Consider the following 144,179-nt stretch of genomic DNA (forward strand, 5'->3'; position numbering starts at 1 on the left):
CGGGCAAAGTGGGCTGGTTGAGAGAGAGAGGTTACATCACCTGCAACCTGATTGACACCTGAGGTCCCGTGAGGCAGTATAAAGAAGGGTCTGAAAGAGGACGACCCTCAGACGCACCAAGGAGACACCAAGTAGCACGATAACGCTTCCCGTGGGAACGGGAAGCCATTTTGAAATAAGCCACGTGCGTTAAATTCCGAATGCGGGGTTTGTGGCTGGAACCAACGGAAGATCGCTTTTAACTAACAACGGGGAAGATCGCTCCCCTGATTCAACGGATGTAAACGGCAAGTTTTTCCGTTTTATCTCTCTCTCTCTCCAACACGTGAAACCAAAAGAGAAAAGCCTGCAGACTTCAGAGTGACTCTTTATATTTCCAATTGGACTCAGTATTATACCCTAGACAACGAAAGAGCTTATTTCTGATTGATTATTATTACACCGGTGTTTTAGATTGAGTTTTGACGATTTGAATGTTTTGTATTAACCATACGTTTGTGCCCTTATTGAATAAAACGTTTGAAAATAGTAGCATCCGACTCAGCTGATCCATCTATCTTTGCTGGTAAGTTACCTGGTTACGGGGTTTTCGTAACAAGTGGGGTTCTCGTCTCGGGATTTGACACCAAAAAGGGGGAGGTCAGTCAATCGGGATTGTAAGTCAAAACAAAATAATTTGGATCTGGTACGCAGGTAGCCAGACAGAAAAACCAGCAAAGATGGACGTGTGTGAATTTATGAGCACCAAAGCAGACTTGTTAAATTTTGCGAAGGGTTTAGAGGTGGAAAACGAGCAGAATCAAGCTGAGAGGCAAAGACAGCATGAAATTCGGATCAGAGAGTTAGCAGCAGCCGAGAGAGCGGCAGCGGGGAGAGACAGAGAGAGGGAGGAGCTAAGGAGAGAGCGGTTTGATGTTAGTCGGGAGCTGAGAGTAGTACCTCCGTTCGAAGAGACGGATGTTGATAGTTATTTCTTGCTTTTTGAAAAGGTGGCAGTGAACCAGAAGTGGCCACAAGAGCAGTGGGTCGCGTTGTTACAAAGTGTGTTAGCAGGAGGGAGGATTTGGGCAGCCATGATGCCGACCCGCCGACCGGCGAGTACGGTGGCCCCGCCCCTAGAGTCCCAAAGCTATCGCGCATGCGCGGTCACTCGCAGCCTGTCGGAAAAAGCGGCTGAGAAAGAGGACAGTTTAAATGAAGCCAGCGGTGATCTGGCCAAGATGTTTTTACCGACCATGTACCATGAGGGTTCCGAGGGTGGTAAAACAGAAAGCAGTAAAGTAAAAGGGGGTAAGGGAGAGGAAATAGCCCTGCCCTTAGTGAAGAGAAAGGTCCTAGAGGTAGGAACTAAAGTTGAGAAACGGATAAAGTTGTTAAAATGTCCAGAGTTGGACATGGTTAATCTGTCTGGTTTGGCAGAATTGTTTGAAGAAGTTCAGAGTTCTAAAGGTGTTCTCGATGGTCCCGAGAGTGAAATGAGGGCAGTCTTAGAGAGGAAGGGTGTCCTTGCTGTGGAGAAGTCAGCTGAAATGGCCGAGGAGGTTGTTTCAGCTCGCAGGGTTGCGCCTTCCCCAATGGGGGGCTGCCTAGAGAGTAACTGGAAGGATCGGGAGACGTTAGAATTTGAAAAAGGTACGGGTATTGAAAGCCTGGAAGGGGCCAATGTCCCGTTTGAGTGTGTCCAAGATGGGGGCGCACGTGGTGCTGAACCTGGTAACAGAGCTCAGGGGAAGTCTGAGGTGTTTGATTCAGGGGGACGGGGCGGCCGTCCTCGTGAGTCAGATAGACCTGGTTCGGGGAAAAGGGGGTTAACCTTGGGAAGTGTGAGTTCCCAGAGGGTTGTACAGAAGGGGGTCTTCAGAGTTAATGTGGAGTTTACGAATGGGGAGATAACTGTTGTTGTGGAGGGAGACGGGAAATCTGTAATTCCCAAATCAAAGGAAGAAAATTTAATGTCTGGATTGATGTCAGAAGCAGCAACCAGGCTGCAGAGACAATGGCTTGGTAACACGGTGCCTGCGAATCAATTACAGGTTGATTTGGAATGTAAAGGTGCCCCACACGCTATTGTTATTCAAGAGGGTGCTGTGAAAAGGCAGAATTTGAAATGCTGTCTGAACAAAGCGAGATCGCTTGCGGATCTTAAATTGGAAACTAATAGCATGACGGGTCCTGAAGAGAAAAACGACAAATGGCCTAAAATTAAGGAATTGGGTGGTCTAAGTTTGGAACACGTTGATAAAATAACTCCTATGAAAGGAGCGGGCGAAAGCTTATTTCGCCAGGGTGCCTAAGATCGCCACGAGGGAATTAACCGGAAAAAAGGCGAGGGTTAATGGGGGCGCGATTTTTAAAATAGCAGAAGCCGGTTTTAAGGGATTTTGACAAAGTATGTGAATAATAAAGACAACACCCATGGAAGCTTGACTGTTAAGTTTGAAAGTAGCATAAAAATTTGTCTTTTGCATGAACCTTTGTAGATGTATGTAAGCTAAGATCACACCTCCTTAGTTATGTTGCCGAAGAAAGCAAATAAATAAGGTGGTTATTGAGCTGAAGTTTGATGCTACCAGGCGTTAGTAGGGCACATGAGGTTAAGGTATTAAAGGAAAGGGGCACTGTACTTGTTAACTGTTTAGATGCTGACTTGAATGTATAACTGTATTACTCTGTATTAGATTCAAAATTTCTGTAAGACGGTACCACTCTGGGTTTTAACCGCTGGTAAAAACCTTTTTAAGAGGGGAGGTGTTATGATACCAGCCCCCTCCTTTGTGAGAATTGCAAGAGCCCTAGAAAAGGGGGGTCAATGACCCAAAAGAGAGAGAGAGAGACAGGCTGAATGGACACAGGAAATGGAAAGACATTCCACTGGGACAAAAGCTGGTGACTGTGGCATTGTTCTCAGGAGACACCTGGGAACTGCAGACGTGCCAACTCGCAGGGACATTGTAAAGCCCTCGGGCAAAGTGGGCTGGTTGAGAGAGAGAGGTTACATCACCTGCAACCTGATTGACACCTGAGGTCCCGTGAGGCAGTATAAAGAAGGGTCTGAAAGAGGACGACCCTCAGACGCACCAAGGAGACACCAAGTAGCACGATAACGCTTCCCGTGGGAACGGGAAGCCATTTTGAAATAAGCCACGTGCGTTAAATTCCGAATGCGGGGTTTGTGGCTGGAACCAACGGAAGATCGCTTTTAACTAACAACGGGGAAGATCGCTCCCCTGATTCAACGGATGTAAACGGCAAGTTTTTCCGTTTTATCTCTCTCTCTCTCCAACACGTGAAACCAAAAGAGAAAAGCCTGCAGACTTCAGAGTGACTCTTTATATTTCCAATTGGACTCAGTATTATACCCTAGACAACGAAAGAGCTTATTTCTGATTGATTATTATTACACCGGTGTTTTAGATTGAGTTTTGACGATTTGAATGTTTTGTATTAACCATACGTTTGTGCCCTTATTGAATAAAACGTTTGAAAATAGTACCATCGGACTCAGCTGATCCATCTATCTTTGCTGGTAAGTTACCTGGTTACGGGGTTTTCGTAACACTGGTATACTGGCCTTTATAAATCAGAGTATTGAATATAGGAGTTGGAATGTAATGTTAAAATTGTACAAGGCATTGGTGAGGCCAAATTTGGAGTATTGTGTACAGTTCTGGTCACCGACTTATAGGAAAGATGTCAACAAAATAGAGCGAGTACAGAGGAAATTTACTAGAATGTTACCTGGGTTTCAGCACCTAAGTTACAGAGAAAGGTTGAACAAGTTAGGTCTTTATTCTTTGGAGTGTAAAAGGTTGAGGGGGGACTTAATAGAGGTATTTAAAATTATGAGGGGGGGTTCTGGTGACGTAATCGTCGAGAATGGCAGCTTAAATCACTAGCTCCTCCGGAAAAATGCATATTAAGCCCCATTATCCCATCAAATATAATATTTTTCGAAAAATATTTGAACTGAAAAGAGGGACAAGAATGGGGAAAAGGAATGGAAATTTAAAAAGCGACACTGCGGTGCCTGCATCTGAGAGGAGTGCAGCGAGCAGCTCTCCGACCTGACCGCGTGCTAGCGAGGCGGCTGCTGGGCCTCGTTCAGACGAAGCAGCAAATATCTTCGAAATCCTGAAAGAGATAATGGAGGTCCAGAAAGAAATAAAGCAGCAGCTCCGTGATATTAAGTCAGAGCTCGCCAGCGTTAATCAAAAAATAACAATGGCAGAGACTCGCATTGAGAAGGTGGAAGATCGCGTTCCAAACATGGAACGGACACTGAGCAAGACAATAAAAATAATACATCACCAAGAAGGTAAACTGCTTGACCTGGAGGGAAGATCACGTGGGAAAAATATCAGAATCTACAACGTTCCCGAAGGAGCGGAGGGCTCGTCTATGACGGAGTTTGTCGGAAAGTTACTGCAGGACGCACTGGATCTTCCCCTGGCTATGGAGCTCGAAAGAGCTCACCGCGCGTTAGTCCCAAAACCTACCCAGGATAGAAAGCCATGCTCAATAATAATTAAATTCCTTCGGTACAGCACCAAGGCGGAGATTCTACGAAGGGCCTGGGGTAAGAAGAGAGTGTTTTTAGAGGATAAATTAATATATTTCGACCAAGATTACCCCCCACCCCCGCAGTCCTGCAGAAACGTAAAGAATACTCTGAAGTAAAGCGAGTACTAAAGCAAAATACGATTAGATTTCAAACTCCATACCCTGCTAAATTTCGAGTGTTTTATGACAACGGGACGCAGTTGTACCAGACAGTGGAAGAGGCAACTACAGACACGAAGGCCAGAGGGTTGCCCGTCAGCGTGACCAAAGCGAGGGAAAGCCTGACTGAGGAATTATCCCGCTCCACTTGGGAAATAGTGCGAGAATGAAGAAGGCAGGAGATGGGTGGAGGCCGAGAGAAATATATCAGGAAGAGACCGGGAGTTTCCTAAAGACAGTCCTCACCCCCTTTAGAAGAACCATAAGGTTTGGCTAACTTTAAAAATGTTGAGAAGCTAAACGGAAGCAAAAGTACACAGTGATATACCTATCTCGAGAAATACTTATTATAATGTGGATTTTATATTACTTAGTTGTTATTCTTCATTTGCTCACTTACTCCTTTTCCCCACCAAAATGAGAATATATATATATGTGTAATGTATGTGTGTGTGTGTGTGTGTGTGCATATATATATATAATTTGTGTGTATATGTATATATGTGTATATATATATCTGTATGTATATATTGGAATTGTTCACTGACTTTTATGAATACTGCAATGGGGGCCCTCAACTCACAAGTAGGAGGGGTTATCCCCCACAGCTAGACATTTCCTCTAGCTCAACGCAGGGTCATCTACTAGAGACCTCAGCCTTGGAATCACACATTCGTTGCCATTTTTGTTATTGTTTGCGTTTCTTGGTTCTTATTTGTTCAGGGAGTAGATCAATTAAGTTTTATTCTAATTTCAATGATACATTGACAGATAAATACAGATGGCTAAGGACAAGGTAAAATTCAATTCTTTTAATGTCAATGGGCTATTAAATCCAATCAAACGTAAGAGAATTTTATTCATTTTGGAACAACTTGACTCATACTGGGAAAAATGGTTTAACTACGTAATGCCTCATAGGCCTGATTTTATTCTGACAAATCAATGAATCTGTTGTTAAAAAAAAGATCACTCCCTACTTGTACATAGTTCTTTCCTTTTGCTTGTTTTTTCTTTCCACTCTTTTCTATAAGTGTATACCTCAGATAAGTACTTTGTGGAGATTTGTGATATATATGATTATACGATATATATGTACAATGTCTGAAATGCATCTTATGGAAATGTTTGTTTGATGATGAACTTCAATAAAAAAAAATTATAAAAAAAATTATGAGGGGGATAGATAGAGTTGACGTGGATAGGCTTTTTCCATTGAGAGTAGGGGAGATTCAAACAAGAGGATGAGTTGAGAGTTAGGGGGCAGAAGTTTAGGGGTAACATGAGGGAGAACTTCTTTACTCAGAGAGTGGTAGCTGTGTGGCATGAGCTTCCAGTAGAAGTGGTAGAGGCAGGTTCAATATTGTCATTTTAAAAAAATTGGATAGGTATATGGACAGGAAAGGAATGGAGGTTATGGGCTGAGTGCAGGTCGGTGGGACTAGGTGAGAGTAAGTGTTCAGCACGGTCTAGAAGGGGCGAGATGGCCTGTTTCCATGCTGTAATTGTTATATGGTCATGAAAAACAACTTTTACTTAGATTGGCACAGAAGAATGGAGGTCTACATAGGAGGGAAGAGTCAAATTGATCTTGAGAGGTCGGCACAATATTGTGGGCTGAAGGCCATATAGTGTGTTGTATTCTGTGTTGTAAAGTGTCAGAGTTACAGAGGAAGTGCAGTGCAGACAGACAATAAAGTGCAAGGTAGACTGTGAGGTCAAGAGTCAATCTCAGGGTACTAGGGGACCATTCAAGAGTCTGATAACAGCGGGTTAGAAGCTGTCCTGGTGGGATCTGCTTTCGGGCTTTTGTATCTTTTGCCAGTGGGAGAGGGGAGAAGAGAGAAAGTCCAGGAGTCGGTGGGGTTTTTGATTCTGCCGGCTGCTCTACCAAGGGAGCGAGAAGTGTAGATAGAGTCCGCGGAGGGGAGGCTGGTTCCTGTGATGTGCCGGACTGTAAGCAGAATTAGGCCATTCGGCCAATCGAGACAGCTTCTGTATCTGTGCTCACAGTGGGCACCCAGTCACTGTAGGGCCTGCTGCAAATTCTTGTCCGGACACTCCAACTGAATGATGCACCCTACATTAGAGAGGTGACAAAACGTTAGATTGCAGCACATTCCCCACCGAGCCTTTGATTCTGGCTGCGCTCGAGCTGGGGATCGACCCCGTTCCAGTTGTACTTCCAACCTCTGTGCTGCTGCCCTCTCCTGGTCAGGGTCAGCGGTGCAATTGGATCCACTTCTCAGACACCTTCGCATTCCTTGAACACCTGCGGTACGATGTCGGATTTAGCCAGTCACAATGAAAACCCATTTCCATTTGCACACCGACGTGTCGGTCCACGGTCCGCTCTCCTTCCAAGATGAGGCCACACTCAGGTTGGAGGAGCAACACCTCATATTCTGTCCGGGGCACCTCCAACCTGATGGCATGAACATCGATTTTTCCAACTCCCCACAATGTCTCCTTCCCAATTTTTCCATTCCCCATTCTGCCACCCCTCTCACTCCTTCCTTTCTCCTCAGCTGCCCACCACCTCCCTCTGGTATCCCTCCTCTTCTCCTTTCTCATAGTCTGCTCTCCTATCAGACTCCGCCTTCAGCCTTTCTACCTACCACTACAGCTTCTCATTTCATCCCCTGCCCTCGCCAACCCACCTTCCTCCTCACCTGCCTTCACCTATCACCAGCCAGCTTGTACTCCTTTCCTTCCACCTATCATCTTATTCTGCACCCTTCCCTTCCAGTCCCGATGAAGGATCCTGCGTGTCCCCCTCCACGGACGCTGCCTGACCTGCTGAGCTCCTGCACTGTTCTGTGTGTCTGTGTGTTGCACTGAAAAGCTTCCTTACAGCAGCATCACAGGCACATTGCATCAGAGACACGGCACTCGCAAGAAAAACATACACTGTCAGAAAACATAATTAGAACAATAAAAAATCAGTCCATTTTAGTGAAACTGTGCCAGACTTGGGGATTACAATTGTGCCAGTTGGTCCTAGAACTGAATGGTTGAAGGGAAGTGATAAACTCGAGGATCTGCAGATGCTGGAAATCCTGACCACCACACACAAACTGCTGGAGGAACTCGGCAAACTGGGCTGCGGAATAAACAGGATCCGGAAGGGTCTTGGCCCAATCTGCATTTTTAGTGTGTTGGTTAAAGAGAAGAAGCTGTTCCTGGTGGTGCGGGACTTCGGGTTTCTCTACTTGCTGCTCGGGGAGACGGCCCGACCTGGATGGTGGGGATATGACCGAAGATGAGGAGGGATGTGTCTGTGAGGTATCGGGCAGAGCCCACTACTCTCTGCAGCTTCTTGCGTGCATTCAGATTGGCTCAAATGACGAACGACACGAACACTACGCTAAATCAAACTGAACGATTCTGCAGTTTGGTGTTCTACATTCCGTGTGTTACTTGCCGTTTGTGCCTCTTTAAAAAAATGGTGGGGTACGTCGTGTTTTCTTTGAATGAGTTCCATGGTGTTGCTTTGTTTCGTGGCTGTCTGTGAGGAAGACGAATTCCAGTGTTTTTTACTACATACTTATTTTGATAATAAATGTACTTCGAATTTCTGAAATATCGCTGTAGTTTTTGATAGGCACTTGACAAACTTGTATCTTGAAATTATCACTTGTTGTTCAGTTGTTAAATCGAGTACAACTCTTCGTGACCTCATGGGGTCCACAGTGTTTTCATGGCAAGATATGGAAGTAGATTGTCAGGCCTTCTTTCCACACAGGTACTGCTGTTGCCCGGGTTGGGACCCAGCTGGGTTTGAACTCAGGAACATCTGCTTTGAAGTCCAGAGCTGATGCCACTACACCACAAACTGGCCTTGAAATTGTCATACCAGGATACAAAGCAACCAATTAGTTTGTTTGGTGACAAGATAAAACTCCTTAACCCCTTAAGAAGTTCAAAGTTCAAATTAAATTTATTATTGTCACCATGTACCACCCCGAGATTAATTTTCTTGTAGGCATTAACAGTTAATACAAAAAAAAGAAAGAAAAATAAATATTGAGAACATGAGATGAAGAGTCCTTGAAGGGGAGTCCATTGTTGTGGGAACAGTTCAGTGATAGGACAGGTGAAGCTATCCCATCTGGTTCAAGAGCCTGATGGTTTAAGGGTAATAACTATTCCTGAACCTGGTGGTGTGGGACCCAAGGCTCCTGTACCTCCTTCCTGATAGTAGCAGCAAAAAGAGCTGCTGGCCAGTGGGCGTCCTTGATGATAGATGCTGCTTTCCCGCAACAGTAAAAGTTTTCCTTGTAAAAGTGCTCAGGGCTGTACCCATGACAGGCTGGGCTGTGTCTGCTACTTTTTTAAATAGGTTTTTCCATTCAACAGCATTAGTATTCTCATTCCAGGCTGTGATGCGACCAGTCAATATACTCTCCACCACACACCTGTAGAGACAAGGTCACTGGCAAGCCATTCTTGTGATTGCAGCCAGGACATCCCTACAATGGTGGTTAAGTGTTATTACTATGCCTGTCAGTTAACCACTCCCACATGGGAGGCAATCACATATTGTGCACGCGGGGTTATCAATAAAGGTTAGCTGACGTCATGGTTTGCTCTACACTCCCCCCTCAGTAACGAACACAACGTGGCACCATATCTTGTTTAAATTTAGAAAAATTAGAAGTGATACATTTGACCCCCTCGGTTAAATTTGAAGAAACTTGGAGGCCTTTTATTCAATACTTTCATAGAACGCAATCTGACCTTTTCCGATTCCTTTATTTTATTCATCGACTTGAGTAGAGGAGCGGAGTTAACGACACTAAAGATTTTATTAGATATAATTGAATAGCCCAGCTTTGTTTAGTTTTGGTTTAGTTTAGTTTAGTTTTTATTTCAATTTGGGTTTTTTTCCTTTTTTTTTCTATTTTGGGTATAAAGGGTTTGGAGGTCAACTATATTGGTGCTATTTATAGCTTTTTTTCTTATGTTAATTACCAACAATGTAATCCCACTCCCTTTATACTACTGTGGTTATTATTATTATTATGTATTTACTTTTGAAAAACTTAATAAAAAGATAGAATTGGTGCTACAGACCAGGTGAGATCCCCGACAAGAAAGAATTTACATAAAAGACTGTTCTTGTTTGCATATGTCTAGGAAAAATATCGGGAGTCTTGTCAACCTAAACTGCCTATGCTGGTTGCACCATGGAGCATGGGCTGAGAACTGCCCAGGGATGTTAGGCAATGCTTTCAGGCTACACCCAAAAGTGGATACATTGTGATAATCTGTGGGCTGCTAGCCAGGGGAAGTGTACAGAGACACAGACACAGCAGAGAAGTCAGAGAAGTTAGTCAAACTCTCATGAGAAGAACAGAAGATTTTTATAGTCCAAATAAATGAAATAATAAATCAACAAACGCAATGCCTAATTAAGATTTCTACTGCTCTGCTGTGGGGTAATTTTATTTTAACAGTTTTCTGTACAAGCAGTGGGTCCTGTTAGTAAGAGTGTTTTGGCTTCGGCTAAAGATAAGGAGACACTTTCTCCAACTTGGGAATGTTGTGTCAGCCAGTTGGGTTTCTCTTGTCTTGGTATGTGTGTCTGCCCATTGTGATGCAGTGGAAGATTCGAGAGAGTCAGGTGGGATCGGATTTCTGAAGGACAATAGTCTGGTCTGGGGTTTTTTTGGCGGGAGGTGCGGAGAGAAGAGCACCAGGGAAGGCACTTGGAGTGTCCCACCAAAGGGGAGATTCTATTGCAAGGAATACTTTGTGACTTCATGGACCACATGAATGGTCCCAAGGAGAGAAGTTCTACCTGTGGTTGGTGATGAGAATTCAGCGCCATGAGTAAAGCGATGCATCCAGCTACTATAGAAATGAGCTCCAGTGTTTGTGTGCACGTTTAGAACAGTTTAAATGTAATGGGCTGTTTTTCTTTTCCTTTACTGGTAACTGTTGTTAAAGTTGAAGGTTGGTAAGTATACGTTCTTTTTACTTGTATGGTGGTGTGTTGTATTATTCCTTGTGAATAATAACTGTGTGGGGCAGTATTTACATGGCATTGACTACAATCAGTGTTCCTTAATCAGAACATAATGACTTCCAAATTGTACCGTCCCTAGATGTGAGCTGCTTATGGAGGGTGGCCTTCTCACTCACTGCTGAGTCATGTGGCTGATAGCGGAGTGAGCTAACGAGCCAAGTTTGTACACGAGCCCCGATGAGCGGGTTACATCTATGGGGGCTCATCTGGGATCAAGTGCTGTATAAGGATTGAGTGAGCAGTTTATTTGTGTGTTTAAGCCAATGCTTTGGAAAGTGTTATGCGACGTAATTTAGGTATTTTATTATGGAGGCCAGGGAGAGGTTTGGTGCATTACGAAGAGGGTATCAACATATAACGCTTGTATTCTGAGCGGGATAGATAATTGAATTCCCGACGAACTGCTCCTTAGAGTGCCGAGTTCTGTAAAAGTACTGAACAAAGTTACAATGATTGAATGGCGCTTCGACTAATCGGCTGGTAAGGATGTCATATTAGTCCAGAGTACCAGTGATGTGACTGAAGTCACGCTCCCGATAGGAATGGGTCAACTGGAGAGGCAGGGCCATGGCCAGTCCATATCTTTAGAGAAGGGGGAATGTAGCTGAGGGTGAATACATTAAAGACAAGCTGTATGTAGCTGAGCATGAAGATTTTAAAGACAAGATGTTCTGTTTTCTGCGAAGTGAAGGAAAGGAGTTGTCTGATGTAAACGCTCCTTCAGCAGTTGGTTTAAACTCTGAGCTGGTTTTGACAATTACATCACTGGTTGATGAACATCAAAGTGTACCTACAGGGAGCCAAAGTTATCGTAGGCTGGCAATGTTCTCTGGAGTCAAGCCCACCCCCCAATGGGTGGAGCGGACATCTCAGTTATAGGAAAGTGAAATGTGATATAGGAGAGGACAAAGTCGAAGTCTAGAAAACAAGAGCGAGATGAAAGTGTAAATTGCTTTATCACAGCACTGTATGCCCCGCCAGACCACTGTGCATATCGAAATCTGAGGCTATATCCACACTAGACTGGATAAATCCATAACTGAAGCATTTTCTCTTCGTTTTGACCCTCCATCCACACTAAAATGGCGTTTTCCTCCCCCGAAACCAGAGATTTTCTAAAACGCCCTCCAGAGTGTGTAATTTTGAAAATGCCACTTGGCCAGAGCAGTGTGGACGGGGTAACCGAAGAAATCTAATAATGCTGTCATGACGAGTCGGAACAGATGGTGACGGCAGCACGCCACTTCATTGTTTTCTTGAACACAACCTAACAATTTCAGAACAGACAGCAACAAGACTGAAGCCAGAAGAGTTAGAAATGTACTCACCAAATACTTTGACCCATAACTTACTGAATAAATAAGTATACTCACTTTGCCCTGTTTTCTGTCCTTGTTCGTATGAAGGTGGTTTACCTATTTATGCAAGTACTTCTCTGACAACAGCCTAATGTAATATTGTATGGAAATACAAGATAATACTGATGCAGACATGTTTTATACATTTAACAAGGGGCCTTATTAATGCAACAGAGTTAGTCAGTTTTTCAATGTTTGTCATCAGTCGGGTCATACTGTCCGTGAACTCCCTGTCGGTTGCCTCCATACACTCCAGTATTTATTTTTTTTAGTTTTAAGTTCTCCTGCGCGAGAGCTAATAGCTGTCCGTTGTTTAAGTTTTTCTCGTCTGTAACTGAACAAACGCACACCAAGTCTTTCACGGCGAGATTCGACACCAAACATGTCACTTGTTTTCGGTAGATGTGTCCTGCGCATGTGCAGTAGGAGGAGATTCATTGAAATATCTGTTTTAATGTGGACAGAAGTATTTTCAAAAATGCTTAGTGTGGGCGCCTATCGTTTTTACGTGAAACTGGCATTTTCAAAATTATCTGGTCTAGTGTGGACATAGAGATGAGCTAATTAGAGACAGGACTGTTGTCAGGGTAGTAGGCATAAAATTGTCAGAGAGACCTCAGCTGCAGGCAAATCTCACCCTCGAGAAAGCTATAACTATGGTCAGGCAGAGAGAGAGTGTCCGTCAGCAACAGGCAGAACTCAGGCTCGAAAATGATGCTGAGGGAAAGGTAGCTGTACATAGCGGAGGGTGCATGCAAGGTGCAGTCAGAAAGAGGCGACGGTAGAGCTCGGCTCAAACGGAACAGGCAAGTGAAACAAAGAGCAGGCAAAATGTCCAACTGCAGGAGATACGGCAAGTCTCCATTCCACGTCAAAGAGCTCTGTCCGGTAAGAGAAGTGAAATGCCTCCAGTGTAATGAAGTTGGCTGTTATAAAAGCCAGTGTCACTCACAAACAGCTCTTCAGGAGGTCAAAGAAGACCATGATTCAGATGGAGAGAGAGCTTTCGCTGGGGTCCTCGATTAAAATTGACAAAGCAGGTGCACTGCGATTCTGTTGCAAAGTGAGGCAGTGACGTTTGAAATGGACACTGGGGTAGATGTCACAGTCATCCTCGAACATCTGTTCATAATATGAATACCACAAATGACCTGACTTGGTCTAACCAAGCAGAGTCCACTGCCAAGAAGGCCCACCAGCGCCTTTACTTCCTGAGAAAGCTGAAGAAATTTGGCCTGACCCCTAAAACCCTCACTAATTTTTATAGGTGCATCGTAGAAAGCATTCTTCTAGGGTGCATCACAACCTGGTATGGAAGTTGTCCTGTCCAAGACTGGAAGAAGCTGCAGAAGATCATGAACACAGCCCAGCACATCACACAAACCAATCTTCCATCCTTGGACTCACTTTACACCACACGCTGTCAGAGCAGTGCTACCAGGATAATCAAGGACAAGACCCACCCAGCCAACACACTTTTTGTCCCTCTTCCCTCCGGGAGAAGGTTCAGGAGCATGAAGATTCGTACGGCCAGATTTGAGAGCAGCTTCTTTCCAACTGTGATAAGACTGCTGATCGGATCCTGACCCGGATCTGGGCCGTACCTTCCAAATATCTGGACCTGACTTGCACTACCTTACTTTCCCTTTTCTATTTCCTAATTATGATTTATAATTTAAATTTTTATTATATTTACTTCGATTTGTACTTCAGGGAACGCGAAGCACAGAATCAAATTGTACGCTCTAGTATCAATTGTTTGGTGACAATAAAGTAGAGTAAAACTGGCAAGGAGAACAGACATTGCACTAAGCCCAACAAAGAAAGCACTCATGAAACATAAGCTCAGTGTGAAAGGAACGTTTACTACTTCCATCCATAAAAGTGAGGAACAGTTCAGAGAGGGAGTCTATGTTGTTCAGGATCTCCTCTCGCCACTACTGGGACAACACGCCATCAAGAAGCTGAACTTCACTGCGAGGTTGGATTCTCGGTGGCAGGAGAAGTACCCAGAGTTATCCATGGGCCTGGAGTTTCTGAAAGAAGAGCACCTTATCTAACTGGGGCCTGGAGTGACGCCCTACTCTCTGACCACAGCAAAGAGTATACCAGTCACATTAATGACCAATGTCAAAGCTGAACTTGAGAGAATGGAGGTTCTTGGCATTATATCTAGAGTGAATGGATTTACTGACCGGTGTGCGGGCATTGTTCCTGTTCCCAAGCCAGATGGCGCAGTGAGGAACTAACAAAATGTTATAATGCAACGAGGCAGGAGGTTTATTCTGCCCTTTGTTGAGTACACATTGGGTACGCTGGGTGGAGTGAAGTTCTTCACCAACCTAGATGCAAACTCAGGGTTCTAGCAGATCCGTTCAGCTCCTGAATGACAGAAGCTCACACCATGTGGACGCTATACTTTCAAGAGACGCCCTTTCGGCAGCTCATCAGCCCCTTCAGATGAGGATGAATCAAATTTTGGAGGAACCAGAAGGAGTACTCTGCCACAAAGACGATGTACTCATCTTCAGAGGCTCAAGTGAGGAACATGACAAAAGAACGGCAGCTGCCTCGGAGAAACTGGAACAGGCCGGGATCACCCTGAACAAAAAGAAATGTGAATTTGCAAAGCTGGAGATCAGAGGGATTCAGGTTAAGACAACCTGGCAGGAGTTCAGAATATGGAACAACCTACGAATGTATCAGAGATCCCCAGTTTCCTTGGCATGGTAAACCAGCTGAGAGCGTTCATTCCAGATTTGGCAGAGGAAACAAAGTCACTACGTGACTTCCTCTCTCAGAGAAACATTCGGACTTGGGACGTACCACTGTTTCCACAGCACAAAACACCTGGATGACTTACCTCCACGTCTGCAAAGATTCAGAATGATTCAGTTATGGCATTGTCCCCGGCAAACCTTTCACAACACCAGACCCTCTGTCGAGGATGCCACGCAAAACTAGTGGGTGAGAAGTCATTCCCGTCACTTAAAGCAGAGATCATCTCTCCGCCAGCACTGGCATTCTTTGATCCGAGCAAAGCAACCGAGGTCTCAGCTCCCTTTGCCCTGGGGGGAGCGCTCATGCAAAACTGCAGCGGTGTACGGAAACCGGTAGCTTATGCATCAAGACCACTGACTCCTACTGAAAAGCGTTACGCGCAAATCGAAAAGAATACACTGGCTACCATGTGAGTGTGTGAACGTTTCAACAGCTACTCGATAGGCACTAAATTCCTACTTGAAATAGACCCCAGGTCAGCCTCCCCAGCTCAAAACACCTGGATGACTTACCTCCACGTCTGCAAAGATTCAGAATGGGGCTTGTGCGATACAGTTATGACATTGAACTTGTCCCTGGCAAACCTTTCACAACACCAGACCCTCTGTCGAGAACGCCACGCAGAAGTAGTGGGCAGAAGCTGTCTCCACCCCTCATGGAAGTTACCAATATCTACGTGAAAGCTTCCCTGCATCTCGGAGCAAGCTGGATGAAATTTGCTCAAAGTTGAAAACGGATCAAATCTGTAGCAAGGCCCCACAACACTGCGACCACAGATGGCCAGCTGTTCCAAAAGGGGCTGACGAACTCAGACCTTACTGGCTTGAAAGAGACACACTCACCATCCCTGATGACTTGCTGCTAGAGGGCTCCAGTCCCATCAAACCCACTTCTACGCTCGCCAAAATCGTCAGTCAAATCCACCAAGGGCAAAAAGGCATCAAGTGTCACCTAAGAGTGAGGCGATCTGTGTGGTGGCCTGGTCTGAGCACACAGCTGAAAGATTATGTAAAGCACTGCGAAGTTTGCAGAAAACTGCATGAAAAAGTCACACAGAAACTCTCTGTCCCACACAATTCCCAGTCTTTTCCTTGGCAAATTGCAGGCACCCTAGCTATATAAATGTGCCTGAGACTTTTGCACAGAACTGTACCTCTATCAAATCTCCCCTCATTTTCTACACTCCAGGGAATAAAGCCCTCATCTATTCAACCTTTCCTGATAACGCAAGTCCTCAAATCCCAGCGACATCCTTGTAGATTGTCTCGTCACTCTCTCGATCTTATCGATCCTGTCGGTGGGTAACCAAAGCTGCACACGATACTCCAAATTCGGCCTGACCAACATCTCACACAACTTTAGCGTAACTTCCCAATTCCTACACGGGCTTCACATTGATGCACCCACCCCCGCCTCCACTCTACCACTCCTGTCTCTCCAACTTTGAAGAGGTTTTTCCATCATTACTGATTCAGGGGCCCAGCCTCAATGATTCCCTCTCCTCCCCCATAGATGCCACTTGACCCAGCTGTGTCCCTCCAGGAGATTGTCCATCGGAATCTCATTCTACGATCAGCTGCCGCTTCATTGGGTGCAGGAGTGGAACTCGGCATGGTCTTCTGCTGCTGTTGCCCGTTCACTTCAAGGTTCCACGTGTTGTGCGTTCAGAGATGCTCTTCTGCACACCACGTTGTAATGGGTGGTTATTTAAGTTGCTGTCGGCTTGAACCAGCCCAGCTATTCTCCTCTCTCGTAAACAAGGCATTTTCACCCACAGAACTGCTCTCAAACACTCAATGTTTTTTTGTTTTCTGCATCATTCTCTATATTCTAGAGACAGTTGTGCGTGAAAATCCCAGGAGATCAGTGGTTTCTGAGATACTCAAACCACCCCATCTGGCACCAACAATCATTCCACGGTCAAAGTCAGTTAGATCACGTTTCTTCCTCGTTCTGATGTTTGGTCCAAACAACAACCAAACCTCTTGACCACACCCACATGCTTTTATGCTTTGGGCTGCTGCCACATGATTGGCTGTTGAGATTAACGAGCAGGAGTACAGGTGTACCTAATAAAGTGGCCACTCAGTGTATTATCCCTGACTTAGATGAATTGAACCATTAACAGGGCAAAGACATAAAAATCACCATAAATTACAAAGTAAAGAAATTGTTCAATTATTGTCCATTTGGAAACAGGAGGGGCGGGGGGCAGAAAGCTGTTCCTGAATCGTGGAGTGTGTGAGTCATTGGGCTCCTATACCTCCCCCCAATGGTATTAACGAGTGCAGACTGTTACACTGTGATAGAGCTGACACAGCATCGTGGGTGGATTGGCCGAACTCCACACTGATCCCATCGGAATTGTCTGCAATAACCCGAAAACACTCACCGGGTCAAGCAACATCCACGGAGATGGAGGGAGAGGGGGGGAGATGAAGGGAAGGGGAGATAGAGGGAAAGGGGAAGATAGAGATAGGGGGAGAGGGAGGGAGGGGAAGAGAGGGAGAGGGAGAGAAAGAAGGGGGAAGGAGGAAGGAAGAGAGGGAGGGATAGAGAGAGAATGATCAATAGACAATAGGTGCAGAAGTAGACCATTCAGCCCTTCGAGCCTGCACCGCCATTTTGAGATCATGGCTGATCAACTACTATCAATATCAAGATAGAGATAGAGATAGAAATAATTGAAATAAAGAGAGAAAGATCATGATAGAAAGAGATAGAGAGATAGAGGCAGTGTGTGTGTGTGTGTGTGTATGAGTGTGTGTGTGTGAGAGTGTGTGTGTGTGTGAGTGTGTGTGTGTGAGAGAGAGAGTGTGTGTGCGAGTGTGTGTGTGTGTGTGTCTGTGTCTGTGTGAGTGTGTGTGTGAGTGTGAGTGTGTGAGTGTGTGTGTGAGAGAGTGTGAGTGTGAGAGTGTAGGGGGAGTGAGATGGAAAGAGGGAAGGGGGAGAGAGAAAGGAAAGTGGGGACCTTCACCAAACCAGGGAATGAGTAAAGACGGGTTTGATTTTGATAGTCAGAGAGGGTTGGGGGGGGGTGTAGGTGTGGAGAAAATATCCCGGCTAGGGTGAGACCAGGCAGGCGAGGGAGGCAACTAGAAGCTGGTGATGCCCCTGCAGTCTGAGCTGAGTGTGACTGAACACGGGGAAGGTCTGTCTATACGAACGGAGAGGGAGAGAGTCCGAAATGGCCGTACCGACACCGAAAAGAAGGGAATGAGTTTTCGAGGGAGGGTAAGCCTGCATCCACCCCACCCCCAACACCGTCACGGCCAGGTACGTTGAACAGGCCCTTCAGCTCATCACATGTTGGCCGACCTTTTGTTTTCTGCTTTTCTATTTTCACGCCTGTCTCAATGCCTGTTAAAGCACGGTGACCCTGTCAGTTTCCACAGCCCTCCCGGACAGGACAGTCCACACATCACCCACTCTGTGTGAAACACAGGTCCTCTTTCAAATCCCCAGCCTCCGCCTGCCTGGTTTCCAAAGCCCGTCATCAAAATATGTCTATGTCTCCGTATACCACCCCGGGATCCATTTCCTTGCGGGCGTTCACAGTAGAAGAATTGGGGCGTTGATCGTGTGGATAGTCAGAGGCTTTTTCCCGGGGCTGAAATGGCTGCCACAAGAGGACACAGGTTTAAGGTGCTGGGGAGTAGGTACAGAGGAGATGTCAGGGGTAAGTTTTTTACTCAGAGAGTGGTGAGTGTGTGGAATGGGCTGCCGGCAACGGTGGTGGAGGCGGATACGATAGGGTCTTTTAAGAGGCTTTTAGATAGGTACATGGAGCTTAGAAAAATAGAAAAAAAGGTAAGCCTAGTGATTTCTAAGGTAGGGACATGTCCAGCACAACTTTGTGGGCCGAAGGGCCTGTATTGTGCTGTAGGTTTTCTATGTTCTCTGTTGTAAGAAAGAAATACAATAGAGTGAATGGAAAACTACACACAGAGACTAATGAGCAAGGTGCAAACATAAAAACTAAATAAAGAAATAAATAATGCTGAGAACACGAGTTGTCAAGTCGTGAAAGTGAGTCCATAGGTTGTGGAATCAGTTCAGAGTTGGGGTGAGTGACGTTATCCACTCTGGTTCAGGAGCCCGATGGTTGAGGGGTAATAACTGTTCCCGAAGCTGGTGTTTCGGGGCCTGAGGCTCCCGCACCTCCTTCCCGATGGCAGCAGCGACGTCCTCCGTGGGTCGGCGATCCTCTACACTTCCGTCAGGTCCCCCACCTCAGCCACCCTCGTTGCCGGCCCAGTCTCTCCCCGTAACTGAAGTCCTCCGATCGAGGGAGCATCCCGGTGAACCTGCTCTGCATTCTCGCCAGCACGGTGCCCTCCTCCCCGTGGGAGGCTCCGCACTTCGAGAGGTCCGATGTAAAAGGACGGGACACCTGGTTTTTATTTCAGAAAACAGCTTCTTCATCACTGCCATCAGATTTCTGAACATCTATCTCTTTGACTCATTGTATCTACCGAACTATCTGTATGTCTATCTCTCTATTTCATCTATCCATTCACCTGTCTGTCTCTCAGCTATTTATTTGCTCTTCTGTCTATCTATCTTTGTGTGTATCTGTCTATGTATTTCCCGTTAATACTACTGAGCTGATACAGAAATATGGATGATGAATGGATAGAGGGGTGATGAATGGATAGGTGGGTGATGAGTGGGAGTACTCATATTTCTGTTTCCCAACCACCTTTAAATTTTAACGAATATTTGGGCACCTAATTATTGTCCTGCAGGGCAGGACAATAATTAATAAACAAGACAATAGGCACAGTAGAGGTACTGTGCCCATGACGTTTGCACAGTATCATTTATCATTGTGGAGCTGAGAGCAAGTTTGTAAATCAGTCGGGGGCAAAGGATGTTGGGAATGGTGAGGGTGGAGCACCGCGAGAGGAGTATGGGATAGGCACAGAAGGAATGCCAGAGGTTGGGAGGGGATGTGATACGGGTGCAGACACACCCAGTCCTGACACACCAGGCAAGGTCATTTGATTCTGAACAATTGGTTTATTGATCATTACAGAATGTCTCTCTGGTGGTTCCCACTCCCTCTCCTCTCCCTTCCCCTTTTCACAACCATGATTCCCCTCTCCCTGCCCCCCTTTCCCACTCTCAGTCAACAATAAAGACCCAGATCAGAATCAGGTTTATCATTGCTCACATGTGTCATGAAAGCTGTTTTTTTTTGCTGTAGCAGTACAGTGCAATAGATGCAATGACTACAGTACTGCGCTAAGGTTTTAGGCATCCTTGCTATATATATATTTGAGAATTTTGCACAGTATTGTCTCTACCTTCTTATCTTCTCATCTATCCAGTCATCCATCCATTCATCCATCCAGTCATCCATCTATCTATCCATTCATCATACATCTAACAATGTATCCACCTATCTATCCACGCATCAATCCATCTATCACCCACCTATCCATTCATCACCCCTCTATCCATTCATCATCCACCTGTCCATTCATCCATCTGCCTATCCATTCATCATCCACCTGTCCATTCATCACCCACCTATCCATTCATCACCCACCTATCCATTCATCATCCACCTGTCCATTCATCACCCACCTATCCATTCATCACCCCTCTATCCATTCATCATCCATCTGCCTATCCATTCATCATCCATCTATCCATTCATCATCCACCTGTCCATTTATCACCCACCTATCCATTCATCATCCACCTGTCCATTCATCACCCACCTATCCATTCATCACCCACCTATCCATTCATCACCCCTCTATCCATTCATCATCCATCTGTCCATCCATCACCCACCTGTCCATTCATCATCCACCTGTCCATCCATCACCCACCTATCCATTCATCACCCCTCTATCCATTCATCACCCACCTGTCCATTCATCATCCACCTGTCCATTCATCACCCACCTATCCATTCATCACCCCTCTATCCATTCATCACCCCTCTATCCATTCATCATCCATCTATCCATTCATCATCCACCTGTCCATCCATCACCCACCTATCCATTCATCACCCCTCTATCCATTCATCATCCACCTGTCCATTCATCATCCATCTATCCATTCATCATCCACCTGTCCATTCATCACCCACCTATCCATTCATCACCCCTCTATCCATTCATCACCCACCTGTCCATTCATCATCCACCTGTCCATTCATCACCCACCTATCCATTCATCACCCCTCTATCCATTCATCACCCCTCTATCCATTCATCATCCATCTATCCATTCATCATCCACCTGTCCATCCATCACCCACCTATCCATTCATCACCCCTCTATCCATTCATCATCCACCTGTCCATTCATCACCCCTCTGTCCATTCATCATCCACCTGTCCATCCATCACCCACCTATCCATTCATCACCCCTCTATCCATTCATCATCCACCTGTCCATTCATCACCCCTCTATCCATTCATCATCCACCTGTCCATTCATCATCCACCTATCCATTCATCATCCACCTGTCCATTCATCATCCACCTGTCCATTCATCATCCATCTATCCATTCATCACCCACCTGTCCATTCATCACCCACCTATCCATTCATCCAACCATCTATCCATTCATCATCTGTCTATCCATTTATCATCCACCTATCCATTTGCAACACCTGCATAGCACTTGTCTTGTCGTGTGACTAATTGCCGCACTCTTCGGGAAAATCAAATTACACTAGGTTCTAGATATCATAAGGAGGCAGTGAATAGAAACCACACACCTTTGGAAATTAGGGTTTGTTTATAAGAAAAAAACAATGTACAAAATCTTTACATGAGCAAGAACAATACAAAATTCTAACATTCTGTTTAGGTTCCAAATCTTAGAAATCAAACTAAAACAAATTCCTTTTTAATTACAATCAGCGAGATTCCTTATTACTCTAATCTCTCTAACTAATTAGATGTGCTATCCCTTATATAAAAGTTTACAGACTAAACTTTCCTTTTTACTTATCCCTAGTTAGTTAGAAAACCAAATATAATTCCTATTCTCAAGTATTATCGTTAACTTTAGTTTCAGTTCCTGGCAGTATATCTACAAGTTTAAATTCAAATTCAAAAATTATATAAACACATTTTAACTCCTTTCACGATAATTTTCCAACATCACAACTTTTAAACAAAGTAAATCTCATTCAGTGACTTATCAAAGTCTTTGCAAAAATAATCAGTTCTTGGAGAAAATCAAATTTGAGTTCTTCGAATGAAAATAAACTTATACATCCAACCATAATAAACCCTTTGCATCATTACGCATTTTGTTCCTGCTCTGGTTCTTCATCTTGGATGACTCACCATCTTGTTTCTTAGTTCACTGGATGAAATAGTTGACCATCCATGGAAAGTCAATTCACAAACATGACCAAATCCCTTGGTATGATTTTACAGAACTAATTCCCGACTACACGGTAGAGATTTTGGACACTGGTCTCTGCCGATATTGTCTCATTAAAGCTGCTGCGTGTTATAGCCGCAGCTTCAATTAATCTTTTATCGCTATTGTCTCTCCTCCAGGGGTTTCAACCTGAGGGTTTCAAGTCAGTCCGTCCTGTGTCAGCCATGCTCCACCCTCGCATAATGTTTTTTTACAAATTCTCTTTTCTTTTAAAAATTGGTAAACCTCATTTCCATCCCTCTGCATAGAACTTTTTAACATTACATCTTTGAGTTTGATTAACCTGGGTTACACATTCATCATTGATCCGTCTATCCATTTTTTCATCTATCTATCCATTCATCCCTCTGTCTATCTATTCATCCATCTATCCATTTATCCTTCCATCCATTTATTCACTAATCCATTCATCTATCGATTCATCATCCATTCATTCATCAGCAGGTAGAACTTCCTAACATTACATCTTTGGGTTTAATTAACCTGGGTTACACATTCATCATCCATCCATCTATCCATTTATCCATCCTTCTAACTATCCATTCATCCATCTATCCACCTATACATTCATCCATTCATCATCTGTCTCTCCATTCATCCAGCCATTCATTCATTCATCTGTCTATGCATCCATTTATCAACATATCCTTCCATCAATTAATGCATTCCATTTCATTATTTTTTCATTTATTGTAATTTATGGTAATTTTTATACCTTTGGAATACCAAATTTCACAACACGAGGCAGATAATAAACCTGATTCTGATTCTAAACTTTGTTCATGATAAGAATATATCCAGTCTACGTACTGAGGAAGAACCGAGTATAGAATGATGGAGCAGGCTCAATGGGCTGAATGGCCTAATTCTGCTTCTATGTCTTTTGGCCCTTTTGCCGTTGCCAGTCCTGTGGTGAGATCCCTGTTGACTATTGGAGGGGAGCCCTCCGCTCACGCCAGCATGTGAAGTCGTCGGTGGAGCCCGTGCTGTGTCCTCCCCCACAGAGTCAGGCTGCTGGCCGTACCAAGCTTCAGTGCACCCCTCAGCACCGGGCAAACACCAGTGCCCAAGAACGGAAGCCGTGCTGCGGGAAAGCAACATCCATCTTCAAGGACCCCCACTACCCTGCTCTCTTCTCACTGCTGCCATCAGGAAGGAGGCACAGGAGCCTCAGGTGCCACACCACCACATCTTGGAACAGTTATTGCCCCTCAACCACCAGGCTCCTGAACCAGTGTGGATAACTTCACTCACCTCAACACTGAACTGATTCCACAACCTATGGACTCACTTTCAAGGTCTCCACAACTCAAGTTCTCAGTGTTATTTATTTATGTATTCATTTATGTTGTCTATTGTGCGCCATGTCATATGACGTCATCATTATGATTGTTCTTGCCAAATCTTTCTGCAGAGTGCCTTCTTCCGGGCAGTGTCTTTACAAGACGGGTGACCCCAGTCATAATCAACACTCTTCGGAGATTGTCTGCCTGGCGTCAGTGGTCACATAACCAGGACTTGTGATCTGCACTGACTGCTCATACGACCATCCACCACCTCCTCCCATGGCTTCACTTGACCCTGATCAGGGGGCTAAGCAGGTGCTACACCTTGCCCAAGGGTGACCTGCAGGTTAGCGGAGGGAAGGAGCACTTTTCAGCTCCTTTGCTAGAGACATCTTCACTTTACCACCCATCTATTTACGGTATATATAATTTGTTTTTTTTATATTTGCACAGTTTGTCCTTTGCACATTGGTAGTTTGTCTTTGTGTGTTGTTTTTCATTGTTTCTATTGTATTTTTTCATGTTACTGTAAACGCCTTTAAGAAAACTAATCTTAGGTGCATTTACATATTTTGATAATAAACTTCCTTTGAAAGGGCCTCACAGTTTAAAGTAACTTTTATTATCAACATACGGATCTGTCACCATATACGACCCTGAGATTAGTTTCCTTGTGGGCATACTCAATAAACCGAAAGAATAATAGCCACAACAGAATCAATGAAACAACTCCACTAGGGCGTTCAACAAGAGTGCAGAAGACAACAAACTGTGCAAATGCAAAAAAAGGGAACTATAATAATAAATAAACAATAAATACCAATAGCTTGAGATGAAGAGACCTTGAAAGTGAGTCCATAGGTTGTGGGGACATTTCAATGATGGGGCAAGTGAAGTTGAGTGAAGTTATCCCCTCTGGCTCAGGAGCCTGATGGTCGAGGGGTAATAACTGCTCCTGAACCAGGTGGTGAGAGTCCTGAGGCTCCTGTACTTTCTTCCTGATGGAGGCAGTGAGGAGAAAGCTGGTCCTGGGTGGTGGGGATCCCCGATGATGGATGAATACGTACACAACAGTGGAAGAACTCAGCAGGTCAGGCAGCACCCGTGAGAAAAGAGTAGCCAACGTTTTGGGCCGATGGATGTTGCTTTCCTGAAATAGCATTTCATGTAGACGTGCTCAAAGTTGGGGAGGGCTTTATCTGTGATAGACTGGGCCATATCCACTACTTATTGTAGGATTTTCCGTTGGTGTTTCCATATCTGGCTTTGATGCACTCTCCACTACATACCTGTAGAGGTTTGTCAGAGTTTGGGATGCCATGCGGAATCTCCGCAGAATCCTAAGGAAGTAGAGGCACTGCTACGCTGTCTTCAGAATTGTGCTTACGTGCTGGGCCCAGGGCAGGTCCTCTGAAACGAGAACACCGAGGAATTCAAAGCTGCTAACCATCTCCACCTCTGATAAGGACTGGCCCATGGACCTCTGGTTTCCTTCTCGTGAAGTCAATAATCAGCTCCTTGGTCTTATTGATAGTGAGAGGTTGTTGTTATGACAACGCTCAGCCGCATTTTCAATCTCCCTCCTATAAGCTGATTCGTCACCACCTTCGATTCGGCCAACGACAGTGGCGTCATCGGCGAACTGAAATATGGCGTAGGAGCTGTGCCTGGCCTTACAGTCATAAGCGTAAAGCGAGCAGAGCAGGGGGCCAAGCACACAGCTTATGGTGCATCTGTGCTGATGGAGATATCGTTGCCATTCTGAACTGACTGGGCTCTGTAAGTGAGGAGATCCAGGAACCTATCGCTCGAGGAGGTATTGAGGGGGATGATGCGGTGGAATGCTGGGCTGCAGTCAATAAAGAGCATCCTGATACTTTGCTGTCAAGATGGTCGAGTGAAGATGGCATCTGCTGTGGACCTGTTGCTCTGCTCGGCCGATCTAAGCCACTTCTCCGGCAGGAGTCGATATGTTTCATCACCAACCTCTCAAAATCACTGGGCGATAGTCTTTGAAGCTGGTCACCACGTTCCTCTTGAAGCAGGCGGTTCCTAAGTGAGAGGTTAAAGACATATAAAATGGAAAGGAACATCGCACTGTTAATGGCAAGACCCTTATATTAATGTATAGTGAGAGTTTGGGATTCAGATTCATAGTTCCCTGAGGGCCTGTACAGGTTACTAGGGTGGAGAAGAAGGTAAACAACATACTGCAAGGTGCAGCACCACACCATCAATTTTTTTTGAAAGCATCGTGGCTTGATACACGGGAAACCACAGAGGGCCGTGGACACAGCTTAGCACATCATGAAACGAGCCTCTCCTCCATGGGCTTTCTCTACACTTCCCGCTGCCTCGGTAAAAGTCCGCCACGCACCCCGTACATTCATTCTCCCTTCGGGCTGAAGGTACAGAGTCCGAACGCGCCTTCCGCCGGGATCAAGGACAGCCTCTACCCCACTGTGAGAAGACTTGAACGGTTCGCCCGCACAATAAGACCGGCTCGTAGCCTCACAATCTACCTCGTTATGGTTTGGCACCTTATTGTTTGCCTGCTCTGCACTTTCTCTGTAGCTGTTACTCTTTTACCTTGATCTACCTCAATACTTTGTGATCTGATCTGTATGGACAAGTCTTTCACTCTATCTTGACATATGCAACCATAATAAGCCTACTCCGAGTCCAGTTCCCATTCTAAGATTCATAACTTAACTTTGTAGCTTTATTAAACTCTTACAATCTGATGCATCACATCCCTTAATCAGAAACCCTTAATTCGTCGCTTTTCATCTTGCTATACCAGCTGCTGAGTGCGCAAGCGCCCGACTCGCTGTGTACGCCGGGAATTGTAGTATTGTGGGCGATACTTCCGTCGATGTCATTGAGTGGCGGGCGGAGGTGGCAAAAGAGCACGTCGGTGGAAAGTTGGCGTTCTGCGCACGCGCCAAGGGTCGGTTTGGGGAGGGGTGTTGTGGGAGTCGTAGTCTGTACGTCGAGGGCTTTGTAAACCCCCACAATCCCTCCGCCGGGGTGTGGCGGCCGACGGGAGCTGTAGTTTGCCCACTCATTGCCGCCAGGCAGCGGTCCGAATTTTGGACTCCAACTCCCAGGCGGCTCCGCGCCCGCGGCCGGAGAGGGCGGGAAAAGAAGGGGGAGGAGAGAGCGATATGGCGGCCGGCGGAGGCGTGCCGACGGCCGAAAAAAAATGTTGTCCCCTCCTCCCGGTTATTAACCACCCGGGTGTCGCGGGGGAAGAAGAAGGGGAGAGATGGCGGCGGCACACGCCTGAGAGGAGGGAGGGTCGATGGTGGTTTCTTTTCTCCCCACCCTCCCCCCTCGAGGCCGTTTTAAATTCAAATCCCTCAGGGAGAAAAAATAACGGTTTTAACCGTCACATGAAGTTGTGAGGATATTTTTTAAAAAACACAGAAGATAAATATATAATTATGGGCGTGCAAGGATTTCAGGAGTTCATCGAGAAACACTGCGCCGGAGCCGTGGTGCCGGTCGAGCTGCAGAAGTTGGCCCGGGCCGCCCGCCACCGGGCCTCGGGCCCAAGGCATGGGCCTTACGCGGCGTCGCCGCCTCCTCCTCCGCCACCGCCACCTCCGCCGCCCAGCCCGCCGCCGCTGCGGCTGCTGCTCGATGCCGAGACAGGCCTGCACCGCCTGTACGGCGGCTACTTCACCGACTGGGTGAGCGGCGGCCAGTGGAACCAGATGCTCGGCTTCCTGGCCTCCCTGTCCAGGGCGTGCGCCGGCGGCGGCGTCGAGCTGGTCGTGGCCTTCAACGGCTCGCTGGCCAAGGCCCGGCTGCCCGACTGGGTCAAGCGGCAGAACCAGGAGCGCCAGAGCGCGCAGCTGATCGTCAACCACGTCCGGCACAAGGGCACGCCGCCGCCCAAGGTCTGGTTCTTGCCGCCGCCCGGCCTGGCGCACTGCGTCCGCCTGGCTCTGCTCCGCTTCCGAGTCAAGGTGAGGTGGGGGGCGGGTGTCCAGTGATGGGAATGTAAGAGGGGGCAGCGGATGATGGGTGTGTTGACGGGCTAAATGTGGACACGCATTGATGGGGGGGGGGTGCATTGATTGAGATGCGAAGGGGTGGGGTGTTGACTGGGAGGTGTTGCCTATTGGTAGGGAACGTGGGTGTGTAGGGGGTGTTGACAGGCTAAATGGGGTGTGTATTAAAGGGGTGAGGGGATGGTGGGGTGCATTAAATGAGGAGGGGCTGGTGGGGGTGCATTAATGGGTGCAAAGGGGGTTGTTGGCTGGGAGATGGTGAACCTCATCAGGGAAGGTGGGTATGCAAGGGGGGGCATGGATATGAGTGTATGTATTGAAAGGGAAGGAGCTGGTGGGGCTGCATTGAATGCAAGGCTGGTATTAATGGAGACTGTGTACTGGCAGGGAAGCTGCTTGTGTGTGAGGGGGTAGCGATGAAGAGGGCGGACAAAACGTGGGCGTGCAATGATTGGGGGGCTGGTGTTGGTGGTCTGCATCGACGGGGTTGCAACCTGGTGTTGGCAGGGGCATGGATGAACATTGGCTGGGGTGTTAATCGGGCAAGGAGGTGCAGACCAGAAAAAGTGGGTGCACATTGATAAGGTTGCAGTGGGGGTTGTAAAGGGGATCTGGTGGCCGTGCATTGGCAAGGGTGCGTGTACAAGGGAAGTTTGATAGGAAGGGTGGGTTGGATGAGGTTGTGTGTTGATGGGGGTGGTGGTGAGGCTGGTGGATGTTCATTGGTGGCGAGAGCGAATGTGTATTGGTGAGATCTCGAGGGCATGAATGGGATTGCTTCGATAGAGAGGAGGCTGCATTTCTGGGGAGAGGAGTTTGCGCACCCCCCTCCCCCCCCACCAGCCTGATGACAGTGTGTAGGCTGGGAGCTGGACGTGTTTGGGTATGTAAGGTGGCATTGACAGGGAGGAGGCTGGTGGGGGTTAGGGTTAGAGTGAAGAGTGTGTGGTAGTGCAAGGGGGGTGGAATTGACGGGATGGTTGGGGGTGGAAGGGATTATTGCCAAGGAGGGGGCAGGGCTGGTGGACATACATTGGCAGGGATGTTCCCAAGGGGCTAGGGATGCTTTTAACCTTGGGAGTATTGGAGATGGTGTGCTGGCACTGACAGGGACAGTGTAATGGGAGAGCGTTCAGGGATGGCAGGAATCGAGGTGTAGAGGGGGTGGTGGCGGAGCATTGAAAGGGGTTTGATGCAAGAACGAATGCACACGTTCGCAGCACCCTGCCTCTCAGATGTACCGAACCAGTGAAGATGGTGTCAACTGGATTCCTGCACAAAACGTGCAGTTCTTCAAATTGGTGTGTGTGTGCGCGCGCAAGTGTACCAGGTCAGGAGTCAGTGATGTCTAGGCTTGTGAGTATGTGCCTTCCTGGTCAAGGACCTCAAAATTTGTGTGGACACATACACAGATTTGCAGTTTGTGTAAAGGTGCAAGTAGAGTCCGTCACTGAAATGGGGTAGTGGGAGCGGTGCTGGATTAGTGTCAAACTGATGTACAAGTTCAAAGTAAATTTATTATCAGAGTCACCATTTGCTACTTTGAGGTTCATTTTCTTGCAGGCATTTACAGGAAAATAAAGAAACAAATAGAATTTATGGAAAACTATAAACACTGAAAAGCATCCAATCTCAAAATAAAGACAAATTGTGCAAGATAATGATAATTCAAATAAATAATAGTGAAAACTTGTTGTAGAGTCCTTGAGGGTGAGCGTGTAGGTTGTGGAATCGTTCAGAATTGGGGTGAGTGAAGCTATCCACACTGGTTCAGGAGCCTGATGGTTGAAGGGTAATAACTGTTCCTGAGCCTGGTGGGGCGGTTGCTGAGACTGCCGCACCTCCTACACGATGGTAGCAGCGAGAAGAGAGAATGGCCTGGGTGGTGGAGGCCCTTGATGATGGATGCTGCTTTCGTATGACAGCGCTCCTTGTAGATGGTGGGAAGAGCTTTGCCTAGAATGACTGGGCTGTGTCCAATACTTTTGATAGGCTGTTCTGTTCCCGGGCATTCCACACTCTGCAAATGTGTGCCTTCCCACTCTAGTAGCTGCACTCGGGCGAAAGGACTGCAGGAAAATAATCGCAATCTGTTTTTAAGAGAGTTTGGAAATTTTTTAATTTGTTAACCACGTGGGAGCAGCTGGCAAAGCAAACATGTATTGCCCAGTGAGAGGCCTGTTCCATTCAAACACCAGCAGTGTCAAAGGAATTGTGGTGTGTGTGTGTAAACAGGGTTTATACTGCTGTCGTGTTGAATGTAACTGGATTATCCTGCTTTTGGAAACATCGTGGCTGTGTGAAGTGGCTGGTCACAAGGCAATTTAGGCAAGTATCAGCCGTGCATGTTTATTTTTTTTTAAAAATTGTTAAGAATATTGAAGCATGGCTGTGAAAGTAATGAGCTTTAACACTCTTCCCCCCCCCCCCCCCCCCATCCCCTGGAGACCCATGGTATCAGTTTATTTGGCAGTCATAAAAATCTATTTTAAGAACCGTGGGAGATATTTAACTTTTTGGAATATCATCAAAGTAAAAGTAGTGGTCTGAAAATCTGGTGAAGCAGGTTTTTTAAAAAAAAGTGTGAGGTAACCAGTAACCTTAAGTGAGACTAGCTGTAGTTGTGATGAGTAGCGTGATCAGTGTTAATAATTTACCAATGTGTAAATCAGAGCAATATCAATATATTGTACATAGAAAATTATCATTGTGCAGTGGATCTTAATGATCATAAAATGTTCAGGTTGTGTGTTTATTCTGAGTAAAAGTATACCTCTATTTTACAAGTATTCCATACACAGCTAATGGAAGCTTCAGATGTAAGTGTTTACTGCATGGCATGTATGCATGGACTGTAACAGCCCAGATTTAGTTTTACACGCCTCCATTTCGTCGGCGCTGATCAAGCTGCCTATCCAAGGTAGTTGCTGATATCCCTCTAAAGCAGGGATTCTTAGCCTGGGGTCTACGGAAAATATTTGCATCTTTATTTCCACTAACCTCTAACTGAAATTTAACATTTCCTTGTGAATCCGGATTTTCAACACTTGTAACCATGAAAACAAAATATAGAAATGGATTGGACATCCACATGACATGTGTTGCTTAGTCAAAGACCACCCCACAGTTTAATGCTCTTGAGCAACAACATCCTTCACGCTGATATGTCTTCAAAAAATAAACAATTTCTACTTGCCTATATTTGAAATACTTAGTCTTTTTATTTAATGAGTTAATAAAGCAGCAAATATATCACAAATTAGTTTTTTTTAACAATTTTGATAACTTTCAATATAACTGTTTTGTTTTGAAATTTCCTTTGTTTACATACATTATTCTGAGAAGGGGTTAGTAGGCTTCACTGGACTGACAATGGGGTCCTTGGTATAAAACAGGTTAAGATTCCTGCTCTAAACTATTTCTATCCACGTAACACCATTTCCTGCATTCTGTTGGTATTTCCCTTGTTGTTACCTCAGATCATTGTTGTATGGATGTCATGCCGAGTTTTTTTCCCACTGTGTATGGCAGTAGCAAAATAAGTTACCTGTCTTTCAGCCATTGTAATTGTTACAGCTCCCTCTGGCAGTTCGTTCCATATACTCACCCTAGCCCTAATCCTTTGTGTGTTGGAAAGTTGCAACTCAAAACCCTTCTCTTTCTCCTCTTACCTTCTACTTTTAGACTCCCTTACCCTGGGACAAAGACTGTGTAACCATCCACATTGTCTCCAAAATCAGGAGACACTGCCTCTCCTGAGTTTGAATACCTCTATAAGGGGTCTCATCCTCTCTGAGAGGGGGGGGGAAAGGTCCCAGCCTCTTTTGCTGTGCTAGTCTGCAGGTCACCTTGGGCAAGTTGTAGCACTTCTGGAGAAAATTTTGCTGAGGATAATCTTGGTGATTAGAGCGTGATTGGCGACATCGTACAATATGACACGTAGTAATGATGATGGTATAACATATGGATTGCTCTCGAGTCTCTGATTCCCAAGTTTAGGGAGAAATGGTGTCATTTGCCACATAAGACTTTAAAACTCTGGTGAAACTCCACACCATGATGTAAATGGAGGCTTAGCTTGAAGCAGGCTGGCAATTTCAGTTTGGAATGTAATCCAGCTTCCCTCAGAGTCTGATTCTTTAACCCCCACATTCCCAGATGATCTGTATATTGTAGGGAAGCAACAGTTGTCTTCCTGAGGAAGAAGGATTTTTTTAAACACCTGTTGGTAATCCCAGTATGGAATTTGGAGTTGTATTGCAGAAAACAGACCCTTCAGCTATCTAGTGCCCATTTAATGTCTTCCCCCTCACGTTCCCATTCAACTTGCCCGCACATCTAGTGGCCAGTTAACGGACTGGCCCACGCGTCTTTGAGATGTTGGAGAAGACATGGTGCCATGGTGGCATCAGTTAGAAAGACGCGGTCACAGCTGTCTGTAAGGGGTCTGTGCGTCATCCCTGTGGCACGCATGCTGTATCGCTAAATAGACAACAAGTGGGGGTTTGTGAACATTCAAACTCCACACAGACAGCTCCATGGGTCAGGCTTGAATCCTCCAGGCAGCTGGTACTGTCAGGCAAGAGCTCTACTCGCTGTGCCGCCTTAAGAGGTATTGATCCCAACGGTAAAGTCATGTAAATTATAATGCTGCAGTGGGAAAGGTCACGTGGTCACATCCAGCCTCTAAGTGAGGGTGAGTCAAGGTGTTTTAACCACTGTGGAAATCACGAATGTTAAGATCCTGTCAGGATCCATGTTGAATTATCAATAACTCGATAATGAAATTATAATTTCCTCTCTTCCCCCCCCCCCCCATGTGAAAAGCAGGAATGATCACCTGACCTGTCAAGAATATTTCTGGTACCTTGAAATGGGGGGGGCAGGCACACCCAAGAGCCTGTGGGGTCTAACTCTGCCCCCCCCCCCCCCCGTTTGCGGCTGAGTCTGATTTATTCTGCTGTCATCTGGGGTAAATTGCAAACTGCTGGATCAGGCAGCATCTGTACAAGCAAAGAGATACAGGGTCAGAGTCTCCACAGATACCACCTGACCTTGTTTCCTCCAGAAGTTCATTTATAACTCGGTTGATATACTCTGTTTCTTACAAAAGTACTCTTACTGTTTTTACCCTGCTTGTAAAAAAAAAAGTCACATGTTTGTGGTATCAATCATTTTTGTATAAGCAGCATGTTATTTTTTTTAAGACAAAATTCTTTTAAAATCATCCTATTTATATGTCCTCTGGCTTCCCCTGCCCTGTATCTGTGCTCCTCCAATCCTGGCCTTTTGCCCATTCCTGAATTCCTACTCCATTGGAGTCCATGCCTTCAGCAACTCAGGGATTTCCTCACAATTTCCCTTCACCTATTTCCTTTTTAATCTCTGGCTGAACTTTTAGTCACCTGCCTTAAAATCTCAAGTCCCATGTAGTTTTAAAAAAAGGTTTGTTGCTGTGCATCTCCTTGACGTTTTGCTCTATTAAAGGCACTATACAAATGTAGCCCCTTGCCACATTTCTTAAAACTACTTTAGCTGATGTGTGCTAAAGTTCAATTAATAATTGCAATCACTGCTCTTTGGCACCAATGATATGAATGTGACCTTGTCTGTGTTGTGAATACCAGAATTGTTTGTGCAACTGTGTGCTTGTAAATCTAACAGTATATTCAATTGATCTTTGTCTCCCCAACTTAAGTGTTGAAATATGATTTGTTTTAAATACACTGGCCCAGTAACTTCATCCCAATTGAGTTCCTGCCTGTGTGAATGGCGGCCCAGTTTCTTCCGTGTACGGGCTGTCCCCGTGTAATGAGATCCATCAGTCAGATCTGTCCCCAAAGTTGGAAAGTAAACAGCAAAAATCACTCTGGTATCTGCAGCTCCACAGTATTGTAAGGATCAGCTTTAAAAGTAAGTAGAGAGAATTTCTGTAAGTTGAGAGGGAAGGGGAAACGGGTTCTGACATTTGTAAGACCAAATGCATTAATTTATGTATTTAGAGATTCAGTGTGGAACAAGCCCTTCCAGGTCAACGAGCCTCATCGCCCGGCAACCTACTGAGGTAACATTAGTCTAATTGCAGGACAATTTACTGTGTCTGATTAACTTGCTAACCAGTATGTCTTTGGACAGTGGGAGGCAACTGGAGTATCCAGAGGAAACCCATGGGGAGAACGTACAACCTCCTAAGGCCGCACTGGAGTTGATCTCCAGAATGTCCTGAGCTGTAACAGTGTTTAGCTAACCACCATGCTACTGGGGCGCACGTGTTGGAGTTTCAAACTTAGTGTTGTGGGAGCTCACTCATATGTAGTTGTGTCCATAAACCGAGTGTTTGTAACCTGGGGGGCAATCTGTACTGATCTGTAGTTGTTTCTCTCTCCCTTTGGCACCATTTCCAAAGTGGAACTGTTGTGTTGTTTTTGACATGAGCAGTAGTCAGATGTACTTCTGAGTAGAGTCTCACAGCATGGAGGTGAACCCTTAGCCCCAACTCATCCATGCCAACTGTGTTGCCCAGCAGAAAGGTTCTATCTGGCCAGCTTTGGTCTACAGCCCTCTAAACCTCTCCACTCCACACACCTAGCTAGCTGGACTATAAAAGAAGCTGGAGTCGGCAGTCTGGTCCGTCAATCCAGCTCTGTCATTTAGTGAGATCATGACTGTGACTCAACTCTGCTTACCTGCCTTTTCCCCATAATCCTTCGTTCCCTAGTACAGTTGACCTTCACTAATCTGACTACCTATAATCCGGAACTGATTTCAAATTTTCCACACAACTGTAATTTCAAATTTCCTGGGCCATCATACCAATCTGCTGCGCATAGCTTTGGTTGCGCTAGATCTGTTCATGTGTTGGCGCGCTCTTGTAAGCACAAACAGGTGATTCCTGCTTGTTTTCCTGCATTTATTAATATCATTTGCGTGAGGCGTAGCCGCCTGGCACCCGCCACCGGCGGAGGAGCTGGTGCACGCTGTGTCGCTCCGCCTTCTCGCCTGGCCAGCACTCCGTTCTCTTCTGCCTATGACCTCAGATCGGACGTGGCGACCTGCTGAATTTAAGCATGTTGCTAAGCGGAGGAAAAGAAACTAATGAGGATTCCCTCAGTAACTGCGAGTGAAGAGAGAACACCCCGGCGCCAAATCCCTGGCCGCCTGGAGGTTGCGTGAAATGTGACATATAAAAGACCTCCTTTCTCCAACTTCTGCTCACCCAGATGTGCTGCCACCAACATCAACAGTTTTTGAAGAAACTTGTGCCAGTTCCTGATGCTTCACTCATTTTTCAAGATGAAGATGTTGATGATCCTGACAACCCTACACTTGCAGACATGTAACTTTGCCTGAAGGTTTATTAAACGTCTCACTTTAGAAGCCCAAGTGCTCAACTGTTCTGTGTAAGTTAATTCCTGTACATTTACCTGTACCCTTTTTCATCTGTGCCTGTATAGTATATTACTTTATTATAATTTCATTTGCTACTCATTTAATATTTGTTTTCTTATTATCTAACTTGTACTGATTTACATGATATTTTAAAGGTATGTTGAGGCGGTTAGCTATGGCTTAATGTGATCCTTCTGGATCCTTTGGCACTAATCCGGCACTCCTCAGGTCCCAATGGTGCTGGATTATAGAAGGTCGACCTGTAGTCATAGAGAAGTACAGCACAGAAACGGATGGCTCTTTTAGTCCATGCCAAAACTATTTAAACTGCCTACTCCCATTGACCTGAACCGGGATCATAGCCCTCTATACCTCTCCCATCCACGTACGTATCCAAACTTCTCTTAAATATTGAAGTCGAGCTCACATGCACCACTTGTGCTGGCAGCTCATTGTGTTTCGGTCCTCTGAGTGAAGAAGTTTCCCCTCATGTTCTCCTTAAACTTTTCATCTTTCACCCTTTACCCATGACCTCTGGTTGTTGTCCCATCCAATCTCAGTGGAAAAAGTCTGCTTGCATTTACCCTATCTATACCCTTCCATCAAATCTCCTCTCAACTTATCAAACTAGCACAGAAGAGGTGCCTCTACTACATCCCTGGACAGAGAATTCCACAAATTTGTTACACTCTGGGAAAAGCAATTTCCCCATGTCTCCACCCTAAATTTATTTATTTAAAGATGCAGCACAGAGTAGGCCCTTCTAGCCTCACTGCTCAGCAACCCCAAAAATCCCGATTTAACCCTAACCTAATCACAAAACAATTTACATTGGCCAATTGGACTGTGGGAGGAAACCGGAGCACTGGGACAAAAACCTACATTCCATATAAAGGAGGTACAGCGACTCCTTACAGAGAATGCCAGGATTGAATTCTGACGCCCTGAGCTGTAAGAGTCACGCAAACTGCTATGTTACCATGGCGCCCCAGATTTATTCCTCAAGTCTTGAGGTCATGTCCCCTAGTCCTAGTCTCACTTAGCAGTTGAAATGACTTTCCTGTCCATCTTGTGCCCATCTCAACCACTATCTCTGGTAGCTCATTGCAAACTTTTAGCACCCTTTGTGTACAGCTGCCCCTCTCTCACCCTCCTCCACCACGACATTAAGCCTATAACCTTTTGTTTTTATCACCACCTCCTCGGGGCAATATTTTCACCCTTCAGGGTCCCGTACATCTCAGCAGGTTCCAGGGAATAAAATCCATATCTACTCAGTCTCTCAGATCAGGTGTTAAAACTGACCATTTGGAAAAGTGTCCCGATCAAGGGTCTCGGCTCAAAATGTTGACTGTTTATTCCTCGTTAAATGTTGCCTGACCTGTTGAGTTCCTTTTGTGTGTGTTAATAGGGGAAGTGGATGTTACATGATTACCTGGGAGGGGAGGGGAAGGTGGATGTCACTGGAGTCTTGGAGCAAAGTTTACATTATGCCAAGGCAGGGGCTGTCAATGCTGAATGGAGACTGTGCTTTAATAATTAACTGAGGAAAGGAATTTTTCCTTAATCTCTTAATAGGATGTGGGTGAGCCACTGGTTGATTGCATTGTGTCACTTGGGCTTTGTGACTGTGGGCGCACTATGCATTGGCAATCTGTCACAGTGAGTCAGCTTGACCCAGTGATGCCACATTGGGAATTCAAATCTGGCCACAGTCTGTTTGGTCAGTCTGTTAGCTATACTTCTGTGGTCAGTGCAAGCGGGATGCATCTCCTTGCCTCATCCTGGCCTTTCCGTGACTCCCGGACCCTCTCCGCTTTAGTGCAGCAGGCTCTTCTGTTGTCACACTGCTCCCTGCTGGAGCAGATTCCATCACACCTCTGGTAGCTGATGATGATAGATCAATACAGCTCGTGTATCGAAAAGAAAAGTGCCCAGAGTGTGAAGCATTCTCTCACTTCCCGTTCACCCTGCTGTTAGACATCTCGCTGTCTCTTTAGTGGCTTGAAGATGACCGTAGAGATTTGGCTCAGACTTGATGGCTCTGATTTGTAGGGTTAGTTTTGGAGACGGGGGAGGTAAAGTTCAAAGTAAAATTATCAAAGTACATATGTGTCACAATATACAACCCTGGGATTAATTTTCTTGCGGGCATACTCGGTAAATGTGTAATAAAATAATAATCATAATAGAATCAATGAAAGACCACACTTGTGTATTCAACCAGTGTGCAAAAGACAACGAACTGTAAATACAGAAGTAATAAATAATAAGCAATAAGTATCAAGAAAACAAGATGAAGAGTCCTTGAAAGAGTCCATGGGTTGTGGGAACAATTCAGTGATGGATCAAGTGAAGTTATCCCCTTTGATGGTTGAGGGGTAATAACTGTTCCTGAACCTGGTGGTGTGACTCCTGAGGCTCCTGTACTACCTTCCTGATAGCAGCAGTGAGATGAGAGCATGTCCTGAGTGGTGGGGTCCCCAAATATAGTTGCTGCTTTCCTGTGACAACACTCCATATAGATGTGCTTAGTGGTGGGAGGACTGGGCTACATTTTGCAGGATTTTCCATTCAAGGGCACTGGTGTTTCCATACCAGGCTGTGATGCAGCCAGTCAATATATTCTCCACTACCCATCCATAGAAGTTTGTCAGGGTTTCAGATATCATGCTGGATGTCTGCAAACTCCTAAGGAAGTAGGGGTGCTACTGTGCTTTCTTCGTAATTGCACCTGCCCAGGACTGGTCCTCTGAAGTGATAATACAGAGGAAGTTACAGTTGCTGACCCTCTCCAGCTGTGATCCTCCAGTGAGGACTGGCTCATGCACTTCTGGTTTCCTCCTGAAGTCAGTAACCAGCTCCTTGATGTTCTGACTTTGGCTGAAGAAGGAAAGGGGCTTTTTTTGATTGTTGTGTTCTGAATATTGTCAGCGTGCCATGTCGAAGCCAGAATGTGTGGCAACACTTGCAGGCTGCGCCAGAGCAGATCCTTAAAACACAAACAACACATTTGACTGTATATTTTGATGTACCATGTGATGGAAAAGGAAAATCTGAATCCTTACTCCTTCTGCAAGTACTTGTGCTAGCTGTTTCCCTCAACCCTCTTGTCCTCATTTCGGCTGGCATTCCTGGTAAAAGCAGGTATGGTGCCAGCTGAGGCAACAGTCCTTTACCAGCTTCCCAGTCTGTCCACGGGCGAGAGGAGTGTGCTGTATTGGACACCAAACCTGCATCTTATAACACTATCAAAGTTTTATTAAGATGAGTGTTCTACCATGTTTCCATGAGACTATAAGAAGTAGGAGTAAAATTAGGCCGTTTGGCCCATCTAATCTATTCTGTCATTCCATTATGTTTAATTTATTATTCCTCTCAGTGGCATTCTCCTGCTTTCTCATAACTTTTGACACGCTTAGAAATCAAGAAACTACCAACCTCCACTTTAAATATGCTCAATGAGTTGGCCTCCACAGCTGTCTGTGGCAATGAATTCCAAAGATTCGCCACACTCTGGCTAAAGAAATTCCTCCTCCTCTCTTCTATTCTGTTCTGAAGCTGTGCCCACTGGTCTTATACTCCTCCATTGTAGGAAGCAGCCTCTCCACATCCACTCTATCTAGACCTTCCAATATTCGGTAGGTTTCAATGAGATCCCTTCTCAATCCCAGAGCCCTTTGTGTGTTCAGGTAGCACTCAACCTGGTCTGGTTGAATTCCTGTTTGAAGGCAGTCAGTGACGGTAGAGTCTTTCTGAATATCTAGGAGAGATTATTGAGCACCCTTCAACAGCTGGCACTCAGTTTGTGCCAGTGTTACTTGTTAAAGATGGGTAACATTGGCACGGAGCGAGTGTCAGCTGTTGAATGTACACAACACAAGGGTGCTCAGTGAAGCCTGCGTACTGTCTGGATTGCATGCAGAACTGGGTGTCTTCATTATCTGAGGAGTTACATTTAGATCATTTAGGCAACCATCACTACCTTTGACTCTGAAATGGAAGGATGGTCGTAGTTTGAGTAGAAAATGTTGGGAACTGGGAAAATGATGCAGGCTATTTCTGGAGTTGAGGTACTTGAGTTACAACCATGATTCTCAGAGAAGTGAAAAGGGTTAGTTTGATCTTAGAGTAGATTAAAAGGCCAGCACAACATTGTGACCCAAAGGACCTATGCTGTGCTGTTCTGTGTTCTGTACTGTATGCAAGAGTAGTCCAACTAATCCCTCTTCCCACAGAGCCTGAATGTTTCACTTTGAGATACTTGCTCAGCACCCTCATGGAATCTGCTGATCACTGAGCATTGCAGAGCAGATCCCAGCCACTGGCTGCTTCCTTTAAAAATAACGAATCCTCATTACTTTTGGTTCTTTTGTCTGTCATTTTTTTTCCTCACTGGAGCAGCACAACTCTCTGCAGCACCAGCGATCACCGACTGGGATTCCATTCCTGCCATTGACTGTGAGGAGTTTGTCTGTTCACCCCGTAACAGTGTGTGTTTCCTCGTTTTCCAGTTTCCTGGACGGGTTAGGGTTAGTGACTTGTGGGCATACTGTGACGACACTGGTGGGATGCTCGAGCGCGTCCTTGATCTGTTAGTGCTCGGTGGTTAGAAAGCAATGCATTTCGAGGTGTGAGAAATTAAGGTAATCTGATGGGAAAGCTCCTGAACTGGAAGAACAGCCTCTCTCTTTCTGCTCTCAATACAATTCTTTATATATATAGTATCTCTCTATGTGTGTGTGTGTCTATATATATATATAGATAGACACACACATGTACACTACTGTGGTAATTATGTACTGTATTGCAGAAAAAAATCAGATGTGAATGTATTTAGGTCAGAGGTCATTAGCTTGTTGATGAGTCAGGGTGTGAAAGGTTATGAAAAGAAGGCAGGAGAATACGGTTGAAAGCGAAATGGATCAGCCATTGATGAAATGGTGGAGCAGACTCGATGGGCCAAATGGCCTCCGCTGTCTTATGGTCTCTCCGCAGGGAAGTAGGGGAAACCAGAGTAGTAACCAGAATAGTGAGTGGGTAAAGGTCTGCACACAGAGGGCAGGATTGAACCCAGGTCACTTGCATCTGCAAGGCAGCAGCTCTCTGAGCCACTTATATGCAAACCATTTTACTTAAAGGAGCCTTCTCTTGCTTTCCAGACATTCCCTTTTAAAAACCAGGATCCAATAAACGTTTTCCGTTAGGCACTTAACACGTACAAAAAGCTGGAGGAACTCAGCAGGGCCTGAAATGTCGACTCCTTATGTTTTTCCATAGACTACCTGACCTGCTGAGTTCCTCCAGCAGTTTTTAGTGTATTACTCTGGATTTCCAGTACTTGCAGAATCTCTTGTGTTACTGATGACCGTATTTTCAGCCCGCACAGTGCTTTCAACTCTCCATGTGTCCTATCTTACTTGGACTCTCCATGAGCCATGGCCAATCAATAGCCTTGTCATTGTTGATGACTTTGGCCCTGCCCCTTTAAAGTACAGTTTTTTAACTAATGACTGGATTGAGGCTAAGAGGGGGTTTGGCTGGGATCGGAATCGTGACACTTCAGTAGCCACATTCAAGCTTTTGCAGATGATTGAGAATCACACAGAATAGAAAGAGTCTCTTCAGCCCAACTAATCTCTGCTGAAGAAAATGCCCATCTAAAGATCCAGTTGCTCATGTCTCGCCCGTATCCCCCTAAGCCAGTGGGAGCAAAGAATGTTGGGAATGATGAAGGTGGAGTGCCACAGGAGGCTGAGGGGGGGTTCCAGTCCTACACACCCGGTCCTAAAACTGCAGGCAAGGCCATTTGATTAAACAATTGGTTTATTGATCATTATAGAATGTCTCTCCAGTGCTCCCCACTCCCTCCCCTCTCCATTCCCCTTTTTCCAACCATGATACCCCTCTCCCACCTCCAATCCTCTGAGAACTGACTCATGTACCTTCAGTTTCCTCCTCCTGTTCTCAGTATACTCAGCTCCTTGGTCTTACTGGCATCAAGCGAGAGGTTGTGGCACCATTCAAGCAGATTTTCAATCTCCTTGCTATATGCCGATTTGTCTCCACATTTAATTTGGCCAACAGAAAGACAGCCGACTCACCCTGTTTGTGACCCTCATGTTTTTAACCAACTCTAAGTAAGCTCTTGGGTGGCAGAGTGGAGATACGTCTCTACCAAAGAGGTGTAGGGCAATCATGGTCACGTGGTCGTATGAGCAGCTGGTGCATATCACATCCTGGTTAGGCGACCACTGACACCAGGCAGACAATCTCTGAAGAGTATTGATAATAATTGGGGGGGGGGGGGGTCACCTGTCTTGTGAAGACACTGCCCAGAAGAAGGCAATGGCAAACCACTTCTGTAGAAAAATTTGCGAAGAACAATCATGGTCATGGAAAGAGAAAAGAATAAGTACAGCAGTGTAAAAGGGTATTAAAGACAGATGGAAGACCATGAAGTCCATGATATGGACTTCAGCAAGGCCTTTGACAAAGGTTCAGTCATTAGGTATTAATGCTGGAGTAATAAAATGGATTCAACAGTGGCTAGATGGGAGATGCCAGAGAGTAGTGGTGGATAATTGTTTATCGGCATGGAGGCCAGTGACTAGCGGGGTGCCTCAGGGATCTGTTTTGGGCCCAATGTTGTTTGTAATATATATAAATGATCTGGATGATGGGGTGGTAAATTGGATTAGTAAGTATGCTGATGCTAAGGTAGGAGGTGTTGTGGATAATGAGGTGGGTTTTCAAAGCTTGCAGGGAGATTTATGCCGGTTAGAAGAATGGGCTGAACGTTGGCAGGTGGAGTTTAATGCTGAGAAGTGTGAGGTTCTACATTTTGGCAGGAATAATCCAAATAGAACATACAGGGTAAATGGTAGGGCATTGAGGAATGCAGTGGAACAGAGAGATCTAGGAATAACAGTGCATAGTTCCCTGAAGGTGGAGTCTCATGTAGACTCCAAGGCTTTTGGAACGCTGGCCTTTATAATCAGAGCATTGAGTACAGAAGTTGGGATGTAATGTTAAAATTGTACAAGGCATTGGTAAGGCCAAATCTGGAATATTGTGTACAGTTCTGGTCACCGAATTATAGGAAAGATATCAATAAATTAGAGAGAGTGCAGAGACGATTTACTAGGCTGTTACCTGGGTTTCAGCACTTAAGTTACAGAGAAAGGTTGAACAAGTTAGGTCTCTATTCATTGGAGCGTAGAAGGTTGAGGGGGGATTTGATCGAGGTATTTAAAATGTTGAGAGGGATAGATAGAGTTGACGTGAATAGGCTGTTTCCATTGAGAGTAGGGGAGATTCAAACGAGAGGACATGATTTGAGAGTTAGGGGGCAAAAGTTTAAGGGAAACACGAGGGGGTATTTCTTTACTCAGAGAGTGATAGCTGTGTGGAATGAGCTTCCTGTAGAAGTAGTAGAGGCCAGTTCAGTTGTGTCATTTAAGGTAAAATTGGATAGGTATATGGACAGGAAAGGAGTGGAGGGTTATGGGCTGAGTGCGGGTAGGTGGGACTAGGTGAGATTAAGAGTTCGGCACGGACTAGGAGGGCCGGAATGGCCTGTTTCCGTGCTGTGATTGTTATATGGTTATATGATTCCCCACGTCATATAACACGGCACAAGATGATAAGGTTACCCTTCAGTCTTCTATGCTCAAAAGAATAAAATCTGAACCTGCCCAATCACTTTGTATAAACCCAGACCCTCAAGTCCTGGCAGCATTCTTCCAAATGCCCACTGTGTTCTTTGTAGCACAGTGGCATCTTTCCTATAGCAGGGTGTCCAAGGCAGAGCATGGTATTCCGAATCTGTTGCCGCCAGAGTCCCTTTCTCAGAAGGCAAGTTCCTGTTTGTGTTAGAGCTGGTTCCTCATCCACAGATGTGACTCGGGTTGCCCTGTAACTTCTAGAGGTGGGGTCAATTGGGTGGATGTTGCTGCACTGGTCTGTTCTGATCAGGTTGTCTCCTGTCATTCCCTCACTCTCTGCTACCCTTGCACGTGGCGTGGGTGCATGAAGGTTGGGCGGTGGGGAGAGGCATGTGGGTTGAGAACAGTTGCAAGAGCCCAGGTCTCACTGAGAATGGAGCCTCCATTCTCCATTCTGTCACTTACTAAATTTTCCTGTTTCTGACTGGATTCGAGGAATTCTGGATTCAATACCTTGTATTCCTGTTCTTTGCATAGTCACCAGCTCCTTACCAAGCTAGCACACCTGCCTGTGTAAGGCACCCTGCATTGATGTCAATGGTAGGACTTGTTTGTGAGGATTGTGTGGTAACACCTGTTGCTCTCTGAGGTATGAAGTTTACAGATTGGGTTGTATTTTCCAAGAAGCAATGCAAAATTTCTCCTGGTGGAAAAACTTCATATCAGAGTACTTGCACTGAATGGTTCATTATATTTTAATCTTTATCTCATTTCCTGAGTATGTTATTCAAAATACACCTCCACACAAAATTTCTTGATTAGATTGTAACCCGTAGATCTTTCCCTGGGATCTGTTACTCCAGAAATAAATCCTTGAACCCCTAGATTGGACCCCAGCCTGTAACCTACCTGAGGAATCTGTTGTTTTGTATATAAATCTTTGAGCCCCTGGAGTAGGTCCCAGCTTGTAACCAAATCTCAGGGATCTGTTATTTAAGGTATAAATGCTCCTGAAACCCTCGATTAGATCCCATCCTGAAACCCGCTTACGGAGATTTGTTATAAACCCCCCTCTTCCCCCGGACCCCTGGATTTGACACCAGCCTGTAACTCAGTCCTGGGGACCTATTGAATACAAACACCACACTCTCTCCCCCCCCCCCCCCCCACCACCACCACCACCCCATACACTCCACCCTCTGAATCTCCACCTCGGGTAGATTCCAGCCTGTAACCCACTCTCAGTAGTCTTGTTCCACATGATCAGAATGTTGAGGGATTTGGTCTGTGGGAGAGAGTGTTCAGACTTGTTCAAAACCTGCTGGTTCCTACTCCGTCGCAATTGAACGATGCATGTGTGTCACAAGCTGTCCATGATTTTAGCTTGTTAACAGTCCTTCTCGCCATGGATCATACCACTGCCTCTTTGGTAACTATTGAGGCAGTGTATGTCCCTTGGACTTGCCACTGTAGTCAACCGAAACTGAGCTGTGGAACAGGTGTTACAGGGATGCACATGGTTCTGGGGAAATGATCATCAACAAAAGAACTCAAGGAGCAATTTTCTCTGGAAGGAACAATGATTCCTGTACCTCCTTGCCCTGGAGAGCTGTTAACGTACAGGATTTTTGAGAGTGACCCCAGATTTTTAACAGGAGGATCTAGAGTTGTGAGAATTAGGCAGAGAGCTAGAGTTGAGGCCACTGTCTTATTGAATAGCAGAGCAGGTTTGGAGTAGGCAGTGGTGGGAGGGGTGATGTTATGCTCAAACACATGGGTAGTCTAACATGCCCGTGTAACTAGTTACCGTGTGCACCAGTACAACCCGAGTGTTTATACAGCAGCAGACCCATACCCACTCATATCGTACCCCAGTGATGGACTGTCCCCACCGGTGCCGTACCTTGATATTATACAGTGACGGACCTGCCCCCACTGGTATTATACTGTGATGGACCCATCCTCACGGGTTACCACGTCATAGCCCCTCACTAGGACAGAACAATCCTCAGCTAACCCTGGGTGTTGATGGCGTTTTGTGGCTTGGAGAGTGCTGCATGGCTCTGGGGCTGTACACAGTGAGTACTGAGTCAGTACGATTTGTTTTTGTCAGGCTGTTACTGCCTGAAGGAGTTGAGCCATCTGGGGAGCTGTGTGTTATTTTTAACAATTCCATCAGGTTGGCACTGTTTGTGCTGTGGGATTGGGGTGTGCTTTTGCTCAAAAGTGTAGTTTGCATGACTGAGTGTTCTCTCTATAACCTGAGTACAGTACAGGAGGTTTTGTGCTGAGTGGATACACTTCACCACCACGGGGCTGAGTTGATGCCTGTCTGTCGCTTTTGATTTGGATTGCTTTAAAGTACTTGCTGCAAAGCAAGATAGAAAAATAAATCAAATGTTGGCACACTGGAAATGCCTGTCAGGTATCTGTGGAGATGGAGAAGCATAAGTTGCTAGACCTTGACAAGGAGTAGCAGCTTTGATTTGCTCACTGTGCTGAATTCCAGGATGAGAGGATTGTCCTAGTGTAGGTTTGCACAAATAAAACAAAGTGAGGTGTTTTGTGTAACTCCAAAACCATGCTTAAAATCTTTATGTAATAACATCATCACGTTAATGATGACCAGCCTTTTAAAGTGAAACCCAATTCATTGTTGGTTGTGAATTACATAGATTTCTCCCAATTACGTTGCCCTACATGCATGATTGGCATTTGATGTCTCTGGACCAGTCCTGGATGGAGTTCTGAAAAAAAAAGTCTGCAGAAAGTTATGGATACAGCCCAGTCTTTCACAGGCAAACCTCTCCCCACTATTGAAGGCACCTACATGGAGCGCTGTTGTAGGAAAGCAGCATCCATCTTCAAGGACACACTGCCCTCGCCCCTGACCCCCCCCCCACCATCCAGGCCAGGCTGTCTTCTCATTCCTGTTATCAGGCAGGAAGTACAGGAACTTTCGGTCCCATGTCATCAGGTTCAGGAACAGTTACCCTACAACCATCAGGCTCCTGGACCAACTTGGATAACTTCACTCACCTCAAGTGATTCCACAGCCTATAGACTAACTTTCAAGGTTATTTATTTTTTGCAGGGTGTCTTATTTTGCACACTGATTGTTCATCAGTGGCAGTGAAAAGCCTTTTGTTTTGCGTGCCATCCAGGCAGATCTTTCTGCATTTGAGGCTGCATAGAGGTTAACACAACACTTTACAATACCAGTCGCTTCCTGTTAGGAGTTTGTATGTTCTCCCCCATGGCCACATGGGTTTCCTCCCATAGTCCAAAGATGTACAGGTTGGTGGGTTAATTGGTCATTGTAAATTGTCCTGTGATTAGGCTAGGGTTAATTGTCCTGTGATCAGGGGTTGCTGGGCAGTGTAGCTTGAAGGGCCTGTTCCATGTGTGTATCTCAATAAATAAAATAGATTGTTCCAGACATAAGTATATTGAGGGAGGACAAGGGTAAAACAATAACAGATTGCACAATGTGGTGTTCTGGTTAGAGCATTGCAGCCAGATAAAGTGCAAGGGCCACAACGAGGTAGACTGAGAGATCATCATTATTGTACTGTACGTCTGATGACTCGGATAAAGGCTGTCCTTGAGCTTTGTGATGCATGCTTTCAGGCGTTTGTATTCACTGATCGATGGGAGGAGTGGAGGAGAAGAGAGAGTATTCAGGGTGGGGGGGGGCTCTGATTATGTTGGTCGCTCTACTGGGGTAACAGATGAGGGGTTGTGCCGAGGGTCAGTGTTGTGGTGTTTCAGTAAAAGAGGGGTCACAGATGACGCATAGCAAGTTTAAAAAAAGAACACACTAAAGCAAGGAGTTTTAAAGAGATCTGGATTAGCAGTTAGTGCCAGTTCATTTCCCAGCACTATAAGGAATTTCTATGTTCTCCCTGTGTGGGTTTCCTTACACATTCCAAATGCATACTGGTTAGTAGGTTAATTGGTCACATGGGGGTCAGTGGGCCAAAGGTTCTGTTGCCGTGACAAGGTTTGGTGGAGGTAGACGTTGAACATTGGGGGGCTCAATCTCCAGGTTGAGCCTCGAATGTTGGGAATGTTTAAATAGGTAAACATTGGGCGGTACCAGAGAAGAGCAGTTGAGGCCTGGGGGAAGATCAGCCATAGTGGGGCACACACCTGCCCCCTTCCAGTCCTCAGGTTTGAGCTGTTGCTAACGTTGTGCCCCCTTGTCCCGTTGTAGGTAGTTCAGAGCATCGAGGACCACCACCAGGAGGTGATCTCCTTCTACCGTGAGAATGGCTTCCACGGCCTCATTGCCTATGACTCCGAGTATGCCCTGTGCAACGTCCAGTGCTACCTCAGCGCGCATGCTCTCAAGCTGAGCTGGAATGGCAAGAGCCTCACCACCAACCAGTACCTGATGCAGGAGGTGGCCAAGCAGCTGAATGTCAACCCCGCCCACTTCAGCATCTTTGCCGCCCTGCTGGGTAGGTGCTTTAGTGAAAATATAAACTGTATCCCAGTTCCTCCTCTCCCTGGTTCCCTATCCTCCATCACAGCACTAACCTCAACAAAGCTGCATCCATGATTAAAGGGCCCTTTTCTCATTACTACCATCAGAGAGGGGGTACAGGAGCCTGAAGATCCACACTCAGCGTTTCAGGAACAGCTTCTTCCCTCTGCGCCATTACATTTCTGAACGTCCATGAACACTACCTCACTAATTCTTTCTTGCACTGAATCTTATTTTTATTGCAACTATTAGAATTTTTTTTTGCCTTGAACTGTACCGCTGATGCAAAGTAGTTTTGCTGGCACCTCTATCTCTGGAAAAAGGACGCCGTGGGCTTTCAACGTTCAGTTGTTCAACCTTCCCAACCAGATTCTTTCTCCATTGTTTTTTCAGGTAACCACATCCTCCCAGATGAAGATCTGGCTGCTTTCCATTGGAGCCTGTTGGGCCCAGACCACCCCTTGGCCTCTCTGAAGGTGAGCAGACTTGGCTAAAGTTTAAAAGAAAAGATAAGGTTTTGTATGTCACATGTCCATCAAAACATGCAATGAAATGAGTTGCTTTGCTTCAGTGACCAGCACAGTTAAAGGATTTTGCCGGAGACAAAAGTCACCACACTTCCATTGTCAACATAGCACACCCACAGCTTACTAACCCTAACCCGTCCCGTATGTCTTTGGAATACATGGGGGCTGGGGGGAGGGGGAAACTGGACCAACCAGACAAAACCCCTGTAGTCACGTGGAGTTCATACAAACTCTTCATAGACAGCAGCTGAAATTGACCTCAGTCAGCGCTTCAGAAAGCATTGCACTAACTGCTACAAAACCATGCCGCCCCTCAGCTCACAGAATGTACATAATGCTGCACCCTTGGGAGATGGTATAATTTTCCAGACTATCGGATATCACGCTGATCGCTGGTTCACTTTTTCGCAGATGTTCACCTAGCAGCACGTTATGTAATAAATTTCCCAGTGAGCCCATTGCAATTAAATAAACTTGAGGCAAAATGGAGCCACTCGTGAGGGAAGCGGTTGACCTGTGAGAGGTGCTGGAGTGAGGGAACTATTGACAATGCCCCAGTGACAGTGGCACTAGTACGGAAGGGAAGGAGGTAACTGATATTAAAGGAGAGGGAAATTGGTTGGGGGAAACCGCAGTATAAAAAGAGTGGGAAATGTCGGAGCCCCTGAAATCAAATGGAGCGTCGGAAATGGGGGGGGGGGCTTTCTCACCCCAATATTAGAGGGGGAAATGTCAGGGAGCCCCTGAAATCAAATGGAGCGTCGGAAATGGGGGGGGGGGGCTTTCTCACCCCAATATTAGAGGGGGAAATGTCAGGGAGCCCCTGATATTTGAGGGGGATTAGGAATTTGGGGGTCTCCAGTATTATAGAGTGGGGAAAGAAAAGGCTGCTCTGATATTTGAGGGGGAGTGGGGAATAAGGGGAGTCCCTTTGATATTAAAGGGAGAATGGGAAATTGGGAGAGTCCAGTATTAAAGGGCTAGTGATAATAGTGGTCACCCACTAAAATTTTAGAGTGAGGGAAAGGTGGGAATCCCTGATATTAAAACGAGAATGGAAATGGGGGTTATTTAAGAACCTTCTGTTCTCCCTCAATATGGAGAATAGCAAATTAGGAATTCCTGATTTGAGGGGGGGTGATATTGGAAGGAGTTTGGACATTATTGTTACTGTGTGAAATTGGAGGTGGAGGGGGCTGTGATATTACAGAGAGAGTAAATAGGGTGGGTGCAATACTTGAGAGTGGGAAATGGCAGGAGGAGAATGGGAATCAGCATCTCCAGTTATTCAATCATTGGCAATCCCAAATAATCCAGGTGTTGCCAGAGCAGTTACGTTAACTGAACTGGTAATCTGGGGGCTAGACTGAACATAAGTGTTCACATCCCACCATACTAGCCAGAAGTTTTAAGTTAATTAAGTAGTCCAGAATTTGTTTTAAAAGCTATTGGCTGGGTAGCCTATTTAAACCTGTGGTTTAATGCTTTCCAGGGAACAAAATCTTCTACTGTCTTGCAATTACAGTACTTCCAGACCAAGATATTCGTTCCTCGCTTACCCTCTGCAATAGCCCTTGGTTAGTCTGGTGTATGTCAACTTATCACTAAGCAAACACAGAGGATGTCTGATTTAACTAAGTTGATGTCTGTAAGTGTAAGTTGTAAGTGTGGTTCCAGTGCTAACCACACCGAACTGTGGTATTCCAGTGCAACAGAGCCTTGCCTGGCCACAGACATAGGTGTGTCCTGCTGATGCATGTGGGAAAACTCCACCAGCATTCTAAAGGGGCAATTAGTGATGGGCAATAAATGCCAGCAGGACCTCTCTCCCATGATAGGGGAAGTGTAGTATGGGACGGAATTTAACCTGGATATTACACTATTGGTCGTTTTATTAAGTACCTCCTATACCTGATAGGTGGCTTTGTTGTTTATTAGGTACAGGGGTACTTAATGAGATGGCCGCTGAGTGTATGGTCATGGTCTTCTGCTGCAGCCTATCCACTTTAAGGTTCTACATTTTGTGAGTTTAGAGTTGCTCTTCTGCCATGCCACTGTTGTAGTGCATAGTTGAGTTGTTGTCACCTTCTTGTCAGCTTGGTCCAGTCTGTCATTCTCCTCTGACCTCTCATTAACAAGGCGTTTTCACCCACAGAACTGCCACTCACTGAATGTTTTTTTGTTTTTTGCACCATTCTCTGTAAACTTTAGAGAGTGTTGTGCATGAAAATCCCAGAAGATCAGCACTTTTTGAGATACTCTGACACCAACAATCATTCTAATCACTCAAAATCACCTGGATCGCATTTCTTCCCATTCTGATGTTTGGTCTGAACAACAACTGAACCTCTTCACCAACCCTTTTGCCCTAAAATAGTTTTCAGGTCTCAGGGAACCCCTGTGTAAAAATAATTAAATCTACTGACTGACTTTACTCAGCAGGCAAGGCAGCATCTATGGAAAAAAAGTACAGTGGATGTTTCAAGCTGAAACCCTTCAGCAGGACTGGAGGGGGAAAACAGCTGAGTAGTAGATTTAAAAGGTGGGGAGGGGCGAGAGAAACACCAGGTGAGAGGTGAAACCTGGAGGAGGAGGGATGAAGGAAAGAGCTGGGAAGTTGATCGGTGAAAGAGGCAGAAGGCCATGGAAGAAAGAAAAAGGGGGGAGGAGCACCAGAGGGAGGTGATGGGTGCGAAGGAGATGAGGTGAGAGAGGGAAAGGGGGATGGGAAGTTTGAAGTCCTGCCGAAAGGTTTCAACCTGAAACGACGACTGTACTTTTTTCCATAGATGCTGCTGGCCTGCTGAATTCCTCCAGCATTTTGTGTGTGCGTGTGTGCTTGGATTTCCAGCATCTGCCAATTATTTCGTTTGTAAAAAGCTTTACTCTGTTTGTTGTGAAATTCCAATAGCCATTTTAAATAATCAGCACTTTTATGTGTCATACGGCTGTGATTTGTAGTTCAGCGTCTTTTCAATTTTGCTGCAGCCTTTGCTGCATTTGTAAGTTGCTTTGCCACAGTCCAGGCACAATGGAGTAGTGAAATTCCAGTCCATGTAAAACCCACTGATAAGTAGCTTTCATTGGGAAAGCTTTTTGTGTCCGTTGATGCACGAGTGCAGTGAAATGACTCAGAAGGTTGTAATTCAAAATTCCCCACATTGGACTGTCAGACGTGTCTGTAAAACATGGGTTAATAATATATTTAAAAATGGGCAAGTCCATTTAATGCTTGGAAAATCGCCTCCCATCCATGCAATACAGTGCTCCCAGCGACCTCTCATGGAATCCCGATTGAGGAACCCTGCTCTTGAACATGTCTGCAGACTTTTATGTATTGAGTTGCTGCCACATGATTACCTGATGAGATTTTTGCATTAATGAGCAGGTGTACCTGATAAAGTGGCCACTGAGTGTGCGTACTTCTGCTAAAAGGAATAATCTTGTTTTTTTTAAATTCGCTGGCCTTTTGATCTCTGTTAACCTGTCTGTATCACTTTGCAGTCTCTGAGTCCTTACGCCAAATTTAGCAACCACATTATCAATCATTTACACAAATCCTACAGACATTAAGGCTTCAACACCAATCGCTGCGATGCAGCACTGGTTTTATCGTGCCTTTACAAGTTGGCTAATTTATACCCAGACTCTTCAGTGTTAGCATCTCAATTTTCTTCAATACCAGTGTGTTACACAAGTTTTATTTTCCACAAATTCCACGATGTGGCGTCTTACCAAATGACATCTAGAAATCCACGTGTTCCTCTTTATCCTGAGTGCGGGTCATTCAGCTCTCTGTAGAAGTAGCAGAGAGCTGAAACAAACTAGTCAAACGTGATTTTGTTTCATGTTGACTTTACCTGATTGCTGTCATATTTAGATTAAAAATGGATACAGCACCAGTGGGAATAGCTATTTCTTTATAATAATATGGTTCATTACTGGTGGAACCAGATCTGTCACTGTATGACACCGGTTAACCGTACCAGTGAGGACAGGTCCATCAGTGTATAACACCAGGGTACAGTACCAATGGGGAAACATCTCTCACTGTATAACACTATGGTATGGTACTGGTGAAGGCGGGTCTGTCACTGTATAATACAGTGGCATGGTACTGATGGTAAATTTCTCACTGTATAGCACCGGGGTACGGTACCGATGGGGACACGTCTCACTGTACAACACTGGGGTATGGTACCCAGTGGGGGTGGGTCTGTCTCTGTATAACACCAGGATGCGGTACTGATGGGACGGGTCTGTCACTGTAACACTGGAGTACAGTACCGGTGCGGGCAAGTCTGTGTCTGTGTGATGCTGGGGTAAGGCACCAGTGGGGACGGATCCGTCACTATGACACCAGGATATGGTACTGGCAGGGATGGTCCGTCACTGTATGTTACTGGCGGAGACAGGTCCGTCACTGAATGATACCGGGATATGGTACCAGCAGGGACATTTCTGTCACTGGGCTACACTGCCGGTGGGGACGGGTCTTTCGCCGTGTGACACCGGGCTACACTGCCGGTGGGGGGATGGGTCTGTCGCCGTGTGACACCGGGCTACACTGCCGGTGGGGACGGGTCTGTCGCCGTGTGACACTGGGCTACACTGCCGGTGGGGACGGGTCTGTCGCCGTGTGACACCGGGCTACACTGCCGGTGGGGACGGGTCTTTCGCCGTGTGACACCGGGCTACACTGCCGGTGGGGGGACGGGTCTGTCGCCGTGTGACACCGGGCTACACTGCCGGTGGGGGGACGGGTCTGTCGCCGTGTGACACCGGGCTACACTGCCGGTGGGGGGATGGGTCTGTCGCCGTGTGACACCGGGCTACACTGCCGGTGGGGACGGGTCTGTCGCCGTGTGACACTGGGCTACACTGCCGGTGGGGACGGGTCTGTCGCCGTGTGACACCGGGCTACACTGCCGGTGGGGACGGGTCTGTCGCCGTGTGACACCGGGCTACACTGCCGGTGGGGACGGATCTGTCGCCGTGTGACACCGGGCTACACTGCCGGTGGGGGGATGGGTCTGTCGCCGTGTGACACCGGGCTACACTGCCGGTGGGGATGGGTCTGTCGCCGTGTGACACCGGGCTACACTGCCGGTGGGGGGATGGGTCTGTCACCGTGTGACACCGGGCTACACTGCCGGTGGGGACGGGTCTGTCACCGTGTGACACCGGGCTACACTGCCGGTGGGGGGACGGGTCTGTCGCAGTGTGACACCGGGCTACACTGCCGGTGGGGACGGGTCTGTCACCGTGTGACACCGGGCTACACTGCCGGTGGGGGGATGGATCTGTCGCCGTGTGACACCGGGCTACACTGCCGGTGGGGGGACGGGTCTGTCACCGTGTGACACCGGGCTACACTGCCGGTGGGGACGGGTCTGTCACCGTGTGACACCGGGCTACACTGCCGGTGGGGGGACGGGTCTGTCGCAGTGTGACACCGGGCTACACTGCCGGTGGGGACGGGTCTGTCACCGTGTGACACCGGGCTACACTGCCGGTGGGGGGATGGATCTGTCGCCGTGTGACACCGGGCTACACTGCCGGTGGGGGGACGGGTCTGTCACCGTGTGACATCGGGCTACACTGCCGGTGGGGACGGATCTGTCGCCGTGTGACACCGGGCTACACTGCCGGTGGGGGGACGGGTCTGTCGCAGTGTGACACCGGGCTACACTGCCGGTGGGGGGATGGGTCTGTCGCCGTGTGACACCGGGCTACACTGCCGGTGGGGGGACGGGTCTGTCGCCGTGTGACACTGGGCTACACTGCCGGTGGGGACGGGTCTGTCGCCGTGTGACACCGGGCTACACTGCCGGTGTGGATGGGTCTGTCGCCGTGTGACACCGGGCTACACTGCCGGTGGGGACGGGTCTGTCGCCGTGTGACACCGGGCTACACTGCCGGTGGGGGGACGGGTCTGTCGCCGTGTGACACCGGGCTACACTGCCGGTGGGGACGGGTCTGTCGCCGTGTGACACCGGGCTACACTGCCGGTGGGGGGACGGGTCTGTCGCCGTGTGACACCGGGCTACACTGCCGGTGGGGACGGATCTGTCGCCGTGTGACACTGGGCTACACTGCCGGTGGGGGGACGGGTCTGTCGCCGTGTGACACCGGGCTACACTGCCGGTGGGGACGGGTCTGTCGCCGTGTGACACCGGGCTACACTGCCGGTGGGGACGGATCTGTCGCCGTGTGACACTGGGCTACACTGCCGGTGGGGGGACGGGTCTGTCGCCGTGTGACACTGGGCTACACTGCCGGTGGGGACGGGTCTGTCGCCGTGTGACACCGGGCTACACTGCCGGTGGGGACGGGTCTGTCACTGTGTGACACTGGGCTACACTGCCGGTGGGGACGGGTCTGTCACCGTGTGACACCGGGCTACACTGCCGGTGGGGGGATGGGTCTGTCGCCGTGTGACACTGGGCTACACTGCCGGTGGGGACGGGTCTGTCGCCGTGTGACACCGGGCTACACTGCCGGTGGGGACGGATCTGTCGCCGTGTGACACCGGGCTACACTGCCGGTGGGGGGATGGGTCTGTCGCCGTGTGACACTGGGCTACACTGCCGGTGGGGACGGGTCTGTCACCGTGTGACACCGGGCTACACTGCCGGTGGGGACGGATCTGTCGCCGTGTGACACTGGGCTACACTGCCGGTGGGGACGGGTCTGTCGCCGTGTGACACCGGGCTACACTGCCGGTGGGGACGGATCTGTCGCCGTGTGACACCGGGCTACACTGCCGGTGGGGACGGGTCTGTCACCGTGTGACACCGGGCTACACTGCCGGTGGGGACGGGTCTTTCGCCGTGTGACACCGGGCTACACTGCCGGTGGGGGGATGGATCTGTCGCCGTGTGACACCGGGCTACACTGCCGGTGGGGACGGATCTGTCGCCGTGTGACACCGGGCTACACTGCCGGTGGGGGGATGGGTCTGTCGCCGTGTGACACCGGGCTACACTGCCGGTGGGGACGGGTCTGTCGCCGTGTGACACCGGGCTACACTGCCGGTGGGGACGGATCTGTCGCCGTGTGACACCGGGCTACACTGCCGGTGGGGGGATGGATCTGTCGCCGTGTGACACTGGGCTACACTGCCGGTGGGGACGGATCTGTCGCCGTGTGACACCGGGCTACACTGCCGGTGGGGGGACGGGTCTGTCGCCGTGTGACACCGGGCTACACTGCCGGTGGGGGGACGGGTCTGTCGCAGTGTGACACCGGGCTACACTGCCGGTGGGGACGGGTCTGTCGCCGTGTGACACCGGGCTACACTGCCGGTGGGGACGGGTCTGTCGCCGTGTGACACCGGGCTACACTGCCGGTGGGGGGATGGATCTGTCGCCGTGTGACACCGGGCTACACTGCCGGTGGGGACGGATCTGTCGCCGTGTGACACCGGGCTACACTGCCGGTGGGGGGACGGGTCTGTCGCCGTGTGACACCGGGCTACACTGCCGGTGGGGACGGATCTGTCGCCGTGTGACACCGGGCTACACTGCCGGTGGGGACGGGTCTGTCGCCGTGTGACACCGGGCTACACTGCCGGTGGGGGGATGGATCTGTCGCCGTGTGACACCGGGCTACACTGCCGGTGGGGACGGATCTGTCGCCGTGTGACACCGGGCTACACTGCCGGTGGGGGGACGGGTCTGTCGCCGTGTGACACCGGGCTACACTGCCGGTGGGGGGACGGGTCTGTCGCCGTGTGACACCGGGCTACACTGCCGGTGGGGGGACGGGTCTGTCGCCGTGTGACACCGGGCTACACTGCCGGTGGGGACGGGTCTGTCACCGTGTGACACCGGGCTACACTGCCGGTGGGGGGATGGGTCTGTCGCCGTGTGACACCGGGCTACACTGCCGGTGGGGGGATGGGTCTGTCGCCGTGTGACACCGGGCTACACTGCCGGTGGGGACGGGTCTGTCGCCGTGTGACACCGGGCTACACTGCCGGTGGGGGGATGGGTCTGTCGCCGTGTGACACCGGGCTACACTGCCGGTGGGGGGATGGGTCTGTCGCCGTGTGACACCGGGCTACACTGCCGGTGGGGGGACGGGTCTGTCGCCGTGTGACACCGGGCTACACTGCCGGTGGGGACGGGTCTGTCGCCGTGTGACACCGGGCTACACTGCCGGTGGGGGGACGGGTCTGTCGCCGTGTGACACCGGGCTACACTGCCGGTGGGGACGGGTCTGTCGCCGTGTGACACCGGGCTACACTGCCGGTGGGGACGGGTCTGTCGCCGTGTGACACTGGGCTACACTGCCGGTGGGGACGGGTCTGTCGCCGTGTGACACCGGGCTACACTGCCGGTGGGGACGGATCTGTCGCCGTGTGACACTGGGCTACACTGCCGGTGGGGGGACGGGTCTGTCGCCGTGTGACACTGGGCTACACTGCCGGTGGGGACGGGTCTGTCGCCGTGTGACACCGGGCTACACTGCCGGTGGGGACGGATCTGTCGCCGTGTGACACTGGGCTACACTGCCGGTGGGGGGACGGGTCTGTCGCCGTGTGACACTGGGCTACACTGCCGGTGGGGACGGGTCTGTCGCCGTGTGACACCGGGCTACACTGCCGGTGGGGACGGGTCTGTCACTGTGTGACACTGGGCTACACTGCCGGTGGGGACGGGTCTGTCACCGTGTGACACCGGGCTACACTGCCGGTGGGGGGACGGGTCTGTCGCCGTGTGACACTGGGCTACACTGCCGGTGGGGGGATGGATCTGTCGCCGTGTGACACCGGGCTACACTGCCGGTGGGGACGGGTCTGTCGCCGTGTGACACCGGGCTACACTGCCGGTGGGGACGGGTCTGTCACTGTGTGACACCGGGCTACACTGCCGGTGGGGACGGGTCTGTCACCGTGTGACATCGGGCTACACTGCCGGTGGGGACGGATCTGTCGCCGTGTGACACTGGGCTACACTGCCGGTGGGGACGGGTCTGTCGCCGTGTGACACCGGGCTACACTGCCGGTGGGGACGGATCTGTCGCCGTGTGACACCGGGCTACACTGCCGGTGGGGACGGGTCTGTCACCGTGTGACACCGGGCTACACTGCCGGTGGGGACGGGTCTTTCGCCGTGTGACACCGGGCTACACTGCCGGTGGGGGGATGGATCTGTCGCCGTGTGACACCGGGCTACACTGCCGGTGGGGACGGATCTGTCGCCGTGTGACACCGGGCTACACTGCCGGTGGGGGGATGGGTCTGTCGCCGTGTGACACCGGGCTACACTGCCGGTGGGGACGGGTCTGTCGCCGTGTGACACCGGGCTACACTGCCGGTGGGGACGGATCTGTCGCCGTGTGACACCGGGCTACACTGCCGGTGGGGGGATGGATCTGTCGCCGTGTGACACTGGGCTACACTGCCGGTGGGGACGGATCTGTCGCCGTGTGACACCGGGCTACACTGCCGGTGGGGGGACGGGTCTGTCGCCGTGTGACACCGGGCTACACTGCCGGTGGGGGGACGGGTCTGTCGCAGTGTGACACCGGGCTACACTGCCGGTGGGGACGGGTCTGTCGCCGTGTGACACCGGGCTACACTGCCGGTGGGGACGGGTCTGTCGCCGTGTGACACCGGGCTACACTGCCGGTGGGGGGATGGATCTGTCGCCGTGTGACACCGGGCTACACTGCCGGTGGGGACGGATCTGTCGCCGTGTGACACCGGGCTACACTGCCGGTGGGGGGACGGGTCTGTCGCCGTGTGACACCGGGCTACACTGCCGGTGGGGACGGATCTGTCGCCGTGTGACACCGGGCTACACTGCCGGTGGGGACGGGTCTGTCGCCGTGTGACACCGGGCTACACTGCCGGTGGGGGGATGGATCTGTCGCCGTGTGACACCGGGCTACACTGCCGGTGGGGACGGATCTGTCGCCGTGTGACACCGGGCTACACTGCCGGTGGGGGGACGGGTCTGTCGCCGTGTGACACCGGGCTACACTGCCGGTGGGGATGGGTCTGTCGCCGTGTGACACCGGGCTACACTGCCGGTGGGGGGATGGATCTGTCGCCGTGTGACACCGGGCTACACTGCCGGTGGGGGGATGGATCTGTCGCCGTGTGACACCGGGCTACACTGCCGGTGGGGGGATGGATCTGTCGCCGTGTGACACCGGGCTACACTGCCGGTGGGGGGATGGATCTGTCGCCGTGTGACACCGGGCTACACTGCCGGTGGGGGGATGGATCTGTCGCCGTGTGACACCGGGCTACACTGCCGGTGGGGACGGGTCTGTCGCCGTGTGACACCGGGCTACACTGCCGGTGGGGGGACGGGTCTGTCACTGTGTGACACTGGGCTACACTGCCGGTGGGGACGGGTCTGTCACCGTGTGACACCGGGCTACACTGCCGGTGGGGGGACGGGTCTGTCACCGTGTGACACCGGGCTACACTGCCGGTGGGGGGACGGGTCTGTCGCCGTGTGACACTGGGCTACACTGCCGGTGGGGGGACGGGTCTGTCGCCGTGTGACACCGGGCTACACTGCCGGTGGGGACGGGTCTGTCACCGTGTGACACCGGGCTACACTGCCGGTGGGGGGACGGGTCTGTCGCCGTGTGACACCGGGCTACACTGCCGGTGGGGACGGGTCTGTCGCCGTGTGACACCGGGCTACACTGCCGGTGGGGACGGGTCTGTCGCCGTGTGACACCGGGCTACACTGCCGGTGGGGACGGATCTGTCGCCGTGTGACACCGGGCTACACTGCCGGTGGGGGGACGGGTCTGTCGCCGTGTGACACCGGGCTACACTGCCGGTGGGGACGGGTCTGTCACTGATATATCACCTGAGTAGGGAGTTTGTATGTTCTTCCTGTATGTGTGGTTTTCCTCCCACAGATGTACTGGTTAGCAGGTTAGTTGCTCATTGTGAATTATCCAGTGATCAGGCTGGGGTTAAATAGCTGCTTTGCTAAGTGGTGCAGCTTGTTCCTTGCTGTATCTCTGTGTAAAGTACAGTATTGATTTGGATGGATCTAACCCCAAGATAGGATTCTTTTATTTATTTAGCAATACAGTGCCACAGCAACCCACTTACTTAACCCTCACTTATCCACAGGCTACTTGACAAAGACTAGTTGGGTTATTAACCAGTGCGTCTTTGGACTGTGGGTGGAAACTGGAGCACCCAGAGGAATCCCATGCACACTCGGGAAGAATGTACAGACTTGAAAGCTGGAATTGAAATCTGAACTCCACCCCGAGCTGTAATAGAGTCAGGCTAATTGCTATGTTACCATACGGCCCAACTGATTCTGGTGAGCAAGGGCCTGTCCCCAAATAAAACTTGAGTGCAGTGCAGACTCAGCCTTCTTTTTCATGTGCCAGAGGAGAAAGAATTTGTTCGACTCTGATGGTGTTTTATCTTCCACTGTGTGCAGGTCCGAGCCCACCAGCTGGTCCTGCCACCCTGTGACGTGGTAATCAAAGCCGTCGCACTGTACGTCAGCAGCGTTCCCGATGTCCGTGATCTCGATGCTGTGGCCAAGGACGTCTTCAAACACTCTCGGGTTAGTAACAGCGCAAAGCCGGGGTTTAGCAGCCGCTCCAGCTTAAATCAATGCGGAAAGCTGCTCTCCCTGTTGGATTGCAGTGCCAGTCCTCAACGGCCCATCGTTCCTGGTCCCTTATTATTCACCGCATGTTCTCCTCAACTCTCCATCAGCTGCAGGAAGTTTTCAGTGGGCAGCTAACCGTATAGAAATGACATACAGTGATACAGAAATGATGTGAATGAAAATGTGGTAAGGTGGGTGAGTAAGTTTGCAAAGACTGGTGGTGTTGTATGTGAAAGGAAATCTCAGAGTAAGTTTATTTTTAATGTGTGTGTATATCACTGTAACCTACCACGAGAATAATTTTCACAGTGGAGGCAATGGAAACAAACCAACGTGCAAAAGACAAACTGCAAATAGAAAAAACGTAATAAATAACTTGGAGAATATGAGTTGTCAAGTCCTTGAAAGTGAGTCCTGTTAGGTTACAGCAGGATATAACTATATAGATCAGTGTGGGGATGAGTTTAGAAGTGGAGATGGAGTTTAATCTGGACAATTGTGAGCTGCTGCACATTGGGTGATCAGTGGAAGGTACACAGCTAATGGTAGGATCCTTAGTGGTGAACAGAGGGATCTGGGCTACTGGGAGCTGCATGAATCGTTAGGGCGGTAAAGAAGACATACTGAAGTTCACCTTCAGCAGTTGAGGCCCTTGAGTTCAAGAGCCAGGGCTTGAATTGTGTTCCAGCTTTATGGAACTTTGGTTAGGCTACTTTTTAAGAATACTGTGTTTACTGCCTACTTTGGAGCACGGTTGCTTTGAGAGGTTAGACAAGCTTGACACTTGAGCGACAGAGGCTGAGGAGAGACAGGGTTGATACTACTGAGGGGGTTCGGATGTTGTGAGGAGAGGTTAGATAAGCTGGATGCTTTCTTTAGAGCAGCAGAGGCTGAGGAGAGTTTTAAAAGAATTTAATAAAATAAGTGAGGCACAGATCGCATAGACAACCAGTTATTTTTTCCCCCCAGGATCAAACTGTCTTGTACTTGAATTAAGTTTGATATGTTCTTGATTATTTCTTTAATTTAGAGGAACTTTTGATCAGTCAGGTTACGGGGAGAAGGGGAATGGGGTCAAGAGGGATAATAAATCAGCCGTGATGTAATGGTGGAGCAGCTCAATGAGCCAAATAGTCTGTCTTATGTCTTAACATAGAGCAGTACAGCAACTTCAGCCCACGATTATGTTTTGAAGCTGGACTGTGATTGTTTAAATGGTGTACTCAGTATTGATAAGAAGTAGTACAATTGTTTGTATGTTGTTAGTTTAGGTAGATTGTGTTTGTCTATTATTGCAAGTTAGTAATTAATGTAGAAAACCAATTAATTGTGAAAGTTTCACCAACTTTTTCTTACAACTGTATTTAAAGTGCCAGGGTGGGGGGTGGGTGTTGAGTGGGAGTATGAAAGAGATGTGTGGAGTAACAGAGTGATGGTAGCCTGGACTGCACTGCCCAGGGGTGCTGGTAGAGGCAGATACCATAAGGGCATTTACAAAACAAATGAGTATGCAGAGAAGATGAGGGGTATGTTGATGCACAGGCAAAAGGGATTAGATTACTTAGGAGTCATTGGTTCAGTGTAGGTTGGCACAGTTTCGTTGGCCGAAGGACCTGTGTGAAACCCTCGCTGTCATGGCAACAACAGGCAAACTCCCCACAGGGAGCACCCAAAGTTAACTAAGGATGCACCACTTGTGTTTTAAATTGAACTGGCTTCTGTTGCAGTAACCTTAAGCATCTTTACGAGAGGTGGGAATGACTTGAGTTTCTGGTGGTGGCTCAGAAACATGAGGTGAGATGCAATTCAATTTAAAAATGTTCAGGGGTGTACGTTGAACTGACGTTGGCACAAGCATGGCATATGTACAAATGTTAGCATTCATTTTGAGAGGACTAAGAATGTAAATGCAAGGATGTAACGATGAAGCTTTATAAGCTGTTGGCCAGATACAACTTGGGAGTTTTGTGAGCAATTTTGGGCCCTTCGTTAAGAGCAATTTTGTGCTGGCGTTGGACAGGGTTCATGGGAATAATCCCAAGAATGAAAGGGTGAACGTATGAGAGGAAGCTGGCGACTAATATCAAAGAAGATACTAAAAGCTTTTTTAAGTATATAAAGGATAAAAGAGAGTCGAGAGTAGATACAGGACCAATACAAAATGACGCTGGAGATATTGTAATGAGAGATGCAGATGTTGAAATGAATGTGTATTTTGCATCAGTCTTCACAGTGGGAAAGCATCTGCAGTCTACCGGACATTCAAGAGTGTCAGAGAAGTGAAGTTTGTGCAGTGAAAATTACGACTGAGAAGGTGCTGAGGAAGCGTAATGGTCTGGGGGTGAATAAATCTCCTGGACCTGATGGAATGGACCCTCGGGTTCTGAAGGAAGTAGCTGGAGAGATTGCGGAGACACTAACGATGATCTTTCAAGAATTGATAGATTCTGGCTTTGTACCAGATGACTGGAAAATTGCGAACGTTACTCTGCTATTTAAGAAGGGTGGAAGGCAGCAGAAAGGAGACTATAGACCTGTTAGCCTGACATCAGTGGTTGGGAAGTTGTTGGAATCGATTTTTAGGGATGAGATTACGGAGTACCTGGAGGCACATGACAAGATAGGCCAAAGCCAGCATGACTTCCTGAAAGGAAAATCTTGCCTGACAAACCTACTGCAATTGAAGAAATTACAAGCAGGGTAGACAGAGGAGATGCAGTAGACGTGGCGTACTTGGATTTTCAGAAGGCCTTTGACAAGGTGCCGCACATGAAGCTGCTTAGCAAGGTAAGAGCCCATGGAATTACAGGGAAGTTACTAGCATGGGTGGAGCATTGGCTGGTCGGCAGCAAACAGAGTGGGAGTAAGGGGATCCTATTCTGGCTGGCTGCCAGTTACCAGTGGAGCTCCACAGGGGTCGGTGTTAGGACCACTGCTTTTTACGATGTACGTCAATGATTTGGACCTCGGTATTAATGGATTTGTGGCTAAATTTGCCAATGATACAAAGATAGGTGGAGGAGTGGGTAGTGTTGAGGAAACAGAGACTTAGATAGTTTAGGGGGTCGAGTCAGCAGGAGACGCTCATGGAGTGAGCACTGTTTCAGATTCGCTCCATAACCTTTACTTTTTTTAACCTATGATCACCCTTATTTAACTTAGTTTTACCTACACCAAAAGATTCTTGCTACTTTTTTGGACTTATCTTTAAGAGTCTATTGTGAATTTTGAAGAAATGAGTATTGAAATGGCTTTGAGATCTAAAAGGCAAGACCCTGGGAAAGATTCTAACGGGAATGGAAGGAAAAAAAAAGACCGATCCTAAGCGCACTGAATTGACTTATGAAATGTTATTGGAGTTTTTAAATGAAAAATTTGAAGAACAACGACAAATTTTCAAACAAGATATAAAGGCTTTTCAGGATTATATGGATAAGACTGATTCAGTAGTTAACCAGCAGCAAGCTCTAATCGCAACTTTGCAAGAGGACACTCAGAAGCGAGACTTGATAATCGAAAAACTGGAGCAGAAATTATCTTCGACGATTAAACAGGTGGAAATACTTAAAGCCAAGAGTGTCGACTTTGAAAATCGGTCCAGAAGACAGAACTTACGCATACTTGGTCTCCCGGAAGGCATCGAACAAGGGGACCCCTCGAAGTATTTTGCTCAACGTTTAAAGGATGCGTTCCCTTCTGTATTCCCAGACAGTCCTCAGTTACTTGATCGCACCCACAGAATTATGCGCCGATCACCAAGTTCTTCATCTAAACCACCGGTTGTAATTGTCCGATTTCACTATGTGCATGTCAAAGAGCAACTTATTCATGTGGCTCGGCGTTTAGGGATGGTCAAATTCCAAGAATTCGATTTTCAATTAGTGGAGGATTTTAGCCCAGAAGTAATGAAAGCAAGGCTTCTTTTTAAACCTCTGATGTCCGAATGTTATGAGAAAAATCTAAAACCTGCGCTCTTATACCCTGCGAAGCTCAGAATCTCACCTCCGAATGCACCACAGCGTGTTTTTCTCTCCACATCTGAAGCTCAAAGCTTTCTGGATGAGCATTATTTTACTGTTTGACTCTCATTTTTAATAAATGAGTGATTTTGATCATTTCAAAACAGTTTTTGTTTCCAAAACCAGATTTTGTTTCTGGCTATTGGTGTAGGTTTATTCTATATTTTATATTCTAATTAAAGTTTTTTTTTTCGACGTACTAATCTTTTTATTTTACTTACTTTAACCACTGTACTTTATCTTTGGTCATTATTATTAATCCTTTGAAGGTGAATTTTTTACTTAAGATGGCGGTTTCTTCTCTAAAATATTTGCTTTTTTTTTGATTTTGCCATTTTTTTCTCTCGTCTTCTTCCTATAATGCATTACTTATCACCGTTTAAATTTTTTTTGGTTTGTTTGGGTTTTAACCCGATTTATAAGTTACAAGTGATTATATTCTTTTTGTTTTTTTTTTACTAACAATTATATTAAGAAGTTTGTTTTAGTATAGTGATCATTATTTTTTTTTGGAGTTTGGGTGGATCTTTTTTCCCCATTATATACGGAGTTGCCTTCTGCTGATATGGGGGTAGATTTAGTTTCATTCCTCTTTCTTCCCAGCCTTCTCCTGGCTTGGGAGGGGCTTTCTCTTTTTGGGTGGGGGGTGGGGTTTTTTTCTCTAAATTTATTGTTCTTTTTATCAGTTTTTTTAAAGTTTTTTCATTTGGGCTGATTTTAAACTACTAAAAAGTTTGCGATGTCGTCACTTCCGGGTCCGCCTCTTATTTTTGTTCCTCTTCCGGGTACGAGTTCATAATTTGGTTAACCCTTTATATACCAAAGGGTTGATTTCAGAAATATGGCTCAGACCATTAATTTTGTCTCTTGAAATACTAATGGCTTAAACCATCCGATTAAATGGAAAAAGATTTTCAAAGTATTCCAAAGACTGAATGCACATATTATTTTTGTACAAGAAACTCATGTGAGGAAAGAGGGCAATCATTGTTTTTTTTAGGTTTTGGAGGCGTCAACAGTACCATTCGAATACTAAAGTAAAGGGAGTTTCAATTTTTATTGACTCCTCTATTGCATTTGTCCAACACGATATTATTTCGGATCTGAATGGTAGGTTTTTGTTAATTACTGGGTTACTTTTTAACAAAAAGGTTGCTATGGTTAATGTTTATGCTCGATTTTTTGTGGATTATCCCGATTTTTTTAGTCCTTATTTACTTCTCTACCTAACCTAAATGAATATAGGTTGATAATGGGTGGTGACTTTAATTGTTGTTTAAATCCTTTGTTGGACAGATCTATATCTACTCAGACTTTACCTAATAAGTCGGCCACTTATATTAATTCTTTTTTGACTGATAATGGAATTTTTGATATTTGGAGATTTCGGCATTTTAAGGACAAAGAATTTTCATTTTTCTCACATGTTTATCATTCTTACTCGAGAATTGATTATTTTTTATTGACTCTTGTTTTATTCTATTGGTAATTGGTTGTAATTATAATATTATAGCCATCTCTGACCGTGCTCCATTAAAACTTTCTGTTAAATTTACGGATACAGCTTCTAGTGCTAGACAATGGCGATTTGATTCTACCTTACTGCAAGATCCGGATTTCATTAAATTTATGAAGGAACAGATCGATTTCTTCTTTTCAACTAACTCCACGGATGATATTTCTTGCGGAACACTTTGGGACACTTTTAAAGTATATATACGTGGACAGATTATCTCCTATTCCGTTGGTTTGAGAATATGCATTAAGAAGGAAACTCTTTTATTGGTTGATAAAATTAAAGAGATTGACAAGAAATATTCGACTGCTCCTAGTAAGGAGCTTTACAAACAAAGGGTTGAACTTCAAATGGAACATAGTTTACTTACATCTTCGATTGAAAATCAATTAATGAAAACCAGATCTGATTTTTATGTACATAGTGATAAATCGAGTAAACTGTTAGCTAATCAATTGAAGAATGCTTTGGTTAAATGCCAAATTATTAAGATTCGTCAGCAGAATGGTGATTTGACAGTTAACCATGATGAGATAAATCTTTTCAAGATTTTTATACCTCCCTGTATCATTCTGAATTCCCTCATGATTATAATATCATGTATGGTCTGCCTCAGGAATTGCTGCTGCAGTTCTACACTGCAGTCATTGAGTCTGTCCTGTGCACCTCCATCATTGTGTGGTTTGGAGCCGACACCAAGCAGGATAGAATCAGACTACAGCGCACAGTGAGGACTGCCGAGCGCATCATTGGAGCCTCCCTGCCCTCTATTGTGGACCTGTACTCTTCCAGGTTGAAGAAGAGGGTGGGGAACATCATAAAGGACTCCTCCCATCCTGCGCACGGACTGTTTGATCTGCTTCCGTCTGTTAGGCGCTTCAGATCCCTCCAGACTAAGACTAATAGGCACTGGAGAAGTTTTTTCCCTACTGCGGTCACTTTGCTGAACAGTTAACTGCCGGTTAACTGTCGGCTAACTATTACTTGGATTGCACTACCTGTATGTATAATCTATATTTTCATTTATATTTATCAATATTATTGTTATGAGCAGAGAGACAACATCTGCCGGAAGTAAATTCCTTGTATATGCATAGGTACTTGGCGATTAAAGTCTGATTCTGATTCTGATGATTTTCTTGGGGAATTGAATTTTCCAAAATTATCATCAGATGATCTTTCAGTATTAGAAACTCCTATTACGGATGCAGAAATTAAAGGGGTTATTTCCTCTATGAATTCTGGGAAAGCACCAGGTCCAGATGGGTATACAGTAGAATTTTTTAAATGTTTTTCCTCTACTCTTTCTGCTTGGTTATGCAGGGTTTTTGAAGAAGCAATTAGATTGGGTAATCTGCTACAATATTTTTATAGAGCTTCCATTTCTTTAATATTGAAGAAAGATAAAGACCCTACTGACTGTGCATCCTATAGACCAATATCCTTATTGAATGTAGATTCCAAGATCTTTTCCAAGTTACTGGCATCCAGGCTGGAGAAAGTATTACCTCAAATTATCTCAGAAGATCAAACTGGTTTTATTAAAAATCGCTATTCTTTTTTCAATGTTAGGAGATTATTGAATATTGTTTATACTCCTTCACATAGCACCTCAGAATGTGTCATTTCATTAGATGCGGAGAAAGCATTTGATAGAGTTGAATGGCCATACTTATTTACTGTGCTTGAGAAGTTTAATTTTAGTCCGACATTCATTTCCTGGATTAAACTGATATATCATACTCCAGTAGCCTCGGTTTTTACTAACAATCAAAGATCTCCCTTTTTTCTTTTATTTCGGGGTACTAGACAAGGCTGACCTCTTAGTCCATTATTATTTGATATTGCTTTAGAACCCTTGGCAATTGCTATCAGAGAATCACAGAACATTTTTGGCATTACTCGTGGGACAGATATACATAAGTTATCATTATATGCAGATGATTTATTATTATTTATTTCTGATCCTGAGAAATCCATTCCTGCAGTTATATCATTGTTGGCTCAATTTAGTAATTTTTCCGGGTATAAATTAAATCTTAATAAGAGTGAATTGTTTCCTTTAAATAGACAGGTTCCAATTTATGGAAATTTACCTTTTAAATTAGTTAATGACTCTTTTATATACTTAGGGATTAAAATCACAAAAAATTATAAGGACTTATTTAAGGTTAATTTTTTACCCTTAATCGATCAGATTAATTGTTTGTTCACTAAATGGTCACCATTATCTTTATCTGTAATAGGTCGGATTAATGCTATTGAGATGATTATTTTACCCAAGTTTTTATATATATTTCAAGCGGTACCAGTTTTTATTCCAAAATCTTTTTTTTGCTAATGTTGATTCAAAAATTTCCTCATATATATAGCAGAATAAAAATCCTAGATTAGGTAAAAAATATTTACAGAAGGCAAGGAAGGAAGGTGGATTGGCATTGCCTAATTTTAGATTTTATTATTGGGCAGTTAATATCCGATATTTGATATGTTGGTTAAAGGATTGGGATTTATCTTTTAGCCCTCATTGGGTGAACCTGGAAATTAAATCTGTACAAGGATTTTCATTGGGTTCTATTTTAGTGTCTTCTCTTCCCTTTGCTCTTTCTAAATTGCAGAAACGAATTGACAATCCGATAGTTAAACATACTTTACGTATATGGTTTCAATTTTGGAAATTTTTTGGGTTGACTCAGTTTGTTTTAAATATTCCTATTGTATCCAATTTCTTTTTTTATCCTTCTATTATAGACCAAGCTTATTCAGCTTGGAAGACTAAAGGATTACTACGATTTTCCGATTTATTTTTGGATAATTGTTTTATGTCTTTTGAACAATTATCTAATAAATATAATTTGCCTAGATTTCATTTTTTTTAGATATTTACAGATTAGGAATTTCTTAAATACTGTACTTCCTACCTTTCCAAATCTTGAGTCTTCGGGTATTTTGGAGATACTTCTAAATCCTTCTCAGAAAGGGGTTATATCAAAACTCTACAATATAATTATGAAGATACATTCAGAGCCCTTCTATAAGATTAAAAATGATTGGGAAAGAGAACTTAACCTTACTATCCCTATTGAGAATTGGGATAAAATTCTTCAATTAGTCAATTTATCATCTATATGTGCTAAACATTCATTAATACAGTTTAAAGTTGTGCATAGGGCTCATATGTCCAAGGATAAATTGGCTCATTTTTATTCCTATATAAATCCTATTTGTGACAGATGTCATTCTGAGATAGCGTCTTTAACTCATATGTTTTGGTCTTGTCCGCTTTTGAAAAAATATTGGAAAGACATTTTTGATATTATTTCCACGGTATTGAACATTGATTTACAACTTCATCCTATTACTGCAATTTTTGGTTTACCAATGATGGACTCAGTCCATTTATCTTCTTCTGCTTGTCGAATGATTGCATTTCTTACATTAATGGCTAGAAGATCTGTTTTGTTGAATTGGAAAGAAATTAATCCTCCTACCATATTTCATTGGTTTTCTCAAACTATGTTATGTCTAAATTTAGAAAAAATTAGAAGTGTTGTATTTGACCCTTCTATTAAATTTGAAAAGATATGGAGACCATTTATTCAATATTTTCATATGATGTAATGTGACCCTGTTCCAAGCCTATTTGTTTTTCCAGTTTTGATTTTACATATGTTGAGAGGATCAGAGTTGACGACACTGATGATTTTGTATTTTTGTTAGATATTATAAACAGCCCTTTTTTAAATCTTTTTTTTTCCTTTTTTTTTCTTTTTTTCCCCTTATTAGTTATTAGGTTGTTAGATTAGTTTTTCTAGCATAAATATTTTTTCTTTTTCTCTTTTCTGTTTTTTAATATATATATTATGATATACCTAGTTTTGCTTTGTTTATATGTTACTTGTATCGTCCATGATTTGGGAAGACTCATTTATATTGTAACTATTGCTTATGTATCCTTTCATGTTCAGTTTAAATTTGTATGTTTGTAATCCCATGATCTATGTATTAATCTTATTATGTTGATATTAATAATAATAATAAAAAGATTGGAAAAGATAGTTTAGGGGAATGGGCAAAGAAGTGGCAAATGAAATACAATGTTAGAAAGTGTATGGTCATGCACTTTGGTGGAAGAAATAAATGGGCAGACTATTATTTAGATGGGGAGAGAAATCAAAATTGCAGAGATGCAAAGGGACCTGGCAGTCCTTGTGCAAGATACCCTAAAGGTTAACCTCCAGAATGAGTCGGTTGTGAAGAAGGCATTCATTTCTAGAGGTATAGAATATAGAGTATGGAATATAAGAGCAGGGATGTGATGTTGAGGCTCTTGGAGTATTATGTGCAGTTTTGGGCTCCTTATTTTAGAAAGGATATACTGACATTGGAGAGGGTTCAGAGAGGATTCATGAGAATGATTCCAGGAAAGAAAGGGTTAATGTATGAGGAACATCTGGCAGCTCTTCGTCTGTATTCCCTGGAGTTCAGGAGAATTGGGGGCGGGGATCTCATAGAAACATTCCGAATGTTAAAAGGCCTGAACAGGTTAGTTATTTCCCATGGTAGGGGATTCTAGGACAAGAGGGCATGACTTCAGAATTGAAGGACGTCCATTTAGAACAGAGATGCAGAAAAATTACTTTAGTCAGAGGGTGGTAAATCTGTGGAATTTCTTGCCACAAGCAGCTGTGGAGGCCAAGTCATTGGGTGTATTTAAGGCAGAGATAGATACATTCTCGATTAGCCAGGGCATGAAAGGGTATGGGGTGAAAGCAGGGGAGCAAGGATACTGGAAGAATTGGATCAGCCCATGATTGAATGGCGGAGCAGGCTTGGGCCGAATGGTCTACTTCTGCTTCTATATCTTATGGTCTGATGGTAAGAGGAATATTTGATGATTCTGGGCCTGGACTTGTTGGAATTTAGAAGAATGGGTGGTGGGGGGAGAATCTCATTGAAAGCTATCAAATATTGTAAAAGTCTAGATAAGAGTGGACATGGAGAGAATGTTTCGTATGGTGGGGGAATCTAGGACCAGAGGGCACAGCCTCAGGATAGAGGGACATCCATTTAGAACAGATGAGAAGGAATTTCTTTAGCCAAAGGGTGGTGAATCTGAAATTTGTTGCTAAAGATGGCTGTGAAGGCCAAGTCATTGGGTATATTTAAAGCAGAGGTTGATAGGTTCTTGTTTGGTCAGGAAGTCAGAAGATAGGGGAAGAAGGCAGGAGAGTGAAGTTGAGAGGGATAATAATTCAGCTGTAATAGAATCATGGAGCAGATTCGACGGGCTGTTTCCCCAGGATGGCAATGGCTAATACGAGAGGGCATAAGGTGATTGGGGAAAGAATAAAAGAGTAGTGGGTATTGTCAGTGGTAGGTGTTTTTTCTTCTTTTGAGTGGTGGGTGTGTGGAATGTTAACCCTGCCAGGGTAGTGGTAGAGGCTAGATAACTGGGTGCATTTAAGAGACTCTTAGATAGGCACATGGATGAAAGAAAAATAGAGAGTTATGGCTGCGTAGAAAGGAGGAGTTAGATTAATCATGGGGTAGGTTAAGAAGGTCCTCATGGACAAAGGACAGTACAACTCAGTACAGGTCCTATGTTTTATTTTACCTGCCTGCCTCAACCACTTCTGACAGCTCATTCCAGGTATTCAGTACCTGCTGTATAAAGAAGTAACCTTTCAGGTCTCTTAAATCTCTTATCTTGTATCTATATTTTTGGATACTTGCTACCCCCAGCCCTGGGGAAAAGACTGTGATCATTCCCCCTTACCCATACCCCTCACTATTTTATCCGATCACCCTTCATTCTCCTAGAGGCCGACCACCTCTCATTTCTTATATCATATAAAGAGGCCATTCAGTCCTTTGAGCCTGTGTAATCCTATTTCCATCCTAATTTTTCCCTTGTAATTTCCCAGCTATGTCACCCCTCTGATTCTCCACCTAGCCTGCACACGCTAGGGGCAGCTCATTCAGTGCAACTCATCTATATCAACCTGAGCCTGCCTGAGTCTGCATTTAACCCTCTAACCCAGGGGTTCATGGACTCCTTGCTTAATGGTAGGGCTCCATGGCATATAACAGGTTGGGAACCCCTTCCTGTCAATGCACATGTCCAAACATTTTTTAAACATTGTAAATTGTCCCTGCTTTTCCCACTTGCTCCATATACTGACCATGAGAGTGGCTGACTAATTCCCAGACCCTTTGGGACATGGGAGATCAGATGAGCACCTGGGGGGAAAGTACTGCACAGTCCTGGGGAGAACATAGTCAGGATCGAACCCACTTCACCGAAATTGTGTAGTTCAAAGTAAATTTTATTGTCATATATGTTGCCATATACAACCGTGAGATTCATTTTCTTTTGGGTATACTCAACAAATCTATAGAATAATAACTGTGATAATCAGTGCAAGACTGCCCAATTAGACATTCAACCAGAGTGCTGAAGACAATGAACTGTACAAATACAGAAGAAGAAACAATAATAAGCAATAAATATCAAACATGACGTGAAGAGTCCTTAAAAGTGAATCCTTTGGTTGAAGAGCCTGATGGTTGAGGGATAATAACTGTTCCTGAACCCTGGAGTGAGTGCTGAGGCTCTTGTACCTTCCTGGTGCACAGGTAGCAGTGTACGTGGACATTGCTGTGTGGGGAAAGTGACCTAGCCATGAGGGAGTCCAGTCCCTAGTCAGGAGCTCTGCTTTGCACTATCAGGTGTTAGTAGTCAGTCCCATCGCTGTCCTCTCAGCACATTAATCTTGCAAGCATTATAACGTTTACTTTTTCCAAACCCAGTCCAGGACAGAAGACAAAATAGAACGATTCAAGCGGGCTGTGGAGTATTACGCTACTGCAAGCAAGCCAAGGCCGCTTCCTCTTGGACCCTCTCCATTCCTCGGTAAGCATCCACATGGGAATTGTGGCAGCCTCACAAGCGCGGCACCTGCTGTTTTCTGGTTTTCTACTGAAACATCTGGCATGGCTGGTGATCATTGCCCTCCCAGAACTGCCCTCAAGAAAGCGGGTATGGTACTGAGTTAGTTTTTAACAAAAGTACACTCTGTCCACTTTATTATACACCTGTACCTAATGAAGTGGCCACTGCGTGTATGTTTGTGGTCTTCTGCTGTAGCCCATCCGCTTCAAGGTTCAACATGTGCTGATTTACACACCACTGTTGTAATGTGGTTATTTGAGTTGCTGTCTCTGTCTGATCGTTATCAGAATCAGTTTTATTATCACCGGTGTGTGATGTGAAATTTGTTAGCTCAGCAGCAGCAGTTCAATACAATGCATAATATAGAAGAGGGGAAAAAATAAATAAATAAATTACCGTATATGTCTATTGAATAGATTTTAAAATGTGCACAAACAGAAATAGTGTATATTAAGAAAAGTGAGGTAGTATCCAAGGGTTCAATGTCCATTTAGTAATTGGAAGGCAGAGGGGAAGAAGCTGTTCCTGAATCGCTGTGTGTGTCTTCAGCTTTCTGTACCTCCTACCTGATGGTAACAATGAGAAAAAGGCATGCCCTTGGGTGCTGGAGGTCCTTAATAATAGATGCTGCTTTTCTGAGACACCGCTCCCTAAAGGTGTCCTGGGTACTTAGTAGGCTAGTACTCAAGATGGAGCTGACTATATTTACAGCCCTCTGCAGCTTCTTTTGGTCCTATGTAGTAGCTCCCCCCATACCAGACAGAGATGCATCCTGTCTGAATGCTCTCCACGATACAATAGAAGTTTTGAGTGTATTTGTTGACATGCCAAATCTCTTCAAACTCTTAATGAAGTATAGCTGCTGTCTTGCCTTCTTTATAACTGCATCAATATGTTGGGACCAGGTTAGATCCTCAGATCTTGACACCCAGGAACTTGAAGCTGCTCACTTTCATCACTTCTGATCCCTCTATGATGATTGGTATGTGTTCCTTCATCTTACCCTTCCTGAAGTCCACAATCAGCTCTTTCGTCTTACTGACATTGAGTGCTAGGTTGTTGCTGTGGCACCGTTCCACTAGTTGGCATATCTCACTCCTGTACACCCTCTCATCTGCACCTGAGATTCTACCAACAATGGTTGTATTGTCAACAAATTTATAGATGGTGTTTGAGCTATACATAGCCACACTCATGGGTATATAGAGAGTAGAGCAGTGGGCTGAGCACACAACCCTGGGGTGTGCTGGTGTTGATCATCAGCAAGGAAGATATGTTATCACTAATCTGCACAGACTGTGGTCTTCCGGTTAGGAAGTCAGGATCCAATTACAGAAGGAGGTACAGAGGCCCAGGTTCTGCAACTTCTCTATCAGGATTGATGGTATTAAATGCTGAGCTATAGTCGATGAACAGCATCCTGACGTAGGTGTTTGTGTTGTGTAGGTGGTCTAAAGCCATGTAAAGAGCCATTGAGATTGCATCTGCCGTTGACCTATTGTGGCGGGATAGGCAAATTGCAATGGGTCCAGGTCCTCGCTGAGGCAGTTCAGTCTAGTCATGACCAACCTCTCAAAGCATTTCATCACTTGATGTGAGTGCTACTGGGCAATAGTCATTAAGGCAGCTCACATTATTCTTCATAGGCACTGGTATATTTGTTGCCTTTTTGAAGCAAGTGGGAACTTCTGTCTGTAGCAGTGAGAGGTTAAAATGTTCTTGAATACTCCTGCTAGTTGGTGGTCCAGGTTTTCAGAGCCTTACCAGGTATTCCATCTGGATCTTCTGCCTTCTCTTTAAAGACAGCCTAACATTGGCCTCTGAGACAGAGATCACAGTGTCATCAGATGCAGCAGGGATCTTCACAGCTGTAGTTGTGTTCTCCCTTTCAAGGTGAGCATAGAAGGTGTTGAGTTCATCTGGTAGTGAAGCATTGCTATTGGGTTTTGCTTTGTAGGAAGTAATGTCGTGCAAACCCTGCCAGAGTTGCTGTACATCCATTGTCGCCTCCAACCTCTGACTTTTCTCACTAACGAGGCGTTTCCACTGGATGTTATTTTGTTTTTCACACCATTCTCTGTAAACTCTGGAGATTTGTGTGAAAATCTCAGGAGATTAGCAGTTTCTCAGAGACTCAAAGCACTCCATCTGGCACCAACAGTTATTCCATGATCAAAGTCACTTGGATCACATTTCTTCCCCATTCTGATGTTTGGTCTGTACGACAACTGGACCTGTAGACCATTGGCAGAATCTGTAGAAAGAGAAATCAGTTGAGCTTTTGAGTCAGGACCCTTTCTTCAGAGTGGCAAGATGGGCACATCATTTGGGTGGGTGGTGGTCTGTCCGCAGTTTCTGAGCCTCATTCAGAGCACTACAGCACAGAGGCAGGCTCTGGCCCGTTCTTGTACCTTGGAACTTGAATGTAAACATTAATCGGGCAGAAAACCCCCATCTCAGCTGCTGCACTGTTCAGTAGTACTGTAACACCTAATCTTCAAGGCTATTCCCCACACCCTTCCAGTGCTGGAAACACTCTTAATAGGTCGGATAGCGTCTGTAGTGACACAAACAGGGTTAAAGTTTCAGGTCTGGGATGTGGAGAAGATCACCGGCCAGGTTCCTGATCCGCTGTGACTTCAACATGTCCTTTCATTTTATTGATTGGAATCCCTCCCGGGGCAATTGGGTGCGAAGAGCTTGCCCTTGTAAGTTGGATATGGCGGCACTGGTGTCTGTTGAGAATGCTGCTTAATTCTGCACTCTAGCCCTGGGATAAATGGACTCCTGTCATCAATCCTGTCAGACCCTCTTAGAATCATAATTGCCTTAAATAGATTGTGTCTCACTAGCTTAAGATTCCAGACTTCCACTTCAAGGAGATGGTAGTTGAACAGCACAGACACAGGCCATTCAGCTTAAGTTGTCTGCCAATTACTGTATCTGCCTAAGTTAGTCCTATTCGCCTGCATTTGACCCAAATCCCCCTACAACTTTCCTATCTGTGTACCTGGGCAAGTGTCTTAAAACATTGTAATTTTCCCTGTCTGTTCCCTTCCTCTATCACCTCATTCCATACACCCCACCAACTCTGTGTGGTAGAAGAGCTTTCTGCTCTTAAACTCAGTCTCCCTTCTTTAACTCTGTGTCATCCCCTTTGGGCTCTGCGCCCATGTCCCCCACCCGACTCTGTGCCAGTCCCCTGGCCTCATGACTCTGTCTTATAACTTATGTTTAAAAAAGACAACAAACCTACCTCTGACATCTCCCGTAAATGTTTGTCCACTTGTACTCTGGTATTGGCCATTGCTGCTCTGGGAAATAAGGGACTCTATATCTCTTTCCAGCTCTTACACCTCTATCAAGTTATCTCTAATTTCCTTTGCTTCAAAGAGAAAAGCCTGACCTAGCTTGTTTAACCTTCCCTCATAAGACTTGTTTACAAACCCTGGTAAATCTCCTCTGTATCCTTTTCAAAGCATTCAAGCATGGACCAAGGCACTGGCAGGAAATAATCCCCTGTATTCCTGCCAGAGGGCAGGCATCGAGTGCACCCCTTCCACATCTCACTGCCCACACCCAGTCAGCAGTTCGCTCCCAGTGCCGTGTCTCTAGCCCGGCAACCAAAGTAGGTGGGAGCTCGGTGTTAACCCCCTGTTGCTTCCCGTTCCAGGTTTTGGGCCCAGCCAGTTTGGGATGCCCCCCTACGCAAATGCGCATATGCAAGCAATCGCGCAGCCCAAGCCGCTGGTAGGTGATGGGTAGTGGGGGGGTTGGGGGGTGTTTGCGCGGTTGGGAAGGTGGGAAGAGATTGCAGGCAACAGGGAAGATTTGGCAGATGAGGGGAGGTGCACTTGTGATATAAGGGAGGGGTTTGTGAGCTAGTGTGGGAGTTGGGGGAGAATGATTGGGGTGTATATAAGGAAAGGTTGAGACTTTATTCCTTGGAGTACATGAGAATGACGTCAGGTATACAAAATTATAAAAGGCGCAGGACTTTCCCCCTTGGGTTGAGTGAGACTAGAACTAGAGGTCGTAAGTTTAGGGTGAAAGGTAAAATATTTCAGGGGAACATGAAGGGGATCTTCACTTAGAGGGTGGTACGAGTGTGGAATGAGATGCCAGTGGAAGTGGTGGATGTGGGTTTGATATGAATATTTTAAGAGAAATTTGTATAAGTGCATGGATGGAAGGGGTACGGAGGGCTGTGGTATGTGTGCAGGTAGATGGGACTAGGCAAAACCAGGTGGGCCAAAGGGACAGAGCCTGTTTCCATGCGGTAGTGCTCGCCAGGCTGGTTCCACAGATGATCTCAGTGTAATCAGGCCTGAGCACGGATGCCAGGTCTCTCGATAGTCCTGCTCACTGACACCCCATTTTTCTTTTCTTTCTCTCTCTCCTCTCAGTTTCCGCCACCACCCATGATGCAGAAGCTGCCATACCAGCCCTTCGCGCCAGCACCAGGTATCACTTTCCCCACCTCCCAGGGCCAGCTAGTCCATGGTCCGCACTTTGACCCTGGCCTGGCCAAACACGAGTTCCAGCGCCCCTGCAAGCAGCTGGCCGACTGGCCCGGGCCAGCACCTCCGCCGGCTGCCAGGATCTCCAACCACGCGCAGGCCAAAGAACCAGCGTCACCTCTGCACAACTCATCGCCCTCGTCTTCCTCTGACGTGGACGAACAGAGCGGAAGTAACACAGCCAAGTGAGTCTTTGTCGTGTTTTTTTAGAGATACAGCACGTTAACAGGCCCAATGAGCCTGAGACACCCACTTACAATGCTGACCAGTTAACCTTTGAGCCAGTACGTCTTTGGAATGTGGGAGGAAACCGGAGCACGAGGAGAACGGACAAACTCCTTACAAGCATTTACAGTGGGAATTGTCACTGGTGCTGCAATATGCTAACCACAATACTCCTGTGCTTCCCCGATCGAGTGGTCAGGATGACATCTCCTCGTCTATAAAATTGCAAGAGATGTTAATCTCCCTCCAGTGTGAAAATGTTAAATACTAGAGGAAATGCATTTAAAGCAGAGGTCCCAACCTGGGGATCCACGGGCCCCCTCGGTTAACAGTAAGGCTCCATGGCATAAGAATGTTGGAAACCCCTGATTTAAAGTGACGGGAAAAGTTTGAAGGAGTTTGTTGTAGGTTATAGGTTGGAAGTAGAGCTGGGCTGGGAAGTGGCAGAGGGATGTTAGTGCAGAAAAGTGTGAAGCAATTCACTTTGGAAAGCTGAACATGAAGGTTGTTGGCATAATTCTTAGCAGTGTGGAGGAACAGATGGTGTCCATGTTCATAGTTCTATCAGAATTCCTTGCAAGTTAGGAAAGCGTATGGTGTGATGGCCTTCAGTAGTTAGGGGATTGAGTTCATGGTACTGTTGCAGCTCTATAAAACCCTAGTGCAGGAATTCCCAACTCTTGGTTAATCGTACTGGTCCATGGCATTAAAAAGTTGAGAAGCTAGTTAGACCACACTTGGAGTATTGTGTTCGGTTCTGTTTGCCTCATTATAGAAACAATGAAAGCTTTGGAGAGGGTGCAGAGGAGGTTTACCGGGATGCTACCTGGATTGTAGCATTCAGCTTGTCTTATGAGGAAAGGTTGAGCAAGCCAGGGCTTTTTCTCTTTTGCGTGAAGGAGACTGAGAGGTGACGATAGAGATGTACTATAAGATAATGAGGTATAGATGGGGACTTTTTCCCAGGGTGGAAAGGGCTAATACGAGAGGGACCAATTTTAAAGTGATTGGAGAAGGGATCTCAAAAGTAAAGTTTTTTCACACACAGTAGCAGGTGGGTGGAATGCGCTGCCAGTATTGGTGATAGAAGCAGATATGTTAGGTTGATCTCAGAGGCTGTTAAGCACACAGATGATACGTTGGAGGGAATGGTTAGATTGATCTTAAAGTAGGTTAAAAGATCCCAGCATTATGGGATGAAGTGGCTGTACTGTTGTATGCCACATGTTTATGGTGAGTGGAGGGAAGTTTTAGGGGAGATGTCAGAGGTGGATTTCTTTTTTACACACAAGACGTGTTAAGTGTCTGGAATGTACTGCCAGGGATGTTGGTGGAGGTTGATACAAAGAGATATTTAAGAGACTTTTTAGATAAGCACATGGATGAAAAAAAATGGAGGGTAATGGGCTATGAGTGGGAAGGGTTAGATTGATCATGGAGTGGGTCAGTATAACATCATGGGCTGAAAGGCCCATGCTGTACTAGTCTACGTGAGATGTGGTTTTACACAGAGTGGTGGGTGCCTGGAATGGTCAGCCTTAGGAAACAGATACAATAGTGGCATTTAAGACATGAGTAAGGAAGGATATGAATCACCAGCAGATAGAAGAGATTTAGTTTAATTTAGCATCATTTTCAGCACAAAGGTTGGAGAGTTTGTGCCTTACTACTCTAAGTTTTTCAACATCTTAAAATAATACACGTGTTCATTAGAAATTTTATTTATTTATTTGGATGGCTATCCTAGTTTATCATCATCATCTATCTCCATTGGTTCATTGAGCAGTTTCATCAATCCATTTCCCAAACAAATTTCACCCATCCATGTTAACTCTCCCCTGATCTCTTGCCTCCTACCTATACGAGGAATTCCTATATTTACAATGGGCTGTTAAATCACTGAGCAGTACGACATCCTGGTGTGGAAGGAAACAAGCACCTGGGGAAGCCCCGTGGTCACATAGAGTTCAGACTTCATACGTGAGGCTTATTTCTCTGTATACCGCCTGTTATGTCTTCTCCCAACTCCTCCCCCAGCTCCACCAGAGGCAATTTGCAGCAGTTCATTAACCTCCCGACCTGCATGTCCTTGAGATACAGGAAGTACCCAGGGGGTAAGCCCTTGTGGTCACAGGGTGAATGTGAAAACTCCACACAGACAACACCAGAGGTCAGGATGAACCTGAGTCGCTGGCGCTGTGAGGCTCAGTGATTAGCCTAGCGTTTAATAAATCAACCCACTTCAATGTTTAACCTATTTCGCTGCCCCTGCAGTGGATGGACCCACACATGCTGAATGCTACAAACTGGACTTTTCAGAGGGACATACACAAAATGCTGGTTAGGCAGCATTTACGGAGATGAATAAACAGTTGACGTGCGAGATTCTTCACTACAATGCAATATCATTTGCAGAGGATTCTTACCTCCTTGTCAGCACAGGGTTCACTTGTCCTCCATGGCATTGCCCATTCTCTGAACCCATCCATATCCCCCTTGTGGAACTCCTCTATTGCTTCCTTGCTGCCCGGTGAAGTTGAGTATTTGACTCCGAAGCTTGGGGTGCAGAAATTCAGGTGGTAACTCTAAAACTTGTCATGATATTTCTTTTTAGAAATTTTTCCCCAATTGCTTGTCTGACTTCTCCAGCTTCCCCTTCTCTTTCCATTCCTCATTCTGGCTCCCCTCTCACGCCTTCCCTTTTCCTCACCTGCTTCTAGTTCCCCTCCTCTTTCCCTTTCTCTCATGCTCCACTCTCTTCTATTAGATTCCTCCTTCAGCCCTTCCTTCTTCCACCTATCACCTCCCAGCTTCTTAGTTCATCTACTGCCCCCCCCCCCCACCTGTCAACTGCCATCTTCGACACCCCACCACCTTATTCTGGCTTCCGCCCACCCTTTTAAGTCCCACTGAAGGGTCTCTGCCTGAAACATTGTCTGTGTGTTCATCTCCATAGATTCTGCCTGACCTGCTGAGTTCCTCCAGCACTTTATGTGTGTGTTGAAGATTTACGGCATGTCTAGAATCTCTGTCTGAACACTCAGCATGCCATTCGTTACAGTGGGTGTGTAGCTCACATTTCCAGCATCTCATGTTATTTTTTTTCTTTGAAATGCCTACATGAGTACTTGGTCTACTTTGGCTCCCAAGGCAGTAGAGAGTGAGGAAGAGAAGTTAATCAGAGTAAACCCTTTTTTTAAAACCAACTGTGTGAACCTATTGAGTTGAAAGACCACCTCCTACATTTGGAGGTGGGGGGGGGGGTGCCCGGTGAAGATGAGCACTGTCCCCCGAGGAGCAGAGCTCACTCAGTATTCAGTGGGAGGAATTATCCTCAGCTTGGATGATTGTAGAGTTGGCGAAGGAATTGCAGGTCAGGAGACGGGTGCGACTCTGGTCAAGCCCCCCAATCTCGTCGGTGGTGGGCCGCGCGTTGGGTGAGGTTGCGCTCAACTTCGCAAAGGCTTGACAGGCGGATTTCTCTTTTTGCTTCCAGCCACCTCGTCGGCCAGTCCTCTCAGCACAAAGGCAACTGGGAAGGCGCCGGCCCAGCTCCGGGTGCAAGCCGGAGCCCCGAGAAAAACATCCCTGAGGTAACAACCCCTGCCACTAATGCTGTGGAGGGAGGCATCCCCACCCGTGTACACTGTCCTCGGTGCCTGATTGTGTTGAGGGGGTGTGTGTGTGAGGTAAAATGGATAATCCAGTTCACAGTTTGTGCTGGCTTGGCATCTGAAATGTGAGCCATGGGACAGAGTACTGTGCTTGGCAGGGTGAGGGGCATCGTGCACGGCAAACCTGAGGAGTGGGTCTGTGATTGGGAAGAAGGGTCATGAGGCACAGGGGCTTCTGGCGATGGGGGTGGATGAGGCTAGAGTGTTAGATGACTGTCAGATTGATTGTAGCTGGCACAAGAACCCAGAGTCTCCCGCCTGGATGTGTTCAATGGGAATTTTCAGAACGAAATTGGAGGGCTATGCGAGGAAGAGTGAGATTGGGTAAAGAGCTCTTTTGAAAGATTCAACGCAAGCTCAAATTATGCCACACACCACCCACCACCACCAACACTCCTTGATTGTGTGATCGGTTTCTCTGATTGCAGGGGCACCCCGATGCCAAGACTGGAAGCGAGCACACTATGTCCCGGGACTCAGGCACTACCCCGCCGAACCCCACAGCCCACATACCATCGCTGCTCTCCATGCAAACCAGGAATCACATGGACATCACCACCCCACCGCTGCCCCTTGTCGCCCCCGAGGTCCTGCGCGTGGCGGACCACAGGCACAGGAAGGGTCTCATGTACCCCTACATCTACCAGGTGCTGACAATGGTAAGTGAGCAGCAGTCTCAGTTATTTGTACGGCACAGAAACAAGCCCTTCGACCCAACTAGTCCATACCAGCTCACTTGTCTACATGAGTCAGTTCCTTTTCACCCCATTTGGCCTGTATCTCTCTAAACTTTTCCTAGCCATGTGCCAATGTCTCGCAAACACTGTAATTGTTTCTGCCTCTTCCACTTCCTCTGGCAGCCTGTTATATTTACCCACCACCCTCTGTATTGGGGGAAAAGATACCCCCTGGTCCTTTTTATATGTCACTGCTCTCCCCTCATCTTAAAAGTATGCCCTCAAGTTTTAGACTTCTTTACCCTGGGTAAAAGGTTTTTTATGATCCAGTGACCGTCCATCATGATTTTACAAAGCTCTCTAAGGTTACCATCAGATGCCAGCACTTTACGATCAATTTTGGGCATGATCAGTCATTATTCAGCATTTATTAAGCAATGCACCAGCTGAGGGAGCCACTCTGTTCCCTGCAGTACCAGGGGGTGAAGTACATGCTGTCATCTGGCCTTCTGTTGACTCATTTGAACCCAGAGCTGACGATAATCATTGCGATGGATGCGTCCAACTGTGAGGTGGGAGTTGTCATACATGCAGCCGGATCACTGACCACAGCAGAAAGGAACTACGGACAAATTGAGAAGGAATCCTTGGGAATCGTCTTTGCTATGAAGATGCTTCGTGGCAGACATTTCACTCTGCTAACTGTTCACGAGCCACATTACACAAAATGCTGGAGGAGCTCAGCAGGTCAGGCAGCATCTATGGAAAAGAGTAAACAGTCGACGTTTTGGGCCGAGACCCTTCATCATTCCTGATGACGCTGTCGCTGGCCAAATCAAAGGTGGTGATAAATCAGTATATAGGAGGGAGATTGAAGATCTGGCTGAGTGATGCAACAACCAACATTCCCTCTAAGGTGTGCGCATTCACATCTTTTGCTACTAGTGCACAAAGGAATTTAAGCTATGCACGAAAGGTTGTGACCTTTGTTGGCATGTTAAGTATATTTCACGATCGCATGCAATCACATTTCCTTTTCTGGTTTCTGATGTGGCTGGTGATGACTACGTGGAGTTTGCAATGATTTGTCTGCAGATTTTAGAACTGGCTTACTTGTACTACTTTTATTGGAGAAATTGTTCAGTGCGCACGTGTTGTTGTCACTGGGCAAAAAAATTGCACAGCACAGGATTTTTGCACACACTGGTCATTATAAGTTGGTGGGAACATTGGCCACAACAACAACCTCTTACTCAATGTCAGCAAGACCAAGGAGCTGATTCTTAACCTCAGGAGAAGGAAACCAAAGGTCCATGAGCCAGTCTTCATCAGGGGATCAGAGGTGGAGAGGGTCAGCATCTTTAATTCCTCAGTGTTACCACTTCAGGGACTGTCCTGGGTTCAGCACACAGGTGCAATTATGAAGAAAGCACGGTGGCATCTCTAGTTCCTGAAGTTTGCGAGAATTTGGCATGAGATCTGAAACTCTGACAACCTTCTGTTGATGTGTGGTGGAGAGTATATTGAGTGTATTACGTCAAGGCCTGGTATGAAATCACCAATGCCTTTGAACAGAAAATCCTACAAAAAGTAGTGGATATGGCTCAGTCCATCACAGGTAAAGCCCTCCCCACTTGAGCAGGTCTACATGAGTGTCCAATGTCAGAGACCCCCACCACCTAGGACACGCTCTCTTCCCGCTGCTGCCATCAGGAAGAAAGTACAGGAGCCTCAAGACACTCACCACCAGGTTCAGGAACAGTTATTACCTCTCAACCATCAGGCTCTTGAACCAATTGACAGAAATGCTATACCTCATTCATCTCCTCCCTCACCTCCATCCAGGGCCCCCAACAGTCCTTCCAGGTGAGGCAACACTGAATCTGCTGGGGTCTCTTTTGTATCCGGTGCTCCCTATACGGCCTCCTCTTCATTGGTGAGACCTAAGGTAATTTGGGGGCCGCTTTGTCAAACACCTCCGCTCCATCTGCCAAAGACGGAATTTCCTGGTGGCCTGTTTTAATTCCTATCCCAATTCCCATTCCAACATGTCGGTCTATGGCCTTTTTTGCCTAGATGAGGCCACTCTCAGGGTGGAGAAGTAACACCTCATATTCTGTCTGGGTAGCCTCCAACCTGATGGCATGAATATTGATTTTAGTGATTTTTGTTTTGCTCCCCCTTCCATCTTATATTTCCAACTGTGTCTTCTTACCTCTCCTCACCTTTTTATCACCTTCCCCTGGTGTCCCTCATTCTGCCCTTTCTACCATGGTCCACTCTCCACTCCTATCAGATTCCTTCTTCTACAGCTCTTTACCTTCCCATATCACCACCTAGCTAGTCTGCCTTCCTCTCTCCCCACCTTTTTATTCTGGCATCTTCTGCCTTCCTTTCCAGTCTCAAAGAAGAGTCTTGGCCCAAAACCTTGACTGTTTATTCATTTCCATGGATGCTGCCTGACCTGCAGAGTTCCTCCTGAATTTCATGTGTGTTGCTTTGATTTATTTCCCCTCACCCCATTTTTCTGCCTTCTCCCCATAACCTTTGATGCCTTTACTAACCTCTGCTTTAAATATGTCCAATGACTTGGCCTCCACTGCCACCTGTTGCAACAAATTCCATAGATTCACCATCCTCTGTCTAAAGTAATTCTTCCTCATCTCTGTTCCAGTAAGACATTCTTCCATGTGGCCTCTGGTCCTAGATTCTCCCACTACAGGAAACATCCTTTCGGTAGCCCTCTATCTAGGCCTTTCAATATTTGATAGGTTTCAATGAGATCTCTTCCCCGCGCACCCCATTCTTCTAAACTCCGGTGAATACAGGCCCATTAAATTTTCCTCTTACATTAACCCTTTCATTCTCTCCACTGGACCTTGTCCATTGCCAGCACACCCTTTCTTAGATAAGGGGCCCATAACTGCAGTCTGGCCAATATCTTATAAAGCCTCAACATTACATTTTTGCTTTTATATTTTAGTCCTCTCGAAATGAACGCTAATATTGCATTTGCCTTCCTTACTACCATTCGAGTCCTGTCTAACTCCATCACTTTTCCCTCCCCTATCTGGCTGGACCTGCCCATCCTCCACTAATCCATCTCCCCCCGCTCCCACTAATTCTTCCCTTTCTGCTGTTCAGCCTTGTGCAGGTTTTTTCCCTGAAATAGATATTTCCTGTCTCCACTAATGCCGCTTGACCCGCTGAGTTCCTCGCAGCAGTTTGTTAGTTGCCCTGGTTCCAGCGCCACCCAGATTTCAATCAGTGTGTTTATTTTATTTTGAACTGCAGCCCGGTAGCAGGCCCTTACCCATCGTTCTTCACGTCGCCCAATTGCCTACTAACCCGAAGCATCTTTGGAATTTGGGAGTAAACTGGAGCCCCGGTGAAAACTCAGCGGGAATTGAACCTGGGTGTCTCGTGCTGTAGTAGTGTTATGCTAACTGCTGAGCCAGATCTGTTTAAAGCTCCTTCCTCTCTTTACTCTCGAATGCAAGTGATTAAATATGATGCAAGATTACCCAACATGGGTTCAACTCTCCCATTGATCGCTGCAATTCAACATTAGTGGGGGGATAGAGTACTAACATGTCTGTGTTCTGCTTTTTGCTGAACCCCTCACCTCCCCCCTCCAGGGCGAGTTGAAGCTCCCTGTGTGCATCGAAGATGAGGCCAACAACGACTTGCCTCCCGCCACTCTGCTGTACAGATCAGCCCGCCAGTACATCTACGGAGTTCTCTTCAGCCTGTCCGAGACCCAGCGGAGGGCTGAGCGCCTCGCCTTGCGGAGGAGGATCCCCGTGGAAGGTACTGCCTGCTGCTTGGCACGGAAGGGGTGGGTGGATATTGGTGGCAGGGTGCTTTGGCCATTCCTTTCCCAATGCCGAGTCCTTTCTACCGACACAAAACCCCCCCAATGTCCGGGAACAGAAATGGCCACAGAAAGTGGTGGATCGCAGGCAAAGCCCTCCCCACCATTGAGCACATTGATGGATGCTGCTTTCTTGTGGCAGCACACCATATTAAAGATTCCCACCCCACTTCCCCAACCATCCAGGCCATGTTCTCTTTTCACTGGACAGGAGGTACAGAAGTCTCGGGTCCCACACTATCAGGTTCCTGAACAGATGTGGATAACCTTTTCAATCACCTCAACTCTGATCTGATTCTGTGATCTTCAGATTTAATTTCAAGGACCCGCGTTCTCAATAATCATTTATTTACACAGTTTGTTTTCTTTTGCATATTGGTTCTTAGTCTGTCTATAGATTTTCATAAAATTCTTTTGTGAATTCCTGCATGCAAATGAATCTCGAGGTAGTATATGGTGACATATGCGTACTTTGATAACAAATTTACCTTGAGCTTTGACCACTGCTTCAGACGGCTGCTCTGGCTCAGTTTCTGCTGTAACATGGAACTTAACCATATGGGCAGCATCAAGCGAGTCCCTAAACGTTTATTCCCCTCCATAGATGCTGCCTGACTTGCCGAGTTCCTCCAACATTTCATCTGTGTTGCTCGTTTTCCAGCGTCTGCAGAATCTTTTATAGTTTCTGGTGTGCTTAGATTTGCCTTTGTTGCGGCTATCCACTCTGTTTATGTCCGTGTGGTGCTCTGTCTCTCTCCCTCCACCCCCCCCCCCTTCCTACCTCAGTGCCCCCTGTCATAATTAAGGAGTGGTCGGCCTACAAGGGCAAGTCGCCCCAGACTCCAGAGCTGGTGACGGCGCTGACCTTCCGTGAGTGGACCTGCCCCAACCTGAAGAAGCTGTGGCTGGGCAAGGCCGTGGAGGACAAGAACCGGCGCATGAGGGCCTTCCTCGCCTGCCTGAAGTCTGACACGCCCGGCATGCTGAACCCTGCCAACGTCCCCACCCACCTGCTGCTGCTCTGCTGCGTCTTACGGTGAGCAGGAGGGGGAGGCGGGAGGGGCAAACCCCAGTATCCTTGGGGCAGAGGTAGAAAACACTGGAAATGCTCAGCAGGTCAGGCAGCAGTGGGAGTGCATAGAGCTTCACTGGGTTATCTCATTCCCCACTATTGCTATGCTGACGTTCAGGAAAGCTCTGTGGCCAATAAGGGGAGTTTCTCTCCAACAGAGAAGAGCGAAGGGAGGAGGGATGTGAAGCTGCCAAAACTGGGGTCACTCTGCTTGGAGCAGAGAAAGTTAAAAGATCATGGGAGCATAATTTTACGGTGATTGGAGGAAAGACTGCGGGGGTGTCAGAGGAAGGTGTGTGGTACACCCTGCTGGGCCTGGTGGTAGAGGCAGATATATTTAGGCACTTGGATGATGGCTACTTGGGAGGGAAGGGTTAGATTGATCTTGCTTGGAGTAAGTTGAGGCGTCTGTACTGTGCTGTTCTACTTTCAGTCTGTCAAAGGCATTCAAAATCACGAGTGCTTTCCATAGAGTAAATATCAGGCTGTTATAAAAGGACAAGGTGTCAGAGGTACAGCATGAAAACACCCTTCAGTCCACTGACCATCACCCACTCCTCCCCCGTTTACATTGATCTCTTTTTGTTCTTCCCAGCTCTCTGACTCACCTTGCTTGGTGTCTCAGAGCTGGGTGTGTCTGCACCCGCTCAGCCCCCTGCCCCTGTCTCTCCTTCTCTGCCACGTGTCTCATCCCTCCCGCAGTTCTCCACGGTGACAAATACAGTGCAAAAGTCTTAGGGCCCTGTAAATGTGCCTGTGGTTCTGCTGGGGGCAGCCGTTAAGTCTCGCCATGCTTCAGGCACCAACATAGTGTGCTCACATTTTACCAACCCTTACTAACCCGCCTGCCTTCAGAATGCGGGAAGAAACCCACGTGGCCACAGAGAGAGTGTACAAATTCCTTACAGACATTGGGCATCAAACACCCATCTTCCAATTGCTGGTGCTGTAAAAAAAATTACACTGATGTGTCTTCTACCTAGCAACCAGATTCAGAGAGAGAGTTGGGTTGGGATTAAGCCTGCGTCTCTGGAGCTGTATTGTTTTATCTGTTACACCTCTAAGCAGACAAAGACCCAAAATAAATTCTAAAGGGTGAAGTACAATATTGCTGAGGTCCTGGACAAGAGGGGAGTGTGCAGATTCCACGGGTAACAACCCAGCAGATATTTTCAGCTCTGGGAAGGAAGTGGGAGTCATTGGTTATGGTATATTGTCACATACTGAGATACAGGGAAAAGACCATAAACCATAGGGATAGAATTGGGGCATTTGGCCTGTCCAGTACCTCCACCATTCTGTCTTTATTGATTTATTATCCCTCTCAACCGCATTCTCCTGCTTTCTTCCCTAACCTTTGATGCCCTTGTTAATCAAGAAACTATCAGCCTCCTCTTTAAATATACCCAATGACTCGGCCTCCACAGCTGTCTGTGGCAATGAATTCCACAGATTCACCACCCTCTACCATCTCCCTCTATTCGGAGGCTGGTCTTTATTCTGGTCCTAGACTCCCTCGCTATTGGAAACATCCTCTCCATATCCACTCTGTGTAGACCTTTCAATATTCAATAGGTTTCAATGAGATCTCCTCCTCATTATTTTGAACTCCAGTGAGTACAGGCCCAGAGCCATCAAACGCTCCTTGTACATTAACTCTTTGATTTGTGCAGTCAGCCTCTGGACTCTCTCCAATGCCAGCACATCTTTTAGGTATGGCACTGCTCTCAATACTCCAATGACTTGTCCTCCACAGCTGGCCTGTGGCAATACATTCCACACATTCAGCTTTTATTTCATCATGAGAAAGCAGAATAGTGTTTCAGCTACAGAGAAAGGCCAGTGCAGCTAGACAAATAAATAGTAAGGGTCACAACGGGATTGGGAGATCTAAAGTTCATCTTTAGCTTACCAGAGGTTTATTCAAGAGTCTGACAACAAACAGTTCTTGATTGACAAAATGGCAGCTGTCCTTGATTTAAGAATCATTAAGATTTAAAAATCATTTAAGAATCTGATAACAAATAGTGGAATGGAAGCTGTTCTCAAGCCCAGTGGTACGTGGTGTCAGGCCTTCTGCCCGACAGGAGGGGAAAAGAGAGAGTGACTGGGTGGGAGGGGTCCGGGATTATTTTGGCTGTTTTACCAAGGCAGTGGGAAGTCCAGACGGAATCAGTGAAGGGGGAGGCTGATTTGTGCCATGGACTCTGTAATCTCTCGACAGAGCTGCTGCTGTACCAGGCCGTGATACACCTGAATAGGATGCTTTCTGTGGTACATCTGTAAAAATTGTTCGATCTATCGGAGAATTTTCTTTGCTGACCCAAGGAAGTCGAGGGGTTAGTGTGCTTTCTGAATAAACTATGCTGCTTCTCACTGAGTCAGGTTTCCAACCTGGACCCTTGTTCTGAATGTGTCATGACCAGATAGATTCATGCGGTTTCCAGGTCCGTACCATTATCTGGCTGAAGATTTTCTACCCCCAACCCTCCCCCAGATTCTTAGTTATTCCCTGCCTATTGTCTTGCTTTCCTTCCAATTTGATACACGAATATTAGTTTTATTTGTCACATGGACATTGAAACTCACAGTGAAATGTGCCGTATTTGCTTCAGTGACCAACACGATCCAGGATCGTGCTGAGGGAAGCCTGCAAGTGTTGCCAACATAGCGTGCCCACAATTTATTAACCCTAGCTTGTACTAGGAAATCCATGCAGTCACGGGCAGAGTGCGAACTCCATGCAGGTAGTGGAATTGAACCCTGATTGTTGATGCTGTAGCTGCTGTGCTATTGTGCTTTTCACTGCTGCTGCACCAAGGGACTACAGGTCAACTCCTGTCGTGGATATGTTTCCAGTCTGGTTTCCAGCTCTGCTCTCTTAGTAGCCCGTCTACGTTTCATCACACCAGGGTGTGCACCATCCTTTGGTCAGGCTTCAGCTTGGGACTCTCTCTGCTTCCTATCACCGAGGGCTTTCTCTTTTTCTCTTCCCCTCCCCCTGCAGGTACATGATGCAGTGGCCAGGAAGCCGGATTTTGCACAGATACGAACTGGATGCGTTCCTAGCACAGGCTGTCTCTTCCAAACTGTATGAGCCAGACCAGCTCCAGGAACTGAAGGTACAGGGGGCTGTGAGGAGGGGTGGGGGGATGCGCAGTGTTGGTGGTTACCGGGAACTGCGCTGTGTTTCACCGGAGAAAGCTGTGTGCAGATGGGGAAGGGATGGGTTCAGAGAGGGAAGTTGTTTCACATTCTTGCCCAGTGTGATCGCAGATTGCTACCAGCTGCTGTTGGGGTGGGGAGGGAGTGCCACCCACACCTTGAATTTCCCCTTGACATCCACAGATGTCACCTAAACCCTTGCCCCCTGTGCTTAAGACAAACAAACTTCCTGATTTCCAAAGCTTTCCCAATGGGCTGAACATTTCATCCATGGATATTCCAACCAGTCTTTGTGTACTTTGGAGACCAGAAATGTTCTTGCAGCCCTGCAGCCCATCTTGTCCACGACTACTACGTTGTGTCAACAGTCTGTATTTGGCCCAGAGCCCTCTAAACCTCTCCTATCCATGGTACTTATCTAGATGGCTTTTAAACATCAATAATGTGTCTACCTGAGCCAGTATTATTTCTGACAGCTCACACCAAGTACTCTTTGCATCAAGAAGCTACCACTGGATGTCCCTTTTAAATCTCACCTCTGATCTTAACAGCCCATCCCTGGGAGACAGACTCTGTTTTCAGCCTCTGTGTACCTTTGTCAGGTCACTCTTCGATCACCTGCGTTCCAGTGAATAAAGTCTTTGTCTACGTAACTTACCCTTGTAACTTGGGCCCCCAAGTCCAGGCTACATCTGAGTAAATCTTTTCTGGACTTTTTCTAGTTTAATAACATCTTTCCCGTAACGGGGCAACCAAAGCTGTGCACAATGCCATTGCCATTGTCTCACATAACTGCAGCATAATGTCCCGTCTCCTATGCTCAGTGCCCTGACTGCGAAGCCCAGCAACACTAAATTAATTCTATAACTCATGGATATTTATTGCTTATTTAGTTCTCTTTGTATTTGCACAGTTTGTTAACTTCTGCACATCGGTTGTTTGCCTGTCTTTGCCATATGCAGTTTTTCAATAATTCATGTTTGTATTTACTGTAAATGCCCACAAGAAGACGGGGTAATATATGGTGACATATACGTACTTAGATAATAAATTTACTTAGAACAGACTTCATCACCCTGTCTATCTGTGAAGCTACTTTCGGTGAACTATATTTGCTGGGGTTTAGGAGGGGTGGGGGATCTTATTGAAACCTATCAAATATTGAAAGGCCTAGATAGAATGGATGTGGAGAGGATGTTTCCCATAGAGGTGGAATCTAGGACCAGAGGGCACAGCATCAGAATAGAAGGGGATCCCTTTAGAACAGGGATGAGCAGGAATTTTTGTTTATAGCCAAAGGGCGGTGAATCCGTGGAATTCTTTGACATAGATGGTTGTGAAGGCCAAGTCACTGGAAATATTGAAAGCAGAGGTTGATAAGTTCTTGATTAGTAGAAGGTGGCAAAGGATATGGGGAAAAAACAGGAGAATGGGGTTGAGAGGGATAACTGAGCCATGATGGAATTGTGGAGCAGACTTGATGGGCTGAGTGGCCTAATCGTGCCCCGATGTCTTATGGAAAGCCATGTGCTAGTCCTCAGCCCACAAACAATGAGACTAATTTGTCATATGTACACTAAAACATACAGGGAAATGTTGTTTTGTGTCATTGAGCAACACAGTCTGAGGTTTATGCTGTGGCTGCCCGCAAATGTCGCCACACTTCACCCCTCGATCTCCTTTACTCCAGGGAATAAAGTCCTCATCCACATAACCTCTCCTTATAACTCGTGACCCCTGAGTCCAAGCAACATCCTGGTAAATCCTTTCTGCTCTCTTTGTCATTTAATAACATCTTTTCTCAAGCCGAGTGACCAAAACTGTACACCATGCTAACAAGTGAAGTCTCGTCAACTTCTTAGACAACTACACAAAAACTTTACAATGCCTACAGTGCCCCAAGGGATGGAGGCCAGTGTTCGTTGATCTCCCTAGCGCGAGTCTGGGGGCAGTGGTGGTTGGCCCAATGAGTTAGTTTGGTGGCGGGGGGTGGTTGGGAAATGTAATTACCCAGGAGGCATGGGGTTTGGGGATAGGGGAAAGCAGTTCTGAGCCCACTGCCAGTGGCTCTAACCCGAACCCATTTCTCTTCCTGAGTCAAGATCGAGAAACTGGATGCTCGTGGGATCCAGCTGGCCGCCTTGTTCATGAGCGGTGTTGACACGGCCCTCTTTGCCAATGACGCCTGTGGGCAGCCCATCCCCTGGGAGCACTGCTGTCCCTGGATCTACTTTGACGGCAAGCTTCTCCACAGCAAGCTGGTGCGGGCCACCCGCGAGAAGGCTCCCCTCATCGACCTCTGTGATGGTCAGGTAAGCTTCTGCCTTTACTCAAATGCAGTCAGCATCCTTTGCCTCAATAGTCAGTTGACCTGTACGTCCTCTGGCATGTGCTTGTACATGCAAGTCCTGTCATACCCTGAATTCAGACCATCAGGTTAATTGTGTTGGTAAATACTGCATTTTACTGTGGTGCCTTGTTAGCTATAGGGTGGATCTCTCCAGTGGACAAGTTGGTTAGAATTTTAATTAGCTTTATTTCAGAATCAGCTTTAATATAATTGGCATATGTCATGAAATATGTTGCTTTGAGGCAGTAGTACTTTACAATATATAACAAAAACTAAATTACAATAAGTACACAAAAAATAAATAGTACAAAAAGAGGAAAAATAGTGAGGTCGTATTCAAATCTAATGGCAGAGGGGAAGAAGCTGCCCTTAAATGTTGAGTGTGAGTCTTCAGGCTCCTATGCCACCTCCCTGATGGTAGCATTGAAAAGAGGGCATGTCCGTGATGGGGCTCCTTAACAATGGATGTTGTCTTTTTGTAGAAGTCCTCAAAGCTGGGGGTACTAGTGCCCATGAGAGAGCTGGTTGAGTTTGCAAGTTTCCACAGCTTTTTCTTGTGCTGCTTAGTGGCCTCTCCGAACAAACGTACACCGAAATGTCTTGTGAAATGCTTTACTTTGCATCAACGCGTGCTTATGGCGCCAAGATAGCATGCTCACATCTCACTAACCCTAATCTGTATGTCTTTGGAATGTACAGACTCCATACAGCGGTGGTGATCACTGGTGATGCAAAGTGATTGTGCTAACTGCTACAGAACCGTGCAGCCCCGTGAAATACTAACAATTAGCCTCTCAAAATGGAGTCCTTGACCTCTTCATCAAGAGACCAGTCAATATGGATCTGAATTAACATCTTATTACCACGACACTCATCACTGGTGTACCTCAAAGATGTGTGTTTAGCCCACTGCCTACTGTCTGCACTTGCGTCTGTTTGGCTAGGCACAGCACAAACACCATCTTTCAGTTCACCAATGACACAACTGTTGGCAGAATCTCAGATGTTTACAAGGAGGCATATAGGAGTGAGATAGTTCAGCTGGTTGAGAGATATCACAACAACCTTGCACTCAACATGAGTAAGACCAAGGAATCGATTGTTAACCTCTTTCTAGTCACCTCTCATTCTCCTTCACCCCAAAGAGAAAAGCCCTAGCTTTCTCATGCACTCTATTCCAGGTAGCATCCTAGTAAACCCCACCCCCCCCACCCCTAAACCCTCCCTAATGCTGCCACATCCTCCTCAAAACGAGACAACCAGAACTGAACAGTCCGTGCAGTCTAACCAGGGTTTTATAGAACCGCAGTGTTGCCTTGTGTTCTTGAACTCAGTTTCGCAACTAATGAAGGCCAACACACCATGCACCATTTTAACAAGCCTACCGATCTGAGCGGCAACTTTGAGGGATCGATGGACGTGGACCCGAAGGTCCCTCTGTTCCTCCATGCTGCTAAAAATCCCATCACTAACCCTGTATTTTGCCTTCAAATTCAACCTTCCAAAGTGAATTACTCCACACTTGGAGTCATAGACAAGTACAGCACAGAAAAGGGCCATTTGGCCTATCTAATCTGTGTGAAGACGTTTAAACTACCTTGTCCCATCAACTTGCATCAGGACCATACCCCTACCATCTATGTACCTAACCAAACTTTTCTTAAACGTTGAAATCAAGTTCACGTGCACCACTTGTGCTGGCAGCTCTTTCTACACTCTCACCACCCTTTCAGTGAAGAAGTTTCCCCTTATGGTCCCCTAAACTTTTCACCTTTCACCCTTAACCCATGACCTCTAGTTGCAGTCCTCCTCAACCTCGGTGGGAAAGCCTGCTTCCAACTTTTCCAGGTTGATCTCCATCTGCACTTGTCAGCCCAGCCCTGCATCGTGCCACTGTCCTGTTGTAACCTACAACAACCCTCCACACAATCCACAACTCCACCAATCTTTGCCAGCTGCAAATATACTAACACTTCCCCCCCCCCCCCCACCCGCCCCTGCTTCCACTTCCTCATCACAAAGAGCAGGACTCCTAGAACAGATCCTTGTGGAACCACTGGTTACTGACCTCTACTGGAAGACAGACCACACACTCCCAGCCCCCATGCCGTTTGATTGTCTCTGAAGGGCTTTGCAACTTCTGTACCTCTATACCTCAAAGATTCAGCTGGACAAGTCACTCTGGATGGTGCAGCTGGAGAAAGTTGTTAGAATGGGGGTAGGGAGCCTTGCACATCTCAATCTACTCCATAAAAGTAGATGCTGCTGTACCTTGATTAGAGAGGAGATGGTTCAACAGTTCAAATGGGAATTCTGCACGTAAATGCAGTTGCAGGTCAGGGTCAGTGGGGTACGTAACTGTATGATACCCACCATCCTCTGACAAGCCTTAAGCAATTCAGCTGGTACGTCACTTAAGAGGACAGTTTTGCTTATTAGCTTAAATGCTGATAATCCCATGAACAATTTGCAGGTTACTTTTATCTGAGATACATTACCTTTAGTCAGTGTAACGTGAAACAAGAGTAAGTTGAGCCCTGTGATGTGGCTCTGACGGGAGATGGTAGCAGGTAAATTCGATCCCTCCTTGCATCAGAGGGGGAACCATTAATAATCTTGCTCTCCCTTTCAGTATATTCCCCGTGTTCCCAGGTTCTATCACTCACCTTCACACTGCAGTCCATGTACCGACCAACCTGCACAGTCTTTGGGAAGCGGGAGGAAACCGAGACTCACAGGAAGAACGTGACAACGCCATGTGTGCAGGCAGATGGCTCCCGAGCTCAGTGGTTCCATTTAATATCAGAGAACGTGTACAGTTTAACCTGAAATTCTTACTCTTCACAGACATCCACAAAAACTCCAAAGAAAGAATGACAGGAAAAGGCTAGAACCCCAAAGTCATCCCTCCCATGCACAAGCAGTAACCAAAGCATCAACCCTCCCCACTCCTGCCTCGACAAAAGTATCAGCTCCCCTCCACCCGCCATGCAAGGAATAGCAAAGCCCCTAAAGAGTATTGGTCTGGAATCTTATCAGTAAAAACATTCTTCATTTCAACACTTAGACATCCCATAGGCTGCTTCACCAACCAGGGAGAGATAGGTATCACTCCTGCCACATCAAGAGGGGAAGTTCAGCCCCCACAAGCTATCCCACTCTCCAGGCCCTCCACAACTAAACACGCCAAAGTTTCGGTCAGTGAGCTGCTAAGGCTTCTGACAGTGGAAATGGTCGGTGTTAATTATGGCTCTGGGCACATACTCACTGGAGTTTAGAAGAATTGGGGAGGAGGGATTTCATTGGAACATAGCGAATATTGAAAATCCCAGATGGATTGGACATGAGAGTATGTTTCTAATAATGAGGGAGTCCAGGACCAGAGGGCATACTCAGAATAGAAGGATGTCCCATTTGAACAGAAATGGGGGAATTTCTTCAGCCAGAGGGTTTGAATCAGTGGAATTCCTCGCCACAGACAGCCCTGGAGGTTGATTGCTTCTTGATTCATAAGGGCACCAAAGGTTATGGGGAGAAGGGTTGAAAGGGAAAAATAAGTCGGCCATTATGATATAGCGGAGCAGAGTCATTGGGCTGAGCCGTCTAAATTTGCTCCTAGGGTCATATGGTTATCACTTCTAGTAAGGATGATAAATCTTCCAGCAGATAGCACCTTGGTGAGGGACAGAATGCAGATAAAAAGAGACAACAGATTCAAGGAGTTGTGCTTAGAGCAAGTAGCATCTTCTGCACAGCCTTCTCTCACTCTGCTTGCAGCTCTATTGTAGAATAAGCTGATTTGTCCAACTTTATTGTAGTCTGTGTCCCCTTAATCAGCCACCTTTCTGAAACTTCCAACTTGGCACACAAGCCTCTGCATATTGGAAGAGCTGGTTGCTTTGATGTGATTTGGATTCATTTATTTATCAGGTGTACATCGAGACGTATAGTGAAATGCGTCATTTGCATTAACAGTCAACACAATGTAAGAATGTGCTCGTCTCTTTCCCACCCAAGCACAGACAGGACAGGTTGCTTCCTGGCTTCTGACCACATCCTTAGACATCGATCATTGAACCTCCACTCCCCTGGCTGGGCTCTCAGACATAGGGAAGTACAGCAAGAAAGAGGCTTTTCAGCCCAACTAGTCCATGCCAAAAGCATTTAAGCTGCCTACTCCTCCCATCGACCTGCACTGGGACCATAGCCCTCCGTATTCCTACTATCCACATACCTATCCAAATTTCGCTTAAACATTGAAATTGAGTTCGCTTGTACTATTGCGCTGGCAGCTTATTCCACACTCTCACGATCCTCTGAGTGAAGAAGTTTCATTCATGTTGCTCTTAAACCTTTCATCTTGCACCCTTAACCCATGACGTCTGGTTGTTGTCTCATCCAACTTCAGTGGAAAAAGCCTGCTTGCCTTTACCCTCTCTATACCTCTTTCAATCTCCTACTTTCTAAGGAATAAAGTCCTCACCTATTCAATCTTTCCTTATAAACTTGGGTCCTCCAGACCTGGCAACATCCTTGTAAATTTTCTTTGTGTTCTTTCAGTCTTATTTATTTTTCTTATAGGTAGGTGACCAAAACTGCACAGAGTATTCCAAATTAGGCCTGTCCAGTGTCTTATACAACTTCAGCGCAACATCCCATCTCCTATACTCAATGCAGGAGACTTCTGTAGAAGTTGCAATAAAGACAACAATGTGGCCTGGAACAGTTGTACTCAAGCAAGAGCTTTGAAGTGAGACTGCTGGAGACATCTCCGCTTACTACAGACTCGACAGTGTGTCCTCAAACCAAACGAGCGAGGCTTTTCCAGAAAGGTCTCCTAAAACATAGCACCCCTTTACACATAGGGGCTGCCAGAGACTGGCCAGATAACAGAAAAATGTTAAACATACCCAACAATTACTGTCTTTATTAACTTCAAAATGTCGTCATCAGTCTGCTTGAAGTTTCGATTGACTTTAACACCTCTATTGTGAATGGCAATTGATCTTGTGAGTAAGGAATTCTAAATGTACAATTTACAGTGATCAATGTCCGTAACCTATAAGCTAGTGGCAGTTTTTTTTTTCAGACTTGAACAGTTTGGGTGATGGGCCCATGCTGTTCTCCTTGTGCACAAGTAAATTAGAAAGAATTTCACACATGTCTGCCCTTACCCCACCCCCATCACCCTTCCAGCCTCCACATCCATCATATTATTCTCTGTAATTTCTGCCCCCTGTGCGACTCCCTTGTCCATTCATCCCTCCCCAGTGATCTCTCTTGTGTCGCCCATCATTGCAGGTGGAACATGGGCTACACGTTCCCCTACAACATCTCCCTCACTAACATTCAGGGCCCTAAATAGTCCTTCCAGGTGAGGCAACACTTCACCTGTGAGTCTGTTGGGGTCATGTACTGTATCCGGTGCTCCAGGTGTGGCTTCCTGTATACTGGTGAGACCCAATGTAGATTGGGAGACCGCTTTGCTGAGCACCTATACTCTGCCAGAAAAAGCGGGATCTCCCCGTTTAATTCCACTTCTCATTCCCGTTCCAACATCAATCCATGGCCACCTCTACTGTCACGATGAGGCCAACACTTTGGAGGAGCAACACCTCATATTCCGTCTGGGTAGCCTCCAACCTAATGGCATGAACATCGATTTCTCAACTTCCTGTAATCCTCTTCTCTTCCCACCCCCCATTCACCATTCCCTATACCTTTTTCCCTTTCCCACCTTTTCTCCTTGCCTGCCCATTGCCCCCCTCTGGTTCTCCTCTTCCCCCCCCCCCCTTCTTTCTTCCATGGCCTTCTGTCCTTTCCTATCAGATTCCCCCTTCTCCAGCCCTGTAGCCCTCTCACCAATCAACTTCCCTATTCTTTACTCCTCCCCCCACCACCTTCTTACTCTGACTCCTCATCTGTTTTCTCAGCCTGAAACGTCAACACTTTACTCTTTCCTATAGAGGGTCCCTGGCCTTCTGAGCTCCTCCAGCATTGTGTATGTTGTTTACATTTCCAGCATCTGCAGGTTTTCTCTTGTTTGTGAAAATAAAAAGAATGCTTGAGTCGTAAGAGTGTGTGTCTTCTGGCCCAGTTATTTTATTATCAACAACGGCACTGATTGGACACAACGTGCCCACCACAAGGGCTTTGATGTTTGGGCCTTCACCATTGGGGTGGTTGGCATAGGAAGAAATGAGACTTTCTGTAACTGATGGCTTCTAGCCAGATGTTGCTCCATTTGGTGACGACGCTTGTTGGCATCACTACAGCTGATGCTATCATAACTTTCACCTGCTGTCTTCTCTCTCCACTGCCACCCCTTCCCTTTGCCCAATCTAGGCAGACCAGGTTGCCAAGGTGGAGAAGATGAGGCAGAGCATCTTAGAGGGGCTCAACCTGGCCCGGCAGCCCATGCTACCACCATCAATGCCCCCGCCAGCCTTCATGCCCCCCATGATGGCACCCTTCTACCCCATGCCCATGTATGGCCGCTCCTTCGGGCCAGTTCCGCCCCCTCAGGGCCGGGGGCGGAGTTTTGCCGGTAAGTGCCCATCGCTCAAGCAACTGTATAGGACCAGCAAACCCTTCCATTTACGGCTCTTTCAGCCGGTGGGGAGCGGGGGCCGGGGGGATAACAGTTACGCTACCATGACGTCCAGTTATTTGTGGGAGCTAACTGTGCGCCAGTTTGCTGCCATGTTTCCTATGAAAGTGAATCCTCCCTTGAGTTCCTTGTGTTGGAGTTGAGAGACAGGGCAAGCCCTCCATCTCTCCAGCCTCAGCTCTGGATTCGAACCTCTGCCACTGCTGTGTGATGCAGGTCACTGAGTGTACAGAAGCTCAGGGAGGCTCAGCGCTGATGTCCCCCAAGCCTGACATCCTAGATTAGGGCTTCCCAACCTGGGGTCCACGCGTCATGGTATTTATTGGTCCATGGTATAAAAAATGTTGGGAACGCCTGCCCTAGATTACTCCCCACACCCCACCTTCACTACCAGTGTGCGGGAGTTTGCCTCGCGCTGATTTACTGCCATATTTTCTGTGATTGCAAGCTATACCCCACCCCGGTATCTGCCTACAGGTAAAGTTCCCTTTTATCTACGTCCACGGTCTCTTTGGGCAGCTTGTACGCACACAAGGATGTGCACCCTCTCTGCACATCCTTCCTGTCATGGGGTCACATGCGCTCTGATACTTGCACGTGGATTGCGGCGAAATTCCCAAGGAACTCCCTGTCCCCTTCCCAATTACACTGAGGTGCGAGTGGGAATTGTTCCAGGAATGCTGGGGTGGCCATATATTCTGGCCCGCAGGAGGGCGAGAGGATTGACCTGGTGGAGCGGGCTGGCCAGTGTCATCTTTCATGTAACCTACATGCTTCTCTCTTTCTCGTGCACTCTGTCATCTAGGCCTCCAGCAGATCTCGCAGGGAGGGAAGCTGGAGATCGCTGGCATGGTGGTGGGGCAGTGGGCGGGCAGTCGGCCAGCTCGAGGCCGGGGGTCGCTCAACCTGCAGGTTGTCTCTGTTGGGGGCCACGGCAGAGGGTGAGTATGGTCTCGGTGTGAGGATGGGGGGGAGGGAGTTGGCATCTTGTCCCAACACCACCACCCTTTCCCCTCAATCTCCAACAGCCTTTGCACCCTTTACAAGGTCAAGTTTAAGTTCATGGCCGTATGCACGTATACACACTGGGGGCTTGCACCATCACGGGTGCACAGTATCATAACATCCATGATAAACGTAAAATGTGCATAAATTTAACGAGAGGGCACAGCCGCAGTGTGGGAGAAGGTCCCTCTTAGTGTAGACTATCAGGGTGATCACAGTGGTGCTAAACCGATTAGGGTTATGCCTTTTGGTTGAAGGGAAGTTCCTGAATCTGGTGGTGGTGAGACATGAGGCCTCTGTACCTCCAGCCTCATGAGAAGGTGGCGTGGCTTGATGTTGGGGATCGTTGATGGACGTTGTCTTCTTGAGGCGGTGCCTCCTAAAGATGCGACCAATGGTGAGGGAGGGATGTGTCCTGATACATTGGGCGCTCTGCGCGTTACTGTCCTGTGCGTTCAGTTTGCTGTACCAAACTGGGATGCAGCAGACCAGAACATTTTCCACGATATATCTGTAGAAGCTTGTGAGTTCAGCGACATGCCATCAGAAAGCCAGCCAGCCTTGTGATTGCATCCACGTGCTGAGCCCGGGGCAAGATATCTGAGATGTTACCACCCCGGAATTTAAAGCTGCTCGCCACCTCCGATTTGCCCCAAGATTTCTACAGTGAGGGTGGGTCCAGAACCACTTAGGGGGACCCAGTTTGGTTGGAGAGACATTAGGGACATTTAAGAGACTCGGGTAAACACGTGGATGAAAGTAAAATGGAGGGCTACGGAGTGTGGAGAGGAAAAGGTTATGTTGATCTTGGAGAAGGTTAAAAGTGTCTGTAGGGGACTGGAAGTGGGTTACTGTCCCAACAATCTGCTGCCTCAGACTCTAGTTTGGCCAAATGGCTTAATCCTGCTGCTATGTCTTATGGTCTTATTCTTAAGGGTACTGGGAGAAGACAGGAGAATGGGGTTGAGAGGGATAATAGATCAGCCACGGTGAAATGGTGGAACAGACATGATGGGCTGAGTGGCCTAATTCTGCTGCTATGTCTTATGGTCTCCCTGCAGCCCCTTGCATTCCTGTGCATCAAAAGGGTCGAACCAAGCTGCAACGTTTGCTAATCGGGAAACTAACTGTACACTGCAGGCAGTGGGGGGGTAGTGGGAAGGAATGTGTACGCGTTGGGGGGGGGGAGGTGTCCTATAAGCTGCTCCCTCAGTCTGAAGCTGATTCTGCTCTCTCTGTCCCTCCTCTCCCCACTGGCAGGCAGGTGAAGGACGCAGCAGCATCCGGGAAGGGAGCCCGAGGGACCAGTGGTAAAAATGGAGCAGCAGCCTCCACCGAAGATAGCCAGGTAACCGCGAGCTCGTGACCAGGGATGGTGGGCGTGCGTGTCCGTTCCCTCTTCTGTCTGTGCTAACAGGCCCCTTCTCCCTATCTCTCGACAACTTAGCAGACCCATCCGACTGTGCCGAGTGAGGTGCCCCGACCCTTCACCCAGCAGAGCCCTGCGCCAGAGGAAGACGAGGAGGAGGAGGAGGGTGAGGTGGAGACAGCCTCTGAGCCGGCTCCGAGCCCCGCCGACGGCCCGACCCAGCTGAATGGGAGCACGAAGGGGGAGCAGGAGAGCCAACCTCCCGCACTATCGCCAAGTGCCTTAAAGAAAGACAGTGACCTTTGCAATAGTATTTCTCAGTTCAATGCACTAAATACTGACGACAGCTGCCACTGGGAACAGAAAGCGGCCAGCGCCGTGCGGCAGACCGAGGAGTAGATGCGTGGTTTTTTACTTGCTCTCTCCTTTTGGTTTTAAAAAAAGCAGAAAAGGAAAATGCGTGCTTCCAATTAGAAAATTATTGTGTACCAAACTTGAACAGTTACCACCAACTCCCCTGCCCCTTCCTTGCCAATCCCGTCTCTGGCCTCCGCAGGACGGGATCAGCTGGTACCTTCAGCTCCAGCGTCAATGGACTGTATCTGGATAAGATATCCCAGGACCTGTGTGTATGTGTGTCCGTCAGCCTCTGCTCCCCTCCCTCCCTTTCTCCCTCTTACTCTCTCTCACTCGTCCCTCCCTCCCTGTCTCTTCCTCCCTCTATCTGTGCCGCTCACCCTCCTGCCCCTCCCTCTCTGTTCCCCCCCCCCACCCCGTCTCCCTACAAGTCTTCTACGTGGTCTTTTGCCCTCATCTTGCTTTGCTCTTTCCAGCAAAATCCATCCCGCGATCTGAAATTACGTGCCCCCACACAGACAAACCCGCCCCACATAACTGTCAGAAATGCTGGGACTCCTTGCCCACTCAGGTATGCCCTGAGGCAGTTGCTGCCCAAAGTGGGCTTTCCCGCCATTCTCCAGACCCTGTTTCCCACTTCCCAGTGCTGCCGCTGCTTTCATCTATCACCAGTGCAGCTGGGTGCACAGACACACGCACCCTCACCCCGGTGCTGGGTGGTCAGGTCTGGCATCTATCACCAGTGTAGCTGGGAGGAGCAAAGCTGGGTGCACAGACACACCCTCACCCCGGTGCTGGGTGGTCAGGCCTGGCATCTATCACCAGTGTAGCTGGGAGGAGCAAAGCTGGGTGCACAGACACACGCACCCTCACCCCGGTGCTGGGTGGTCAGGTCTATCAGCAGTGCAGTATCACCATTCCCCTCCCAGCAGTGACTGACACACAGACACACAGTGTGACTGCCCCAGTGACAGAGTCTACAATTGGAAGCACACATTTTTATTTTTAATTTTTTTTTCTCCCTGAAGAAAGAACTTATCGAATGGCCTTGTTAAGGGGCATGAATGTTGTGAAGAAGTAGCAGATTAATTTATTTTTGGTCTGCCTGAGACTGAGGACATTTTTTGTGCACTGGTAGTGTACCTACAGCTATAAGTGAGATTTTATAAAGGGGGGTGCCAGGTGACACATTCCCTTTGTATCAAACTTCCCCAAGATCAACACCTTTTCTTTTCCCCATTTGGCCAAACCTTGGGAGCTCAGTCGGCTGGGAATGGAGAGCGAGGAACGACGAGACTCCTGTTCCTGACGGCATTCCAGCTCTCGGGAATCTGCTGATGCTGTTCCCCACCTACCAGGCCTCTGGAATCAGCCGTTGTTGCCCAACTGGGTCTCAGTTCTCAGGAATCTGCTGACATTCCAGACTGGATCTCTGGAGCCTGCTGCCGTTTCCCAGTCTGGATCTAGGGAACTGGCTGCCATTTTTTTCCCCCAACCAGGCCCTGAATCTTGGGACTTTCCCACCATTCCTGTGTTGGGTCTCGGACCTCAGGACTCTGCTGCCGTTCCCAGTTTGGATCGAGAGAACTGCACGCTGGTTTTTCCGGACCTTGGAAGTTGGCCACCATTCCTGACTGGACCTTGGGAATCTGCCACCATTCCCCTAACTGGGTTTCGGGAACTGTGAACCTGAGCTGGTCACTGTATCAATCCCCTACAAGCAATGGAGTCAGCTCCCAGCACCTGGATAATGCTGAGTCAGAGGAGGTGAAAGGGAGGCTTAAAGTTTTTAAATTGGGTACCATTGTTTGTGCCCATGGAGGGCTTGACTCCCTGCAGACTGATAGAATTCCCTCTGGGTGTGAAGTAGTCAGCTATCAGGAGCCCCCCCATTGCCTCCCTCGCTCCACCTCCAAGAGCAGTCAGCTGTCAGGAGCCCCAATTGCTTACCTTCCTGCCCTCTGTAATCAGCACCGCCCTCACAGATCTGACCAGTAAAACAAAAGCTAGCAGCAAGTCCCTGGGAAATGCACGAGGAAAGCAATGGAGGAACTCAGTGGATCAGGCAACATCTGTGAAGGGAACTGTGATAGTCAGCCATTTCTGTTCCAGTTCCTCCAGCACCCTGTGCGTTGCTGCAGATTGCAGCGTCTGTAGTCCCTTGTGTTCCCTGCATTCTCCTGCCCACCAGGCTGGCTGGGACTTGGCCCTTGTTTTAAAAGAAAATGCAATATGGATCCTTTTATTCTCTTGTTGTCACGGTTCGATCCCTGTGCTTCAGACTTGAGTGCTTTATTTTCCTTCTGAAAAGTTAAAAAACACACAACACACACAAAATGTTGGAGGAACTCAGCAAGTCACAGATGAATGATCCACTCTCCCCCCTCCTGGTGGGGGGAAGGGGACCCCTGTGCTCCCCACTTCACAGTACTCTGTGAAACCTGAGACAGATTTCTTGTCAGGCGAGGCGAAGCAGGGTTGGACTTTTCTGTCTAGTCCCACACCTGCTTATTTGGGACTTGTGTTTTTTTTTTAAAAAGCAATGTTTATTCTCTGGTTAGCACAGGTCCTGCGTAACACACGCAAAATGCTGGAGGACTCGGCGGGTCAGGCAGCATCTACAGAGAGCAATAAACTGAGACTCTTCATCAGGACAGGAAGGGATGGTTCTTTCTTCCCACGTCCTTCCCAGTCCTGATAAATGGCCTCGGCCCAGAATGTCGGCTCCATGGATGCTCTCTGACCTGCCGAGTTCCTGCAGCATTTTGTGTGTGTGAGCTGCTGGAGGTTTCCAGCGTCTCTGCCAGGCTGTGGTTAAGACCTAGCGCTGCGCGTTACAATCTCAACCAGACCCAATGGCGACAGGAAGGTTTATTTAATATGAAGAGGCATTACTGAGTTGCCACCTCAATGTGGGCAGGTAATTGCTTGCAACCATTCCCTCCCCCTCCCCTCCCAAAACACACCATTGGCCATCCTTTGCCCTCTCTTCTGAGGAGGTGCAAAACAGAAGAGGTGGAAGAGACCTGTTCCCCACTCTCTCCTCACTCCTAGCAAGGCAGGAGCAGACTGCTTCTTCACCTCCCTTGTTCAGGCTGAGAAAGATCACTTCCCTTCCATAAGTCTCAGACGATACTTATGGACGATCATAAGTCTCAGACGATCTGCAAAACCTCTTCTCTTCCCCCCTGCCACTTTAAAAATGAACCAAAAGTTCCATTTGTCACTCGTCCTTGTGACCCATCTTGCAACGTCTACAGCAGTGTGGAACGGGATTGGGATTAGAGATGCCTATTAGCTGTGATTCAATTGTTCAGTCTGAATCCAATGTTGCTTTGTTCTTCCTCCACTTTCTGGTGGGGGGGGGGGGGGTGGCAGTCAAATAGATTTGTTATTGTTTTAAATTGCAAGCTCCAACCCCATTTTGTGGGGAGAAGGGAGTGCCTGAGGCATTCTCTCTTCTCTCCACCATGGAAAGCACACCGTGGAATGGCATCCGGCATTGCTGCTTGATGGAGCCCAAGTGGGCAGTCATATCCTGTGACTCCACCCTCCTCTTCACAGTTAGTCTCTTGACCCTTAAGCAAAGGGGGCTCCCACCACCTCTGCTCTCCGACAGTGACAGACCAGTGCCCTGTGCAATGAATGGGAGCACCCACCTGTTGTCATATCTGGCAGATCTGTACCCAGCAACTTCCCTTGCATTATACAGTGACAAACGAGTCCCTTCCTCACCAATATCTCTCCCAAGCTCCATGAGTGATACCACGGCCACCTTACAGAGGGCGACAGAACTCTGCCCAGTGACCCTGTACCCTAGTGTTATACAGTGATACCTGTCCCCCACCAGTACTGCGGCCCACATGTACAATGACAAACCTATCAATCCACCAACACTGGTTGTATTATTACAAAGACCCATACTCTACAGTAATAGACAGAATCCCACCAGAACTGTACCACGCATCAGTGCGAGCTCTCCAGTGACAAATTTGGGCAAGACTACATCCAATAAGGGGAAGGAGAGAGACAGAGACTGCCAAGACATACTCCTTGACGAATTTTTACCAATTAATCGTCCTAAATGAGAGGGTCTCTGAAGTCCCCAAATGTTCTCTGCTTTCCCCACTGCATCACACTTTATTTCCCTTTGCCCTTGCCCTTTCTCTCACCCGCCCCCTCCCCTCTCCTCACCTTCCCTCTCCACTAGGTTAGCTCACAGTCTGTTCCGAATAACTGACACAGTTTAATTAACTTTCTGTGCAAATGAGCAAAATGAACCTGAATTGTATCAGGTCAGAAATGAGACAAGACCGAATGAAACAACAATTTCCTTTTCCGACATGTACTCGCGATCAGAGCACACTAATCATTTGTCTGGTTCTCTCCGTGTCACTAATATATGCATGCTAGCACCCACTCTGTGGTGTGTGCTCGTGAGTGTGAGAGTACGCGTGTGTTCATGTATGCATCCAGTCTCTGAACTTTTCATTTTTCCCATTGAAACGGGGAGCGGACGTCCCGCAAATCCTCAGCCCTGCCGGACCATCCGGCAGCTCCCTCCTCCAAGGGTGAAGGGCTTCCAACCACAGAACTTCCCTTCTAAACTCACAAAACCCTTGAGGAAAATGCCTTTGCGGCACTGCAGCTTCCTGTTGCAGAGGTCGGACATGTCCACATCTTGCATGAGCAAGCCCCCTTTCTGTCCTTCAAACCCCCCTCTCTTCTCCCCCCCCCCCCCCCCACACACAACAAAAATATCCAGCGATAATTCTTGTGCTTCTACATCAGAGCGAGTCTGGAACCCTGAATTTCCTTCCTGCTGGATTTATTTTAATATAAATTTTATTAACTAACAGCAGTGAAGTTCATGAGACATTGAATCACTTTCAGTAGCAATCGACTGAAATACACACTTGGATATTGACTATTAATTTACACAAGATACTAAAAACTTGAAGTCAGCGTAGATTTTTTTCTAAAAATAAAATTTTAATGATATGTATGCTTAAAAACCGGCAAAAAACAAAATCGTTAATCCCTCTTGTATATCCTTTATGATTCTGTTTGTTCTTGTTAACCTTTAGTAATCGATTTGATATTGTCCTGTTCTCCACAGTGCATTGTCAACACAAGGTTTATAATTTTCTTTGCTGTAATGAAAACATTAACTTGCGCCAATGAATTTTTCTCGTAAGCCATCCCTTCCATCCCAATCCGACGAGCAAACATGTTATAGGTTTTCGGATTTATCCCCTCTCCTCCCCTTACCCTTCAACTAATTCCTAATTTGTTTTTAATCTCCCACCCCCATGAAATTTGTACGCTTTCAAATAGTTGACGTAAGCAAAGACAAATGTTGTTCAATATCGAGCCCCTCCCCATTCACTCTTGTGTTTTATTTCTATCTGTGTACGCATTATAAGCATTTTGTGAGGTGAAGTTGCCCCCATGGTTACTTAAAGATGATTTATTTTCTCCCGATCCCCCCCCCCCCCAATGTTTGCTTCCCTGGATTATTGCCTCCTCTCCCCGCTCTTTATCATGTCATAGTGAATAATGTCCAGTGCAATCCTTTCTCCCACCCCCCCAATCCACAGGCAAAATAAATCCCCCTTATCTCCCATTGCTACTTAGTAATTGTATCGATGTTATGTTGAGAATAAGTGATTTTTTTTCTCTCTCTCTCTGAAGGGAAAACTATTGAGGGGAACTGAGTAGTTGTTGATGGTTCAAGCTGTGCTGTTTTAAGGGTGGAAGATACAGTGCTTAATTAATAAAAAGTCTATTCTTTTAGTATAAACCACTGTAGTGTGTTCCTTTTTGCATCCACGAGTCAAGACAGCCCTTCTCCCAAAAACTGGAATTGCCCACGCTTCCTGAGGTAACCGGTGAAGGATGTATTATCAATGGTATGACATTGGGGAGTGCAAGCATATTATTGAGAGACAGAGGAGCTGTATTGGGCCACTCTTCAATCATGGCTGATTTATTATCCCTCTCAACGCTTTTCCCCTGCCTTCTCCCCATGTTTGATCCCTATCAGCTTCTGCTTTAAACTCGCACATTGACTTGACCTCCACGTCGTCTGTGGCAATAAATTCCACAGAGTCACCATCCTCTGGCTAAAGATATACTCTCCCATTATTGGAAACCTCCTTTCCACATCGTAGTTTTTCAATATGTGATAGGTTTCAGTGAGATCCCTCCCCCGCCCCTCAATTATCCTTCTGAACTCCAGCGATGACAGGCCCAGAGCCATCAAACACTTCTCGTTCCTGGGATCATTCTTGTAAATCTGGACCTTTTTCAATAGGGCCCAAAAATGTTCGCAATACAGCAAGTGCAGTCTGACCAAAGCCTTTTAGAGCCTCTTGCTTTTATATTCTAGTCTGACATTGCATTCATCTTCCTCACTAAAGTTTGTTGAAAGCAGTGTGACAGGTGGGGAAGGAGGTGTTTGGCACGCCAGTTGGCATTGAGAATACTAGTTGGGATTCAGTTATGCAAGTTGTTGGTACTTGGAGTAACGCCTACAGATTTGGTCACCGTTACAGAAATAAATAGTTAAGCTGGAAAGAGTTCAGAAAAGATTTACAAGGTTGTCCAGGCTAGGGCTTTGTTCCTTGGACTGTAGGTGAGGAGTGACCTTATAGATGTATTTCAACTGATGAGGGGTGTAGATAAAGTTAATTGCAACAGTCTTATGCCAACGTAGGGGAACCCAAAACGGGGGTTAGGGGCATAGCAAGATTGAAAAGGGACTTGAGGGGAAATGTTTTCATGCAGAGGGCAGCAAGTATACAGAACAAGCTGCCAGGAGGCAGATACAACAGTATCGGTTAAGAAGTACTGGGACAGGTATATGGGCCAAAAACATTATATATTGGGACTTAGCTGGGAGGTTGGTGTGAACTAACTGGGCCAAAGGGGCCTGAATCCACAGCTCTCCTGACTGTGTGCCAGGCTCCCGTGCCCAGCAGAGCTGCATAGTGGAGTCTCCTGGAGTGGTGCCACCTTGCTTAGCCGGTGGGGAAAGGCAGCTTTCTCTGCTGCAGGAGGGGGGAGCCAAGAAGATCGCACTGAAACTCCTGGACAGCTACAGCCGATTCAGCTATAGAATCACTCTTATTTTGAGACACTGTACTTGGAAATACTACATGTATTTCCCTGTGACACCCAATTACACCTGTGTAACCAATTAATACTAATTGAATAAGGTAGATCTCAGTGCGGACTTGGAGGCGTTGTGGGCATCACTGAGTCGTGGCTGAAAGTAGTTTGCAGCTTAACATGCAAGGATGCACATTTTATCAGAAGGACAAGCAGACGGGGTGGGGTGGTTATCAGAAGGACGAGCAGCTGGGCAGACAGGGTGGGGTGATTATCAGAAGGACGAGCAGCTGGGCAGACGGGGTGGGGTGATTATCAGAAGGACGAGCAGCTGGGCAGACGGGGTGGGGTGGTTATCAGAAGGACCAGCAGCTGGGCAGATGGGGTGGGGTGGTTATCAGAAGGACAAGCAGGTGGGCAGATGGGTTGGGGTGGTTATCAGAAGGACGAGCAGCTGGGCAGACGGGGTGGGGTGGTTATCAGAAGGACGAGCAGGTGGGCAGATGGGGTGGGGTGGTTATCAGAAGGACCAGCAGCTGGGCAGATGGGGTGGGGTGGTTATCAGAAGGACGAGCAGCTGGGCAGACGGGGTGGGGTGGTTATCAGAAGGACGAGCAGGTGGGCAGATGGGGTGGGGTGCTATGGTAAAATATGGAATCAAATCTTTAAAAAGAGGTGACATAGGAACGACTTATAATCTTTGTTAGAATTAAGAAAGTGCAAAAGTAATGGGAGTTATATACAGGCCTCTGAACAGTAGCCAGGATGTGGGATACAAATTACAACGGGAGATAGAAAAGGCACGCAAATATAAAGGAACCCTTAGGAGACTGATCATACCATGATAGAATTCACTCAGCAGTTTGAGAGGGAGAAGCTGAAGTCAGATATATTAGCACTACAGTGGAATAAAAGGAAATTACAGAGGGATGAGAGAAGTACTGGCCAAAGACGATTGGAAGTGGACACTAGCAGGGTTGACAGCAGAGCAGCAATGGCTGAAATTTCTGGGAGCAATTCAGAAGGCGCAGGATAGATGTATTCTAAAGATGAAATAGTATTCTAAAGGCAGGATGATGCAACTGTGGCTGACAAGAGAAGTCAAAGCCAACGTAAATGCAAAAGAGAGGGCATATAATCGAGCAAAAATTAGTGGGAAGTTAGAGGGTTAGGAAACTTAAATCAACAGCAAACCAAAAAAAAGCCCTGAGGAGTGAAAAGATGGAATATGAAAGAAAACTAGCCAATAAAATAAGAGGAAACCGAAAGGTTTTTTTTCCAGATATATAAAGATTAAAAGAGGCAAGAGTGGATATCATGACACTGGGGTGGTAGTAAGAAGAAATGGTGGATGGACTTTCTTGTCAGTGTTCACTGTGGAAGACTAGCAATATGCCAAAAAAGTTGTGTTGGGGTAGCAGTGAGTATAGTGCTATATCTGAGGAGAAGGTGCTCAGGAAGCTGAAAGATCTGAAGGTAGATAAGTCACTTGGACCAGACAATCCGCACCTGAAAGAGGTAGCTGAAGAAATTGTGGAGGTGTGAGTGATGATCTTTCAAGAATCATGAAGGGAAGCACATGATTAAATAGGCCAAAGTCAGCATGGCTTCCTTAAGGGAACAAATTTCCTGACAAATCTTGGAATTATTTGAGAATATAACTGGCAAGATAGACAAAGGAGAGTCGGTGGATGTCGTCTATTTAGATTTTCTGAAGGGCTTTGATAAGGTGCCTCACAAAGCTGCTTAACAAAATTAGAGCCCGTGGTATTACAGAAAAGATACTAGCATGGATAGAAGATTGGCTGACTGCAGAAGGCAAAGAGTGGGAATAAAGAGAGCCTTTTCTGGTTTGGCTGTCAATGGTTTTCTGCAGGGATTGGTGTTGGGACCCCCTCTATTCACATTATATCTCAATGATTTGGATGACGGAATTGATGGGTTTGTGGATGATACAAAAATAGGTGGGGTGGGGGCAGGTAGTGTTGATGAGCAGGGTGTTTGCAGAAGGACTTAGATTGGGAGAATGGGCAAAGAAGTAGTAGGTGGAATGTGCAGAGGAGTGTTTGGTCAAGCAATTTGGTTGAAGGAATAAAAGCACAGACTATTTTCTAAATGGGGAGAAAATTCAGAAGTCAGAGGTGGAAGGGGACTTGTGCAGGATTCCCTAAAGGTCATTTTGCAGGTTGAGTTGGTGGTAAGGAAGGCAAATACAATATTGGATTCATTTTGAGAGGACTGAAATATATATGTGATGCTGAGGCTTTATAAGACATTAGTCAACTTCACTTTGAGGATTGTGAGTAGTCTTGGGCCAATTATAAGACCACAAGATGGGGCAGAATTGAGCCATTCAGCCCATCGAGTCTGCTCTGTCATTCATCATGGCTGATTTATTATCTCTCTCAAGCCCATTCTTCTGCCTTCTATCCACGACCTTTGATGCCCTGACTAATCAAGAATCTATCAACCTCTGCTTTAAATATATGCAATGACTTGGCCTCCACAGCCACTTGTGGCAATGATTCACTATCCTCTGGCTATAAAGACATTCCTCCTCATCTCTGTTCTAAATGGGCGTCCCTCTAGTGTGAGGTTGTGTCCTCTGGACCTAGTCTCCTCCACTATATAGGATAATCCTCTCCACCAAAGTTCATTTCATTATGAAAGTATGTATGCAGAATACATCTCTTGAGATTCCTCTTCTCCAGAGAGCGTGACTGAAGTCACCGGAGAAAATTACCAGTAGATACAAAGCAGCTTCTTGATTCGACAAAACAAGGTACGGAGACGCGTTCGGTCAAAAGGTCTGTGCTGGCCCAAAGTGGGGCTCGATATTTTATGTGCGAACATCAAAGGACAACTCCACATTTACAATGTATGGACAGTGCTTTCTTTAAAACTACATATAACTTTCACACCTACTGATCGGCATCCACACCACAGGACTGGGCATTGTCTGGACTGGGATTCACAGCTTTTAGGAACCCATTGTTCAGAGCTGCCCTCCAAATTAAATCCACAATACATTTTCAGATGTGAAGACTGATGGCCAGCGTCAATTGCTAAACGCACATGTCCTAAACCCAAAAGAAGAAATCACTCTACAATAGCCATGAATTACAGACAAAACAAAGAAGTTATTGAAAGAAAGGACATCAAACACCACCTCTTCCACCCAACCCAGAATAAAAAGTGGCTCCACAACACTACCCTATCCACCATAGTCCCACATCCTCACCACACAAAACTCTGCAACCTTATCTCTCCCAACCCCACATATACATCTACCAGCCCTACCCCCAAACCTAATCCTAAGGTCCAAGGGGGCACACACCCCCACAAACCCAATGACTTGTGTAAGGAGCAGCAAGGTCCAACAAAGGCAAGTGTTGGACCTGGCCTGATCAAAATGGCAGGGTTGCGTGACACTGAATCTCAAGGGACTGAGACACTGCTCACATACTCACAAAAACCCCAACCCCTCCAGTATACAAAAACCAACATCACCCACCCAGAAAACAGCAGCTGGAAGATAAAACCCCCACATACACACCGTTCTTCTAAACTCTTGCAAGTACAAGCGTAGAACCGTTAGATGCTTGTCGTAGGTTAACCCATGTATTGCCCCTCCAACTGTCTTTGTATCTTAAAAACATAGAAAACCTACAGCACAATCCAGGCCCTTTGGCCCACAAAGCTGTGCCAAACATGTCCTTACTTTAGAACTACCCAGGCTTACTCATAGCCCTCTACTTTTCTAAGCTCCATGTCTCTTAAAAGACCCTATTGTTTCCGCCGCTGGCAGCCCATTCCATGCACTCACCACTCTGCGTAAAAAAAACTTACCCTCAACATCTCCTCTGTACCTACTTCCAAGCACCTTAGAACTATGCCCTCTCGTGCTAGCCATTTCAGCCCTGGGGGAAAAAAGCCTCTGACTATCCACATAATCAATGCCTCTCATTATCTTCTACACCTCTATCAGGTCACCTCTCATCCTCCGTTGCTCCGAGGAAAGACCGAGTTCACTCAACCTATTTTCATAAGGCATGCTCCCCAATCCAAGCAACACCCTTGCAAATCTCCTCTGCACCCTTTCTATGGTTTCCACATCCTTCCTGTAGTGAGGCGACCAGAATTGAGCACAGTACTCCCAAGTGGTGTCTGATTAGGGTCCTGTATAGCTGCAACATTACCTCCCAGCTCTTAAACTCAATCCCACGATTGATGAAGGCCAATGCACCGTATGCTTTCTTAACCACAGAGTCAACCTGCATAGCAGCTTTAAGTGTCTGAACTCGGTCACAAAACCATTGATTCTGTCATCCAAATCATTCATTGATCGTGAAGAGAAGCAGTTCCAATCCAGACCATTGCAGAACACCACTGGTTACTGGCAGCCAATGAGAAAAGACCCCCTTTTATTTCCACACTTTGTCAGTCAGCCAATCTACCCATGTTAGTTTCTTTCCTGTATTACCATGGGCTCTTATCTTTAGAAGCAGCTTCATGTGTGGTATCTTGTCAAAGGCCTTATGAAAATCCAATAAGCAACATCAACTGACCCCCCCCCCCACCCCCTTCATCTATCCTGCCTGTTATTTCCTCAAGGAACTCCAACAGACTTCTCAGGCAAGATCTCCCCTCAAGGAAACCATGCTGACTTCGGCCTATTTCACCGTGTGCCTCCAAGTACCCCATAACCTCATCCTTAATAATAGGTTCTATAGTCTTGCCAACCACTGAATTCAGGCTGATAGGCCTATAGTTTTCTTTCTTCTGCCTCTCTCTTAAAGAGTGGAGTGACATCTGCGATTTTCCATATCTCCAGGACCATTCCAGAATCTAGTGATTCTTGAAAGGTCATTACTAAACCACCCACAATCTTTCCAGCTACCTCTTCCAGAACCCTCAAGTGTTGTCCATCTACCTTCAGACCTTTCAGCTTCCCGAGCACCTTCTTAGTAAGCAGCAACGCTCACTTCTGCTTCTGACACACTCAAATTTCTGCGATTCTGCTAGTATCAGTCTTCACTACAGAAGACACAAAATACCTGTTTTTTCTTTGTCCTCCATTTCGACGGCGTCATTTTTCAGCATTCCAATGTCCACTCTCTCCTCTCTTTTACTCTGCAGGAGAAAGAGGATGTAATAGTTAGGAACTTGCAGGGAGGTAGTCACCCCAAAGTTGCAGGAGGCAGGTACAGGTGCCCCCCACTTTATGAATGGTCGCTTTACGCCGCTTCGCTTTTACAAAAGACCTACAGTGGTAACCTGTTCTTGCATTACAAAGAGGATTTTCGCTTTCACGAACATTTTTCCCATATAAATTAATGGTTCTTCGCTTTACATCGTTTCGGCTTAAGAAACGTTTCATAGGAACGCTCTACCTTTGTAAAGGGCGGGGGGGGGGGGGGAAGCACCTGTACCTGGGTGACTGTCAGGAGAGGGAAGAGAAGGCAGTTAATGAATTTAATAATTTATTTAAATCTGACGTCCATCCCACAACGTGAGGGAGTAAAAAATCTTTGCATTATGACTCTCTTGCAATGTACAGACATGTGAATTTAAAAAGCCTAATGGCTTGTAGAAAGAAGCTGTTGCATAGCCTGTTGGTCCTGGGTCTAATGCCGCAGTAGTGTTCCCCAGACGGAAGCAGCTGATACAGTTTATGGTTGGGGTACAGGGTATTGTGGCCATTGCCCTCGGGTAGTGGATACTGTTGGGGGGGGGGTGTGGACCTACCCGGATTAAGGCACAGCGAGCAGGTCTCTGGCAGAGTCTGCCTCTGTGACTCAGGAGGAAGAGGACTGCAGTAGTACTAGGGGAGCACACAGGAGACAGGATGTTACCAGATTTGCCAAGTTCCTTTAGTACTCTGTGTGTGTGTTGCTCAAGATCTCCAGCATCTGCAGAGTCTCTGGTGTCGATGATTTCCCTTCAAGCATTTGGTTCTTGTACCAGCCGCCACGCCCGGCTGATCAGCAACACTTTGACCTCTTTGCGCTAAAATGGACTTTTTCTTTAGTTCTAATTGTGTCTTGCAAAGACGTTGTGCGTTGTTTTTCTTGTGAGAGCCGGGCCTCTGAGGCAATGTGCAGCAAGGAAGCTTTTCATTGCAACACACACACACACACACACACACACACACACACGCACGCAGAACAGTGCAGGAACTCAGCAGGTCGGGCAGCGTCCGTGGAGGGGGCGGAATGCAGGCCACAGGAGGGAGGAGAATCCCGGGAGCTGGCGTGACAGCCCACTTGCACCGCCAGCGTGAGTCGGAGGACGTCCGGCCCCTCGGGAGCTGCTCTCCCAGCTGGCTCACTTGCCACGGTGATGTGAACGCGACTTTGCTCTGCTTCAGTTTGTCCATGTCGATGTGGCACTCTGCACCTTTTGGGCGAGAGTGAATGAGGAGGCCACTCAGCCCTTCAAACCAGTGAGCTCCGGAACCTGCAACCCCCACCACACAGTATTGGTCCACCATCCCACTACCGCAAGAGCCGTAGATCAAGTGGATAGCCAGAGACTTGTTCCCAGAGTGGAGGCGGCTAATACGGGAGGGGGTATCACTTTAAGGTGATTGGGGGAAGTATATGGGTGGGGTGGATGTTAGAGGTATGTGTTTTTACACAGGAGTGATGGGTCTGCTAGGGGTACTGGTAGAAGCAGATAAACCTGGGGCATTTAAGAAACTCTTAGATGAGCACATGAATGATTGAAAAATGGAGGGTTATGTGGGAGGGAAGGGTTAAGATTGATCTTGGAGGACGATAAAGGGTGGGCACAACATTGTGGGCTGAAGGGCCTAAATTTTCTACGAATCTTTGATGAAGATCATTGATTCCCCCTCCCAGAATCTTTGTCCTAAGTGGCCAACTGCCTGTCCACTCTCTACCTTTTCATGTGAGGCTCTGCCCCCAGACTCAGGGCGACCAAACCGGCACCTCGTTCACCAGCCCCCACCCGCCCCGCTATCCCTGCTAAGTGAAGTGGCCACAACGTAGCTCGCTCAGGGCGGGTACGAATGGGAGCAAAGATCCGTATGTCACTTCCAGAACACGAGTGTGAAGGAGAACAAAATAATTGTTACTCCAGATCCGAAACACGGTAGGACAAAGAGCACAATGATACAGAAAAACACAATAAACATAAATATATAGCTTATATACACAGATTGATTGTATGTCCATAAAGTGACGCTAGGCACAGGAGTGTCTGTACATGAGGTGGCTGACAGGAAACGATAAAAACACGAGGAAATCTGCAGAGGCTGGAAATTCAAGCAAGACACATAAATGCTGGTGGGACGCAGCAGGCCAGGCAGCATCTATAGGAAGAAGTACAGTCGACGTTTCAGGCCGAGACCCTTCACCAGTCCTGAGTTGTGTAGCATTTTGTGTAGGACATGTGGTTGGGGGTGGTGTTGATCAGCCTCACTGCTTGGGGAAAGTAACTGTCTCTGAGTCTGATGGTCCTGGTGTGGAAGTTACGTAGCCTCCACCCTGATGGGAGTGGGACAAACAGCCTGTGAGCCGGGTGGGTGGGATCCTTCATGATGTTACTGGCCCTTTTCCGGAAACACTCTGCATATATAAAGAACAATACAGCACAGTACAGACCATTCGGCCAACACTTAAACCCTGCCTGCCATATAACCTGGGGATGGTTTGAAATTTTATTTATTTGTTTGGAGATTCAGTATGGAACAGGCCCTCCCGGCCTGTCGAGTCTCACCGCCCAGAAACCCACCGATCTAACAGACAGACAGGCAGACGTACTTTATTGATCCCGAGGGAAATTGGGTTTCGTTACAGCCGCGCCAACCAAGAATAGTGTAGAAATATAGCACCCTGGCCGAATTAACCACTAACTGGTGCGTCTTTACCACTTCACTCTGCGACGTCACTGGTTGTTAGCGCAAACGTTGCCTTCCACTGGATGTTTGATCGATAAATTTGATTCCGAAAGGTGAAATGTTTACGGGGGAGCTTCTCCGCTCAGAGGGCGGGACGAGCTGCTGGCGGAAGTGGCGGTCGCGGGTTGGATTTCAGCAGTGGAGAGATGTTTGGATGAGCACGGGGACAGGATGGTATTAGGTTCAGTATGAACTCGATGGACCAAAGGGCCTGTCTCTGTGCTGTAGCATTCCATGACCCTAAAGGTACACTTTAGTCTGTTTGTTCGGAAAGGTGGGGCTCGTCAGCCTTGAACGGCAGCCTGCCTAGGAGAAGGAAAACTCTGATTTGAAACCTCCGCTGCCTTGTGGCCATACCCACCCACGGGGAAAGGCTTCAGGAGTAAACCCCGAGGAAGAAATCCGGAGCCAGGGGCCCCTAAGGCAGTTTGATGTTTACAACTTCACTCTGTGATGCACCATCAATAACTCTTGGAGACGTGAGGTGAGAGATAGGCTTTTATTAGCTGGAAGAGAGAGCACTATCAGCAGCAAGAGACCATCACACAACATCCTGGAGACTGAGGGAGGAGCAGTGCCTTCAATCTTTATACAGGGGTCTGTGGGAGGAGCAACAGGAGCAGTCAGCAGGGGGGCGTGTCCAGACAGGTATATGTAGTTCACCACATTCACCACCCCCCCCTTTGTTTTAAAAGAGAGTCCCTATGGGGCGAAGTTTCTCACAAATATATTTACAGGTTAAGTCTATTAGGTGGTCGAATCTGTCGCTGCGATCAACGTAGCACCAGCTGTGATTGCACCAGAGACGGTGGTTGTACTGGTTCCGGGCTGACTTTAGGTGTCAGCGATCCCTCATGCGTGTGCGAAATGCCCGGTATGGGAGTGTCATGAGGAGTCTGTGTAGGGCTTGGTGTGCGCGGTGTCGGGTGGGTATACACCTCGGTGGGTACAGGGTTCGTAGTTACCGTGGAGTGTTCGGGGTAGTGGTCTGCTGCTCCTGCGGGCGCCAGGTCGCAGACGGAGACCGTGTCCTCTCGACCATCAGGTAAAACCACGTAGGCATACTAGGCATGAAGTAGGTGAACCCTCTTGACCATCGGGGAGTATTTATTGCTCCTCACGTTTCCGGAGCAGCACTGGCCCTGGGGATGTCAGCCAAGCCGGTAGGGTGGTCCCAGTGGCAGACTTCTGGGAAAAGAAAAGAGTCGCTCTTGAGGGTGGCATTGGTGGACGTGCATAACAGGGAGCGGATGGAGTGGAGTGCCTCGGGGAGGACCTCCTGCCAGCGAGAGACTGGCAACCCCTTTGACTTAAAGGCTAAGAGTGTGGCCTTCCACACTGTGGCATTCTCCCTCTCCACCTGTCCATTTCCCCGGAGATTATAGCTCGTGGTCCTACTAGTAGCAATGCCCCTAGCCAGCAGGTACTGGCGCAGCTCGTCACTCATAAAGGAGGACCCTCTATCACTGTGGATATAGCAGGGATATCCGAACAGAGTGAAGAGCTGGCGCAGGGCTTTCATGACGGATGTGGCAGTGGTATTGGGGCAGGGGATGGCAAAGGGGAACCGCGAGTACTGGTCGATTATGTTGAGAAAGTAGACATTGCGGTCGGTGGAGGGAAGGGGGCCCTTAAAGTCGACACTCAGTCGCTCAAAGGGGCGGGTGGCCTTGATAAGTTGTGCCTTTTCAGGACGGTAGAAGTGCGGTTTGCACTCAGCGCAGACTTGGCAGTCCCTGGTCATCGTCCTGATGTGGCGAGAGATAGGCTTTTATTAGCTGGAAGAGAGAGCACCATCAGCAGCAAGAGACCATCACACAACATCCTGGAGACTGAGGGGGGAGCAGTGCCTCCAATCGCCTTTATACAGGGGTCTGTGGGAGGAGCCACAGGAGCAGTCAGCAGGGGGGGGGTACCAGACAGGTATATGTAGTTCACCACACTCTGGCAACCTCTGCGACAACACCGGTGCCGAGCTGTATCAGCGTTTGCCCTTCCCTTGGACTACATCAGTGACGTGGAGGGGGGAGTCCACTTCGTGGGCAACAGCCGGTTCTTCAAATCTTCCCGCCCAGGAGAGAACACAGTCCACCAGAGGCACAAACCCATGATCCCCTGGGGTCGATGGCTGCCTCCTACTAGTCTGTTTGAAACTTCGTGCTCGTTCGGGTGCTCTTCTCTAATAAGGCAGATAATATGCAGTGTGTGTTTTGACTATGGGACCAGGAACACTGGAGATAAGTGGCTGGCTTTTCCTTCAGGACAGAGCGAGGGCCAGATGACACAAACTGCTCCAAGTCTCTCAGAAGTCTCCGGTTTGCTCTCCTTACCTGATAGGAAATGTGGCTGCTGTGTAGTGCAAAGACATTTGTTTTAAAATCACTACAAGTTAACACGTAGTGCCAAAACAAGAGAAATAACGAGCTATAGAAAGACGAGAGATTCTGCAGACACTGGAAATCTTGAGCATCTCTCTCTCTCTCTCACACACACACACAATGCTGGAGGAAGTCGGCAGGTTCAGGCAGCATCTATGGAGAGGAATAAACAGTCAGTGTTTCGGGCTGAGACCTGTCACGGGTTTATACATCTAACGGCGGTTGGGGGGGGGGTGCGGTGGGAGGAGGGGGTTCCTGAATCGTTGCATCTTCAGGCTCCTGTCCCTCCTTCCCGAAGGTAGTAACGAGAAGAGGACACGCCCCAGGCGGTGAGCGATGCCGCCTTCCCGTTAAATTCTTCTCGGTGGAGGGGAGGGCTGTGCCCGTGACTCTCTGCAGGATGTGGAGGTTCTGCATGACATCTAAAACGTTGGCAAACGTCAACAGTATAAACGGGCAGTGGAGAGTTTTCTGATTAGTTGCATCGCAGCAACGCCCAAGCACGGAGAACCCTCACAGAAACGGCTCAGTCAGTCACCGTTCAGCACCTCAGGGTGGCGGGGCGTGGATACGTCTCCTCCAAAGGTGGAGTAAGGTGCTCCTTCCCTCCGCTAGCCTGCAGGTCACCCTTGGGCAAGGCGTAGCACCTGCTTAGCCCCCCGATCAGGGTCACGTGAAGCCCTGGGAGGAGGTGGTGGATGATCGTACAAGCAGCCGGTGCAGATCACAAGTCCTGGTTATGCGACCACTGACACCAGGCAGACAATCTCTGAAGAGCATTGATAACACCTGGGGTCACCCGTCTTGTGAAGACTCTGCCCAGAAGGCAGCATTGGCAAACCACTTCTGTAGATAAATTTGCTGAGAACACTCATGGTCGTGGAAAGGCCAAGATCCTCCACATCAAATGACACAGCACATAGACAAAGGAGCGAGAAGACAGCAGCAGCATCCATCATCAGGGACACCCACCGTCCAGGCCATGCTCTCTTTTCACTGCTGCCATTGGGAGGGAGGTAGATGAACCTCAGGCCCCACATCACCAGGTTCAGGAACAGTTATTACCCTTCAACCATCAGGCACCTGAACCAATGTGGACAACTTCACTCACTTCAACACTGAACTGAATCCACATGTTCTCAGCACTATTTATTTAGTATTATTCAATTTTTCTTCTATTTGCACAGTTTCTCTTCTTGGTTGTTTGTGTACAGCTTTTCATCGACTCTATCACTTTGTTTTATTGTGATGGGGAGTTTGTAAATCTGGCAGCAGCAAAGGATGTTGGGAATGGCAACCACCATCCCCCCTCTCCCTGCCCCTTTCCCCACTCCCAGTCCACAACAGACCCACATCAGAATCAGGTTTATCATCACCCACATGTCATGAAATTTGATTTTCATTCAAAGTACTGCAGTGCAATACTTAAAATTACCACAATATTGTGCAAAAGTCTTCGATATAGATGTAAACACAGAATGGGTTCTTCCTGCCAGGGCGCCCAGCAACCCTCATTTTAACCATAACCTAATCATGGGACCATTTACAAAGACCAAGGCAGTGCACCTTTGGACAGTGGGAGGAAACCGGAGCACCCAGAGGATTCCCACGCGGTCACAGGGAGAACGTACAAACTCCTTACAGACAGTGGCGGGAATTGAACCCGGGTGGCTTTTACTGGAAGGTGTTGTGCCAACCATTGGAGAAACTCAGCAGCTCAGGCAGCATCTGAAGACCAAAATAGACATGCAACATTATGGGTCGAGACACTTTTGTCTGGATTCGGGTTAAAAAAAAGAGGGGAGATAGCCACTCATCACGGGTTGGAACCAAAGTCTGTGTCTTGTTTTGGCTAGTTGGAAGATAAGTTTCTTTTACCCAATTTATCAGCGAAAGTGCAAGAGTATATGGGGAGGTGGTAAAATTAGTTTCAATATCAGTGTTTCGTGGAATGTATCTTTATTGGAAACAAGAGAAAATCTGCAGTTTGTGTGTGTTTATCGGAGGTGCGTTGAGGGAAAGACTGCGTTGTGAGTGGGGCATCAAAGTTGTGTGGGAGGCGGCGCAGCCCCGACGAATTAAGAGACTCAGGATATGTCAAAGTTATATTACTGAGGATTGAGAGAGAAATGACAAGTTTATTTTATTTCAGGAGGAGTTAAAGAGTTAGCGGAATCGGGGAAAGAACTCGAAGAGATAGCGAGAAAAGTGCGAGAAGCTCGTCTGGTTGTAGCCCTGAAACACTAGAACTTTATTCTAATTTTTAAATTTATTGATCGACACCAAAGCGAATACTGTCAGCATTTTGTGTTATCCCACAGATTCAATGTTGTTCTGATCCCGGGCGGAACGGCCGGAAGCTCTGTGTGGAAAGTGCGGCCGTGCATCCAACAACTTGTGCAAATAGATTCGTGGTTTGCTTAAAAACACCCAAATTAATCGATATAGAAGTTAATGACAGTTTGCTAAAATTGCAGTGGGGTTCGTAGTTCCTTTAACCGAGGGGATTGGCGTTCGGGGAGTGGCTGGAATGTACGGCTAGGAGAGGAGGGATAGCCGAGCGTGACGAATATACAGTTGTGAATGAAATGGTTTTCTGTTTGGTGTGGAATGTTTACCAGTTAATAGTTTTAATATTTGTTCTGCTATTTTATGAGTGCAGATGGGTGAGTTGTTCGTCTAACCACGAGGGGGCAAGGTGAGGAGTTTGTTTGTGAAAAATACAGCTGGGAGAGGAGAGATAGTTGCACTGTGATGAATGTGCAGATGGGAATAAAATGATTTTTGGTTTCTTGCGTGAATATTTAACTGATTTTGGCTTTGATATTAGTAATAAATTATTCTGAGTGTAGAGAACTGAACTGCTCTTGTAAGCGAGAGGCGCAAAGGGGCGGAGGTTGTGTATGGAAAGTACAGCTGGAGGAGAAGGGACAGCCGCACCGTGACGAATGTGCGGATGGGAATAAAACAGTTTATGATTCAATGGGGAATATTTAAAAGTTGACGAGTTTAATATTAGTTTGGATATTTTCTGAGTGTAGCGGGCTGAGATGTTGATGTTGGTTGATGGGTGAGAGGAGCGGTGGCTGAGTGTGGAAAGTGCGGTCCCGGGGTAGGAGGAGGAGCAGCAGGGGGAGGCGGCGCTCGGCGCTGTCAGCGGCCCCGCGGCGATGGCGTCGGTGCCGGTTTACTGCCTGTGCCGCCTCCCGTACGACGTGACCCGCTTCATGATCGAGTGCGACGTGTGTCAGGACTGGTTTCATGGCAGGTGAGTGGTGCGAGCCAGGGCGGGAGGGTCGGCGACAGGGACATCGGGACTAGGCCGCTGCCCGAAGCCTCGGCGCCGTCCGGCTGCTCCCCGGGCCCGGGAGACCTCAGGAGAAAGAAGGGAGCCCGGCGGCGGAGTGAAGGGGCCGGTAGTCCTGCGGGGAGAGGACCGGGAGTCCCGGGGAGGGGTGAGGAGCGGGCCGGACGGACCGACGAGGAGGGCAGATGTTGGGGAGAGGGAGCCTGGCAGGACCGGGGTGAAGTGGCCGAAAGTCACGGCAAGAGGGGTCTAGCAGCCCCCGAGCGAAGGGAGTTGGGGACGACGTTTGTCGAGGTACGAGAATGTCTGGTCAGAATCAGGTTTAATATGTCGTGAAATTTGTTGTTTTTGTGGTACCTGCATAATGCACTGTATAGTAATATTATAAATTACAATAAGTGTATGTAAGCATTAAATAAGTAGTGCGAAAAGAGAGGAAAATGCTGAGGTAGTGTTCATGGGTTCACTGTCTATTCAGAAATCTGATGACAGAGGGGAAGAAGCTGTTCCTGAATCGTTGAGTGTGTGTCTTCAGGCTCCTGTACCCGATGGTAGCAATGAAAAAAGTGTCATGTCGGGTGATGGGGGTCCTTGATGGATGGCACCTTTTTGAGGCATCGCCTTTTGAAGATGTCCTGGATGCTGGGGAGTCTAGTGCCCGTGATGGAGCTGGTTGAGTTTGCAACCCTCTGCAGCTTTTTCTGATCCTGCACGGTGCACCCTCCCCCCCCCCAATACCAGACGGTGATGAAGGCAGTTCGAATGCTCTCCACGGTACATCTGTAGAAATTTGCGAGTGTCTTTGGTGACGAAACCGAATCTCCTCAAACTCCTGATGAAATACAACTGGTGTCTTGCCTTCTTTGTAAATGCATCGATATCATTGGGCCCAGGAGAGATCCTCAGAGATGTCGACATCCAGGAATTTGAAATTGCTCACCCTTTCCACTTCTGATCCCTCATTGAGGACTGGTGTGTGTTGCCTGGACTTCCCCTTCTTGAAGTCCACAATTAACTCTTTGGTCATTGACATTGAATGCAAGGTTGCTATTGCAACAACCACTCAACCAGACGCTGTATCGTGCTACTGAGTCCCTGGGAGGAAAAGAGTGACTAGAACAGGACAGTGTGAGTGGTGACGGTGAGGGTGCAGGTCATGGGAGCCGGGGGGTGGGGGGGTGGGGGGTGTGGAAGGTGTGGGAATTTGGATTTGTGAAGTGGGACGGAGTGCGTCCCCTGGAGAAGGAAGGGGAAAGGAGAGGCGTAGAGGGGATTGGAAGGTGAGGTGTGGAGCGTTGAGAGAAGGGAGACGAGGGAGGAGTGGGTGAGGGGGAGGAAGTTGATGAAGCGGGACTGCAGCCTGTGGAGGAGTGGAGAAGGAGCTGGGAATTTGGTTTCATGTAGAGGGACAGAGTGTCTCAGCGAAGGGAGGGAGAAACAGGAGGTCTGGAGAAGGAGTGATGGAGGGTCTGGGAAGGAGTGCTAAGGTGGTCCGGCAGGGGAATGACAGTTTGGGGGAGGAGAGAGGATGTGTTCCCCTCCATTTGGGGGACCAGAATTCTACATGGGATTCTGCAGGTGCTGGAAGTCTTGAGTAACAGAGACAAAATGTTGGGGAAAGAACTCAGCAGGTCAGGCAGCATCTGTGCAGAGGAAAGAACACAGTCATTTATAGACAGAGTCCTGATGAGATGTCTCAGTTCAAAATGGCATCTGTTGATTCCTCTCTGTGGGTGCTGTCTCACCTGCTGAGTTTCCCCCACCCCCCACCCCCAGTTTGTGTTCTTGCTTGGGAGTTTGCAAAGGCCAACACGGTCTGCATTGGGTCAACAGGAACATTCAATGTTTACATGATGTTTATGCAGGTTTGTATGTTGTGTCCCCTCTGACAGCCTTGTATAACACGGTTAGCCGTGTAAAGCCCTGGTTAGACCACACTTTGAGCATTGTGTTCAGCTCTGGCCGCCTCGGTACAGGAAGTTTTGGAGCGGGTGCAGAGGAGATTTATCAGTTGCGGCCTGCATTAGAGAGCCTGTCTTTTGAGGGCAAGCTGAGCGAGCTGGGACTTTTCTCCTTGGAGTGGAGGTGGATGAGAAGTGGCTCGATAGAGAAGTACAAGAGGCAGAGATCAAGTGGACAGCTGGAGACTTCTTCCCCAGGGTGAGAATGGCTAATACGAGGGGGCATTGGAGGAAGGTATGGGGGATGTCAGAGGTAGGCTTTCTACACAGAGTGATAGGGAATGTGTTACCGGCGGTGATGGAAGAGGCAGATAATTAAAGCTTCTCGAGGCAAAGAGCAAGTGGACAGTCAGAGACTTTTTCCTAGGGAAGTCGCTAATACAAGGGAGCGTAACTTCAATGTTCGAAGATAGAGGGGTAGGAGAGTTCTTATTTGTTACAGAGTGTGGTGGGTGTGTAGAACACACTGCCGGGGTGGCAGTAGAGACACAGACATTTAGGAGACCGTTAGGCTCATGAATGACAGGAAAATGGAGGGCTGTGTGGAGGGAAGGGTTGGATTGATTGCAGAGTAGGTTGGCACAATGTGGGCCAAAGGGCCGGTACCATGCTGTACCGTTCTGATTTTGGCGGGCATCTGTGTCGAGTTGTTAGGGTCAGTGCTGGGTCCTAGGTGTCATTCGGCGGCTGCCTGAAACCCTTACATGTTGAATAGGTCATCACTGGCGACTTCCACCAGCTACAATGAGTTTCCATCACATGTCGCTCCTTCACCTTCCTTCTCAGCCTTGCCGGGGGAGAGGCCCCCCCACCTCAGTCTGCTCTTCCACCACTACCAACTACTCCCTATGACCCAGCTGCTCTGTCTGAGCATAAGACAAAGGAGCAGAAATAGGCCGTTCTGTGCATCGTCTGCTCTGCCATTCCATAACAGCTGGTTTATTATCCCTCTCAACCCCATTCTCCTGCCTTGTCCCCATAGCCTTTCACACCCTTACTGTTCCAAGAACCTATCAACCTCCACATTGAATATCCCCAATGATTTGGCATCCACAGCTGTCTTTGTAAAGAATTCCACAGATTTGCTGCCCTCTGGCTAAAGAAATTCCTCCTCATCTCTGTTCTAAGTGGACGTCCCTCTATTCTGAGGTTTCACTGAGGTCCCTCTTCATTCTCCTGAAGCTGAGCAAGTGCAGGTCCAGAGCCATCAAACGTTCTTCATGCATTAACACTCTGCTTGAAATGCCTTGCTTCTTCCAGGTTGAGTCGGTGGTGAGGGAGGCAAATGCAATGTTAGCTTTTGTTTCAAGAGGACTGGAAAATAAAAGCAAGGGTGGAATGCTGAGTTTGGTAAGGCATCACTTGTAGAGCAGTTCTGGGCCCTTTATCTAAGAAGAATGTGCTGATGTTGGTCAGGGCCCAGAGGAGGTTCCTGTCAATGATTCTGGGAATGAAAGGATTAACATCTCTGGGCCTGTACTCACCGGAGTTTAGGAGAATGGGGAGGATTTCATTGAAGCATAAATCAAATATTGAAAAGCTTTAATAGAGTGGACGTGGAGGGGATGTTTTCTATAGTGGGGGAGTCTAGAACCAGAAGGTACAGCCTGAGAATAGAAGGATGTCCCTTTAGAACAGGGATGAGGAGGAATGAGGGTGGTGAATCTGTGGAGTCCAAGTCCATTTTTCCAAAGTTCAAGGTAAATTTATTAATTAAGGACATATATGTTACTGTATACAACATTGAAATTCATTTTCTTGCAGGCATACTCAGTAAATCTGTAGAATAATAACAGAACTGATGAAACACTACACCGCCTTGGGCGTTCACTGAGCAGATACGAAAAGAGAGAAGTAATAAATAAATAAATAAATATCAAGAACGGGAGGTGAAGAGTTTTTGACAGCAAGTCCACAAGTGAAGTTGAGTGAACTTTTCTGCTTTGATTCAGGAGCCTGACGGTTGAGGGGTAACAACTGTTCCTCAACCTGGTGGTGTGAGTCCTGAGGTCCTGATGGCAGCAGCGAGAAGAGAGCACGGCCTGGTTGGTGGGGGTCCCTGATGACGGATGCAGCTTTCCTATGACAGCACTCCATGCAGATGTGCTCAGTGGTAGGGAGGGCTTTACCTGTGATGCACTGGGCTGGGTTCACTACATTTTGTAGGATTTTCAGTTCCCTAGGCTTTGGCGTTTCCAGGTGATGCAGCCTGTCAGTATACACTCCACTACACATCTGTAGAAGTTTGTCAAAGTTGTAGATGTCATGCCGAATCTTTGCAAACTCTTAAGGAAGCAGTGGCACTGGGCCCAGGACAGGCCCTCTGCAGTAATAACGCTCAGGAATTTAAAATTTCTAACCCTTTCCACCTCAGATGAGGATCCTTCTCCTGAAGTCAATAATCAGTTCCTTGGTCTTCTTAACGTTGGGTAAGAGATTATTATTGTTGCACCTCAGCCAGATTTTCAATCTCCCTCCTGTATGCTGAATCATCACCACCTTTGATTCAGCCTACAACAGTGGTATCATCAGCAAACCGGAATATGACGTTCGAGCTGTGCTTCGCCTCACAGTCATAAGTGTAAAGCAAGTAGCGCACACGGCCTTGTGCTGATGGGTTTTGTGGAGAAGATGTTACCGATCCGAACCGACTGTGTGCATTTAAAGTGGAGATTGATGGTCTCTTGATCAGTAAGGATGTCAAAGGTTATGGGGAGAAGGCAGAACAGGGTTGAGAGGGGTAGTAAATCAGCCACGGTGAAATGGCGGAACAGACATGATGGGCCAAATTCTGCGTCTTTGTCTTGTGGTTTTAACCCATACGGCTTTGGAATGTGGGAGGGAAACAGGCACCCAGACTAAACCCACATGGTCACAGAGAGAAAGTGCAGTACAAACTCCTCACAGACAGCAGCAGGAATTGAACCCAGATTGCTGGTCTTCTGGACTTGGCCTCTGCAGCATTGTTGTTCAGGGAGATCTTGGTGTCCAGGTCCATAGCTGGGGCACCATTATCCCAGTGTGATAGGTGCAAATCAACCTTAATTGGTGGGCGATTGGAAATCGATTATTATTGTCAGGTGTACCGAGATGCAGTGATAATCTTGTTTTGCATGCTGTTCATTCAGATCAAATCATTACACAGAGCAATGAGGCAGAACAAGGTTAAAATAAGAACAGAATGCAGAATAAAGTGTAACATCTATGGAGAAAGTGCAGTGAAGTTAAATGATAAAGTGCAAGGTAGATTGTGAGGTGAAGAGTCCGTCTTACCGCATGGAGTCTGGTAACACCAGGGGCAGAAGCTGTCCTTGAGTTCTGGTATCTTTTGCCGGATGGGAGGGGGAGAAGAGAGTTTGTCCAGAGGTGTGGGGGGGGGGGTGGTCTTTGATTATGTTGGTTGCTTTATTGAGACAGTAAAAAGTGCAGACAGAGTTCACGGATGGGCGGGCTGGTTTCTGTGATGTGCTGAACCGTGTCCACAACTCTGCGGTTTCCTGTGGTCTCGGGCAGAGCTGTTGCCATACCGAGCTGCAATGCGTCTGTTAGGATACATCGATAAAGGTCAATGAGGGTGTGATCTGGAATCAGGTTCACAGGTCTGGCCAGCGAGACAGGAAATACCCTGACTGCCAATACGTATATGAATCATTTATTTACAAATAGTAAAAATTCAGCTAAACGTCATGTTCCCAAAGTTACAGACACTACAAAGCAGAATACTCGTGCATCCGGCGAGCTGAGCTTTCCTTCCCGAAGGGCGAAGGGCTGTGGGGAACTCGGACACAGCAAGGCATTGGGACTGGTTGACTCCAAGGTCCTGACGGAGTGTGCTGAGCAGCTGTGTGGGGTTCACCAGCACATTTTCAATCTGACTCTCAGCCTCAGACTCCCAACGGGGTGGAAAGCATCATGTGTGGTCCCAGTACCCATGAAGGGCCAACCAAAAGTCTTGAATGACTTGGTCCAGTGGCCCTGCCCTTACACATCATGAAGACCCTTCATGATACTTGACAGATGACGTTTAATGTGAATAAGTGTGAGGTTATCCACTTTGGGAGTAAGAACAGGAAGGCAGATTATTATCAGAACGGTATAGGGTTAGGTAAGGGAGAAATACAAAGAGATCTAGGAGTCCTTGTTCATCAGTCACTGAAGGTGAAAGAGCAAGTGCAGCAGGCAGTGAAGAAGGCCTTTATTACAAAGGGAATTAAGTACAAGAGCAAGGAAATCCTTTTGCATTTGTACAGGGCCCTGGTGAGACCACACCTGGAGTATTGTGTACAGTTTTGGTCTCCAGGGTTAAGGAAGGACATCCTGGCTGTAGAGGAAGTGCAGCGTAGATTCACAAGGTTAATTCCTGGGATGTCTGGACTGTCTTACGCAGAGAGGTTAGAGAGACTGGGCTTGTACATGCTGGAATTAAGGAGATCGAGAGGGGATCTGATTGAAACATATAAGATTATTAAGGGATTGGACAAGATAGAGGCAGGAAATACGTTCCAGATGCTGGGAGAGTCCAGTACCAGAGGTCATGGTTTGAGAATAAGGGGTAGGTCATTTAGGACAGAGTTAAGGAAAAACTTCTTCTCCCAGAGAGTTGTGAGGAATGCACTGCCTCGGAAGGTAGTGGAGGCCAATTCTCTGGATGCTTTCAAAAAGGAGCTAGATAGGTATCTTATGGATAGGGGAATCAAGGGATATGGGGACAAGGCAGGAACTGGGTATTGATAGAATTGATCAGCCATGATCTCAAAATGGCGGTGCAGGCTCGAAGTGCCTGAATTATTTGAAGCTCAACATCATGAAGACAAAGGAGATGGTGATGTACTCTAGCAAGACTAAGTCGGTATTTCTCCCTGTTACTATTGATGTTGAGGACGTGGATGTGGTGAGGACCTACACGTACTTGGGGGATGCACCTGGATGACATGGAGCACCAACACAGAGGCTGTGTGCAGGAAGGGCCAGAGTCGCCTCTACTTCCTGAGGAGACTGAGGTCCTTTGGAGTGTGCAGGCCTCTCCTTCATGCGTTTTGCCAGTCTGTTGTCGCCAGTGCAGTCTTCTATGTGGTGGTGTGCCGGGGCAATGGCATCAACACGGGCGATACCAACAGGCTCAATAAACTGATTAGAAAGACTGGTTCTGTAAAATGGCTCTCCTAGCCAATAAAGTTGAAAAGGCTATCATCTGCTGAGCGGAAACAGGAATATTTCCTGCTTCCGATGAAATAATCCCAACAATTGCTATAAGTAAATTTGGTTGTTGGTCCAGATCCAAGACTTTTGATAAAGTTTTAAAGACATCTTTCCAAAAATTGTCCATCTTTATGCAAGACCAACACACGTGAGTTAAAGTGGCCACCTGAGTATTACATCTATTGAAAATAGGATTGAATTGGGAAAAACACTGGCTAATTTATCCTTTGACATTTGTGCCCGATGCACTACCTTGAACGGTTTCAAGGAACGATGGGCACAAATAGATGAAGTATTTACCAAATGAAGAATTTTATTGCATTGATTATCTGAAAGTAACTCTTGAAATTCCAATTCCCAAGCACCTTTAATTTTATCATTATCATTCCTAATCCACCTACTGTTTCTTATTGGCTTTCCTCCATCATGTCCTGTTTAAGTTTAGAGCAGATAAGAAGTTGGACATTTGATACAACCTTTAAGTTTGAAGAAATCTGGTAACCTTTCATTCAATATTTTCATATGATTTGATATATTGACTTTTGTACAGACTCTCTCCCAGTTTTTTTTTTGAAGTTTTGGATTTGATCAGAAAGTCTTTCTTTTGGTTTTACTGCCCAGTCCTTTTTTTCCCTTTTTGTTTCCCTCTGTTTGTAGAGAATAGTGGGTTTTTTTCCGTATAAAAATTCAAAAATCTTTTTTTTTTAATGAATTGACAGAGCAGAATTAATTATCTTCCCTATTATACATTCTATATCAGATTAATACTATGTATGATTTTGATCATGTTTATTTCATCTTCTGTATGTATTGTTATGGATATATATAGATATATTTGTGATCATTCCAAGCTGCATGGGTCCTAGTGCCCTTCCCTTGGACAACATCGGTGGCGTGGAGAGGGGAAGGCCTGCAGCTTGGGCAACTGCCGGTCTCCCATACAACCCTGTCCAGGCCTGCGCCCTGGAAACTCCAGGCGCAGATCCATGGTCTCTCGAGACCGGCGGATGCCACCACCAATTCTCCTCTTGGTTCTTTTTAAATCAGTAAAAAGATTGGTAAAGAAAGAAAGGCTGGCTCTGTTATAGGAGTCAAACTGGACGCTCTGGAGGCTGGGATAGAACAAAAGACCCTACGGAAAATCCTGGCGATTCTGGACAATGTTTCTCACGCTCTGCATGCCACCTTGGCTGAACAGAGGAGCACTTTTAGTAACAGACTGAGACAACTGCGCTTCTCCAAAGAGCACTATATGAGGTCATTCTTACCCTTGGCTCTACAATGAGTCAACCTATAGCTGGGGAAGTGATGACCCCTCTTGTTAGACTGTGGTAACATTTTTTATTTTGTCTTACTTCTAATATTTTTATGTCTGTGCACTTGTAAGGCTACTGTAACACTGTAATTTCTCTTGGGATCAACAAAGTATCTATCAGAAGACGAGAGCTAGCCCCTTCTCCGTGCTCTATAATATACACAGGACATTTGAAACTGGACACCAGACAGGTATCCAATGGGAAAAGCAGCTGCAGCTTCTAAACTAACCAATCGCAAAGGAAGCGACTTCAACAATCAGGATAAGGCACACCCCCGCAGGACAGAGGGTGCCAAATTTCTTTAACCTGTGGGTACTGTAATGGAGGGTGAGTGGGGCATGGGTGTGGAGGTGCTCCCGGGTCTGTAACCTCCCCTTTGCTTTTCCCAGCTGCGTTGGCGTGGAAGAGGACAAGGCGACAGAGATTGACCAGTACCACTGCCCAGACTGTGAGAAGCTGCATGGGCCCTCTGTTAGTAAGTACCTTCTGCCTCGAGTATAGAGGGCAGCCTGCCTATTCTCTGCTTGCTGTGTAGTCAAGATGGTTTCATGTCATTTCGAGTACACAAGTGTAAGGAGAACAATTGTTACTTCAGATCCATTGTTGGAGGAGCTCAGTAGGTCAGGCAGCATCTGTGGAGGGAATAAAAAGTCGACATTTTGGGCTGAGACCCTTCAACAGGACTGGGAAGGAAGGTGCAGAAGCCAGAGAAATCCTGCATATTAATATGGAATTAGTGTTAATGGGTCAGCACTGTTTTGATGGGCCGAATGGCCTGTTTCTGTTCTGTAATTCCCTGTGGGTGGCGGGGTGGAGATGGCTAGCCTGCAGGTCACCCTTGGGCAAAGTGTGGCACCTGCTTAGCCCCCCGATCAGGGTCGCGTGAAGTTATAGGGAACAGGAGGTGGATGGTCGTATGAGCCGCTGGTGAGTATCTCAAGTCCTGCTTATGCAACCACTGACCCCAGGCAGACAATCTCTGAAGAGTATTGATAATGCCCGGGGTCACCCGTCTTGTAAAGACTCTGCCCAGAAGAAGCCAATGGCAAACCGCTTCTGTAGAACAATCATGATCGCCCGCGACATGCAACACAGCAGATGTTGATGAATTCCCTGTGACTGGGGTTGTTGGTAACTGGTTCATGTGTATTAAGATACAGAGAAAAACTTTTGTTCGAAGTCAAGTTTATTGTCGTTTGCAGAAGTACGCGTGCGCACAGGTTCAGTGAAAATCTTGCTAACGCAGAATTACAGGCATGTGGCATTATATAAGCAGCATTCACGCTCAAAAAAACAACAAAATTGTGCGCAATTTTTACTAGAAAGAGCAACAAAAATGTCCTTTTTAGTGTACAATGATCACAGCGGTCAAGATTCGAGATTATAAACTTGATAAAGTCTTCAGTTGCTGGAAATCCAAAGCAACACGCACAAAATGCTGGAGGATCCTTCAGCTTAAGATTCAAGACTCATTGATGTCCTTCCTGTTCGCAAAGCAGAATTAGGTTTAATATAATCAACGTATGTCGTGAAATTTGTTGACTTTGCAGCTGCAGAACATTGCAATACAAAATATATATATATATATATATATATATATATATAAAATAGTTAAGTAGCAAGAATAGAAGTGAAAAAAGGTAGTGAGGCATTGTTCATGGGTTCAATGTCCATTCAGAAATCGGATGGCAGAGGGGAAGAAGCTATTCCTGAATCACTAAGTGTGTGCCTTCAGGCTCCTGTATCTCCTCTCTGGGTGATGGGGGTCCTTAATGGTAGATGCCACCTTTTTGAGACATCACGCCCTGAAGATGTCCTGGATGATGAAAAGGTTAGTGCCCAAGATAGAGCTGACTGAGTTTACAACTTTCTGCAGCTTGTTTTGATTCCGTGCAGTGCAGCAACCCCCACCCATACCAGATAGCAATGCAGACAGTTAGAGAGTAAAGGAGAATGAAATAATTGTTACTCCAGATCTGATGCAACACAGAAAACACAAAAAATAAAGAATGCCATTATAATACTAAAGAAAGGGCTTTACCTATGTGGGCCCAGTTCATCACATGTAAAGGTAGTGGATATGGCCCAGTCCATCACGTGTAAAGCCCTCTCCACCATCTGCAGGAAACACTGTCACAGGAAAGCAGCATCCATCATCAGCAACCCCACCACCCAGGACAGGCTGTATTTTCACTGCTTCCATCAGGAAGGAGGTACAGGAGCCTCAGGATTCACACTACCAGGTTCACAAATGGTTATTACCCCTCCACCATCAGGAACCAAAGCAGATAACTTCACTTGGCCCCATCATTGAAATGTCCCCACAACTTGTGGACTCACTTTCAAGGACTCTTCGCCTCATGTTCTCAGTATTATTTATTTATTATTATTTTTCTTGTACAGTTTGCTGTCTTCTGCACTCTGGTTGAATGCCCAGGTTGGGTGTTTCGAGCAGCAGTGCAGGTCCTCCATCTCTGTATGGAAGGGTTCTTCATTGCTGTTTTCGTAACAGTTTAGTTTTACCAGTCAGGGTTGTTGGCCTTGAGCTGAACCCCGGAACCTGGAGGACTGGTGGTCTGTCCTTTACCCTTTGACCTGTTTATTATGGGTGACCCTACCAAGAGTCAAAGCACAAGGCCCTGACTTCAGCCAACATAGCTCTCCGGGTCATTGAGGCACGCAAGCCTCCACACCCCATGATTGGGTTGTGCTCTTCTTGAAGGTTATTGAATATGGCCACAAGAAAATGAATCTCACGGTTGTATATAGTGACATGTATGTACTTTGGTAATAAATTTACTTTGAACTTTAAAATACAGATATATAAGATAGCTGATATACATTGACTGTATGTGCATAAAGTGACACTAGGCTATACATAAGGTCATGGACAGGAAATAAAATATATAGTTTATATAGACAGGAAATTTGTTGTTTTGCAGCAGCAGTAAGTGCAAGACATTTTTAAAAAAAAACTACTCTAAAACATAAAATGCACACACGGTACAGATCCTTCGGCCCAAAATGCTTTTAAACCCGCTCCGAGATCAATTAAAGCTTCCCTCTCCACTCCCCTTGGCAGTGCATTCCATGCACTCCCTATTCTTTGTAAAAAAAAAAAATCGTACCTCTGACATTTCCCCTGTACTTTCCTCCAATCACTTTAAAATTATGCTCCCTCGTGTTAGCGATTTTCACCCTGGGAAAAAGGTCTCTGGCTGTCCACTATCAATGCCTCTTACAATCTTGTCAACCTCTATTAAGCCACCTCTCATCCTCCTTCACTCCCAAAAAAAAAATCCCTAGTTTGCTCATCTATCTCATAAGACATGCCCTTTAATCCAGACAGCATCCTGGTAAATCTCCTCTGCACCCTCCTTAAATCTTCCACATCTTTCTTGTAATTACACTATCGTATTATTAATAAGTAGAATATAAATGCTTTGTAAATCATCGGTCAGACCTCACCAGGAGTATCGTGAGCAGTCTGGCCTGAAGGCACACGCTCAACAATCCAGGAACAGCTTCTTCCCCTCTGCCATCAGATCTCTGAATGGACATTGAACCCATGAACACCACTTCATACTTAATTTTTTCTCTTTTTGCACTGCTTTTTTAATTCAACTTTTAAAAAATATATATATACTTGCCATAATTCATAGTTATTATGAATTTCATAGTACTGCTGCTGCATCATGATAAATTTCCCAAATATGCCAGTGATGTTAAACTCAATTCGGATTCTGCGGTGCCGTGTGAATCCCGACGGTGACCCAAAACTAGCTGCGATGTAATAACTTTGTTCTTTTTTCCCACCCTCTCTCCTCCAAGTGAAACGGAGAAAATGTATTCCGAAGCAGGAGAGCTTTGGCAGCGTGGACAAAAGCCAGCCGGTGCAAACCGGCAGTCAGACCTTCATCCAGGAGCTCCGCAGCCGGACCTTCCCAAGGTAAGTGGCTCCCCATCCCCACGGGGGCAGACGTCTGTAACGTGATCCCGTGTCTGGCGGCTGGTTATTTGTCACGGTGAAATTGATCGATTATGCACTCAGTGGCCACTTTATTAGGTACACTTACCCTGTGCCATCAGACTTCAGAAGGGTTCCTGAACCCATGACCGCCACCTTACTAATTTGCTCTTACTTTGTACTGCTTGTTCATTTTTTTTTTGACTGTAAATTATCACATTTTTAATGTACTACTATGCACTGCGGCCACAAAACAGTTTCACGACACACTGACTATCCACTTTATTAGGTGCTCTCGCTCGTTAATGCAAGTATGTAATCATCTAGTCATACGGCAGCAACTCAGTTGTTGTTCAGATCAAACATTGGGATGGGGAAGAAAAGCGATCGCGATGCATTACTGAGATACAGTGTAGAATAGGTCCTTCCAGCCTTTCGAGCCACACGGTACAGCAGCCCCTAATTTAATCCAAGTCTAATCATGGGACAATTTGCAATTAACCTACAAATCGATATGTCTTTGGACTGTGGGAAGAAACCAGAGCACCCAGAGGAAACCCACATGGTCACGGGGAGAACGTACAAACCCCTTGCGGGCTGCGGCAGGAATTGAACTGGGGTCGCTGGTATGGTAAAGTGTTGTGCTAGTCGCTACGCTGCCATGCTGACCGTCAAGTAATTGTTGGTGCCAGACGGGGTGGTTTGATCACCTGGGATTTTCATGCACAACAGTCTCTAGAATTTGCCGAGAATGGCCCAAAAAACAACAAAAAAGTTCAGAGTCAGGTTTAATATCACCGGCATACATTGCAATACATAACAAAATCTGTGAATTATAGTATGTAGACACACATATATAGTTCTGAGGGAGAAAATGCCCTGTTAATGAGGGAGGTCGGAGGAGAACGGCCAGACTGGTTCAAGCTGACACGAAGGTGACAGTAACTCAAATAACCACATGTTACAACAGTGGTGTGCAGAAGAGCATCTCTGAACGCACAACATGTCAAACGTTGAAGTGGTTGGGCTACAGCAGCAGAAGACCACGAACAGACACTCAGTGGCCACTTTATTAGGTACAGGGGTGTTTATTAAACTGGCTACTGAGTATGTAATTATATAACAATGACAGCACCAAAACAGGCCATCTTGGCCCTTCTAGTCCATGCTGAACGCTTACTCTCACCTAGTCCCACCTACCTGCACTCAGCCCATAGCCCTCCATTCCTTTCCTGTCCATATACCTATCCATGACAAAATTGAACATGCCTCTACCACTTTTACTGGAAGCTCGTTCCACACAGCTACCTCTCTCTGAGTAAAGAAGCTCCCCCTCGTGTTACCCCTAAACTTTTGCCCCTTAACTCTCAACTCATATAGACAGGTGCAATGTAAACCTTGTTTTCACGAGCATCCCAGGCACTTAACATCTTCCACATACAGAAACATAAATAATGCACAGATGTTACAAGAAAGAACACAACGTGAGCAATAAAGTACATCATGGTAGTGCAAAGTGATTATAGATTTATCATCATTGATACATGTCATTAAAGTTGTTTTGTGGCTGCAGTACAGTGCAATACATAAAAGATTACTTGATATAAGATGTAAAAGATTTGTCCTGTAGAAGGGTCTTGGCCCAAAACATCCACTGTTTATTCATTTCCATCAGTGTTGCATTTTGAGTGTGTTGCCAGAAGTTAATAATACAAGAGTTTCCACAAGAGGTGCGGAAATCTCCGAGCATCGCGCACAAAATGCTGGGGGGAGCTCGGCAGGTTGGGCAGAATCCACGGAGGGGAATAAAGACTGCTCATCAGGGCCTCCATGAAAATTCATTTTAACAAGTCAGGACCCTTCATTAAAGAATTAGAACGTTACAATGAGAAGTGAAAAGTGCAGAAGAGGATTAGTGAGGTAGTGTAGGTTCATGGACTGTTGAGAAATCTGATCGAGTGTGCATCTTCTTGCCACCTCCCTGATGGCAGCACTGAGAAAGGGCATGAAGGTGGTGAAGCTCCTTCACCTTCTTGAGGAAACATATCTTAAAGATGTCTTCGATGGTGGGGAGGCTTGTGCTGTGATGGGGCTGGCTGAGCTTGCAACCGGCTGTGACCTCTTCCAGTCCAGTGCATTGGAGCCTCCACATCTGCCGTGACCATACCAGGTTGCTATAATGAAGGAACCAGTTGTGTTTTGCCGGTTGGTTCAAGAACTGAATGGTTGAAGGGAAGTAGCTGTTTTTAAACATTGTATCTCCTGAGCAACAAACACTAAATGCTGGAGAAACTCAGGCAGCATCTATGGCGGGGAATAAACAGTTGATATTTTGCCCTTCAACAGGACAAAATTTGTCCCCCTTTGTTCAGTCTCTTGCTACCTAGGGCCATTTAAAAAGAAAATATAAAGTGTCTTGCGATTGTGTCAAGTCTCCTGCTCATTCGGTGCGGGTAAACCTTTTGGTGTGCTGTTTTGTGTGAGAGGGGTCCGAGTTATAAGGCCAAGGCTGCCTCCTCGTGTTGTGATGGGTAAGCCGGAAGGGCTTATTGCTAACCAAGGCTCTCTGGCACAGTAGAATAACCTTTCCGATTGGCCCGAGATGTTTGTGATCAAGCTGCACTTCGAACAACATTCCTGGCTCAGCTTGTTTGCAAGAACCAGTCTTCAGTTCTTAATGTAACTTGCAAGCAGTAATCAGTCTGAAGTTAGACGGGCAGTGTTGTTACGGGCTGCTGGCCCATAGTGGGGGAACTGGCTGTGAAGAGAGGTGCTTTGCAGAGTGAAGTGACTGAGACGTTCTGATCTGCATCAGCTAAACAGAAGACTTTGTCACATAAACCGTGGTCACAGGAATAGTTGAACTATCTACAGTTGGGATATTTGTGTAGAGTCAGCCCTCACACCATGGGTGTGTGGGATCTCTGTATCTGGAAAACGTCACCTTCATAGAATGTCATCTGGTATAAAAACAGTATAAACATTAGAAAACATTGGAGAGTGTTAGATTGACAGGAAGAAGAACTGAATTCATACTTGATCCTTTGATGTCTATAACGGGCGACTCGATCGTCTGCAACTTGTTGGTACGTTTTTTTAGTTTGTAAGGATTGTACCTGTGTTTGAAATCCTTTGTAGTTTAAAAATCAATTGTAAATCAAGTTAATTTTTCTAAATGTAAGTGTGAATCAAACTGTGTTTAAACTACTTTGTTAGCTGAAAGGACCTCTTGGTTGGTGGGGGGAGTGAGGATGGTGCCCTCTACTGAAGCAGTGCGTATTGGCAGCTGGACTTTGCTGTGGACTAGACGGAAGTAAACCAGTCCTTGAGGAGTAGGTGATGCAGTACAATAGTGGTCACCAACCTTTCTAAGCCCAAGATCCCCTACCTCGGCCTTAATAAAAGGCAAGATCGACCCTAGATCAATTAGTTACACGCATGCACACCGGGGCAGAAAAGACCGGAAGTAAAACCCCACAACCCGGCAACATTCTCTCAACAATGTTTGTGTATTTATTTTTCTTTTTTTTTCTGGATCTACTGGGAAAGTCTCAAAGATCGACTAGTCGATCGCGATCGACGGGTTGGCGACCACTACAGTACAACTTCCCTACAGTGAGGGTACCCATAGATATCTATATCAAATGGGGCTTAAATTCCCCTTTTGAGTGTGGGGCTTTGTGAACAGTGAACACATCATAGGGTTGGTGGTTCAGCTATGGAGGATGAGCAGTTATTTCTTCCTTCACGGTCCAGAGGAGGTTCCGGGGAATGGTTCCAGAAATGAAAGGGTTAACATACGAGTAGCGTCTGATGGCTCGGGGACTCCAGTGTACTCGCTGGAGTTTAGAAGAGTAAGGGGGGGATCTGTTGAGTATCAACAGGTCTCGAGAGAAGGTGTTTCCAATAGTGGGGGCATTTAGGACTAGAGGGCATAGCCTTGGAGTAGAGATGAGGAGCAATTTCTTTAGCTAGAGGGTGGTGAATCAGTGGAATTCTTCGCCACACTTGGCTGTGGAGGTTAAGTCAGTGAGTAGGTTTAATAGATTCTTCACTGGTCAGGCTATCAAAAGTTGCGGGGAGAAGGCAGGATAATAAATCAGCAATGATGCAATGGGAGAGCAGACATGATGGGCTGAGTGGCCTAATTCTGCCCCCTATATCTTGCACTGTTATAGTCTGTGTGTTTCTGTCCGCTGGGCAGAGGGTACAGACGTCTGAAGTCACACACCACCATGTTCAAGGATCTGGAACCAACCTGCACAATCTTAACTCTACCTCAGGCACAGAACTGAAATTAGTTTATCATTGTTACACACATCAAAATACGGTGAAAAGCTTGTCTTGCACACTGTTCATACAGGTCAGGTGGAACAAGGTAAAGCATCACAATGTAACAGCTACAGAGAAAGTGCCGTGCAGGTAAGCAATAAAGTGCAGGAACGTAACGAGGTAGGTCGTGAGGTCAAGAGTCTATCATCATACAAGAGGTCTGTTCGAGACTCTGATAGAAGCTGTGCTTGAGCTTGGTGGAACGTGCTTCCAGGCTTTTGTATCTTCTGCCCGATGGGACAAGGGAGAAGAGAGATTGTCCAGGGTGGGTGGGGTCTTTGAATATACTGGCTGCTTTACCGAGGCAGTGGGAAGAGTAGACATTCTATGGAGGGCAGGCTTATTTCCATGATCTGCTGAGCATGTCCCCAACACTCTGCAGTTCCTTGGGCTCATGGACAGAGCTGTTGTCTTGACAGAATACTATGGACCTCCTCTCACACCACCATGGACTTGTATCTTGGTGCACAACCTGAAATCCTTACTCTTTGCAGACATCCACGAAACAGAAGGAAAACCCCAAAGAATGAATGACAGAAAACATCAGAATCCCAAGCCACCTCCTCTCCCCACCCGTGCATAAGCAGTAGCAAAGGCACTGACCCTCTCCACCAGCTCCATGCAATGCATCATCACCCATCGTGCAAGTCCCCGAGAGACCATGACCTTGAGTCCATTAAGAACTACTGTCCCTCCCAACACTTCAATACCTCACACAGGTGTGCTCTCTCTCTCCCACTAGCAAGGGAGTGAAAGAGATATTACTCCAGAGGAGAGGCATCGTTTATTCATATTCCCCCGACTCAAGGGCTCGGAGATGTTCGCTCACCATCGAGAGAGAGAGAGAGAGAGAGAGATCACTTGAGTGCAGGGGCCTTCTTTCGACAGCAGTGTACACTGCCTGCCTGCTGTCTTAATGGTTCAGTCTCCAGCGGCACTTCGGTGACACCCAGAAGGCGTACGTCTTCCAGGCTGCACCTCGAAATATCAGAAGCACCGGGCTGCTGTAGATCACAGACTCTGACAGGACCCCAGCCACCTTGAAAAGGAAAGAAGAGACATTAAAAGGGAAGAAATTAAACTGTGTTGTGGACAAACTGGAAGAAGTCGCCCGGGTCCGCAAAACCCTCCGGCGCCATCTTTAGATTATGGGTTTTTGTTTTGCAGTAATGTTTTGTGTTCCTTCTTCCTTCGAAGTCTTGTGTGATTTCTGCTTAATGTGTTGTCTGCACCTGCGTACCCGTGATGTAGCCGCTGTCTTGTTGTATTCACCTACACCACAGGTGGAAGTTGGAGGTGCATCTCTACCAAAGGATGTGTAAGGTGCACCTTCCCTCTGCTAGGCTGCTGGTCACCCTTAGGGAAGGCGTAGAACCTGCTTAGACCCCCGATCAGGGTCACGTGAAGCCATGGGAGCGGATGGTGGACGGTCGTATGAGCAGCCGGTGCAGATCACAAGTCCTGGTTATGTGACCACTGACACCAGGCAGGCAATCTCTGAAGAGTATCGATAATGGCTGGGGTCACCCGTCTTACCCAGAAGGCAACAATGGCAAACCAATTCTGTAGAACATTTTGCCAGGAGCTATCATGGACGTGGAAAGACCATGATCATCCACGTAACACAACATAGCACATCATGATGGTGATGACTTCTCTGTCCCTGTGCGCATGAAGATGATGACTTCACTATACCTGTGCATATGTTTTTTGCACGTGACAATACACTTAAAATGATTGGACTGCTCACTCAGTATTCGACATGCACTGATCTTAAAATTAAGAGCCACCTCAAATTCGAGTTTACCATTGTATGCACACGTGCAGTGAAAGAATCGCAGGCAGGTTGCATCACGTAACCAACATTGTTGAATTCTGATGTTTTTAATCAAAGTTCTTTCAAAAGTCGGCACAAAAACTGTTCAGAAAGACTGCACAAACGCTGAAGTTGATGCGGTCTTTCATTGATTCTGTTATGGTTATTATTCAGTTTTGGATTTATTGAGTGTGCCTGCAAGAAATTGAATCTCAATTGTACAAGGTGACATAGATGTACTTTGATAATCAATTTACTCTGAACTTTGAAGAAACCAGTCACGTAAATACCTTAAAGCCGGTCATTTTGGGCAGATGGGGCTCATCAGCCACGGGTGGCCCCTCACCTAGAAGGAAAACTCTGATCTCAAACCTCTGCTGCCTTGCAGCGGTACCCACTCATGGGGAAGGTCTTAGGAGTAAAGCCCAAGGAAGAGTCCGAAGCTGGAGCCCTGTAAGGCAGCGGTACGATGACATGCAGCTCCTGCGACACCGCTGGTGCCAAACTGAATCGGTTTCTGCCGTTCCTTCGGATTCTTCAGCTGCTTGGGGGGGGGGGGGGGGGAGCCTGTTGCATGGGGAACAGCTTGCTCTGCATATCATACTGCACTGGCTTGCTTATCACGTAGACATGCAACATTCATGTTGACCCTGACCAATGGAACAGCAGAGTGAAGGCGGAGCCTCATGCTTGATCCTTCATATACAACATAGATAAGAAACATTCCGTGCAAATTTGTAGATAAGTCAACCACCTTCATATAGTTCAGGAACATTCCACGCAAATTCATGGATCAGAGTCAGCGAATACCACACAGATAATAAACCTTGCATTCAAGTTTGTAGACAAGAGTCAACCAATCGGTAGTCCCTATTCAAATAATGCAATATCAGGAGAAACCTCCAAAATCATACAAGTATAACCACTAGGGAACACGATGGACAATTGCATATAGGCACTAGGAAACACGCTAAGAAGTTACGTGTATATAAGTTGTTATAAAAATACATACAGGTAATTAATTAAGCTGCAAAGAAAATACCAATTAAACAGTATAATCCAACAACACACAAGCAAAAACAAATAATGCAGTTTTCAGAAGGAAGGACAGTTTTTGTCCCCCCCCTTTTTCTATTTGCACAGTTTGTTGTATTTTATACACTAGTTGTCCATGCTGTTGGGTACGTCTTCCATTGATTCTATCATAGTTAGAGACATAGAAACCCTACAGCACAATACAGGCCCTTTGGCCCACAAAGTTGTATCGAACTTGTCCTTCACTTAGAAATTACATAGGGTTACCCATAGCCCTCTATTTTTCTAAGCTCCATGTACCTCTCCAGGAGTCTCTTAAAAGACCCTATCATATCCGCCTCCACCACCGTTGCCATCTTGGATTTACTGAGTGTGCCTGCAAGCAAGCAAATCTGGATGTGGTGACTTATACGTACTTTAACAATAAATTTACTTTGAACTTTGAATTCAAGTAAAAAGGTCCATTGTGCTAAGTAGTTAGTGTTGTAACTGAGGTAAAATTGGTACATTGACTTGAACTGGTGCAGTGTTTGACATGTCCTCACCATCCGAGACATGCCCTCAACATCTGGGACATGCCTTCTTCCCTTTGCTACCATCAGTGGGGAGGATTAGGTGCCTGAAGTCACACACTCAGCGATTCAGAAACAACTCTTTCCCCTCCACCATAAGATTTCTGACCAGTCCATGAATGCTATCTCATAATCCTTTCCAGACTTGTAGTAATTTGTAGAAATGTCTTTGCTCTATACCAGTGCTGCAAAGCAATAAATTTCACATCGTAAGAAAGTGAGAATAATTCTGATTCTGGTTCACGAGTGTTACAAAGGAAAAGAGCAACAATGTAGAATAAAGTGTTGGAGTCACCTGGCTCCTCAACTGGCTTCACCTATACTCTGCCCGGTCTCGCCTGTACTCCACCCTTCCACCTACCCCGTCTGGCCTGTACTACGCCTCCCCCCTCACCCGGTCTCACCTGTACTACGCCTCCCCCTTCACCTGGTCTCGCCTGTACTCTGCCATCCCCCTCACTCGGTCTTGCCTGTATTACGCCGCCCCCCTCAACTGGTCTCGCCTGTACTACGCCTTCCCCCTCACCCGGTCTCGCCTGTACTACGCCTTCCCCCTCACCCGGTCTCGCCTGTACTCCGCCATCCCCCTCACCCGGTCTCACCTATCACCTGCCAGATCGTATTGCTACCCTCTCCCCTACCTTATTTCAGCCTCTGCTCCCATTCTTCCCGGTGCGGTGTAGTTTAGGCAGACAATAAGGTGCAAAGGCCACACACAGTGAGGTAGATTGTGAGGTCAAGAGTCTGTCCTGTTGTACAATGGTAAGCATTCTAGGAATAGTCTGATAACAGCAGGGTAGAGGCATTCCTGGTGATAGAGGTGATAATTAGTTTGGTACAAGTCAGTTCAAGTACCTGACTTTGTTCATCCGGTGGTTGCTTTGCACTAGCTGTTGGCCTGTCTGTGTGAACCCTACGGCCTGCCCATATTCCCTGCCTGCTGTTAATATTCCACCTCTGCTCTCTGATTCGGTAGGACAACAGTTCTGCCCCTGACCGCAGAGAGTTGTGGACACAGCTCAGCGTGTCATGGAAGCCCAGCGTACGATGCTTCTTGCTGCCTTGGTGAAGCGGTCAGCCCACCCTGGACGTCAGGCTGGAGATATCTGGAATCACATATCAGGGTAGAAGCTGCCCTTATTAGGCACTTGATTAGCCCTCTTGTCCGATAAGAGAGACTCTTAACCTCACAATCTACCTCACTAGGATCTTGACCTTTATCATTTACCTGCACTGCGTTTTCTCTGTAGCTGGTTCTGTAATGTAATTATTTTAACTTGTTCTACCTCAATGCACTGTGTAATAATGTGGGGCAGCACACACAAAGTGCTGGAGGAACTCAGCAGGCTAGGCAGCATCTATGGAAATGAATGAACGGATGTTTTGGGCCGAGACCCTTCATCAGGACTGGGAAGGAAGGGGGAAGGAATCAGGCTCAGAAGGTGGATTGGGGGGGGGGGGGGGAGTACAAGGAGGCAGGTGATAGGTGAAACTGGGAGAAGGGGTGAAGTAAAAGTTGGTGAAAGAGATAAAGGGGTGGAGAAGGGGAATCTGATGGGAGATGACAGAAGACCATGAGGAAAGAACAGGGGCAGGAGCACCAGAGGGTAAGGATGTACAGGTAATGAGATAAGGTGAGGAAGGGTAACAGGAATGGGGAGGGTGGAGGAGACCAGAGGGAGCAGTAACTGGAAGTTCAAGAAATCGATGTTCATGTCATCAGGTTGGAGGCTACCCAGACAGAATATGAGGTGTTGCTCCTCCAACCTGAGTGTGGCCTTGTCGCGGCAGTAGAGGAGGCCGTGGGCTGACATGTCGCAATGGGAAGTGGAATTGAAATGGTGGCCACCAGGAAGTCCAGATTTTTGTAGCGGGCAGAGCAAAAGTGCTGGACGAAGCGGTCTCCCAATCTACATTGGGTCTCACCAATACGCAGGAGGCTGCACTAGGAGCATCAGATACATAGATGACCCCCAACAGACTTGGGAGTGAAGTCGCCTCACCTGGAAAGACTGTTCAGGGCCTTGAATGGTAGTGAGGGAGGAGTTATAGGGCCAGCTGTCGCACTTGTTTCACTTGCAAGTGTAAGTACCGGGGGGGGGGGGGGATAGTATCAGTGGGGAGGGACGAATGGACAAGTGAGTCCCAGCAGAAAGTCATGGGGGGAGGGGTAGGAAAGATGTGCTTGGTGGTGGGATCCCACTAGAGATGGCAGAAGTTACGGAGAATTATGTGCTGGATGCAGAGGCTGTAGGGCAAGAGGAATCCTATCCCTGGCAGGAGGATGGGGTGAGGGCACAAAATGGAAGAGCTATGGGTGGGGGCGGTGTTGATGGTGGAGGAACAAGCTGGCACATGTGACAATAGTAAGCCAGTGCCAATTCTTTCTAGTGGTATTGATCATGTCTCTCCCTTTGCAGTGCAGACGAGGTCATTCTGAGGCCGACGGGCTACCAGCTGACGGTAGAGTACCTGGAGGAGAACAGCTTCAGTGTGCCCATCCTGGTGGCCAAGAAAGACGGGCTGGGGATGACGGTGCCCCCTACCAGCTTCACGGTGAACGACGTG

At 47.0% G+C, this 144,179-nt stretch overlaps 2 protein-coding genes across 4 annotated transcripts in view; both read left to right on the forward strand.

Annotated features, from left to right (window-relative positions):
* Positions 1–26,796: 26,796 nt before the first annotated feature.
* On the forward strand, positions 26,797–106,494 carry LOC140715988 (constitutive coactivator of PPAR-gamma-like protein 1 homolog). Of its 3 annotated transcripts, XR_012096230.1 has the most exons (18): positions 26,799–27,574; positions 46,892–47,138; positions 47,558–47,640; positions 59,127–59,255; positions 71,652–71,754; positions 75,467–75,543; positions 76,200–76,498; positions 80,035–80,131; positions 80,641–80,871; positions 84,528–84,699; positions 85,550–85,799; positions 88,843–88,957; positions 91,103–91,312; positions 97,696–97,897; positions 98,766–98,901; positions 100,226–100,313; positions 100,413–101,415; positions 101,498–106,494. XR_012096230.1 is itself a non-coding variant. In XM_073028612.1 (17 exons), the coding sequence occupies exons 1-17, from the start codon at positions 27,047–27,049 to the stop codon at positions 100,731–100,733; spliced, it is 3,285 nt and encodes a 1,094-aa protein (XP_072884713.1). In that variant the 5' UTR covers positions 26,797–27,046; the 3' UTR covers positions 100,734–106,494. The 3 variants fall into 3 exon arrangements, 2 of the variants coding, with proteins under 2 accessions (XP_072884713.1, XP_072884711.1); XM_073028612.1 differs by having other exon boundaries at positions 26,797–27,574; positions 100,416–106,494; XM_073028610.1 differs by having other exon boundaries at positions 100,413–106,494.
* Positions 106,495–120,547: 14,053 nt separating this feature from the next.
* LOC140715989 (histone lysine demethylase PHF8-like) overlaps positions 120,548–144,179 on the forward strand; it is a 31,050-nt gene continuing 7,418 nt past the window's right edge. Inside the window, exons 1-4 of the mRNA XM_073028613.1 lie at positions 120,548–121,374; positions 130,279–130,364; positions 133,721–133,838; positions 144,032–144,179. The exon at positions 144,032–144,179 is cut by the window's right edge and continues 13 nt beyond it. Of these exons, the coding sequence (XP_072884714.1) occupies positions 121,277–121,374; positions 130,279–130,364; positions 133,721–133,838; positions 144,032–144,179 (450 nt within the window). The 5' untranslated portion in view covers positions 120,548–121,276. The remainder of the gene's footprint in view (positions 121,375–130,278; positions 130,365–133,720; positions 133,839–144,031) is intronic.

Source organism: Hemitrygon akajei, chromosome 24, assembly GCF_048418815.1.
Source record: "Hemitrygon akajei chromosome 24, sHemAka1.3, whole genome shotgun sequence".
Taxonomy (NCBI): Eukaryota; Metazoa; Chordata; class Chondrichthyes; order Myliobatiformes; family Dasyatidae; genus Hemitrygon; species Hemitrygon akajei.

Coding starts and splice junctions, on each gene's coding strand:
- LOC140715988 (XM_073028610.1), top strand. CDS start 27,047: ATGGGCGTGCAAGGATTTCAGGAGTTCATCGAGAAACACTGCGCCGGA. Junction 84,700..85,549: donor GAGGAGGATCCCCGTGGAAG/GTACTGCCTGCT, acceptor TTCCTACCTCAG/TGCCCCCTGTCATAATTAAG. Junction 98,902..100,225: donor GTTGGGGGCCACGGCAGAGG/GTGAGTATGGTC, acceptor CCCCACTGGCAG/GCAGGTGAAGGACGCAGCAG.